The 144179-nt window shown below is 46.1% G+C and overlaps 2 protein-coding genes across 2 annotated transcripts; one reads left to right on the top strand and one right to left on the bottom strand.

The window, feature by feature from the left end:
• The first annotated feature begins 24340 nt into the window (after window positions 1-24340).
• On the top strand, window positions 24341-97420 carry mcm3 (minichromosome maintenance complex component 3). The gene is made up of 17 exons (XM_073050296.1): window positions 24341-24466; window positions 27593-27705; window positions 31142-31350; window positions 38288-38418; window positions 46230-46468; window positions 53718-53826; window positions 58982-59135; window positions 60998-61129; window positions 70997-71205; window positions 73042-73216; window positions 74656-74782; window positions 88183-88333; window positions 89612-89752; window positions 92472-92566; window positions 92991-93103; window positions 94229-94316; window positions 95785-97420. Exons 1-17 carry the CDS (start codon window positions 24395-24397, stop codon window positions 95981-95983), a joined length of 2457 nt encoding a protein of 818 aa, XP_072906397.1. The 5' UTR covers window positions 24341-24394; the 3' UTR covers window positions 95984-97420.
• Window positions 97421-125850: 28430 nt separating this feature from the next.
• LOC140729928 (interleukin-17A-like) lies at window positions 125851-136107 on the bottom strand. Its single transcript, XM_073050092.1, has 3 exons — window positions 135998-136107; window positions 131576-131802; window positions 125851-127690 (listed from the first exon to the last, which is right to left on the bottom strand). The coding sequence occupies exons 1-3, from the start codon at window positions 136019-136021 to the stop codon at window positions 127453-127455; spliced, it is 489 nt and encodes a 162-aa protein (XP_072906193.1). The 5' UTR covers window positions 136022-136107; the 3' UTR covers window positions 125851-127452.
• Between the last annotated feature and the right edge of the window lie 8072 nt (window positions 136108-144179).

Here is a 144179-nt window from a genome sequence, read left to right as displayed (position 1 = left end):
AGGTTTCATCATGGCTTTTATTAAGTCTAGAATTCGCTGACAATGGTGTATGGGATCTCCACTGCTTTTTTTAAAACCTCTCTGCTTCCACACTGCCCCAAACAAATGGCATACTCCATGGGCATATGCCGAATCAGTATAGATGTCTACTTTCTCACCTTCCATCATTTCATACGCAGTTGTCAGGGCTTTGATTTCCGCTAGTTGGGCGGAACACGGTTAGGGACAGGACTCCATCCTAATAATCTTATAGCTCGACTGATCCTGCTGCACTACTGAGAACCCTGCACGATTTCCATCATAATCCCTATAACAAGAGCCATCTACGAACAGAAACTTTTTATCTGCATCCTCTAGTGGTTCTGACCGTAAATCTGCTCTCAATTTGGCAAATGCCATTGTCTTCCCTACACAATCATGGGGTTCTCCTTCATAGCCCAAAGGGACAAAATCGGCTATATTACTGGTAGTGCATCTCTGTATAGTTATGTCTGGAAATGTCAATAGCATCTGATACGCTGCTATCCTGGCTGGCGTCAGCACAAATTTCCCTCTTTCCAGCAATTCTGCTACTTTGTGGTGTGTGTACAGAGTCACAGGATAGCCCAGGGTTACAGATGATGCCTTTCCATATGCATAGTACAGCGCCGCCAATCCCTGATAACAGGGTGGATACCCCTGAGCCACCTCATCTAGTCTCGTACTGTAGTATGCAATCGGCTGCTTTGCTTTTCCTGTGCCTGTCTCTTGTGTTAGAACCGCTGTGACATAACCCTCCTGTCGGTTGGATACATACAAATGAAAAACCTTCTCGTAGTCAGGCAAAGCTAATGCTGGTGCTGACTGCAATTCCTGCTTAATAGTATTGAAAGCTATCTCCGCCTCTCCATTCCACTGTAAGCCGTTCTTCAAATTGGTATGTCCTGCTTCTTTCATTATCTTTCTCAAAGGTGCCACAATCTCAGCATATTCTCCTATCCAATCTGAGCTGTACCCTGCCATTCCCAAAAATGTCATCATCTGCCCTACAGTCTGGGGTTTTGGGGCCTTAGTTATTGCCTCAATCTGATCTGGTGCTATCGCCTTCACCCCCTTGGATATCACCCTGCCTAAGTATTCCACTTGCTGCGTGCAAAATTGCAGTTTCTTTTTGGATACTTTATGTCCTCCGTGCGCCAGCTTCTCTAACAGAGTTATAGTGTCCTGCTCACACTGTTCCTTCCTGTGGGAGCAAATCAACAGGTCATCCACATACTGTAACAATGTACTTTCCAATGGTATGCCCTCTAGGTCTGCCTTCAACACCTGATTAAAAACGTGGTGAATGTTTAAACCCTTGCGGCATTCTGGTATCGGTATACTGAGCACCTCTGTAAGTAAAAGCAAACAGATACTGACACTGGTCGGCTAGAGGAATGCTGAAGAAAGCCGAACACAAATCAATCACTGAAAAGTAACTCGCTTCTGGTGGAACATTGGTCAAAAGCGTGTGTGGGTTGGAGACTACCGCTGGCCAGTCCTCTACCAAATCATTTACCGCTCGCAAATCGTGCACCAATCTCCACTTAGATTTATCTGTTTTTAAGACCAGCAGCAACGGGGTATTGCATGGACTGTTTGTTCTTTTAAGCACTCCTATTTCAAGCAACCCCTGCACTGTCGATGCTATTCCCTCTTCTGCTTCTGGTCTTAGAGGGTATTGTGGTCTCCTGGGTGGAATTGCTCCCCTTTTCAGCCTTATTTCCACCGGACTAGCTGTTTTTATTTTCCCTACATCCGTGTCATGCTGTGACCACAGAATAGACGGCAACTCATCTAACCTTTTATCTTTCTGCTGGCCTCTTTCCTTTCCCAGCAAGGGCATGTGTGGTTGGGGAGTTATTTCGACCTCTCTCACTGTCCCTACCATATCTACACTTACCTTTATTTTAATACAATTGTTGTCTTCTGATATCCACACCTCTGGCGTGATTTTCCTCCACACTGTTACGGTTTCAGCACTCTTAACTAAGGGTCCCAAGTCTTTAGACTGATATCCCTTGTTTACCAACAACGCTACGTGGGGCGCAGCCTCCGGTATCCTGTACCATTTTTCTAAAAAGGTGTTCCACTTAACTTGTAAAGCTGCCCCTTGCTTTCCAATTATCACAGCCTCCCCTTCCAGGTGCCGTTGGGTACATGCCTCCTGGTGCCATCTCTCCTCTAACTCCCTGTTCTGAGTCTCGTCAAAAATCACTGTACAATGTAGCTCAGATTTGGGCATTACAGCCCTGGGTAATATAGCCTGCACGCCCTTTTTCCATTTTTCCCAGGTTCCCTGAATCTGGTCTGCGATGTCTCCTATCCAAAAGACATTAGCCTTCTTGTCTTCTCGCACTATCAATTGAGCCCCTGCTCTTTCCACACTCAGCCCATTTCTGGTGCATTCTAATTTTAATTCCAGTTCAATAAGGCATCTCTGCCTAACAAATTAATCGGAGTTCCTTTAAATACTAGCACCGGCGAAACAATTCCTTTATTTCCCATTCTCAACTGCACTGGAGCCGTGCACTGTGTCAGCTGTGTTTTCCCCGAGAACCCTACCATCTTAATAAACTTTCCTGACATGGGAAGGTGAAGGGCATACTGTGGCTGTACGCAACTGTACGTGGCTCCAGTATCTATCATCATTGGTGTCAGTTGCCCTTCTAACATAACCTGAACAATGGGTTCCTCATCTGCCTCCCTTGTTATCATTGGGTAATGTCCCTTCCCACTCGAGTTCTCGGGGCACCCCTAATACCTCGCATAGGGGTTCACAGGTCCGCTTGGGCCTGTGGGGGCTGGTCCTTGGCTAAACTTTAGTTCCCTTCTTATCGGTTCCTGCTGGTGTGTGACAGGCCATGGTGTAAACGGACAATCTCTTCTCATGTGACCTGGCTGATTACATCCTCAGCACAATCTCTCTACCTCTCTCTTTCCCCCCCATTTCCTCACTGGTCCCCTCTGCCCATAGCTCCTCTGTCCCACTCCTTGGGACTTCCAGTCCTGTCTGGACTGTTTGAATTTAGTCTGTTCCTGGTAGGGCATTTGTGGGAATGCTCCTCCAAAGACGTTGATTATTGGCATGGGGTTTTCCGGCCCTTGTCTTACAGTATGATCAGTTCCTCCATATAGCAGTGCTTTGTCCAGTTCGATGGCTGTACTCGGACCGGTGGTTGCTGGCAGCATCTTTTTGCTTTTCTCTTTTTCCTTCTTTTTGAGTTCTTCGAGCTGCATTTGTATTAACTTTCTTTGCACCTCTTCCTGCTGCTCAGCCAACCTTCGTTTGTCTTTCCGGTATTTCTCAACCGCATGGACTACGTGGTCTCTAAATTCTTGTGGGGTCATTGACATCAGCCCAACCACTTCCTCCAGTTTGGATTTTACTTGCGGAGGCATTGCATCCAAAATGCTATGTCGGAACAATGTGGTGATAAATAAGCTATTCTCCACCTCTTGCTCAGTCTCCAGTCTCCACCTTCAGTGTCTCCCAGTGGATCCCCCTTTAAGGCTTTGGGGTCTACTTTGGGTGGATAAAGCTTCCTGAGGGCCTGCCATACTCTCTGCCTCACTCTGTCAAACCCGTCTCCATCAGTTCTCGGGTCATTCGAGTTTATTATGCCAGCCATTTCCATTAGATCGTTAAATTTGGAGGTCCCCATCAATCTTATCAATAGTGCCTTCAAATCTCCCATAGCCAATAATCGTCCCGCCGTTTCTTCTTCAAAGGCTCTAATCCATTTCCCTGCTCCTTCATGTAGATTGGGTAGAGTGTTTTTCAGCCCTTCTAGGTCCTGGGATCCCCAAGGGATATACTGCACTTGTCCTGATCCTTTAACTAACAACGGCATCATTCTTCCTCCTCCTTCCCACCTGCCCTGGCTCTCCTCCTCGCCTGACTCCCCATCTGTCTCAGGGTATGTCTTTACTGCCTCCCACACAAATGTCTCCAGGGTCCTGCTCTTCCCTCGGTCTCCCTGTGGAGTCCTTCGTTTCTGTCCTGATTCAATACTTGGTTGGCCCCTGTAGTATTTTTCGCATCTCCTCTGGCAATCCGCTCTCAGTAACTTATCTAGCTCTCTCTCTACTTCCGCAAGTCACTTCCCTACCGCCTCCTTCTGCTCTTCTAGGCTTCTGCCTCCTACCTCTTCCCCACAAATTTTCACATCCTCTCTCTCTCCACTTAACTCTTGCTCCTCCAATGAGTCACCTTCTCTTTCTTCCTGTCCGTGTCTGTACACCTGTGGCAGGGACTCCTCATGATCCTTACTCGTGCTTGATTCCCTTCTCTCTTGTGTTTCTCCAAGACTCTCATCTCCTATCTTTTTTCCACTTCCTCTTGAATGCCTCATCTCTTCCTGCCCTGATGAGCCACTTTCTTTTCTAGTCTGTTTATTTCTATGGTATAACCGTCACTCCTCATACTCCTTTTCCTCTCTCAAGTATTTCATCCGTCCAATCTCTTCTTTCATTTCTCTCTTTGCCTGTTCCACCTTTATCCTTTCTGCCTGTATCTCCTTCCATATCGCCGCTTTTTCCTTCTCGTATTGTCTTTTTTCCTCATTATCCCAAACTTGGACTTCTCCCTGCATGTTTACTGTTCCCGTCAGCAGGGGGCACTGCTTAGGGGTTCCTTCCTCATTATAGGGAGGGGGTTTTTCTGTTTCTTTCACATCCGGGTACGGAGCTGAAGCCAGCTTCTCACTGTACCCTTCTCTCTCTTTAACAGGCTGTTTCTCCAGCACCTTAGTGTCTTCCTCGCTTGTAATCAATATTCTACCTGTCCTCCTCAGCCTTTCTCCCTTCGTTCTGAAGAGTTTTAGCACTTCCATTTCTCGTTCTCTTTTCTTAGATTTATCTTTTGGTTTGTAATTTTTAATTAGTCCCTCCATTTCTTTGCACAAACTTACATCAAACGTTCCTTCTCTTGGCCATTTTGTGACCAGGTTTTTGGTTCTCTTCCCATTTTTCTGAAGTTTTTGTGATCTCATATTTATTTACCGGGATTTTTTTTTGTTCAGAATCTCTACTGCCGTTCCTTTACCTGTCATGTTGTTCTCTTTTTAAGGTATTTCAGAGATTCACAGTTCGTTTACTGGATAATATTATTTACTTTAATTCTATGCCTAGTCTATTGTCTATCTACCAGCGCTTTAAACTATATATTGGACTGTCCTTGTTTCCTATTCTGTTCCGCCCGTACAGACCTCTACTCAGAGCGGTATCCACAGAACTTTCTCTTTGCACCTCGTCTATTCAGACCCTTATCTCTTAAGGCGGTATCCACGAGGATTTTCTCTATTTTCCTTTCCCTGCCCGTTCAGACCTTCGTTTTATACGAAGCGGTATCCACAGGGATTTTCTCTATGTTCCCTTTCCCTGCCCGTTCAGACCTTCGTTCCATACGAAGCGGTATCCACAGGGATTTTCTCTATTTTCCCTTTCCCTGCCCGTTCAGACCTTCGTTTCATACGAAGCAGTATCCACAAGGTCTTACCAACACCACGTGGAATTTTTCTTCACTTATTAGCTTATCTGTACTTACCCTCACTGCAGTGTTCTCGATCAATCCTCTGAGCCTCCTGTTAACCCCCAATTCTGCCAGATTCTTTGGACCGGAGAGACCCTTCGGCAGTGGTTCCACACTTCTGAGACTCCAAGACCTCCCCAAAGCCAGCAGAATTCTTAGTCCAAATTGTCGCAAAAAGCGCTTACCTTTTGTTTGGGTGCACCCTTAATTCTGTTAGCCTTGTGGGGGTCCCTAGAGGTCTGGGAAGCGTCCCCAATCTGCCGTTTCCTTATTTCCACGGGTCTCTTTCCGGTCCTGCCGCAGTCGCCAATTTTGTCGTGGTTTCTCGTGCCCCACAAACGACCAGGAGACGCAGAAGATTCTTCAAGAAGTATTAAACTAATTTGCAAATCAAATCTGAGACAGTCATTGAGCTAGTCGTTGATTGCCCACCGATCCTTGTACATAGCATTTTTTATAGCAATCTCCTGGTTTAGTTGCATTAGCATATCCAATCGGTCTACAGTTGCATATCACACGTACATCCGCCACTATTGTTTCTACCCATTGACTTAATCATGTTCTAATCTACATCTCTTAGCTACCTCTCATTAACACACCATTATAATCTACATCCTTAGCTAGCCTCTCATTAACACCCCATTATCTTCTACATTCTTAAAGATTTCATTCTCCCTACTAAATTGGATATATGCATAGCAAAATAGCAAGCTCAAAGCTGACTACATAGTTTTGGTTACACAGCAAACAATGCAACTTTTATACTCCAATATGGGCAGCCTCCGGCATATCTTCAGACTGTGTTGGTTGTTGACACATTTCACCACGTTTCTATATTTCGTAGAAACGTAGAAAACCTTCAGCACAATACAGGCCCTTTAGCCCACAATGCTGTGCCGAACATGAACTTACTTTAGTAATTTCCTGGGGTTACACATAGCCCTCTATTTTTCTGAGCTCCATGTACCTATCCAGGAGTCTCTCAAAAGACCCTATCATTTCTGCCTCCATTACCATCATCGGCAGCCCATTCCACGTACTCACCACTCTCTGAGTAAAAAAACTTACCCCAACATCTCCTCAGTACCTACTTCCAAGTATCTTAAAACTGTGGCCTCTTGTGTTAGCCGTTTCAGACCTGGGAAAAAGCCTCTGACTATCCACATGATCAATGGCTCTCATCATCTTACACACCTCTATCAGGCCACCTCTCATCCTCTATCGCTCCAAAGAGAAAAGGCCGAGTTCACTCAGTCTATTCTCATAAGGCATACTCCTCAACCCAGACAACATCCTTGTAAATCTCCTCTGCATCCTTTCTATGGTTTCCATATCCTTCCTGTAGTGAGGCAACCAGAACTGAGCACAGTACTCCGTGGGGTCTGACCAGGGTCCTATATAGCTGCAACATTACCTCTTGGCTCCTAAACTCATTCCCATGATTGATGAAGGCCAACACAATGTACGCCTTCTTACCCACAGAGTCAACCTTTGCAGCTTTGAGTGTCCTATGGACTCGGACCCCAAGATCCCTCTGATCCTCCACACTGCCAAGAGTCTTACCATTAATACTGTATTCTGCCATCATATTTGACCTACCAAAATAAACCACTTCACACTTATCTGGGTTGAACTCCATCTGTCACTTCTCAGCCCAGTTTTGAATCCTATCAATGTCCTGCTGTAACCTCTGACAGCCTTCCACACTATCCACAACACCTCCAAACTTTGTGTCATCAAAAAAATTTACTAACCCATCCCTCCACTTCCTCATCCAGGTCTTTTATGAAGAGATGGGGTCATCAGTATTAAGGGTCCCAGAACAGATCCCTGAGGCACACCACTGGTCACTGACCTCCATGCAGAATATGACCTGTCTACAACCACTCTTTGCCTTCTGTGGGCAAGCCAATTCTAGTTCCACAAAGCAAGATCCCCTTGGATCCCATGCCCCTTACTTTCTCAATAAGCCTTGCATGGGGTACCTTATTAAATGCCTTGCATTTAATACACCACATCTACACCACATATTAATACATATACACTACATCTATGGCTCTACCTTCGCCTGCCTTTGACAAAGCCATGCTGACTATTCCTAATCATATTATGCTTCTCCAAATGTTCATAAATCCTCCATCTCAGGATCTTCTCTAACAACTTACCAACCACTGAAGTAAGACTCACTGGTCTATAATTGTCTGGGCTATTTCTACTCCCTTTCTTGAATAAAGGAACATCTGCAACCCTCCAATCCTCTGGAATCTCTCCCATCCCTAATGATGATGCAAAGATCATTGCCAGAGGCTCAGCAATCTCCTCCCTCGCCTCCCACAGCAGCCTGTGGTACATCTCATCCCGTCCCAGAGACCTATATAATTTGATGCTTTCCAAAAGCTCTGGCACATTGTCTTTCTTAATATCTACATGCTCAAGCTGTTCAGACCATTATAATTCATCCCTACAATCGTCAAGATCCTTTTCCGCAGTGAATACTGAAGCAAAGTATTCATTAAGTACCTCTGCTATCTCCTCCAGTTCCATACACGCTTTTCCACTGTCACACTTGATAGGTCCTATTCTCTCACGCCTTATCCTCTTGCTCTTTACATACTTGTAGAATGCCTTGGGGTTTTCCTTAATCCTGCCCGCCAAGGCCTTCTCATGGCCCATTCTGGCTCTCCTAATTTCATTCTTAAACTCCTTCCTGCTAGCCTTATAATTTTCTAGATCTCTATCATTACCTACTTTTTTGAACCTTTCGCAAGCTTTTATTTTCTTCTTGACTAGATTTTGTACTGTAGCTTTTGTACACCACGGTTCCTGTACCCTACCATCCTTTCCGTCTCATTGGAACGTACCTATGCAGAATGCCACACAAACATCCCCTGAACAATTGACAAATTTCTTCCGTGCATTTCTCCGAGAACATCTGTTTCCAATTTATGTTTCCAAGTTCCTACCTGATAGCCTCATGATTCCCCTTACTCCAATTAAACACTTTCCTAACTTGTCTGTTCCTATCCCTCTCCAATGGTATGGTAAAGGAGATAGAATAATGATCACTATCTCCAAAATGCTCTCCCACTGAGAGACCTGACACCTGACCAGGTTCATTTCCCAATACCAGATCAAGTACAGCCTCTCCTCTTGTACATGATGTACATGATACAAATACCGCTAATCATTAATCCAGAAATGCAAATTTTAAAACAGGAGAAAATCTGCAGATGCTGGAAATCGAAGTAAAACATGCAAAATGCTGGAGGAACTCAGCAGGCCAGGCAGCTTCCATGGAAAAGATCTCGGCCCAGAATATCAACTGCTTGCTCTTTTCCATGGACACTGCCTGGCCTGCTGAGTTCCTCCAGCATTTTGTGTGTGTAACTGCAAATATACATTTTTACCCAAAACATACATTGCCCGTTATGCCACCGGTGTTTAGGGCAGCAATGAAGGTCCTCCACCCCTGTCTGTCCTTGGCCATCTTCTCTATTGTGCCCCAGGTGTGGTTCAGGGTCCTCATTTCTGCCTCTGTGGTACAATGCCAAGTTGTCGTTGGTCTCCCACAGTTCCTCTGCCCTTCAGGGGTCCAACGAAGTTCTGTCTTGATGGAGTTGGCCTCTCACCTCATTACGTGCCCAATCCATCTCCAATGATTCCTTATGCTGATTCTGGCCATGTTTTCTTGGTGACACTGAAAGAATTGGGTCTGGTTGGAGATCTTTGGCCACAAAATACAGAGGACCTTCCTGAGCCTCATCTGTGGAATGACGACAGCTTGGCAAGGAGGCTCTCTGTCATGCGCCAACATTCTGACCTGTACAAGAGTGTGGACAGGACACAGCTCTGGTACAGCCTCACCTTGGTGTGGACATTGTACTTGTTTGATCCCCATATGATCTCATTGATCTAAAGATATTTCTAGCTTTGCTGTCTGCACTGAGTCCTTGGTCCCACCATCCTGCCTAATAATGTCAACCCAAAACATTGATTGTTTATTCACCTCTATAGGTGCTGCCTGACCTGCAGAGTTTCTCCAGCATTTTGTCTGTGTTAGTTTGGAATCTACATTTGCATCAATAACAATGACATGAGTCCTTCAGAGGAGAAAACTGCTCCCCTTGTCTTGCCTGTTTGACAAGTGACTATAAACTCACCATAGAACATAGAACAGTACAGCATAGTATCGGCCATTCAGCCCATGATTTTGTGCCAGCCCTTTAGCCTCCCCCAAGATCAATCTGAAACTTCACTCCCACTTAGTCCTCCATATTTCTATGTGCCCACCACTAACCCTGGCAGCATGTTCCATGCACTCACAACTCCCTGAGCGCAAAACCTACCTCTGGCATCCCACTTCAATCACCTTAAAATTATGCCGCCTTGTATTAGCCTTTTCCACCTGGGAAAAAGTCTCTGGCTGTCCAGAAAAGAGCTAGCTTGCTCAACCTTTCCTAATAAGACATGCTCTCTAGTCCAGGGACATCCTGGGAAATCTCCTCTCCACCTTCTCTAAAGTTTCCATATGCTTCCTATAATAGGGCGACCAGAACTGAACACAATGGTCCACGCGTGGTCTAACCAGGGTTTTATAGACTGCAACATTACCTCACGCTCTTGAACTTAATCCCCTTACAAGTGAATGCTCAGACACCATATGCTTTCTCCACACCCTCTGACATAGGCCATTGTGGCTGAGTGTAAAAGCACAGATCTGCATTCTCTCACACACAAACTCTGCACTCATGTCCACATACAGTATAAGTGTGATGTTGTTCCCCTGCCCACCAGCCAAGCTGCTGGGTACTGACCGGGTGACTGACACGTGGAGAGTCCAGCTCACTGATACAGTGGGAGGGGCACGCTCCCAACTACCGAAGAGCCAAGAGGTGATTGAGGTAGATTCAGGCCGCTGCTTACAGGCGTGCGTGGACATATGCACATTGATTATGAGTCATTGTGGAAAAACAGAGACAGAGCTTGCAGAGATGCCCTTTTCCCGATACCTGACATCACAGTCACAAGGTGACTTCACAAAGCAACTGCAGCTGCCGTGCCGAGGGACCTGAAGCTCGCCTTAAAAACCCATGTCTGAGGCTTCCTGGGAGATTTAGAGTAACCAGATTGAAATCATAGAGGGTTCCTCCCACCCTGCTTATTGATGTCTGTAATTCACACTCGGCCCACCAGACTCAAACATGGTTACTTTCCCCAAACAGTAAGTCTGATCAATACCTCCAGCCGGTAACCCACCCTCCACACTCCCAACCACCACTACTCCATCATTTCCTGCCAGTCACCTTTTGTGCTGACACTCCTGCGCTTAACACCACTTTATGGACATAAGTATTTTTTTATCATTGTGTTCTTTGTCTTATTCTGAGTTTTTTGATCCCCTTTACTCTTGTAGACAGGAAATTACATTAGACAATCTTGAAGCTTGAGTTATAGAGCATTCCCCACAGAACAGGCCCATCACTACTCTGTGCCAACCAGGTCCGCTTAGGCCCATCTTAGGCACTCAAAAACTTCTATAGTTGTACCATGGAGAGCATTCTGACAGGCTGCATCACTGTCTGATAGGGAGGGTGTAAGATTCAAAATTAAGATGTGCGTTTCTGACAGGTCCGGGTTAAAGTCAAAGGACAAATGTGATTTAATTATGTCTAGGGACAACTGTGATTTAATTATGTCTGGGTTAAAGTCTGTAAACAAGTGTGATCTAATTATGAATGCAGAAGCCTTGACAAAATTAACTGTTTGTGGAATCATTGAAGTCCTGAGATATGGACTATTGTTTTACAGAAACGTGTAAAAAAACAACTCCAAATATGGAATGGGAAAACACTATGTACCTCCCGAGTCAGGGAGGGGGGTGGTAAGGAAGAAGGATAAAACCTGCTGCCCTGTAAGGTTCAGGGTTCCCTTCTCTGAAGGGGCCCAGCTCTGCAGAACTGTTAATAAACTTTGTTTCCTTGAATTTGTCTTGAAGCCATTATTCGGGAGCGTGGCTCGTTTCTGACAACTTGGGGCGCTCGTCCGGGATCCACACTCCAGCCGTGAGGGGGGCAAGGAAGGACATCGGAGAAGGTGCAGCACCCTGCCGAGTTCGGCAGTCCCTGATTCCTTGCTCGTCGCCCCGCGCGGCTTGAGCGAGTGATATCCGGCGGACTCAAGGAAACAAAGAGGGGTTGTCGAGGCAGTTGAGACAGTGAGCGATCGAGTAATTTCTGTGCACAGGATCCAGGTAAGAAATTGAATTCCTGTAGAGACGTAGTACACAAGAATCGTGGAACTGCGGGGTTCCTGCAGGTGATTTCTCCTGTAGAGACGTAGTACACGAGAATTGTGGAACTGCGGGGTTCCTGCAGGTGATTCTTCCTGTAGAGACGTAGTACACGAGAATCGTGGAACTGCGGGGTGCCTGCAGGTGAATTCCTGGGCGATCGCGGTAATACAGGTTCCGGAATTGGACAGGAATGACCGAGCTAGGTGGGTCACATTCAAATTAAATTCCTGCAGAGACGTAGTGCACGAGAATTGTGGAATTACGGGGTGCCTGCGGGTGGATTGGAACCAGGCAAGTCCTCGAGATGGGGAATAAGGGGTCTAAGAGAGACAAGGGTAAAGGAAATCCAGGCGCCAATGATGAAAAATACCTCGGGGTACCCCCTGATAGTCCGTTGGGACGGATGTTAGAAAATTGGGATTATGGGAGGTGAAAAGGGAAGTCAAAGAAAAAATGATACAGTACTGTGAATTCTGGTCCCGCCAGCCGATCCAAGGGTCGGCTGTGTGATGGCCTAAGTTCGGGTCTAGCGAGGATTGGGTACAACAAGCCCTTAATCTGTACGTGAATTCAAAACCTAACGTTAAACCCGAAGAAAGTGATTATGCCCTATGCTGGTTACCAACGACAAATAGCTATAAATTGAAAACGATAAATGAAGGGGGACAGAAAAAGAATACATGGGAGGTGCTCGACCACCTGCCGCCCCATATGTGCCCCCTACCGCTCCGCAAATCGAAGACCCTGAGACGGAGGTTGGCCAACAGCTGATTCGTGTTGAATTTGTATCGAAAGCATGGCCAGAAAAAAAAACTGGAAAAACTAGAAGATTGGAATACTAAACCCTTAAGTGAACTACTTAGGGAGGCACAGAAAGTGTTTGTAAGAAGGGATGAAGAGAAGCAGAAGACGGCAAGGATAATGGTCCAGACAGTGCGACAAGTAACCGCAGATAGTAGAGAGAGAGACGGGGACCATGGTTGGATCGAGGTAGTAGCCAGGAGCAAGGAGGAGGGCTAAGGAAGGCTTTAAGATGTTTTCACTGCAACAAAGAAGGACACTTCAGGCGCGAGTGCCCCAGATACCGACGGGAAGTGCGCTCGTACGCTATGATGGAAGATGAAGACTAGGGAGGTCGGGGGTTCCACCCCTTGGGGATGAATTATCGGCAGGAACCCCTGGTAAATTTAAAAGTAGGTCCCCAAGGGTCAGATACAACCTTTATGGTAGATTCGGGTGCCGAAAGATCTAGCGTAATCCAGATACCTCCCGGCGCCCGAACCGGAACAAAGGTAATGGGAGTATCCGGTATTGGAGGCAAAATAATACAAGTACCTGTTATAGAAAACGTGAAAATTGAACATGAGGATAGGGTAACGGGACAGGATCTACTTTTGTTACCCTCTGCGAGATTCAACCTGCTCGGGCGGGATCTGCAAGTCAGGCTAGGCATCGGGACTGTGCCCAGGAACGGGAAGATAATGGTACAGTTGTTTGCCCTCAGGGAAGAAGACGATAGGAAAATAAGCCCGGAGGTATGGTACCAGGAAGGGAACTGGGGGGGTTTGAACGTCCCCCCTTGCAAATCTCACTATTACCTAACAGTTCGCCAGTACGGAGAAAACAGTACCCTATTTCAATGGAAGGAAGAAAAGGGCTGCAGCCGGTGATTGAAGGACTGATCGCTGACGGACTACTGGAGGAATGTATGTCACCGTATAATACCCCAATACTCCCGGTGCGAAAGCCAGATGGGACTTATCTGATGGTACAAGACCTGCGGGGCCTAAATGCAGTAGTCCAAACCCGATACCCGGTAGTGCCCAACCCTTACACACTGATAAGTAAGATCTCCCCTGACCATGAATGGTTCAGTGTAATAGATCTAAAAGATGCCTTCTGGAGTTGCCCGCTAGAAGAGAGCAGTCGTGACATGTTTGCGTTCGAATGGGAAAATCCTACGACGGGCCGGAAAAGACAACTCCGGTGGACGGTCCTGCCACAGGGGTTCACCGAATCACCTAACCTATTTGGGCAGGTCTTGGAGCAAGTACTAGCAGAATTCCAATGTGCTCCAGAGAGCCAACTGCTACAGTATGTGGACGATCTATTACTATCCGGGCCAACACAGGAAGGGGTGCAGGAAGACACCATCAGACTACTGAACTTCCTGGGGAAGCAGGGGCTACGGGTCTCAAAGAAAAAGTTACAATTTGTAGAAAAGGAAGTAAGGTACCTGGGACACCGGGTCAGTAAAGGACAGCGATGCATTACCCCAGAAAGGATAGCTGGAATAACGGGAATGTCACTACCACGTACCAAGAAGGAGATACGCACCAGTTAATTTGCGATGCACTTGATATCGAATGGAAGTACCATACCCCGTGGCATCCCCAGAGTTCGGGAAGAGTAGAACGAATGAACAGCACCCTAAAGGCACAACTGACCAAGTTGATGTTAGAAACCAAACTACCATGGACTAAGTGTCTCCCTATTGCCCTTTTAAGAATACGAACAGCGCCCCGCAAGGACATAGGAATATCCCCATATGAGATGTTGTTCGGACTCCCGTATTGGAATAAGGTGGAAGGGTACCCCACGCTACAAGGGGGTGATATCTTTGTAAGGGACTATTTACTGGCACTGTCCCGTTCCTTTGCAGAACTGCGGAAAAAGGGTCTCTTGGCCCAGACTCCGCTGCTCGATTTTGCTTTACATCAGATCGTGCCTGGAGATTGGGTTCTGGTAAGGACCTGGAAGCCGGAGAAGTTACAGCCACAGTGGGAAGGCCCTTTCCAGGTCCTGCTAACAACAGAGGCGGCTGCACGGACAAAAGAAAAAGGGTGGACACATGCATCCAGGGTAAAAGGACCGGTGAAGCCCGAAAGCCGCACTGAGTGGACCTGTGTTCCCGGTGAAGAACCGATGGTGGTGAGGCTAAAAAGGCAGCAGAAATGAACTCTATGTGGACTGTAACATTATTGACTGTAATATATTTGATTCTATATGTCGGGGAAATTGAAGGGAAATGTGACAAGTGCAGAACCGTGGTACGAGTGGGGCAGAGGGTGTTCCCAGGATCATTTGTGTCCCACTCGCATGTGAATGATCGATGCTATGATCTAAGCAAGAGAGAAACATGTTGGGAGAATAGTAAACCTTATTACCAAGTCTATAATAAAGGATACATGGGACAGGGGGGGACCATGAGAAGTCTCAGCTGTCCCAGGAAAGACTGGAGTTCTTCCTCCTGCATCAGGAGGGTGACCGGAAGCTGGGAATTAAGCTGTTTGATTCATTAAGGAGAGAAACACGGGAGATAAAGGTGGGCGAGTGGGGTGATGAGTGGCCACCGGCTCGCATCATTGAATACTATGGGCCAGTGACCTGGGCCCAGGATGGGTCGGGGGGGTATCGCACTCCTGTCTACATGTTAAACCGAATTATTAGACTGCAGGCGGTGGTGGAAGTGATAACCAATCAAACGGCACTGGCATTGGAGCTGTTGGCAAAACAGCAGAGTCAGATGCGAACAGCAATATACCAGAACAGGCTGGCTGTGGATTACCTATTGGCCTCTGAAGGCGGGGTATGTGGGAAGTTCAATCTTACAAACTGTTGCCTTAAGATAGACGACAGTGGAAAGGCCGTGTTAAAATATCCGACAAAATTCGGAAACTGGCCCACGTGCCAGTACAAACCTGGAGATCCCTGGGGAACATGAGTTGGCTAGACGGGCTACTGGGAGGTAGTTGGTGGCGCACCGCTCTCCTAGTAGCAGGCGGGGGTCTAATGATTCTCTTACTTTTGCCGTGTTTGATTCCTTGTATACGAACACTGATCAGGCGCAGTATATTCCAGCTCCAGGCAGTAGTGATACCCCATCATGGGACAAACGAGCTAAAACTTATGCTATTAAAGAAGAAGGTGGGCCCCCTGGGAGTGAGAGAAATGCTAGCTGAAACGCACATCTTAAAAAGAAAAAGGGTGGTATTGTAAGATTCAAAATTAAGATGTGCGTTTCTGACAGGTCCGGGTTAAAGTCAAAGGACAAATGTGATTTAATTATGTCTAGGGACAACTGTGATTTAATTATGTCTGGGTTAAAGTCTGTAAACAAGTGTGATCTATTTATGAATGCAGAAGCCTTGACAAAATTAACTGTTTGTGGAATCATTGAAGTCCTGAGATATGGACTATTGTTTTACAGAAACGTGTAAAAAAACAACTCCAAATATGGAATGGGAAAACACTATGTACCTCCCGAGTCAGGGAGGAGGGGTGGTAAGGAAGAAGGATAAAACCTGCTGCCCTGTAAGGTTCAGGGTTCCCTTCTCTGAAGGGGCCCAGCTCTGCAGAACTGTTAATAAACTTTGTTTCCTTGAATTTGTCTTGAAGCCATTATTCGGGAGCGTGGCTCGTTTCTGACAGAGGGGCTACTGCACAGGACCGAAAGAAGCTGCAGAGAGTTGTAAATCTAGTCAGCTCCATCCTGGGTACTAGCTTACAAAGTACCCAGGACACCTTTAGGGAGCGGTGTCTCAGAAAGGCAGCGTCCATTATTAAAGACCTCCAGCACCCAGGACATGCCCTTTTCTCACTGTTACCATCAGGGAGGAGGTACAGAAGCCTGAAGGCACACACTCAGTGATTCAGGAACAGCTTCTTCCCTTCTGCCATTTGATTCCTAAATGGACTTTGAACCTGTGAACACTACCTCACTTTTCTTAATATATATTATTTCCATTTTTGCATGATTTTAATCTATTCAATATACGTATACTGTAATTGATTTACTTATTAATTTATTATTATTGTTATTTTATTTTTTCCCTCTTGTTCTATTATGTATTGCATTGGACTGCAGCTGCTAAGTTAACAAATTTCACGACACATGCCAGTGATAATAGACCTGATTCTGATCTCCTTTCATTCCCCTACGCTCCAGGGAATGAAGCTCTAACCTATTCAACCTTTCTCTGTAACTCAGGTTCTCACATCCCAGCAACATCCTTGTAAACCTTCTCTCCATTCTTTGAATCTTATTGATATCTTTCCCGTAGGTAGGTGAACAGAATTATACCCAACACTCCAAATTAAGCCTCAACAACATCTTCAACGTACTTAGTAGTCTGAGTTATGAAGGCCAATCTGCTAAAATCTCTCTTTATGACCCTATCCACCTGCGATGCCACATCAAAGGAATTACGCATCCGTATTCTCAGATCCCTCTGTTTTACAATACTCTTCCCTCCCCATTCACCATGTAAGTCCCACGCTGGTTTGTCCTCCCAAAGGGAAACACCTCACTTGTCTGCATGTGGTAAACTACATATCCCTGTCTGGACACGCCCCTCTGCGACTGCTCCTGTGGCTCCTCCCACTGACCCTGTATAAAGGCGATTGGAGGCACTGCTCCCCACCCCCCCCCTCAGTCTCCAAGATGTCGTGGTCATGTTTGCAGCTAATAAAAGCCTATCTTTTACCTCCCGTCTCTGAGAGTTATTGATGGTGCATCACTGCATTACATTCCATCTGCTATTTTTCCAGCTGCTCCACATTTTGCTGCTGACCAGTAGTAAGGTTCCTCAGCCTCATTTGATCTTCAACACAGCAGCTCAGGGTGGAACTGACCAATGCACGAGTTAGTGAGGCACTGGGTCACACGTGTAGGCATGGACGTTCAGAATGGAACTGACCAATGCACGAGTCAGTGAGGCACTGGGTCACACGTGTAGGCACGGCCTTTCATGATGGAACTGACCAATGCACGAGTCAGTGAGGCACTGGGTCACATGTGTAGGCATGGACGTTCATGATGGAACTGACCAATGCACGAGTTAGTGAGGCACTGGGTCACACGTGTAGGCACGGCCTTTCATGATGGAACTGACCAATGCACGAGTCAGTGAGGCACTGGGTCACACGTGGGCATGGACGTTCAGAATGGAACTGACCAATGCACGAGTCAGTGAGGCACTGGGTCACATGTGGGCACGGCCTTTCATGATGGAACTGACCAATGCACGAGTTAGTGAGGCACTGGGTCACATGTGGGCATGGACGTTCAGAATGGAACTGACCAATGCACGAGTCAGTGAGGCACTGGGTCACATGTGGGCACGGCCTTTCATGATGGAACTGACCAATGCACGAGTTAGTGAGGCAATGGGTCACACATGTGGGCATGGACGCTCAGAATGGAACTGACCAATGCACGAGTTAGTGAGGCACTGGGTCACACGTGGGCATGGACGTTCAGAATGGAACTGACCAATGCACGAGTTAGTGAGGCACTGGGTCACGTGTAGGCATGGACGTTCAGAATGGAACTGACCAATGCACGAGTTAGTGAGGCACTGGGTCACATGTGGGCATGGACGTTCAGAATGGAACTGACCAATGCACGAGTTAGTGAGGCAATGGGTCACACGTGTAGGCATGGACGTTCATGATGGAACTGACCAATGCACGAGTTAGTGAGGCACTGGGTCACATGTGGGCATGGACGTTCAGAATGGAACTGACCAATGCACGAGTTAGTGAGGCACTGGGTCACACGTGTAGGCATGGACGTTCATGATGGAACTGACCAATGCACGAGTTAGTGAGGCACTGGGTCACGTGTAGGCATGGACGTTCAGAATGGAACTGACCAATGCACGAGTTAGTGAGGCACTGGGTCACACGTGGGCATGGACGTTCAGAATGGAACTGACCAATGCACGAGTTAGTGAGGCACTGGGTCACACGTGGGCATGGACGTTCAGAATGGAACTGACCAATGCACGAGTTAGTGAGGCACTGGGTCACACGTGTAGGCATGGACGTTCATGATGGAACTGACCAATGCACGAGTTAGTGAGGCACTGGGTCACGTGTAGGCATGGACGTTCAGAATGGAACTGACCAATGCACGAGTTAGTGAGGCACTGGGTCACACGTGGGCATGGACGTTCAGAATGGAACTGACCAATGCACGAGTTAGTGAGGCACTGGGTCACATGTGGGCATGGACGTTCAGAATGGAACTGACCAATGCACGAGTTAGTGAGGCACTGGGTCACATGTGGGCATGGACGTTCAGAATGGAACTGACCAATGCACGAGTCAGTGAGGCACTGGGTCACGTGTAGGCATGGACGTTCAGAATGGATGTCATCCTTCCAGCAAAATGACGGCACACTTGGGCACAGGGGCCTCTCTGTGTCCAACGAGAGATGTTATTATCTTTTTTAAACATCCTTTTTGTGATTGTAGGACCCTGCTGTACATTAAGAACCAAGTACTGCAGGTCCACCCCATCAGCAAGTTGCTTGTTGGCAGAGGGGCTGAACGGTGCAGACCACGTTGCTGTCTGCTACAGAAAGGCAGCGGAGATGGTGTGCAATGACCTGCCAGAGAGGTGACTTGGTCCACTCCAATTTGCCTACTGAAGCAACAGGTCCACAGCTGATACCATCTCATTGGCTCTTCACTCAACTCCAGATATCCGGGCAGTAAAGTTGCACAGATCAGGATGCTTTTTAGAATCAGAATCAGAATCAGGTTCATTATCACTAGCGTGTGTCGTGGATTTGTTAACTTAGCAGAAGCAGTTCAATCCAATACACAATACAGCAGGAGAAAAAAATAAATAAGCAAATCAAATACAGTACATGTACACTGGAGATTAAAAATTGTGCAAGAACAGAAATAATATATATTGAAAAAGTCAGGTAGTGTCCAAGATTTCAATATCCATTTAGGAATCGGATGGCAGAGGGGAAGAAACTGTTCCTGAATCGCTGAGTGTGTGTCTTCAGGCTTCTGTACCTCCTACCTGATGGTAACAGTGAGAAAAGGGCATGCCCTGGGTGTTGGAGGTCCTTACTATTGGACGCTGCCTTTCTGAGTCACCGCTCCTTGAAGATGTCCTGGGCACTTTGTAGGCTAGTACCCAGGATGGAGCTGACTAAATTTACGACCCTCTGCAGCTTCTTTCTGTCCTGTGAAGTAATCCCCCCACCCCATACCAGACAATGATGCAGCCTGTCAGAATGCAGTCGCCCCTCCATACCAGACAGTGATGCAGCCTGTCAGAATGCAGTAGCCCCTCCATACCAGACCGTGATGCAGCCTGTCAGAATGCTCTCCACGGTACATCGATAGAAGTGTCTGAGTATTTTTGTTGACATAGCATCTTGACGAACAGCATCCTGGCAAGCTCAGCATTTAAAACCATCATCCCCTCAAAACGAATCAATCTCCATGAGCTGGGCCTCATTACCTCCCTGTGCAAATGGACCTTGGATTTTCTCACTTACAGGCCTCAGTCAGCTCAGATGGGCAACAACATCTCCTCCACAATCTCCATCGGCACTGGTGCACCACAAGGCTGTGTGCTCAGCCCCTGCTCTAATCATTTTACACCTGTAACTGTTCGGCTAAGCACAGCTCCGAAATAATAGTCAAGTTTGCTGATGCCACCACTGTAGCAGGCCTAGTCAAAGGTTGCAAATGTTTCAAAGGTATATTGAAAGTCAGGGAAATGTATACAACGTACATCCTGAAATGCTCTTTCTTCACAATCATCCACAAAACAGAGAAGTGCCCCAAAGAATGAATGACAGTTAAATGTTAGAACCCCAAAGTCCCCCCAGCTGCCCCCTTCCGCACGTAAACAGCAGCAAAGCAATGATCCCCTCCCCCACCGGCAATAAAAAGCACCAACACCCGTCATCGAGCACTCACGCGTGCAGCAAAAGCAACAGCAGAGACTTGCAGTGCTCCAAGGACTACATTGTTCACCCAGCATTCGACATATCACAGGCTCTCTCTCTCTCTCCCTAATGAGGGAGAAAGAGATGACTTCGTTTCACAGCGAGAGGGGAGACATAACAAACAACTCACTGGTTCATGAAGTTAAAGGTCCGTTATGTTGCTTTTTCCGAGCTCTGTGCCTGAAGATCTCAGGTCTCTGGGCACACAGCCAAAGAGGTTCTGTCGTGGTTTCTCATGCCCCACAAACGACCAGGAGACGCAGAAGATTCTTCAAGAAGGTTTAAACTTTAATTTGCAAATCAAAGCTGAGACAGTCATTGAACTAGTCCTGATTGCCCATGATCCTTTGGACATAGCATTTTTTAATAACAATCTCCTGGTCCAGTTGCATTAGCATATCTATAGTCTATAGTTGCGTATCACACGTACATCCTGCCACTATTGTTTCTACCCATTGACTTAATCATGTTCTAATCTACATCTCTTAGCTACCTCTCATTAACACACCATTGTCTTCTACATTTTTAGGATTTCATTCTCCTACTAAATTGGGTACATGCATAGCAAATAGCAAGTTTAAAATTTATACTTTTATACTCCAATAGTTCCAGCTCCCACGACACACCTGTCCAGGACACCAGCCTTCGATCCACCCGTCTCCAGAGCCCTGAGATTCTAGGCCTCCAAAGGCGAGCTGAACTCTTAGGCCGGGGCCTCGGTGTGACGAACAACGGCCAGACTTGAAACCCCGAGAGTGGGTCCCATTCCCGCAAAGAACCGTAGTCAGCGTGTAACTCCAGGTCAGGGTCTTCAAAAGAACACTGAAAGGGAAAAATAGAGATATTTTTATAGAGAATATAGACAACTCTTCATCTCATGTTCTCAATATTTATTGCTTATTTATTTATCATTATTAGAAACATAGAAAACCTGCAGCACAATACAGGCCCTTCAGCCCATAAAGCTGTGCTGGACATGTCCTTGCTTTAGAAATTACCTAGGGTTACCCATAGCCCTCTATCTTTCTGAGCTCCTGCGGTGAACTACATATACCTGTCTGGACACGCCCCGCCCACCCCCCCCCCCGCCGCTGACTGCTCCTGTGGCTCCTCCCACAGGCCCCTGTATAAAGGTGATTGGAGGCACTGCTCCTCTCTCAGTCTCCAGGATGTTGTGTGATGGTCTCTTGCTGCTGACGGTGCTTCCTTCCGGCTGATAATAGCTTATCTCGCCTCGCGTCTCCGAGAGTTATTGATGGTGCATCAGCTCTATATATCTGTCCAGGAGTCTCTTAAAAGACCCTATCATATCCACCTCCACCACCATCGCCAGCAGCTCATTCCACGCACGCACCAGTCTCTGTGTTAAAAACTTACCCCTGACATCTCCTCAGTACCTACTTCCAAGCACCTTAAATCTATGCCCTCTCGTGTTAGTCATTTCAGCCCTGGGAAAAAGCCTCTGACTATCCACACGATCAATGCCTCTCATCATCTTGTACACCTCTATCAGGCCACCTCTCATCCTCCGTCACTCCAAGGAGAAAAGGCCGAGTTCACTCAACCTATTTTCATAAGGCATTCTCCCCAATCCAGGCAACATCCTTGTAAATCTCCTCTGCACCCTTTCCATGGTTTCCACATCCTCCCTGTAGTGAGGCGCCCAGAACTGAGCACAGTACTCCAAGTGGGGTCTGACCAGGGTCCTATATAGCTGCAACATTATTTCTTCTTCGTGCATTTGCAGTTTGTTGTCTTCTGCGGTCTGGTTGAACACCCTAGTTGGGTGGTCTTTCAGGTATGGTTATTATTCTACAGAATTATCGAGTATGCCAACAAGAAAATAGTTGACTGTATATGGGGACATACATGTACTTAGATAATAAAATTCACTTCGAACTTTGATATGTGCCCTGTGCTGCTGATGGCTGTCGGTACTGTGTTTTTTGCATCTTGCTGTGAGAGGAACTCTGCTTTGCTTGGCTGTAATTATGAATATACAGGCATGGCTGAATGACAATTCAACTTGAACTTGATTTGAATAAGCAAGTATGTTGCAGGCTGCCAGCTGTCCTGGAACTTCCGGCTCGAAGCCCTTCGGTCGGGTTTCTGCTCCGGTCACAGCGGTAAGGTGACTTCAGTGTCATCCTGTGTGTTGACCACGGTGATGGAGTGAACTATCCCTCTCCACCTTCCCATCGACCTCCTCGTCCATCTCCGTTGGTCCTACACAAACGAAGATACTGATCCTTAAGAGAACCTATTCTCATCCCACCTAACTTTTGCTCTTCCTTTACCTGTTTCATGAGGAGTTTGAGGAGGCACGGTAGTAACCAAAGACCTGCAAATTTCTGCAGATGTACCACGGAGAGCATTCTAACTGGTAGCTCCACCGTCCGGTTTGGAGGGGCCACTGCACAGGATCGGGAAAAACTGCAAAAGTTGTAAACTCAACACCTATCTTCCTCAGTCTCCAGGAACCTTCAAAAGATGATGCCTCAGAAATGCAGCATCCATCATCAAGGACCCTCCTTACCCAGGATACGCTCTCTTCTCATTGCTAGACTCACACTTATCACAAACACCTCAATATATATTTTCTCTTTTTGATCTTTCTTTGCACTACTTATTTATATATATATAGATATTTCTCATTGTAGTTTATAGATTTTTATCTATTGTGCTGCCCTACTGCTGAATAACATATTTCACGACGTATGCAACCGCTGAATCTCCTGTGTTTATGCTATTAAACCTGATTCAAGCCCTTTGTGTCGAACTAATTAACACAAAAGCTAACATGGAAAGGTTTTGTCTGCATGTGATCCAGACAGATCATACCATGCACCAGTACTGGAAATCCAAGCTACACACACAAAATGCCGGAGGAACTCAACAGGCCAGGCAGCATTGATGGAAAAAAGTACAGTCGACCTTTCAGGCCAAGGCCCTGGATTACTATACCACAAAATCTCTTTCAGGGATGCCCACCCTGAAGAAGCTTAAATCTCCCCAGTCCTACTAAAGGGTCTCGGCCCGAAAGGTCGGCTGTACTCTTCCATTGATTCTGCCCGGCCTGCTGAGTTCCTCCAGCATTTTGTGCGTTATAGAAAAGTGTTAAAATACAGCTACAGAGAAAGTGCATGCAATCAATGGCCACAGTGAGGTAAATTGGGAGATGAAGAATTCAGCTTTGTTGTGAGAGGGGTTCAGCAACACTTATTACCCCTTAACCGCCAGAGGGGATAACTTCACTCAACCCAGCACTGAACTCTTCCCATGACTCACAGGCACTCTTCATCGCATGCTCTCGATATTTAATGCTTATATATTTATTATCAGTTATTTTCCTTTGTATTTGCACAGGTTGTTGCCTTTTGCACATTGTTTATCGTTCTTGTGTGCTGTTTTTGAACTGGTTTTGTTCTGTTTCTTAGCATTTACTGTACGTAACCGCAAGAAAATTACCTCAAGATAGTATATGGTGACAGATATATATATATATATATATATATATTAATAATGAATGCTTTTCTGAAAGTAGGATTTAAGAAGGGATACGTACACCGTTACCCCCAAGTCTCCATCAACAATCTGATGCAGGCTTCAGAAGCGCCGGACCAGTGGGCGGGGCTGCGGCGTGACGTAACGAATCTCTGTCTTACGCTATGGCGTTAATACGAATTCACGCTCCGATTGGTGCAGCGTCTTACCCGCCAGATATGTTAATTTGAGGGGGCGCTCTGGCCATGTGACCCGGCGTTTGGCGCGAAAAGCTGAAGCTGGAAGATGGGAACCATGGCGGACGAGCCGGCTCTGAGGGAGGCACAACGGGAGTACCTGGACTTCCTGGACGACGAGGTGCGCGGAGGGAGGGAGGGAGAGCCTGGTACAGGGCTCGGGCTCGGGCTTGCTGCTGCCGCCGGGGCAGGGAGGCAGCTGGGGTCCGGGCCCCGGGCCCCGAGCCCCGGGCCCCGGGGTGAAGGTCGGCAGCGGGATTGGCGGCACCCTGACGCCGTTGGTGGGATGGGGCGCATTCCCGGTGGGAGAGGGGAGGGCTCTTGGGGTCGGAGGCCCCGGTGTCACTGGGGAGGGGATCCCCAGTCCTGTCCTCCGACATGGCCGAGGCCGAGGGGACTCGTTCCGATGGCCATTTGATTCGGTGTGACATTGTGGGTCGAATGCCTGCACCCGGGCTGTTGTGTTGTACGCTCGACCCCGGTCTCCGGCGGTGGTTTAGCCCATAACGCCATGAGATATTGGAGCAGAATCAGGACACTTGTCCTCGCCCACCCCTTCTCTCCCGATCGCGCTACCATCAGGGAGGGGACAGGAGCTGAAGACACACGCACTCAGTTCCAGGAACAGCTTCATCAGATTTCAGAATGGGCGGTGAACCGCCAATATTTCACTCTCTCTGCACTACATCGTTTGTTTGTATGTATTCCACATGAAAGTGTATGTATTGCACTGTACTGCTGCCACAAAGCGGCATTTCAGCCACAGTAAACTTGATTCTGAAGCACTCCAGTTGGGGCCGCTTCCTTGTGCATGTTTTCTGCATCTGTGTTAGTTGGATCCTTGGGCTCCGGGTAAACGAAGGCCAGTCAATCCCTCAATCTGTTCAGTTCATCTTGGCCGCAGCTCTGGCCATTAGTTAAATAGTTTGGCCACAACCCCTTGTGTCCGTCCTGCTTGTCAGTATCCTGATCTGTGACTTTGGTTCTTGGCATAATTACCAAATTTCCTGTCTTCATTTTCATTTTTATTGCCATCTGAATGTACATACGTAGATCCAAGCAATGTTTCTCTGGACCATGGTACACCCACAATACATATATCACACAGCACATAAACCAAATATTTCCATCAATGCGTTAATAAAATAGCATTGAGAATGCATGTGGAGCACAGCTCAGGTAGACAATAAACAGCTCACTGTCCTGGTGACAGGGTATCCGTTAGTCTCTCAGCCTGAGGGAAGAAGCTGTTACTCAGTCCTGATGCTCCTGTACCACCTCCCTGGTGAGAGTGGGTAGTTTTGGAACTACCTTTTCATCAGCATCTTTGTGTTGTGTGCTCAGGTCCTGCCACCTGCAATGCCCTTGGTCAGAGTGTGGATGCAGTTGAAAGATAGATACTTTATTCATCCCCATGGGGAAATTCAACTTTTTTTTCCCAATGTCCCATACACTTCTTGTAGCAAAACTAATTACATACAATATTTAACTCAGTAAAAAATATGATATGCATCTAAATCACTATCTCAAAAAGCATTAATAATAGCTTTTAAAAAGTTCTTAAGTCCTGGCGGTTGAATTGTAAAGCCTAATGGCATTGGGGAGTATTGACCTCTTCATCCTGTCTGAGGAGCATTGCATCGATAGTAACCTGTCGCTGAAACTGCTTCTCTGTCTCTGAATGGTGCTATGTAGAGGATGTTCAGAGTTTTCCATAATTGACCGTAGCCTACTCAGCGCCCTTCGCTCAGCTACCGATGTTAAACTCTCCAGTACTTTGGAAACATAGAAATCCTACAACACAATACAAGCCCTTCGGCCTACAATGCTGTGCCGAAGATGTCTTTACTTTAGAAATTACCTTGGGTTGCCTTCTATTTTTCTAAGGTCCAAGTACCTATCCAGGAGACTCTTAAAACTCCCTACCATATCCGCCTCCACCACCGTTGCCAGCAGCCCCATTCCACGCACTCACCACTTACCCCTGACATCTCTGTTCCTACTTCCAAGCACCTTAAAGCTGTGCCCTCTTGTGTTAGCCATTTCAGCCCTGGGGAAAAAGCCTCTGATTATCCACACAATCAATGCCTCATCATCTTCTACACCTCTATCAGGTCACCTCTCATCATCCGTTGCTCCAAGGAGAAAAGGCTGAGTTCACTCAACCTATTCTCATAAGGTACACCCTCCAATCCAGGCAACACCCTTGTAAATCTCCTCTGCACCTTTTCTATAGTTTCCACATCCTTCCTGTAGTGAGGTGACTGGAACTGAGCACAGTGCTCCAAGTGAGGTCTGACCAGGGTCCCATACAGCTGCAACACTACCCCTCGATTCCTAAACTCAGTCCCCCGATTGATTAAGGTATGACTTAGCCACAGAGTCAGCCTGCGCAGTATCTTTGAGTGCCCTATGGACTCGGATCCCAAGGTCCCTCTTCTTTCCTGGCCAATAATATGGACAGATGGCATTTGTCCTGTTCCTGTCATCTTGTATAATGATGGATGTGTGACTGACAAGGATGATTCCCCCCCCCCCGTTCATTTTCCCACTCTGGCCTCATTCTACTACTTCTCACCTCTTCCCCCACCCTCCTCTGTAACACTCCTCTTCCTCTTCCTCACATGATCCGAGATTCCTTTTCCACCTCTGTGTGCTTTTCCAGAGATGCTGCCTGGCCTGCTCAGTTCCTCCTGCATCTTGTGTATGTTGCTTTGGATTTCCAGCATTTGCAGAATCTCGTGTATAATATCATGTTATGTACATATCATGAAATGTGGTGTTTTGTGGCAGCAGTGTGTAACATATACGTGCTGTAATTTATAGTTTTATTAGAAAAAGTACAAAAAGAGGAAAAGGTATTGCTGTGGTGTACATTGGCTCATTGTCCATCAGAAATCTGACAGGGGAAGAAGCTGCTCCTGACATGTTGAGTATCTGCCCTCAGGCTCCTGTAACTCCTTATACGCCCTGAGTGATTGAGGGCCTTAATAATGTTGCTTTCTTGAGGCATCAACTTTTGATGGTGCCTGGATGCTCGGGAAGTTTGTGCCCATGATGGCTGAGTTTCCAACTTTCTGCAACGTTTACCAATTCTGTGCAGTAGTCCTCTCCCCGCCCCCCCCCCCCCCCCCCCCATACCAGACGGCGATGCAGCTAGTTGGAGCACTCTCCATAGTCGGTTGGTATCTAAGATGATGCTAAGCTTGCAGCAGCAAAAATAATTTGTTTTGAAATGTTTTTACAGCAAGATCAGGGGATTTATCAGAGCAAGGTGAGCGATATGATCAATCAAAACTTGTACCGACTGATTGTCAACATTAATGATCTTCGCAGAAAGAACGAGAAAAGAGCTCATCAGTAAGTATGTAGATGCTGGAAGTATCTTGCAGAATATCTTGTGTTTATGATGTTGGATTCTGATTTTTTTAAATCCAGGTTCTTTCACGAGTCAGGGAAGAGGCACAAATCTTGTTGCTTCATGATCGTTTTATTAAGACCATAAGACATGGGAGCAGAATTAGGTCATTTGGCTGATCAAATCTGCTTTGTCATTCAATCAAGGCTGATCCTTTTCTCTCCTCCTCAGCCCAACTCCTGGCCTTCTCCCCATAACCTTTGCTGCCTGGGCTGGTCAAGAAACTATCAATCTCCACCTTAGACAGATCTAACAACATGCCCTGTGTTTAAAAAAAATTCCACATATTCACCACCAAAGAGATTTTTCTGCATCTGTTTTAAATGGCATTCCTCTATCCGGAGGCTGTGCCCTCTTGTCCTAGACTCCCCCACCATGGAGAAACGTCCTTTCTACATCTCTCACCTTGGCCTTGCAATATTTAAAAGGTTTCAGTGAGATCCACCCTCATCCTCCTAAATTCCAGCGAGTACAGGCCCAGAGCCATCAAACGCTCCTCGTATGATAATCCTTTCATTCCCAGAATCATCCTTATAAACTGTCTCTGGACCCTCTCCAATGCCAGCACGTCTTCTTGGATAAGGAGCCCAAAACTGTTCACAGGCCTCAAGGTGAGGCCTCACCAGTGCCTTATAAAGCCTCAGCATCACATCCTTGCTCTTGTATTCTAGTCCTCTTGAAATGAATGCTAACATTGCATTTGCCTTCCTCACCACCGACTCAACCTGCAAGTTAACCTTTACGGTGTTCTGCACATGAACTCACAAGTCCCTTTGTATCTCAGATTTTGGGTTTCCCTCCTTTTAGAAAATAGTTTGCATATTTATTTCGACTACCAAAGTGCATGACCATGCATTTTCCAATATGGTATTTTATTTGCCACTCTTTTGCCCATTCTCCTAATCTCCTAAGTCCTTCAGCAGCCTTCCTGTTTCCTCAACCCTACCTGCCCCTCCACCAATCTTTGTATCTTCCGCAAACTGGGCAACAAAGCCATCTAATCTATCACCTATATCATTGATATACAGCATAAAAAGAAGTGGTCCCAACACCGACCCCTGTGGAACACCACTAGTCACTGACAGCCAACCAGAAAAGGGTCCATTTATTCTCATTCGCTGCCTTCTTCCAATCAGCCTATGTTGTAATCACGCTAGCAAGTTCCCTGTAACACCATGGGCTCATAACTTGATAAGCAGCCTCATGTGTGGCACCTTGTCAAAGCTTTCTGAATATCCAATTGTACAACATCCACTGCATCCCCTTTATCTTTCCTACATGTAATCTCAAAGAGTTCTGACACAGTATACAACCTGGGCATTCAGCTCCCAACAACAATCATTTTCAGTCACGATTCAGTGAAGGCCACATTATACCTGGCGATCTGTAAACACTAATAGAATGAAGAAATTCAGAGCAGAAGCTTGTAGCAGAAACATTAAAGACTAAACTGATGTGCTAAGAAGATGATGGTGCCTCTTTGAGATTAGCTATTTTGTACCACGGAGACGAGGAAACAGTCCATTCAAATTTGTAGGTAAAGTCTCCAAATGAACATGGAGGTGGGGGGCCAGTATTCCTGCAGGCAGGTTTGCAAGTGCTGTTAGGGGTGGTTTGACCAAATTTTACGGGTGTGGGAACTGGAATGATGGGGGCATTTTGTATACAAATAGATGCAGTGTGTAGTGAAACTGAGGAAGAACAAGGAGATGATAGGGCAAAGTTGCTGTGTAACATTGGGGAACGATCTAAGGGTGAATTCAGGACTGAAGCGGATACTAGCAGGGATGACAGCAAAACAGCAAAGACTGCAGTTTCAGGGGACAGTTCAGAAGGTGCAGGAATGTTACTACGGAAGATGAAGTATTCTGAAGAGAGGGTGAGGCAAGGGAAGGTAATGACAGCATAAAAGCAAAAGTGAGGACATACAGTACAATGCAGTAAATATCAGTGGGGACTTAGAGGATTGTGAAGCTGCTTAAAACCAGCAAAAAGTTGCATGTTGGAATTCTTTGAGGAAGTAACAAGCAGGACAGGAAAAGGAGAGTCAAGTCAGTGGATGTTGTTTACTTGGATGTTCACAAATGTAAACAGCATGAAACTTGTCAGTGTTAAAATGAGCTACCAGCACAAATGATGCCTGCAAGCTCGATTTCAACGTTTAAGAAAAGTTTGGATAGTAGGAGCACGGAGGGCTATGGTTCTGGTGCAGTTTAAATGGCTCTGATATTCATTTTCTTGTGGGCATTCAATGTAAATACAAAGAAACACAATAGAATCAATGAAAGGGGGCACACAAGACGGACAAACAACCAATGTGCAAAGACAACAAATTGTACAACTACAAAAAGGATTTAAAATGCAAGCAATAATTAGCAAGAACAAGAAATGAAAAGTCCTTGAAAGTGAATCCGTAGGTTGTGGAACGTTTCAGTGATTGTGCCAGTGAGGCTGAGTGTAGTTATTCCCTCTGGTTTTGGAATCTGATGGTTGACAGGAGAATCTGTTCCCTTACCTGATGATGTGAGTCCTGAGGTGTCCTTTTCACTGCGGCTGCCAGGGAGGTGGTAGTGGCAAAAAGACACCACGATCTGGGAGCTGGGCTCTGATGGACGCTGCTTTCCTGCCACAGCGCTCTGTGTAATGGTGGGGATTGCTCTGCCCGTGATGGACTGGGCCGTACATGAGGCTGCTTAACAAGTTAAGAGCCATTTCTATTATAGGAAATATACTAGCGTGGTTGGAAGATTGGCTTATTGGCGGGAGGGAAAAGTGTGGAAAAAAGGGGCCTTCTCTGGTTGGGTGCTAGTGACCAGAGGTTTTCCACAGTGGTCGGTGTTGGGACCACTTAGCATTATATGTGAATCATTTGCATGATGGAGTTGATGGTTTTGTGGCCAAGTTTGCGGATGATGCGAAGGTATGTGGAGGGGCAGGTAACGTGGAAGCAGCGAGGCTACAGAAGGACGGATTAGGAGAATGAGTGGACTAGTTGCAGATTGGAATATAGTGCAAGGTCATGCACTTTGGAAGGAAAGGCACAGACTCTCTCCTAAACAGGAAGAAATTTCAAAATACTGTACAAGAAAGGACTTGGGAGTCCTTGTGCAGTATTCTGTATGTAAGGAATCTGTCTGATCTCCCTGTGACTGTGGGTTTTCTCTGGGTGCTCCAGTTACCTTTCATAGTCCAAAGGTCTCCCAGTTGGTAGGTTAATCGGTCATTGTAAATTACCCTGTGATTAGCCTGGTGTAAAATGGGTGGGTTGCTGTGTTGTGTGGCTCCTTGGGCTAGAAAGGACTGTTTTATGCTGTAAAATTAAAATGTTCAGAATATCCATCCACAAAGTAACTGTTTACCTCCAATACCCTCTCCTAGGCTACTGAACAACTCTTTCGAGGAGCTTTTGGCCTTTCAGCGTGCTTTGAAGGACTTTGTTGCTTCCATCGATGCCACCTATGCCAAACAGTTTGAGGACTTCTACATTGGCCTGGAAGGCAGCTTTGGCTCCAAGCATGTCAGTCCACGTACCTTGACCTCACGTTTCCTCAGCAACATTGTCTGTGTGGAGGGGATTGTGGTCAAATGTAAGTCCTTACTTGTGTTGCCTTTGGTCTTGTTGGTTCACGGTGTGAGAATGGATATATAAAAGTGGCCTCCATTGGGGTCAAAAATGGCTGTTGCGTCCTAGCTGTCTATGATGTGCAAGCCAGGGCAGTATGATATGGAGAGCAAATTGTTGCCATTACAGCTGCTGAACCCAAAGAAACAGCAGAGACCATCACAGCTCGGCACAGGGGTTGCAGTCAGCGGTGATCGCAACATAGGATTGCGTTAAGGATGCTAGCTCCAGATTTTTCCTTGGGGTTTCCCCGTGTGTTCCACATCCGTTTTCCTTCCAGTTGAGCTGCCAACCATGGCTAACAAGACCCGTCTGCCCGAAGTGACTAGTTTTAAGGTGCCAGTAACCAGCCTTTGCCTCTTCTGTCAGGAGAAGTGTTTAGCTGGGCTTAGTAGGCTCAGTAGCTGGACTTGGTTTTCAGAGGCTATTCGAGACTCACGCCATTGGGAGCATTTAATAGTTAGTGGGAGCCTGACCCCAGTACCCCCTCCCCTTGCCCAACTGTGACGATTTTAAAGAACCATACAAAATGTATTGTACAATTTTCATGACCCCTGAAAACGTACAAGGAAGTTGGTGAGAAATATAGGGAGGAACAGAATTCGGATTAGTCTTTAAAATGGTAGTGAATGTACTTGATGGTTGACTTTAGATCAAAAGAACACAGAACATTTACAAGGATGTTGCCGGGACTTGACAGCCTGAGTTACAGGGAAAGGTGGAATCGGTTTGGACTTTATTTCCTAGAACCCAGGAGAATGAGAGGAGATTTGATAGTGGTATACAAAATTAAGAGGGGTATAGATAGGGTAAATACAAGCAGATAGTATGAGCCTACAATTAGTGGTCATGGGTTAAGGGTGAAAGGTGAAAAGTCTAAGGGAAACATCTTCACTTAGTGTGGAACAAGCTGCTGGTGGGTGTGGGTTCGATTGGAACATCTAAGTTTGGATAGGGGCATGGAAGGGAGGGCTATGGTCCAGGTTCCAGTCATTGTGACTATACAGAGTGTTGGCCCTGCACTAACTGGGTGCTGTAGTGCTCTGACTTGAGAACCTGCATGGTGAATCTTTCTGATCTGCAGTATGCCCTGTGGGACATGTATGGAGTCTGTGCGTGACCAGTTTCCACACTGGTCCTGGTGCTCGATGAAGTGCTAGGTTTGAGCTGCATTGATCTGTGAAAAGTTGCACAGCAGTTCTGTCAATTGGTTCCTGTGGCTTTTGGCAACTTGGTTCAATGTCAGAAATCTTTCTCAAAATCTAATTAATGGTAGCCTGGGCATCAAAATGCCTTGAGTCAAACATAATGACTTGCAACACTACAACTTAGTACTGGTTCTTCAGCCCACAATTCTATGCTGTTCTTTTAACCTACTCCGAGATCAATCTAACCTGCAATCCTCGACATAGGTCTCCATTTTCTATTATCCACATGCCTATCTAAGAGTGTAAATCTCCCTAATGTATCTGCCTGTATCACCACCCCAGCAGTGAAGTTCATGCCCCCACCATCTTGTGTATTACTAAAACTGGAATCCCTCCCCAAATCACCTTAAAATGTTGTCCCCTCATATTAGCTATTTCCACCCAGGGTAAAAGTCTCTGGCTGTCGACTCAGTCTCTGCTTCTGTCATATTGTACATCTCTATTGAGTCATCTCTCATCCTCCTCCACTCCAAAGAAAAAGCCCTCGCTCTCAGAACCTGTGCTCGTTAGACATGCTGTCTAATCATCCTGATACATTTCCACTCACCCTCTCCAAAGCTTCCACAACCTTCCTGTAACGAGGCGATTATATTAACTTTTTTTTAGAGTGGCAGAGTTTTTGGGACCATGAATGTCAGTGATTTTGTTTTGGCATTTCACTGTTATTGTTGGCTTGCTCCTCTGATTTGGATAAATATTTTTGCGCACACTGACAACCATGTGGAGCATTCTGGAAGTCAGAGCCGGGTCTGTTTGGAGCACCTAGACAACAGTGAAGCATAACGTCAGGCCATTGTATACCGATTACAGCTCGGTTTTCAATGCCGTCACCCTCTCAGTATTAATTACTGAGCTTACACATCCATATAACAATCACAGCACGGAAACAGGCCATTCCGGCCCTCCTAGTCCGTGCAACTTACTCACGGGGAGACCAGAATCACTACAGATGGTGATAACGTCTGAATGCTGTTTCCCTGCCATCATCTCATTTCAGCCCATGAGCACTGTTATCCTTTCTTTGCACTAATTGTTTCATGAATTATAGTCAGTACTGCAGTACGGAAACAGTCCCTTTGGCCCATCCAATCCATGCTGGCGTTACTCTGATGACTCCTCAACGCCACAACTGGACCATTACCCCCCCCCCCCCCCCCCCAATACAACCCCCATCTATGTATCTATCCAAACCTCTTAAATCTTGGATCCGCCACTTCTGCTGTCTGCTCATTCCACACACTCACCACCTCTGAGTGAAGGCGCTCCCCTTACGCGTTTCACCTTTCATCCTTAATCTGTAATCTCTCGTTCTAGTTTCACCCAACCTCAGTGGAGAAAAGCTGTTTCCATTTACCCTATTTATACCCCTCATAATTCTGTGTACCCCTATCAAATCTCCCCTCGTTCTCCTACATTCCAGTGAGTAAAGTTGTAACCTGTTCATTGTGGTTTATAATTTGTTGTGATTTGCACTGTACTGCTGGGTGGTGGGAAGGAGACTCGACTATCAAAGAAGAGTAACCACTCCTTCCCTCTGCTGGCCTGCACGTCACCTATGGTCAGGGTGTAGCACCTGCTGATTTCCACGATTCGGGTCATGTGGAGCCATGGGAGTAGATGGTGGATTGTTGTATGAGCACCTGGTGCATATCACAAGTCCTGGTTATGCGACCTCTGAGGCCAGGCTGATAATCTCTGAGAGGTATTGATAATGGCTGGGGTCACCAGTTTTGTAAAGACTCTACCCAGAAGGCAGCGTTAAACCTCTTCCATTGGGAAGTTTGCCGAGAATAGTCATGGTCATGGGACCATGTTACAACACAGCACAGAATGATGATGACTGCTGCAAATAACACAATTTCACCACATCAAGTCAGTGATAATAAATCTGATACGATCAGCGCACTACCCCTGACCACAGTCCCACTGCCTGCAAATGAACTGCAGTTAATCCCCTGTCAGCACTACCCCAAACCAGGACTTCTGCCATGGAGAAGGGGCTGTGTCTGGGAACACTGCTGCCTGTCCTCCCATCCTGATGGCAACGGAACTCTACTCTTTATTGCATCTAAATCCTGAAAGGTCGTCCCCCCCCCCCACACTCAAATGCACTGTGGATGGAGTTGTTCAGGATGTCTCAGTGCCACCCCTTCTCGAGACGACTGGGGATGCTGGCCTTGTGAGTGAAGCTCACACCCTAAAGCTGAACGAGTTGCCAAAGGGTTTTGGACACGTGCTATGATCTCATGACTCCACAAGGGGATGGTCAGCAGCTTCCCCAAGCTGGTTGGATCTTCCAAAGGTCCTTCTCTGGAAGTAATTTGAGCAATTAATCGTCTGGTGAAATGGATAACTTTGCTATAAATCTCTGTCCTGGGGTTGGAGGTGTGTTTGTGCGTGGGGCGCTGGGAAAGGGGTGTTCTTGTTTTCTTCTGAACGTTGAAGCATCAGAAGCTTGGCTTGATTTCTCACATCTCCAGTGCTCATGGGAAGTGTTCACCACTCCACCTGGAAGTTTTCATGTTTTGTTATCTTACAATGAATCACAGTGTATTAAATTGACACTGATCAACAGAAAGGACACTTACATGTCAAATTGAGAACAGATTGGTCTAAATTTATTACATTTATTAAACACAAACTGATTCCAAAATTACTCAACTCCCTCAAGTTAGTATTTAGTAGATGCACCTCTGGCAGCAATTACAGCCTTGAGTCTGTGTGGATAGATCTCTGTCAGCTTTGCACATCTGGACACTGTAATTTTTCCCCATTCTTTACAAAACTGCTCAAGCTCTGTCAGATTGCAAGGGGATTCTGAGTGAACAGGCCTTTTCCAGTCCAGTCACATTCTCAATTGGATTGAGGTCTGGACTCTGACTTGGCCGCTCCAAGTCATTAACTTTGGTTTTTAAGCCATTCCTGTGTAGCTTTGTCTTTATGCTTAGTGTCATTGTCTTGCTGGAAAACAGATCTCCCAAGTCACAGTTCTCTTGCAGACTGCATCAGATTTTCCTCCAGGATTTCCCTGGATCTTGCTGCATTCATTTTACCCTCTCCCTTCACAAGCCTTCCAGGGCCTGCCGCAGTGAAGCATCCCCACAGCGTGATGCAGCCACCACCGTGCTTCACAGTAGGGGTGGTGTGTTTTGATGTGCAGTGCTTGGCTTATGCCAAACATAGTGTTTAGTCTAAACAAAAAGCTCAACTTTGGTTTAATTTGACTATAGAAACTTACAGCTGACTTCAGAGTCTCCCACATTCCTTCTGACATTGTCTAGCTGAGATTTCATGTGAGTTTTTTTTGAACAGTGGCTTTCTCTTTGCCACTCTCCCATAAATCTGCGACTGGTGAAGCACCCGGGTAACAGTTGTTGTTTGTACAGTCTCTCCCATCTCAGCACTGAGGCTAGTAACTCCTCCAGAGTTGGCACAAGTCTCTTGGCCTCCCTCACTAGTCCCCGTCATGCGCGGTCACTCAGTTTTTAGAGGACGACCTGCTCCAGGCAGATAGAGCACATTACAGGCCCTTCGGCCCACAATGCTGTGCAGACCCATAAATCCTACCTCCCATATATCCCCCCACCTTAAATTCCTCCATATACATAGACCTATCCACACAGACCCAAGGCTGTAATTGCTGCCAGAGGTGCATCCACCATATACTAACTTGCGGGAGTTGAGTAATTTTGGAATATAGATTTACAGCTATGCCGCATTCTTTACATTTCTTGATGATTAACTGAACTATACTCCCAGGGATATTCAGTGACTTGAACGTTTTCTTGGATCCATCTCCTGACTGGAGCTTTTTAATAACCTTTTCACAGAGTTGCGTGAAGTGTTATTTTGTCTTCATGATGTAGTTTTTCCCCAGGATACTGACTCACCAGCAGTTGGACCTTCCAGGCGTATTTTTACTACAGTCAATTGAAACACTTTAACTACACAGGGTGATCTCTATTTAATTATGTGACTTCTAAAACCAGTTGGCTGCGCCAGTGATGATTTTGTATGTCATATTAAAGGGAGTGATATTACGTACCCCGTAACTGGGTATCTTACCAGCAAAGATAGAAGTATCCGTTGGAGTCTGGTACTATTTTCAAAACAGTGTTTATTAGTAAAATATACAAATCAATATCAAGAATGCAAATATACAGATAATACTCGTTAGCAATACTAAACCTAAAAGTGTGGGTATAATAGTAAACAAGCTCTATCGTTGTCCAGGGGATAATGAATTATCATGGGAAAGTATAAAGTTCAGTTCAGTTCATGTAGGCTGAGGTAGTTGTTGGTTCTTTTGTTGTAACCGTTGGAGGGAGGGAGAGAGAGAGAGAGAGAGGGCGAGCAAACTGTGACAGCTACAGTCAGTCAAACCTTTTTTTACGTTCTTGATCCGTCGATGTGTTGTTGTGGCCATTCAGGTATGACCCCTCTCGCCTTTAGCTAGACCGTTCTATGGTGGACTCGTCACCCAGGCAAGGGTGGACACACACACAAGCCCCCACCGGCCTCGCTATAAACACTGTGAGTTAAAATTGACCGATCCTTCGTTCGGTCTCCGATGCCCCACACCTTCTCGTGGGTTCCAACACTTAAGCAGTGCTCACTAGTGTGTCTCCTGGTGTGTCTGAGGGGTGTCTCCCCAGACCTCACTTTTATCCCTACTCATGGGGTCTCAGGTGTCAATCAGTTTTGAATGGCTTAGCCCATCAAACCAGCCCACTCCGGCTGTCCACTGAGGAATTTTAATGAACAGATGGTACCAAGTAATCAGCCCTCTCCGGAGCCATAAGTCTTACAGGAGTCATAATATGGTGGAACAACAAGTCTCTTTCTCCCTGTGTTATCTCTCCCTTATCTGAAGCAAATGTTCCAGTCCCAGTATGTTTTTCCCTTTGTCTCTCTTTCTCTCTCATTAGCAGCGTGGTAACAGTAACAGTTTGTGATTCTCCCGGGGGGGGGGGGGTGGAAACATGGGCAACTCTGTACCCTTCTGCCCATCAGAGTTGTTCATCCTTCGTAACAGTGAATACTTATGTAATCAATTATTTTGTCTTGTATTTCTAATTACTTTAGATAACTTTGTAGAGATCTGTTTTCACTTCGACACCAAAGTCTTTTTCTGTTGATCAGTGTCAAAAAAAAGCCAAATTAAATCCATTGTGATTTAATATTGTAAAACATGAAAATTCTGGTGGGGGGGGGGGGTAAGAAATACTTTTTATAGACACTGTACATTGAAACATACAGTGAAATACATCAACGACCAACACAGTCCGAGGATGAGCTGGAAGCAGACTGCAAGTATTGTCACACTTGCAGCACCAATATAGCATGCCCACAACTAACCCTAATCCACACAGCTTTGGAATATAGGAGGAAGCCAGAGCTTACTTGCCCATTACCCTTCCTGGGCATAGGTCACCAACAACAGCTTGCCATAGTTCTCTGCCCTGGGCACGGACCGCAGCAATATCATTACGCTTTTTCATTTGCTTTTTTAACTTGTACTGTAATTTATGCTTTTATTATGTATTACAATGTCTGCTGCAAAGCAACAGGTTTCATGATGTATGCTGATTGATTGAGTCCCTTAAGTTGTGCTGGTTGTTAATGAAAACCATGTATTTCATGCTTTGTGTCTGATAAATTGATGGAGCTAAGCCTGTTTTGTATCCTGTGTAGGTTCGTTGGTGCGTCCGAAAGTTGTTCGAAGTGTCCACTATTGTCCTGCCACAAAGAAAACCATTGAACGCAAGTACACGGACATGACTTCTCTGGAAGCTTTCCCTTCCAGTGCCGTCTACCCAACAAAGGTGAGGCTGCTGGTGTACAGTGAGCAGGGTTGTCCTGCTTTTCCATTTTCCCCCTTGGAGCTGGTAATGGTGGATCTGAAGTAACCCTTAAATGAGAGCTGGTTGGAGTATTTCTGATAGAAAGTACACTCATTTCCACCTCCCTTATCAGAAGGTTTGAGGCAAGAAGGGTGAAGCATCTCAAAATAAAGCTGCTGTTCTGAAATGATTGTAGAATAGAGATAAATTATTATAAGTACGGAACAGAGAACAGTACTTCTCGTTACAGCCCCTTCAGCCGACGATGTTGTGTCGGCCTTTTATCTACTGATACAGCGTGGAATAGGCCCATCGAACCACTCAACCCAGCAATCACCGGATTTAATCACAGCCTATTCATGGCAGGAGTGGGAATTAAACCCGGGTCGCCTGTACTGTAAACTGTTGTGCTAACCACTGCACTACCACACCACCAACCTGCTAAAAACAATCTAACCCTTCCCTCCTGTGGAGCCTCCGTTTTCTATCATGCATAAGCCTATCTAACAGTCTTAAATGCTACAAACGTTTCTGCCTCTACCACCACCCCTAGTAGGGCATTCAGACATCCACCACTCTATAAATAAAAAAAATTACAACTCACATTCCCCCAGTGTTGTATGAAAGGCAGTACTCAGCTCTCTCCCTGAACTGACTGCATTGCCGAGTACATTTCCGAGAGCTGATTCAGGGTCGTTGTTTTGAACTGTTCACTGTTATATTTTTCTGCACATGTTGCCTCACCGGCTCAGTCTTCCTTTTCCAGTTTTACCTCAGATTTCCAGTACCTGTAGCATTTCTGTTTTCACAGTGCTAGAGGAATCGGGTTTATTAACAGGCATATGTGGGTAAAATTTCTTTAATGTAGTAAAAGATTTTAATAAATGTATAAAAAGAATTATAAATATTACAAAATAGTGGAAAAGGACAGTAAAGAGTTAGTGTTCCTGGACCATTTAGAAATCTGGTGATAGAGAAGAAGCTATTCCTGAAGCATTGAGTGTGTGTCCCAGGAACACTCCTCCCTAATGGAAACAATAAAAAGAGGGCATCCTGGAAATCTCGAATAACACACAACATGCTGGAGGAACCCAGCAGTCAAGTGCCATCTTGTGAGGAATGGAGTCATCGTCTTCAGACCCCTGTGCAACCACTTTGGCAGTTATGAGAAGCGAGCACGTGGGGTCCACAATGATGGGTGCTACTTTTTTGAGGCACAGCCTTTTGACGAATGTTGTTGATGTTGAGGAGGCTAGTGCCCATGATGGACTTGGCAGGTCAGGCAGCATCTATGGAGGGGAATTAAACAGTTAATGTTTCAGGCTGAGACCCTTTATCAGGACTGGAAAGGGAAGGGGAAGAAGGTGGGGGTCAGGGAAGGAGGACACACTGGCAGGTTTTAAGTGAAGCCAGCTAAGGGTTGGTTGGGAGGTGGAATTGAAATGGTAGAGAACAGGAAATCCTGTCTGACGGAGCAGAGGTGCTTGATAAAGTGGCGTCCGAAGCGATATGGGGTCTCACCGATGTAGAGGAGGCCTCGCCAGGACCACTGGATACAATGGATACTTGACCCGGTGGCCAGATGGATAAATGGAGGGGGGGAAGCAGGGGATAGGTGGAAAAGGGCTGGAAAGAAGAAACCTGACAGGAGAGGTAGTGGGCCGTAGGAGAATGGGCAGGTGAAGGCAGCTTCCTGAAACAAAAACAAAATGGATATATAAATGGGAGTGGTTACCGCAGTCGATGTTCATACCATCAGGGTGGAGAATACCTGGGCGGAAGGTGGGGTGTTCTCTCCTCTTCCAGCTTATTTCATCACCCCCTTTCTCAACCCACTAACCCTCCTCTCTCCCCCCCCCCAAAAAAACCTGGTCTCAAGTATACCTGCCATCTTGTTCTCCTCTGTCTCCCCACCCACCACCACCACCTTAACACCTCTTAATTTCTCATTCCCATAATTTTTCCAGTTCCCCTCCCCTCCTTTATTCCCCAGTCTGGTCTCCTGACTCTTCTCACCTACTTTCCTCTAGTGGCCCTCTTGCCTTCTGTAACACACACAACAGGCTGGAGGAACTCGGGTTAGGCAGCACTAGGGAACGGAATAAGCAGTCGACCCTTCAGGACTGGAAAGGAAGGGGAAAAATAAGGAGGTGGGTTGGGGATGCAGGACAGGACATGACGCGTAGCCGTAGTAGCGAGTCTGGCTGAGTTCGTGGTCAGAGGGCAGCACAGATGACGGGGAACGGTGAGAGAGGATTGAAATTTTTCAGGGTAGACGTCCCGTGAAGAGGCTTCACAGTGGAGCAGTGAGTCTTTAACGCAAGAGAACCTGCAGATGCCGGAATGCAGCGCAAAACGCACAATGTGCTGGAGGATCTCAGCAGGTCAGGCAGCTTCCATGAAAATGAATAAACAGTCGATATTTCAGGCTGAGGCCCTTCATTAGGACTGGAAAGTAAGGGGGAAAGATGCCAAATTAAGGGGGTGGGGGGAGGGGAAGAGGACAGTGGTAGTCACAATAATATAGTGCTAGATTCAGATCATTGCCACAGACAGCTGTGGAGGCCATGTCATATCATTGGAGGTTGCTGGGTTCTTGATTAGAGGGTGTCAAAGGTTAAACGCGAACACGGTCAGAGGGATAATAAATCAGCCATGATGGAATGGCTCAGCAGACTTGATGGGCAGAATTTAGGCCATTTCATCATGGCCCACTCAACCTCACACACCTGCCTCCGATGCCCTGACCAATCAGGAAACTATCAATTTTTGCTTTAAATATGCCTGCTTTCTTGGCTTCCGCAGCTGTCTGGCAGAATCACTACCCTCTAGCTTAAAAAAATCCCTCTTTGCCCCTATTATGGATACCACCACCAAAGGTAAGTTTGGATAAGTGTGGATGGGAGGGGTATGGTCTGGGTGCAGCTTTATGGGACTAGGCAGATTAACAGTTTGGCATGGGCTGGATGGGCCGAAGGGCCCTTCTCTGTGCTCTGTGGAAATGCCATTCCTCTGTAACATTAACTGTTTCTGTTGTATACAGAAGAATATTTGATGTCATGAGGTTAGGTTTGTTGGAGAAGGGAAAGATTTGAAGTTGAGATGAAATCTTAACCCTGCCATACCCTAAGCCAAAGAGCAGTGAACTTACAGTCTGATGTCCTTCCCCACAAATAAGCGCAGGAGGAAATGTCAGAAACATGAGCTGGCAGAAGGCACAGTCTGTACCACAGGTTTGAGCTGAGACCCTTCAGGGCTGACGCTGCCTGACTTCCTCCAGCAGTTTTTGTGTTTTGCTCCAGGTTTCTGGCATCTGCAGAATCTTTTTGAGTTTACTTTGAGGTGACCCTCAATGGTGGCATGGTAGTGTGGTAAGGAGTCTGAACTGACTAAAATTGTCCCTAGTGTTCCAGATGGGGTCTGACCAAAATCCATTATAAGTTTACATCAGCACGGTTATTGTAACATTATTTCAGTGCCAGTGACCGTGGTTCAATTCTGCTATGTCTGTCGGGAGTTTCTACATCCTGCCTGTGACCGTGGTGTGTCAGGCATTCGTACACTCTGCCTGTGACCGTGGTGTGTCAGGCGTTCGTACGGTCTGCCTGTGACTGTGGTGTGTCAGAAGTTTGTATGGTCTGCCTGTGACCGTGGTGTGTCGGGAGTTTGTACGGTCTGCCTGTGACCGTGGTGTGTCGGGAGTTCGTACGGTCTGCCTGTGACCGTGCTGTGTCGGGAGTTTGTACGGTCTGCCTGTGACAGTGGTGTGTCAGGAGTTTGTGTGGTCTGCCTGTGACGGCGGTGTGTCAGGAGTTCGTACATCCTGCCTGTGACCGTGCTGTGTCAGGAGTTCGTACATCCTGCCTGTGACCGTGGTGTGTCAGGAGTTCGTACATCCTGCCTGTGACCGTGGTGTGTCGGGAGTTCGTATATCCTGCCTGTGACCGTGGTGTGTCAGGAGTTCGTACATCCTGCCTGTGACCGTGGTGTGTCAGGAGTTCGTGCGGTCTGCCTGTGACCGTGGTGTGTCGGGAGTTCGTACGTCCTGCCTGTGACCGTGGTGTGTCGGGAGTTCGTGCGGTCTGCCTGTGACGGTGGTGTGTCGGGAGTTCGTACGTCCTGCCTGTGACCGTGGTGTGTCGGGAGTTCGTACATCCTGCCTGTGACCGTGGTGTGTCAGGAGTTCGTACATCCTGCCTGTGACCGTGGTGTGTCAGGAGTTCGTGCGGTCTGCCTGTGACCGTGGTGTGTCGGGAGTTCGTACGTCCTGCCTGTGACCGTGGTGTGTCGGGAGTTCGTGCGGTCTGCCTGTGACGGTGGTGTGTCGGGAGTTCGTACGTCCTGCCTGTGACCGTGGTGTGTCGGGAGTTCGTACATCCTGCCTGTGACCGTGGTGTGTCAGGAGTTCGTACGTCCTGCCTGTGACCGTGGTGTGTTAGGAGTTTGTGCGGTCTGCCTGTGACCGTGGTGTGTTAGGTGTTTGTACGGTCTGCCTGTGACCGTGGTGTGTCAGGAGTTTGTACGGTCTGCTTGTGACCGTGGTGTGTCAGGAGTTTGTACGGTCAGCCTGTGACCGTGGTGTGTCAGGAGTTTGTGCGGTCTGCCTGTGACCGTGGTGTGTCAGGAGTTTGTACAGTCTGCCTGTGACCTTGGTGTGTCAGGCGTTTGTACGGTCTGCCTGTGACCCTCTGGTTTGCTCAGGTGCTCCACTTTCCTCCACATGCCACAGATGTGCAGGCTAGGAGGTTCATTGGTTAGATGGGTATAATTGGGCAGCTTGGGCTCATTGGGTTGGAGCGGCTTGTTAACTGTCGGTATCTCTTACAAATGAACAGTTAGATGTCTCCCCATTTGTACCCGTATCCTCCTGCAGTAATGCACAGAATGCCAGAGGACCTGAGCAAGTCATCTGAGGGGGAATAAACATCGTTTCGGACTGAGACACTTGGACAGAAGTGATGCTGCTTGATGACTTCCTCCAGCATTTTGTGTGCATCGTTCAAGATTTCCAGCATCTGCAGAATCTTGTCTTTACACGTACAAAAGGAGCCCATTCTAGGTGGCACTGTGTAGTTTTTGTGATGTGAACAGTCACCGGAGAGACACAGCTTGCAGCTATGAAGTAATCTTTTATTTGACCAAAAACGGAGAAGTCTGTTTGACCCAATATTATGTGACATTTATATACTAAAGCTCAAAGGAAAATTCTATATTTACAATGCATCTACAATATGATATAACCTTCACACCTCCTCCTTTTGCACCCACACTCCAGATACCAAATTTTTCAAATGCCTGCTGTTCTCAGCTCTGAGAACCTGTTGTCCAGAGCTGCATTTTAAATTTACAGTCCACGTTCCGATTGTTTTCTGAAGTTAATATTTTGTTCTACATCGAAGTTCGGAGTTTGCCCTAACATAATGGTAGTGCAGTGTTGTTGCAGCACTAGTGACCTGGGTTCAATTTTTTGCTGCTGCTTTAAGGAGTTTGTCCGTTCTTGCTGTTCTCCAGTTTCCTCTCTCATTGCACAGATGTACAGGTGAGTAGGCTAATTGGTCACATTTGGGCAGCGCTGGCTCATCGGGCCTGTAAAACAAAATAAAACGTGTGGGATATTTTGCATTTAAAGTAGCCTCAGACAGTGCAACACTCGACACTGTCCACTCACGTGCAATTGCCACACACTAATCCAGAGCTGTCATTGCCAGGATGTGCAAAGCTCCACCACGTTTTACTGGGTTTGATTCCGGTGTGCTCGGGGCCATGGTGAACAGTTTTACAATCACGGAATCTGCAGCGGTTAGGGCAATTCATGTGTGCTTGCTGCTTCTGGTCAGAATGTAGAAATAGACAGTATAATAGTAATTTATTTACAGAGCACCATGAAGATAAGGTAGTTCAATGTCCTTTACAATGGGGAGCAGAGTCCAGGTCCTTTGGCTGACTCTTTAACCTACTCCAAGGTCAGTCCATCTTCCCTCCTACATAGGCCTTCATTCTTCTCTCATCTATCTGAGTCTCGTAATGCATCAGCCTCTCCCATCACCCCTGACACACCCACCACTCTGTGGTCAGCCACGTTCAGCAGTCCCAGAGACACTCCGCCTTAGAACATAGAACATTACAGCACAGTAGAGACACTTCAATGTGCTGACCTTTTAGCCTGCTCCAGGATCAATCTAAGCCTTCCCTCCCGCATAGCCCTTCCATTTTCCTAATGTGTCTGAAATGCCCCTCATGTATCTACCGCTACTACCACCCCCCAGCAGTGAGTTCCAGGCACCCATCACTCACTCTATTTAAAAGAACTAACTGTACCTCTGACTTCCTCACGTTTTCCTCCAGTCACCTTGAAATTATGCCCCCTCCTATTAGCCATTCGAGGAACATAGAATAGTCCAGGACCGCGGTTCACCCACAATGTGCTGAGGCTTTAACCTACTACAAGATCAGACCAGACTTTGTCTCATACGTAGCCCTCCATTTTTCTATCATCCATGAGCCTATTTAACATCTGTAATGTCTCTACCAACCTCCCCCATGCCCCCAGCAGTGGGTTCCATGCAACCCCTCTATATTTTCCTCAGAACACATTAAAAATTGTACTCCAATGTTGCGTAGGGCATCTTGGATATGCAGGCTTCTGTTGAGGTATCTTTGCTCTCTCCTTCAGGAATAATTGAGCCTTTCTGTTACGCGAGCTGTCCGTTGACCTTGTTCCACAGTGCAGAGCTTTTTTCTGATGTTGTGATTCCTGTCTTGCTTGGTGTTTGTGGCGTAGAGTTTCATGTGGGACTGGCTGGCGTGGAAGCCTTGACCCAGTGTGTCAGCCCTCTATTTCCCTCCACCGGTGCTGCCTGACCTGCTGAGCTCATGCACCATCTGGGTTTGAAAGTCAGGTGGTTCTTGGAGTCACTGTTATGTATACGCACAGAGCAAGAATAACAATAGAATAGTATGATTAAGTGTTTTTATTGACTCATGTTGGTAATTATACGTGCTGGGCAACTTGCAGAGTTGGGGCAATGAAGCAGGCTCACCAAATTGGAAAACACGCAGTTGAAACCCTGTGCTAAAAGAAAGTGCCTTTGCGTGCGAGATTCAGTCAGCTGCATGTGCACCACATTCTCACAATCAATCCGATATGGTGCATCCGTGGCTTCGGAGAGAACATTGGAGACTAATTCGACACCCAGTTAGACTTCTGATCAGGAACTGTGCGACTTCTGATCTGTCACAGAAGGAAGACAGTACCCCAACTGCGTAGATTTGGCATGTCACCTAAAAACTTGACAAACTTTGAAACTGCGCAGTAGAGAGCAGCCTGACTGGCAGCATCATGGCCTGGTATGGAAGAGTCGACAAAAAGTGATGGATACGGCCTCATTAATCACAGAAAAAGCTCTCCCCAACATTTGAGTGCATTGACCAGAAGCACTGCAGCATTCATCAAGAACCCCACCATCCGGGCCATATTTCCCGCTGCTGCCGTCGGGCAGGAGGTACAGGAGCCTTGGGTCCCACGCCAGCAGCTTCTTGACGCATTGTTATTACCCTGAACCAACTCACAGCCTACAGACTCACTTTCAAGGACTCTGCAACTCGTGTTCTCAATATTGTTTACTTTGTTTGACTTCATTACTTGTACAATTTGTCCTCTTTTGCATTTTGTATGTCTAGGTCTGTGTTTTTCAGAAATTTATTTTCTTGTAAATGTCTGCAAGAAGTTGAATCTCTGGATAGTACGTGGTGACATGTACTTTGATAATTTACTTTGGCTTTAACCTCACTAGGATGAAGAGAATAATCCCCTGGAGACAGAGTTTGGACTGTCTTCGTACAAAGACCACCAGACCATCACCATTCAGGAGATGCCAGAGAAAGCTCCCGCTGGTCAGCTGCCTCGCTCTGTCGACATCATTCTGGACAACGATCTGGTGGATGTGGCTAAGCCGGGTGACCGGGTGCAGGTGGTGGGTACCTACCGCTGCCTGCCGGGCAAGAAGAATGGCTACACCTCCGGCACGTTCAGGTAAGGCAGCATTAATGCTTCAGTCACCACCAGGGGGCACAGTTCGCCCTCGGTAGTCAGCGCTCTTGTAACATTTATCACACAAACAGGGTGTGGTGTCAGAAGCGCAGGTTTTGTTCTGGGTGAGAGGAAAGCATTTTAAAGAAGATTACAGAAGAGCATGTTTGTTTGACACTGAGTAGTTGATACAGAACAATATAACAGAAAACACGTTCTTCAGCAGTCATGTTGTGTAGGTTACTGTCACCGGCGTGTGTTGTGAAATTTATTAGCTTTGCGGCAGCAGTACAATGCAAATTAAATATAGAAAATCAAAACTGAATTATGGTAAGGAGATACGTATATTAAGTAGTTAAGATGCCTCTGAGGCCTCCAGTCAGATTTGACCATGGATATTGTGTTCTAGCTGTGTAGATATGCAGGCCAGGGCAGTACAGTAGGAGAGCAAGCTGGTGCCCGTGTCCCCCTCTCCACACATCTGATGAACCCGAAGGAACGGGGGAGACCGATACAGTTTGGCACCAACAGCGTCGCAGGAGTGTCCAGTCAGCATTGAACTCAATGTCGGACTGCCGCAGTGGCTCTAGCTGTGGACTTTCCCCTCTGGGATTATTGCTGAAGCCTTCCCCATGAGTGGGTATAGCCGCACTGATTTGAGATCAGAGTTTTCCTTCTAAATGAGTTGCCAATCAAGGCTGACAAGCCCTGCTTGCCCAAAGCAACTGGTTTTAACGTGCCAGTAATCCGCTTTGCTTCTTCTTTTGTTAGTAGAAACAGGTGAAGGCCAGGAGCTGGATTATTTGAGGTGCGCACAATTTGGAGCATTAAATAGGTAGTGGGAGCTTGTCCCCATTGTCAACCCTAGCAATAACAACTGTAAGGAACCTTGTATTAAGATAAATAGTTCAAAAACAGAAATTAAAAACAAAGTGAGGCAGTGTTCATGGGTTCAATGTCCATTCAGGATGGCAGAGGGGGAAAAAGCTGTTCCTGAATTGCCGAGCATGTGCCTTCAGGCTCCTGTACCACCTTCCTGATGATAACAGTAAGAAGTAAACTACTTAAGAACTTTTAAAAAGCTATTATTAATGCTTTTTGAGAGAGTGATTTAGATGCATATCATATTTTTACTGAGTTAAGTATTGTATGTAATTAGTTTTGCTAAAACAAGTGTATGGGACATTGGAAAAAAAGTTGAATTTCCCCATGGGGATGAATAAAGTATCTATCTATCTATCATCTTGGGTGGTGGGGGTCCTGAATGATAGAAGCTGCTTTTCTGATGCATCGCTCCTTGAGGATGTCTTGGATCCTGCAGAGACTAGTACCCGTGATGGAGTTGACTAGTTTTATAACTTTCTGCAGATTACTTCAATCCTGTGCAGTAGCTGCCCCCATAACCAGGCCAGTCAGAGTGCTGTCTACAGTACCTCTATAGAAGTTTGGGTGTTTTGGATGACAAACCAAATCTCCTCAAACTGCTGATGTATAGCCGCTGTCCTGCCTCCTTTATGCTGCATCGATGTGTTGGGATCAGCGATAGATCCACTCTCTACACTTCTGATCCCACGGTGAGGATTGATTCATGTTTCCACATCTTGCCCTTCCTGAAGTCAACTTTGGTCTGATTGGTGTTGAGTGCAAAATTGTTGCTGAGATGCTACTCAACTGGCTGGTGTATCTCATTCCTGTAGGACCTCTTGTCTCCATCTGAAATTCTGCCAACAATGGTTGTAATATCAGCAAATATCACTGGTATTGTGAAATTTGTTTGTGGCAGCAGTACATTGCAATGCATCAGATTGTAAGTGTATTTTTAAAAATTAAATTAAATAGTGCAAAAAGAGAACAGAAAAAGGAGGTAGTGGACGTGGGTTCAAATTCAGATATCTGATGGCAGAGGGGAAGAAGCTATTCCTGAAACGTTGAGTGTGTGTCTTCAGGCTCCACCTCTCTGGTCACAATGAGAAGAGGACACATCCAGGGTGATAGGGTGCTTAATGATGAATGCTGCTATTTTGAGGCATGGCCTTTTGAAGATGTTCTTGATGCTGGGAAGGCGAATGCTCATGATGGAGCTGGCTCAGTTTACAACTTTGTTTTTTCCAATCCTGTTCCATCGCCCCTCCGTACCAGCTAGTAAGAGTGCTCAGCAACGGTACACCTGTAAAAACTGAGTCTTCTCCAGTTCCTAATAAAATATAGTCTACATGACATTGAAATGCAGTGTACCTTGGGGTTACTGTAGATTAAGAAAAGGGTCATTGTAACCTGTTTGTCTGTAGAACGTGAAGTGTAGAGTTGGAAAGCTGGCTAGAACCATGGCAGGCAGAGTCCTGGAATGAATGGTCTTGGAGCCGGAGTGGGACAACACAAACAGCTCCTTTGTGCACCACGTCCACACGGACCCTTTTCGTCATCTGTGCTAACCCCATTTCCTCATAGTAGCATGGTACCCTTCGATGCCCTGTGTATTTGAGGTCTAAATACCTCTGTCTGCACCATTCCAGCAGATTCGATTCATTTTCTGGATTAACTCCACTGTACTGAAGTAAGCCTGGGTGTCTAGGATCTCGTGTGTGGTTGAAAGCAGCACAGAGTTTCATTTTGGTTTTGTGAAGTTATTAACCAATGAACCAAAGGCTTGGTCTGCATGAGCCAAACTGGTATTTATTTAGAGATAAAATGTGGTGCAGTCAACGGGCAGTAACCCACCTATTCAATCCTAGCCTGTTCACAGTGGGAGGAAACAGGCAGCCAGAGGAAACACATGCTTACGGGAGAACATACAAGCAGGTGATGTTGGGATTGAACTCTGAAATCCGATGCCTTTAATAGCGTGTTTCCATGGTACTTGTTAAGCCTCACTATTTTGAGTTAAACATCGATAACAATGGCCTCTGCTTCAGTATCATTGAGTTCTAGGGTGCAAGTCCATTGTTCTTTGAAAGTGACGACACCGGTAGAATCAGAATAGAGTTTAATATAAAAAAAACTATGTTACAATAAGAAATCTATATAAAGAATTCAATTAAGTAGTACAAATAAAAACACTGAGCAAAAATAAAAAAATGTGGGTTCACTCCCCATTCAGAAATCTGATGGCAGAAGGGAAGAAACTGTTCCTGAAACGTTGAGTGTCTCTCTTCAGGCTGGTATACCACCTCCTTGATGGCAGCAACATGAAGAGGGCATGTCCTGAGTGATAGGGGCCTGAATGATTGATTCTGCTTTCTTGAGGAATGCCTTTGGAGGTGTCCTCTGCTGGGGAAGCTAGTGCTCATGATGGTTGATCTGCAGCTTTTACTGATCCTACGCAGTCACCCTTCCCGATAAAAGATTCTTGCCCATCTTAACAGGGACTCAATGCCACAATCTCACCACCCATTGTTACAGTGAGACGCTATAAGTTTCATGGAAAATTTTCTCGTACGTTTAATTACAAAGAAGGCACATCAGCAGCTTTATTTTATTAGGTGTGTGAAAAGATTTGGTACGTCACCAAAGATTCTGCAAGTTTTCTACAGATGCACCACATGTACAGCATTCATTCAGGTTGCATCAAGGTCTAGTATGGAGGATCGGGAAAAAGGTGCAGATGGTTGTAAACACAGCCAGCTCCCCAGCTTTTGAAGACTACACCCATCATTCAGGACGTCTCATTGCTGCCAGAGAGGTGGTACAGGAGCCTGAAGACTCAACATTTTAGGAACAGTTTCTTCCCCTCTAGATAGTAACCCAGATCTTATTAGGATGCTTAATTTAAAGGAACCCTTAGTGATCATAGTATGATTGAATTCATACTGCAATTTGAGAGGGGGAAGCATAACTCACATGTATCAGTATTGCAGTGGAATAAAGAGAATTACAGAGGCATGAGAGAGGAGCTTGCCCAGGTGGATTAGGAGGAGGATACTGGTGAGGATGACACCAGAGCAGAGATGGCTGAACTTTCTGTGAATAGTTCCCAAGGCGCAGGATATGTATGTCCCACAGAAGTAGTTGTTCTCAAATGGCAGGAGTAGGCAACTGTGGCAGATATGGAAGTTAAGGATTCATAAACACAAGGTAGCAAAAGTGAGTCGGAAGTTGGATGATTGGGAAGCTTTTAAAATCCAACAAAAGGCAAATAAAAAAAACTGGAAGAAGGGAAAAGATGAAATACGAGGGCAGGCTAGCCAATAATATTGAGCAGAATGCTAAAAGTTTTTCCAGTTAAATAAGAGGTTGGAGCTGATACTGGACCACTGGAAAATGATGCTGGTGAGGGAGTAATGGGTGACAAAGAAATGGCAGATGAACTTAATGGGTACTTTCCATCTGTCCTCACTGTGGAAGACACTAGCAGTGTGCCAGAGGTCTGTGAGGTCGTGGAGCTGGAGTGAGTGTCATTGCTATTGCAAAGAAAAGTGCTAGGCAAACTGAAAGGTCTTCAGGTGGATAAGTCACCTGGACAAGATGGACAACATCCCAGAGTCCTGAGAGAACTTGCTGAAGAGATAACAGATGCATTGGTCATGATCTTTCAAGAATCACTTGATTCTGGCATGGTCCCAGAGGACTGGAAGGTTGCAAATGCCTTTAAGAAGGGAAGAAGGCGAAAGAAAGGTAATTATAAGCCAGTTAGCTGAACCCCTGGTTGGGAAAGTGTTGGAGTCTATTACAAAAGATGAGGTTTTGGGGTACTTGGCAACTAATGATAAAACTAGTCAAAGTCAGCATGGTTTCTGTACAGGGAAACCTTGCTTGACACATTTGTTAAGAGTTGTTGGAGAAAGTAGCTAACAGGGCGGACAAAGGAGAGGCAGTGGACAACATTTACTTGGATTTTCAGAAGGCATTTGATAAAGTGCCACAAGAGGCTGCTTAACAAGATACAATCCTTTGGCATTACAGGAAAGATGTTATGCATAGTAGAATGGCTGATAGGTAGGAATCACTGAGTGGGAATAAAAGGGGCTCTTTCTGTTTGGCTGCCAGTGGTGTTCCTCGGGGGTCAGTATTGGGACCACTGCTACTTAGATTCAGTGATTTAGATAGCGGAATGTTTGCGGGTGATACAAAGATAGGTGGAGGGGTAGGTAGTGCTGAGGAAGCAATGTGATTGCAGCAGGACTTAGACACATTGGAAGAATGGGCAAAGAAGTGGCAGATGGAATACAGTGTTGGGAAATGCATGATAATGCATTTTGGTTAAAGGAGCAGTAGTGTGGGCTATTATCTAAATGGGAAGGTTCAAACATCAGAGGTGCAGAGACTTGGGAGTCCTCGGGCTAGACTCCCAGAGGTAATTTACAGGTTGAGTCTGTGGTCAGCCTGTACTGGAATTTAGAAGAAGGCTGGGGGTGGGGCGGGGGAGATCTCATTGAAACCTACTGTCTGTTGAAAGGGCTAGATAGGGTGGATGTGGAGAGGATGTTCCCTATGGTGGGGGTATCCAGAACTAGAGGGCATGGCCTCAAAATTGAGGGGTGACCCTTTAGAGCAGAGGATTTTTTTAGCCAAGGAGTAAGCGATTCTGTGGAATGCTCTGTCACAGACTGCGGTGGAGCCCAAGTCCGTGGGTATATTTAAGTTGAAGTTTCCTGATCAGCCAGGCATCAGACAATATGGCGAGAAGGCAGGATCAGCCATGATGGAATGGTTGAGCAGACTCGATGGGCTGAATGGCCTAATTCTGCTCCTATGTCTTATGGTCTTATCAGATGCTTGAATGGATAATGAACGCAACACTACCTCAATATTTTTGCTCTTCCTGTAATATTTTATTAAAAATATATTTCTTAATGTAGTTTATAGTACGTTTTGCACTGTACTACCACAAAGCAAGTTTCACGACATATGGCAGTGATTATAAACCTGAGGCTGATTTTTTTTTAAGATAATTGCTCTGAAAAGAAAGAATCTCCTATATTAAAACATTTGATTGATTTATGGAATAAGATGAGTGTTGATGATGAGACAAAAAAATCTTTATTAGCAAAGAGATCTTTAATTCAAAATAGACTTATTCCTTTTACAATGGACAATCAACTTTTATATAATTGGTTTCAACAAGGGATTAAATACATAGGAGATTGTTTTGAAGGAGGTATATTAATGTCATTCGATCAATTAAAGAATAAATATAAAGTATCAAATAACACTTTATTTTGTTACTTTCAATTAAGGGCTTATATAAGAGAAAAACTAGGTCAAACAATGTTATTGCCGAAATCTAAAGAATAGAAATTTTAATTCAAAAAGGAAATATTAAAAAATTTATATCTTGTATGTATAATTTGATTCAAAAACAGACAACTAAACAAGGAGTCCATAAGTCAAGACAAAAATGGGGAAGTGATTTGAATATTAAAATTGAAGAAACAAATTGGTCAAGACTGTGTCTTGATAGTATGACAAATACAATAAATGTTCGGTTAAGATTAGTGCAATATAACTTTTTACATCAATTATATATTACACCACAAAAAATAAATAAATTAAATCCAAGTTTATCTGATCAGTGTTTCCGATGTAAACAAGAAACTGGTACATTTTTACATTCTACATGGTCTTGTTCTAAAATTCAACCTTTTTGGACAAATTTAAGACTTTTATTGGAACAAATTACGGGAATAAAACTTCCTCATAATCCAATATTACTTTTACTAGGTGATATTGAAGGGACAAAACCGAAACTCAAACTTAATAAATATCAGAAAGAATTTATAAAAATTGCGCTGGCTGTAGCCAAAAAGGCTATTGCAATTACTTGGAAATCAGATACATATTTAAGTATAGATTGTTGGAAAAAAGAAATCTATGGCTGTATTCCATTAGAAAAAATTACTTATAACTTAAGAGATAAATATGAAACATTTTTGAAAATCTGGGGCCCTTATTTACAAAAGACAGGACTAAATATACTTGGGGAAAGAAATAAATATATATACTAAAGTTATTAAGAACTCCATGGAGCATGTGGAGACCTTCCAACAACCAGGCACTCTTTCTTTCTTTCTTTTCTTTCTTTCTTAATTTTTTTTATATAGGGAAGTTAGGGGGGAGGGATTAAGGGGAGGGGGGAAGGGTCACATACTTTTTTTTTCTACACTTGTAATCATTTAAAAATGCAATTAAATAAAATTTAAAACCTTTAAAAAAAAAGATAATTGCTCTGTTTGTCGTGCTCTGTCAAATGAAAGCTAATCTTTGCATAATAAGGAGAAGGGATCCTGTGTAAGTATGAATGCTTTGTTTTCTTCAGGACGATTCTGATTGCGTGCCATGTCAAGATGATGAGTAAGGAGGTGTCTCCCATGTTCTCCGCAGACGATGTGGCCAAAATCAAGAAATTCAGCAAATCGCGTTCAAAGGTAAGCGGGGCTGGCAATGGTGGTGGAGGGGAATTGGTGATGACTAGCACGTACTTTTAATATAATCTCATGAAACAGGTGCCCTTCAAACTGCAGGAAGACAGCTGATGTTCCTTAAATGGTAAGAACACAGTAACATGAATACATAATCCTCCGTTGTGTTGATGAGTGGAACTCAGTCTCCCTCTGGACCCGTGAGCATTACCTCACTGTTGTGCTCTTCTTACACTCAGCATAGTTTTTACTTGTGCTGTACTGATGCCACACAACAAATTTTCACTATCGCCACAAGGAGAGAAGATGAAATATGATGGTAAGCTAGTCAATAATATCAGGGTACACAAGTTTCAGATATATAAAGAGTAAAAAAGAGACAAGAGTGCTTATCAGTCTGCTGGAAAGTGATGTTGGAGGGATAGTAATGGGAGACAAATGGTGGACAAACTGAAGTATTTTGTGTTGGCCTTCACTATGGACGACACCAGCAGAATGCCAGAAATACGAGTGTGTCAGGGCAGATGTTGGAGGAGTTGCTATTTGCAAGAAGGTGCTGAGAAGTCTGAAGGTAGAAAAGTCACTTGTCCAGATGGACTATGTCTTGAGGTTCTGAAAAAGGTAGCTGAAGAGATTGTGGAGGCATTATTAATGATCTTTAAAGAATAAATTGACTTTGAAATAGTTTTGCAGCACTGGAAAATTGAAGATCTCCCACTCTAAGAAGGGAGTGAGGCAGAACCAAGTTAATTATAGGTGAGTTGCTCTGACCTCTGGCTGGAAAACCATTGGAGTACATTATTAAGAATAAGGCTTTGGGGTACTTGGAGCTACGTGATAAAATAGGCCAAAGTCAGCATTGTTTCCTTATGGGAAAATCTTTATCTGAAAAATCAGTTGGAAATCTTTGAGGAAATAATAGACAGGATTGATAAAGGAGAATTGTTGGGTCTTTATTTGGATTTTCAGAAGGCCTTTGACAAGGGTCTGCACATGGGCTCTTGTTAAGCAGACTCATGGTGTTACAGGAAAGAAGATTGGCTAACTGGCAGGAGGCAGAGTACGGTAATAATGTTGGGGGCTTTTTCAGGTTGGCTCATGGTGACTAGTGATGTTCTGCAGGGGTCAGTTCTTTTCACATTGTACGTGAAAGGTTTGGGTGATGGAATTGATAGCATTGTGGCCAAGTTTGCAGACATTGCAAAGATAGGTGGAAGGACAGGTAGTGTTGATGAAACAGGGAGACTACAGAATGGGAGAATGGGTAAAAAAGTGCCATATGGAATGAAATTTAGGGAAGTTAATGGTTGTGCACTTTGGTAGAACAAATAAAGGCATGGGCTATTTTATGAGTGGGGAGAAAATTCAAAAATCAGATGTGCAAAAGGACTTGGGAGTCCTTGTGCAGGATTCCCTAAAGGTTAACGTGCAGGTTGAGTCTGTGGGAAGGAAGGAATACAATTTTGAGAGGACGAGAATACAAAAGCAAGGATGCCATGCTGAGGCTTTACAAGGCCTTGGTCAGACTGCATTTAGTACTGAGTGGTGTTGAGCCCTGATGGAGCCGATGCAATGTACTGAATGGCCAAAGTCTGCTCCCATGTCTTGTGGACTAAATTTCATGACAGGAGAATGAGCCTGACTGTCTGCGTGGTGATTCTCCTCCGTTCAATATGGCCTGCCCCTTGATTTGAGACTTCTCATTTCACATTACTTGGCTAGAGGAAGCATTCTCCCCATTGAGTCTCTGAAATTTGAGTTCTTTTTTTAGCCCCTGATTATTCTAACTTGGACTAACCTTAGTTATGCAAGAATTTCCTGGAAATCCGGATCGTGTGGGTTCTGGTTATCAGGCCTTCGGTTAATTGGGCCCGTCACTTAGTTGAGACAAATCTTGAACCAAAATTCTTTTGTTTATATGGGAAGTTATACTGCTTAATTAGCACTGGAGACTGTTGTCAAATTGTTCCTAACCAGCATCAGACTTGTGTGCCTGTTAAAAGACACTACACCACGCTTAGAACAACTTTTCAATTAACAACAGTTGTGTGTGTGTGTTCAAAAAGCAGTGATTTTTGTCACTGATAGTTGGTGAGAAATCAGTAATGAGACAGTTCAGAACAGTTTTGTTCACTGGGATTTCAAGAATTCAGGCTTGGAAATGCCAGAAACAGCAAGAGTGAGAATGAAACTTATTTCACTACCTCAAGTAAGGAACTATGAAGAATTTGAAGGTAGCGATAATCATTTTGAATGATACAATGAAAATGAAGATTTGGAGGATGCAGTTGTCAAAAGCATTGTATGAAGACAATCCATTGTCAACAATTGTCATTTATAGTCAATCAAAAGAACATAGTAGTGAGTACTGGATGAATTCCTCTAACTGTTGAGGACTAATATACAGTTTCATAGTGTATTAGTAGTATAGTTCTGTATTTCATTTATTTATACACGTTACTCAGTTAAAATTTTCTTTTTAATACCTTTTTAAATGTTTCCATGGAACTTCAGCTAATTAGAGCAGCCAATTAATTGAGCCAAACTGTACTGGTCTTGATGTGTCCCAAATAATCAGAATCCACTTCACTGGTCCCTGATCAGGTTCATTGTCAACCAAAAATCCCATTGGTTAGTCAGCCATTATTTCTGAGCTTGTTGGAAATCTGAAGGGGGTACACAAAGCGGAGTAAAAGCGGAGCAGCGTAAAGCGGGGGACACCTGTATACAGATCTCTCTCAAATGGTGAAATCAAACCCACATCAGCCACTTACACTGGCAGTCGTTGCACACTCACTACCCTCTGAGTCAAGAAGCTTCCCCTAGAGTTTCCCTTAAACGTTTCAGCTTTCACTCTTAACCTATGACATCTAGTTCTTGTCTCAAGCAATCTCAATGGAAAGAGCCTGCTTACATTTACCCTATCTATACCCCTCATAATTTTCTGTACTTCTGTCAAATCTCCCCTCATTCTCCTATGTTCTAGGGAGTAAAGTTCTGATCAATTCGATCTTTCCCTGTAACTCGGGTCCTCAAGATCCGGCAACGCCAATAATTCTTTTGTTTCAGTATCTATTTTGTTTGTACTTTTCTATTTTCCATTTCTACTTGATTTCTCTTCCTTCTGGCTGTTCATGTTCTTCCCAAGCTGGTTTCACTTTCCTGTGAAGATACTGTCTCTGTAACTGGTCCTGCTTGAGCTCCTCCAACCTACCCCATTGATGGACCCAAAATGCAATGTGTTGGGAATCAGAATCATCCTTTTGAGCATCAGCTCAGCAGCCTCTTGTTTAAAAATTCCCGGACAGTGTAATGCGAATATTATCTTGTGTTTTGGTGACATCGTAAGACATAGCCACTTGACCCATCGAGTCTGCTTTGCCATTCAATCATGGGCTGATCCAATTCTTCCAGTCATCCCCATTCCCCTGCTTTCACCCCATACCCTTTGATGCCCTGGCTAATCAAGAACCTATCTATCTTGGCCTTAAACGCACATAATGACCTGGCCTCCACAGCTGTTAGTGGCAACAAATTTCACAGATTTACCACCCTCTGACTAAATAATTTTTCCGCATCTCAATTCTAAAAGGATGTCCTTCAATCCTGAAGTTGTGCCCTCTTGTCCTAGAATCCCCTACCATGGGAAAATAACTTTGCCATAATCTGTTCAGGCCTTTTAACATTCGGAATGTTTCTATGAGATGCTCCTCCCCCCCCCCATTCTCCTAAACTCCAAGGAATACAGCCAGACGTTCCTCATATGGTAACCCCTTTCATTCCTGGAATCATTCTTGTGAATCTCCTATGAACCCTCTCTAATGTAAGTATATGCTTTCTAAAATAAGGAGCCCAAAACTGCACAGAATACTCCAAGTGTGGTCTCACGAGTGCCTTACAGAGCCTCAACATCACATCCCTGCTCTTATACTCTATACCTCTAGAAATGAATGCCAACATTGCATTCGCCTTCTTCACATCGACTCAACCTGGAGGTTAACCTTTAGGATATCTTGCACAAGGGCTCCCAACTCCCTTTGCATCTCTGTATTTTGAATTCTCTCCTCATCTAAATAATAGTCTGCCCATTTATTTCTTCCACCAAAGTGCATGACCATACACTTTCACACATTGTATTTCGTTTGCCATTCTTTGCCCATTCCCCTAAACTATCTCAGTCTCTCTGCAGGCTCTCTGTTTCCTGAACACTACCCGCTCCTCCACCTATCTTTGTATTATCAGCAAATTTAGCCACAAATCCATTAATACCGTAGTCCAAGTCATTGACGTACATCAGGAGCATTCAGTGCTGAAGCCTCAGTCAAATTGGGTATTGATAAAGGACGACATGGAAGTATAGCGGTTAGTACAATTGCTTTATATTGAATGCGGCCCAATTCCCGCCACTGTCTGTAAGGAGTTTGCACTCTCTCCCCCATTTCCTCCGGGTGCTCGGGTTTCCTCCCCAGTTGAAAGATCAACAATGTTTTTTACATGTACATCATGCAGTGAAATGTACCATTTGTGTCAACAACCATCACAGTCCAGGGATGTGCTGGGGGTGTCACCGTCCCTGTGGCACCAGCGCAGCTTGCTTACGGTGAGAGATCGTAAGAACAGTTTGCCTTTGGGAATGTGGGAGGGAACCGGAAACCTGGAGATGGAGGGGCTTGGATTAGTGAGTTGTGGGCATGCTATATTGCTGTTGGAAGCATGGTGACATTTGCAAGCTGCCCCAGCACATCCTTGGACTTGTTCATGCAGTTGATGCATTTCATTGCTTTTGATAAATCTGAATCTGAAGAAAAAGTTTCCTATGAGCTCTTGGTCTTGCACTGATTAAAATTTTATCTATGGAGGTACACCACAGAACAGGCCCTTCTGGCCCTTCGGACTGTGCCAACCAGCAACCCTCAATTGAACCCTAGTCTAATTGTAGGGCCAGTTAACCTACCAACCGCTATTCCAGGGCAGGAACCCATGGCACCCCGAGGGAACCCACCCGTGCAGTAATGGGGAGAATTTACAAACTCCATACAGGCAGCTGTGGGAATTGAACCCGGGTCACTGGTACTGTAAAGCATTGTGCTAACCACTGTGCCATCGTGCTGCCCAGTTAGTTGCTCTGACTACATCCGTCATGTTTCCTGCTCTGCTCTAGGACATCTTTGATCAGCTGGCCAGGTCCCTGGCTCCCAGTATTCACGGACACGACTACATCAAGAAAGCCATTCTCTGTCTGCTGCTGGGGGGCTCCGAAAAACACCTGGAGAACGGCAGCCGGATTCGGGGTGACATCAACATCCTTTTAATAGGTGCAGTATGCGTGTGGTATTGTTGAATGTCTTCAAGGCTAATCTTGCCCAAGCCGAGCGTGGCTCCTAAAGTTAACTTTGATTCCTTGCCCACCCCCAGTGCAGTCATTGGTGGAGCTTCTTGGACGGTAGCATTTGGTTAGATCTTTGTAATTCTTTACTTGGGGATGCATCCCGGTCACCAGCCCTTCCACCCCAATAAGCCCACGCCGTCTAATGATAGATGACTGACTAACCCCTGCACCTTTGGAATGTGGGAGCCCCTGAGGAAACCCCTGTGGACAGGGGAGAATGTACAAACAACAGTGGGAAGTGGTGCTGTTAACGGCTTTACGCAAACTGCTACGCTGCTCCCCCACTCCTCTTGTGTGGAAGGAAGATCCGTGCTTCTACGCCAGGTCCCTTTGAAAGTTGTTCCATCCTTAACCGTACAGGTGGAGCTGCAGTTGAATGATAAAACGTAGAACCGTACAGCACAGGAACAGGCCCTTTGGCCCGCAATGTCGTGCTGACCTAGTAATCAAATGCTCCACTAAAGTAATCCCTCCTGCCTGCACAATATCTATATCCTTCCATTTCCCTCACATTCATCTGCCTATCCACGAGGCTCTTAAATGCTCCTACTGTATTTGTTAAATGAAAAACCCTTAAGTGAAATCTGCATTACAGTAGCTGTGAAATTTATATTTGGAGTTATATAGAATATTTCAGCGGTAAAGACCTGAAAATCAACATACAAAATTCAGGAGGACCTGGGGTCCAGCAGCATTGATGGACGGAAAACAAATAGTCAACGTTACCAGCCAGGACCCTTCATCAGGAGTCCTCTTAAGCCTTTGAGTCCGAGGGCAGAGGATGAACTACTGTGTCTGCTAGGACCTCCACTGAGCCTATTCCTCCTGACCCCTCTCCCTCTCTCCTCACTACTACCATCAGATACGACGTGCTGACGTCTTGACTGTCTGCACTCGCATCAGTGCTGAACTGGCTCCGTTGATGTGGTTTTGCCCTGTGGTTCATGTTTAATATTTTATTTTTTAAATTGTTTGCACAATTTGTTCTTTATTTCACTTTTGATCATCTTTGGGGTTTTTCATGGATTCTATTTCTGTTTTGTGGTTGTCTGCAAGAAGATGAATAATCTCAAGATTGTATGTGATAGTACTTTGAACTGTGATTGCAATTAAAGATTTCCTCAGGAAATCTGCTCTCCTTGTCCAGCTTGCTCCTTGTCGCACCCTTGGTTCAAACATGGAGCAAATGGATAAAGAGATCAGCTACCTTTGAAATAAAGGGAGCATTCAATTGGATGTGGTATTAAGATATCTGTAGTGTGCATGTGCACGAGCTTTGCTTATGGTGTTTGTACAGTGGTGACATGGATGGCATCCCCTCACTTTCTAGTCTCCTAACCTGATTGCACAAGCATTGATTTCTCCTTCTGGTAATTTTTTCCCCCTCCCTTCCATCTGCTTCTGGCTCCACTCGCCACCTGCCTCTGGCTTCCCTGTGGTGCCCCTTCTTCCTCTCTCCCATGGTCCACTCTTTTTTTTCTTATCGTTTTCAATCTTTCCTTCTCCCCCATCCGCCTAGTTTCACCTGTCACCTACTAGCTGGTCCTCCTTCCCCTACCCCTACCTTATTCTAGTGTCCTCCCCCTTTCCTGTCCTGGTGAAGGGTATCTGCCTGAAGTATTGACTATTTAGTCAGTATCTTAGAAGCCACCTGACCTGCTGAGCTACTCCAGCATTTTGTGTGTTCTGTAAACATGGCATTGCTTGGGAAATGTTGGAAATAGCCAACTGATTATGGAGTATCTTTCTGTTTGTACAACTTGCTCTCCTGTGTGTTTGTCCTGACAGGCGACCCGTCAGTGGCTAAATCGCAGCTCCTGCGCTATGTGCTATTCAGTGCACCGCGTGCAATTCCAACCACCGGCCGAGGTTCCACCGGGGTGGGTTTAACTGCGGCAGTGACCACTGACCAGGAAACCGGTAAGCTGTTGTTTGAGGCAATGGTGAATGTGAAGTGGGCAAATGTACAGAGATTGTAGTTGGAAACATGAAGGATCCCACCAGCCTGATCAGACTGTCCCACTCCCATCAGGGAGGTTACATAGCATCCACAGCAGGACCACCAGACTCAAAAACAGTTCCTTTCCCCAAGCACTGAGGCTGATCAACATCTCCAGCCAGTAACCCGTCCCACCACATCCCTAATCTCCACTACTTACACATTGCCTCGTGTCACTTAATGCTCGTGCAGTCAGTCTATGTATATACTTGTCAAAGGTACATGTATCAGAGAAATGTATACAATATACATCCTGAAATACTACTTCACAATCATCCATGAAAACAGAGGAGTGCCCCAAAGAATGAATGACAGTTAAATGTTAGAACCCCAAAGTCACCTCCATCTCCCCCCTCCCACGCAAAAATAGCAGCAAAGCAATGACCCCCCTCCCCCACCAGCAAAAAAGCATCGGTGACCCCCACCGGGCACTCAGGCGTGCAACAAAGCATCAGTAAAGACAGACTTGCAGTACCCCAAAGACTACTCATTCACCTGGTAGTTCGACATGCCATGGGATCTCTCCCCCTATAAGGGAAAAAGAGGTGTCCCTGTTTCACTTCAAAATCAAAGTACCGTAGATGTCGGATTATAAGCCGCTACTTTTTTCCCACATTTTGAACAGCTTTGAACACTGCGGCCTTTACTACGGTGCGGCTAATGCATGATTTTTTTTCATGCCGCCAAAAACATTTTGCCTCGTAACAGTAGACCAATAAAATTGATGAGTAGTTCACAGAGGTCCAATGAAATTGTACGATAAATCAAGCGCACTTTCACAATTAAATTATTGTAAATCAGTCATTTGTACTCACCCTCATCAACATGGAAAACACTCGAAGAAAAGCATTGTGCTGCCTTTATGGCAGTTATTTAGTTTATAATATTTTCGCTTAGTAATTCATTTGTTAGTATTTTCTAGTTAAAGTTATAAGTACTATATCCCGGGATACTATGACGTCACATCCGGTTTCGCCGCGTCTTGTGGGAAATACCGGTTTGCGATAAACGGGAAGGTGGGGGGGAGCGGCATTAGACCCGATCGAAAACGCTGCTTTTAAGTTAAAGGCGATCAATAACTTTTCCTGGTAGGCTGCAGTATATATTTTTTTTACCAGTCCTAAGGAGATATTGGAATGTTGTTCGTGCACTGTTCAGTAAAAAAGTATACGCAACGTAATTTGTGTGTTACCGATACGTATGTATATTTAAAAGTAGCCGTGTTAGAGGCACGGTTCGAAAAAAAGCATTTGCAATATGTATTTGTTTATGTTACCATATGGATTTAATTAAAAGTTAAAAAATCCTCACGTGTAGTATCTTTCTGTGTAAATATCTCATATTACAACGTGGGACACTTGCGGCCTAAAATCCGGTGCGGCTTGTACAAGTACAAAATTGATTTTCTTTCTAAAATTAGAGCCAGCAGCTTTTAATCAGGTGCGCTCTGTAGTGCGAAATCTACGGTAAATGTTATTTTCAGTGTACGTGAATGGCACCGCGTACAACCCTGAGATTCATTTTCTGTGGGTATATTCGGCAAATTTATAGAATAGTCGCTGTAACAGGATCAATGAAAGGTCAAGTAGAGTGCAGAATGCGACAAACTGTGTAAATGCAAATATAAATAAATAGCAATAAATAATGAGAACCTGAAATAAGATAAAATGCTTGAAGTGAGGAAATGTCTCAATGGATGGCAAATAAGTGTAGTTATCCCCCTTGTTCAGGAGCCTGATGTTTGGGGGGGTAGTAACTGGTGGTGTGAGTCCTGTGCCACCTTTCTGATGGCAGCATTGAGAAAAGAGTATGGCCTGAGTGTTGAAGATTTTTTGATGAGTGGCTGCTTTCCTACGACAGCATTTCATGTAGATGTGCTGGATGGTTGGGAGGGTTTTGCCTGTGATATACCGGGCCGAATCCACTACTTGGAGTAGGGTTTTCAAAGGCATCAGTGTTTCCATACCAGGCTGTGATGCAGCCAGGCAATACACTCTCTGCTACTCAACTATAGAAATTTGTCAAAGTTTTTTATGTCCTGCTGAACCTCTGCACACTACTAAGGAAATAGAAGCTTTGCCGTGCTTTCTGCACAATTGCATTTACGTGCAATTCAGAAGGCGTCTCTGTGCAGGTAGTCTGCTCGAGGAATGGGACTGCAGGTTAGCCAGAATCTGAGTCTTTGCTGCTTGCAGTGTTTATTTCTGCCACAGGTGGGTGCAGTGTTACCGGTTACCTTGCTGTGCCACCATCTCTCCTCTGTGATGCTGTCGTTGATTCGGTCCCTTCCGGTATAGAGCTTCTGTATCTTAGCACGCCGGTTAGCAGTGGTCATCATCGTTATGTGCCAGGTTGTATGACTTTGGTGATTATGGTCTTATCCATGACCATGATAGCTCTTGGCAATTCTTCCTACAGAAATGGCTTACCATCGCTACCTTTCAGTCTTGTAAAGACACTGCCGGTGACCCCAGCCATCATCACTATTCTTCAGACATGATGTCAGTGGTCGCATAACCAGCTGCTCTCGTGACTTCCCGTGACCCTGATTGGGGGCTAAGCAGGCGCTACACTCTGCCGAAGGGTGACCTGCGGGCTAGCAAAGGGAGGGAGTGTCCTTTGATAGAGAGGCATCTCCACTCATAAAAATTTAAAAAAAGCCAAGAGAAGTGAGGTTGTTAGAAATGACCAACTAGATGTCCAGGACTTAATAATTTGATTTAAAGAGAAATGGTTTAAGGGGGACTCGTTAGCATAGGGACATGAATGGGAGGGCTATGGACTGGATGTAAGTAGATGACCTAGGCAGCTATCTAGTTCAGCATGGACCAACTGGCTCTGTTTCTCTACTGGAGTGTTCAATGACTATGGAAGTTGTGTAACAGTGCTGGTACAGGCAGATACATTAGGGACATTTAACGGATGCGTGCTTGATAGGAATGTGGAGGGGAGGGTTAGATTGATCTTGGAGCAGGTTAAAAGGTTGGCACATGATGGGCCCAAGTACCTGCACTGTTCTATGTGTTGACAACACTGTGAGCTTGCCCTCATCTTGAGGACTGCAGCATGTCAAGAGTGAGCTCACCCCCACCTTCTCGAGGGCAAATGGGTAGGCAGTGAACTGCTGATTCAGCCCACAAACCCCTGATCATTCAGGAGGAAGCTGCCTGCTGTGATAAGCAGCCGCTGAGCTAGCGACCAGCCCTGTTGCTAAGGGAGGGGTGCTGGGGGAGAAGCCACAGTCTCAGCTGACCCAAATAACCTATATATAGTCACACACAAAATGCTGGTGGAATGCAGCAGGCCAGGCAGCATCTATAGGGAGAAGCACTGTTGACATTTTGAGCTGAGACCCTTTGTCAGGACAGTAGGAGGGGGAAATGTGAAATGATAGGAGAAGACCGGAGGGGGTGGGGTGAAAGTGAGAGCTGGAAAGGTGATTGGCAAAAGGGATACAGAGCTGGAGAAGGGGAAGGATCATGGGACAGGGAGGCCTAGGGAGAAAGAAAGGGGGAGGGGAGCACCAGAGGGAGATGGAGAACAGGCAGAGTGATGGGCAGAGTGAGAGGGAAAAAAGGGGAGGAGGGAAAAAACTAAATATATCAGGGATGGGGTAAGAAGGGGAGGAGGGGCATTAATGGAAGTTAGAGAAGTCAATGTTCATGCCATCAGGTTGGAGGCTACCCAGCCGGTATATACCCCTCATTCTTCTGAATTGTAGTGAATACAGGCCCAGAGTCATCAGATGTTTTTCATATGACGAGCTATTCAGTCCTGGAATCATTTTTGTGAACTGCCTTTGAACACTCACCAGTTCTAGCACCTCCTTTCTAAGGTAAGGGACCCAAAACTGCTCTCAATACTCCAAGTGTTTTAGAAGTTTCAACACTACATCCTTGCTATTGGTCTTCTAGTCCTCTTGAAATGAATGCTAACATTGCATTTGCCTTCACACACAAAATGCTGGTGGAACACAGCAGGACCTGACGAAGGGTCTCGGCCCGAAACGTCGACAGTGCTTCTCCCTATCGATGCTGCCTGGCCTGCTGCGTTCCACCAGCATTTTGTGTGTGTGTTTGAATTTCCAGCATCTGCAGATTTCCTCATGATTGCATTTGCCTTCCTCACCACAGAATCAACATGCAAATTAACATTTAGGGAATCCTGAACGAGGACTCTCAGGTCATTTTGCAGTGCAGTTTTTTGTATTTTCTCTCCATTTAGAAAATAGCCAAACCTTTCACTTTGTCTACCAAAGTGCATGACTGTACACTTCCCAACACTGTATTCCATCATCATTTATTTGCCCCTTCTCATAATCTGTCTTAAGTCCTTCTGTAGCCTCACTACTTTCTCAAAACAACCTGCCCCTCCACCTATCTTCATAATGTCTGTAAACTTAGTCTGGGTCTTTTTACCGGGGTGGAAGTGTCAAATACTAGAGGGCATGAATTTAAGTCGAGAGGGGGAAGATTTAAGTTAATTTCCTAATTCATAGTATTTTGGTGGTGGCTTTGGAGTTTCATCGTTGCTGTCGAAAAGCTGTGTGGCACTGAAATTTTCTTTCATGGTGTATTTATACAAAGTGGGTATCGAATCAGGTTTATTATCGTTGACAAGTTGTAAAATTTGTTTTCTGCAGCAGTACAGAGCAGCATATCAACATATGTAGTTAGTAGTGTGATCTACTAAGGGGTTGTCTCTGGTGGGTCTTCGGGTGTTTGTGGAGGTCAGTCATGGATTCACATAATCTGGGATGTTATGGAGCATTCCCTTAATGGGGCACACGTGAGATTTTGTTTAACATGGGGAGGCTGCTGCATGGGCAGCCACTACACCATCCTTGTCAGATTGAGGTCTGGGTTCAGTGGCATGGGGTACAAGATGACTCTGACCCTTCACTGCTTCTGCCAGCTCTGCTGATGAGGTCCTCGTTGGCTCACTTTGTCTGGAACTTCCCCGTTGACTTTACTGCCATTTATGACCCTACCAGGAGCTAAGCTACAGTGGAATTCAGAATTACTGTAAATTAGAATAAAAATATATTTAAAAAGTAAATAGTGCAAAAAAGAGCAAACAATAGTGAAGTATTGTTCTTGGACCATTCAAGGATCTGCTGCTGGAGGGGAAAAAGCTATTCCTAAAAGTGCTGTTTCTTCAAGCTCCTGTACCTCCTTCCCATTGTGAGGGGGGGTTTGTCCTGGATGGTCAGGGTCCTTCATGATGGATGAAACTCACTTCTTGACGGCTGTGTTGCACCCATGATGAAGCTGGCTGTTTATAATCCACTGCACCCTTTTCTCTCTAAGGCCCTGCTATACGAGATAGTTATGCAACCAGACAGAATGCTAATTTGCTAGTTTTTGGTGATGTTGTGGTGACCCACTTTCTGCGCAGGCGAACCGGCTCACAAATAGCCAGCGCGCGGGGAGAGACTTTAGTAATTCACCTCTGATGTCATTTCTGCCCGGAGAGTGCGGGCGCTAAGGATTAACTGCCAGCGACGCAAAGTTTGAATAAACTAGTCTCGAAACGACTTACCGACTGCGTGTCGTTGTCTCTCGCTCTGTATGTAGTACATCGCTGCAAATGGGATTTGGACCAAAGATGACGACTCTTCATCTGTTCACAGTTTTGCTAAAACTGCCGACTTTCTGGACGCTGCGACCACGCGTGTGGTTTAGCCAAGCAGAAGCCCAGTTCCAGATTCGGCAGATATCCTCTGATTCCATGCGTTACTACCACATGGTAAGCGCCCTTGACCAGGAGACGGCCGCCCAGGTTGCAGATTTCATACAGTCGCCTCCAGAAGAAGGCAAATATGAAGCATTCAAAGCCCTGCTCATTGGGACCTTTGGCCTCTCACGGCGTGAGCGGGGTGCCTGCCTGCTTCACCTGGACGGTTTGGGAGACAGGCTGCCGTCAGCATTGATGAACGAGATGCTGGCCCTGGCTGACGGACACAAGCCCTGTCTTTTGTTTGAGCAAACGTTCCTAGAGCGACTGCCCGAGGACATACATCTGCTGCTGGCCAACGCAGATTTCAGCGACCCCCGGAAGGTGGCGGCCCGGGCAAATGTACTGTGGAAAGCCAAGAGGGAGAGCATGGCGTCCATCGGTCAGATTACCAGGCCACGTGCCCAACAGCAGACCAGACCAGGCTCGGCAGGGGGGCACACACAACACAGAGGCAGGAGTGAGGAGGACAGTGAACAGTGGTGTTTCTACCGCCAGCGGTGGGGCACAGAAGCCCGCCATTGTCGCCCGCCCTGCAAGGGCCAGGGCCAGGGCCTGGCCACCAGGACAGCCTCTTGTACGTCTGGGACAAACAGTCGGGACGCCGCATCTTGGTCGACACCAGAGCAGAAATCAGCGTCTTGCCCCTGACGGGGTACGACACCCGCAACAGGAAGCCAGGGCCCACCCTGAGGGCCGCAAACGGCAGTATAATACGGACCTACGGCACCTGCACAGTTCAGCGCCAGCCGGTTCATGTGGGACTTCACACTGGCTGCGGTGGCCCAACCACTCCTGAGGGCGGACTTCTTGCGAGCTCACAGCCTGCAGGTCGACTTGCAAGGGAAAAGACTGGTACATGCCGAGACTTTCCAGACGTTCTCCCTGGGTGAAGCCAAGTTGCCGGCCCCACACCTGGACTCCATCACGCTGTCGGACAACGAATTCAGCAGAATCCTGGCGGACTTTTCATCGATTCTGGCACCGCAGTTCACGGCAGCCATGCCCAGACATGGGGTACAGCACCACATCCTGACCCAGGGACCACCCCTCCACGCCCGCGCACGAAGGCTCCCCCCGGAAAAGCTCCGCCTGGCGAAGGAGGAGTTCAAGAAGATGGAGGAATTGGGGATTGTACGGAGGTCCGACAGCCCATGGGCCTCCCCCCTGCACATGGTGCCCAAAGCAGCCGGGGGTTGGAGACCATGTGGTGACTACCGCAGACTGAATGAGGCTACAATTCCAGACTGCTACCCCATGCCACACATACAGGACTTTGCAGCAAACCTGCACGGGGTAAGAATCTTTTCCAAAGTAGACCTCGTCCGGGGGTACCATCAAATCCTGGTGCACCCTGAAGACATCCCCAAAACAGCACTCATCACCCCGTTCGGCCTGTTCGAATTCCTCCGAATGCCGTTCAGCCTGAAGAATGCCGCACAGACGTTCCAGCAGCCAATGGATGCGGTGGAACGTGACCTGGACTTTGCGTTCATCTATTTGGACGACATCCTTATAGCCAGCAGTAGTCGTCAGGAGCATCTGTCCCACCTCCGCCAGCTCTACTCCCGCCTGAGTGATTTCGGCCTCACGATCAACCTGGCCAAATGCCAGTTTGGTCCCGATACTATCGACTTCCTGGGCCACAGGGTTACCAAAGACGGGGCAACACCTCTGCCCGCCAAGGTAGACGCAATCCGCCACTTTGCCCGGCCCAACACGGTCAAAGGCCTGCAGGAGTTTGTTGGTATGGTGAACTTCTACCACCGTTTCCTCCTCTCAGCAGCCCGTATCATGCACCCTTTGTACACCCTGATGTCGGGTAAAAGCAAGGACATTACTTGGGACGAGGAGGCTGCGGCCGCTTTCGTTAAAGCCAAGGAAGCCTTGGCAGATGCCGCGATGCTGGTGCACCCCAGAATGGACGTTACGACTGCACTCATGGTGGACGCATCCGACACAGCAGTCGGTGGGGTGCTGGAGCAGCTCATCGAGGGGCGCTGGCAACCCCTGGTGTTCTTCAGCGAGCACCTACAACCACCCGAACTCAAGTACAGTGCTTTCAACCGGGAGCTGTTGGCACTGTATCTGGCAATCCGGCATTTCAGGTACTTCTTGGAAGGCAGTCCGCTCACTGCGTTCACGGACCACAAACCGTTGACCTTCGCGTTCACAAAGGTGTCCGATCCCTGGTCGGCTCGCCAGCAGCGACATCTGTCCTACAACTCCGAGTACACGACGGACATCCAGCATGTCTCGGGAAAGGACAATGTCGTGGCGGACGCACTCTCCAGACAAGCTGTCCAGGGCCTGTCCCTGGGGGTGGACTATGCAGCACTGGCAGAGGCGCAGCAGGCAGATGACGAGATGCCCAGCTACGGGATCGCAGTCTTGGGTTTGCAGCTGCAAGACTTTCTCGTAGGCCCAGGTGAGAGGACCCTCCTGTGCGACGTGGCTACCGGCCAACCTCGCCCCATCGTCCCGGCAGCCTGGAGGCGGCGAGTTTTCGACTCCATACAGGGTTTGGCGCACCCATCTATCAGGACAATCGTCCGGCTGGTCTCCAGCAAGTTTGCGTGGCACGGACTTCGCAAGCAGGTCAGTGAATGGGCCAGAACGTGCGCGCAGTGCCAAACAGCCAAGGTGCAGCGGCACACTAAAGCCCCGCTGCAGCAGTTCGAACCCACCCAGCGGAGGTTCGACCACATTCATGTAGATATCGTGGGCCTCCTACCAGTGTCCCGAGGAGCGCGGTACCTCCTAACTATGGTAGACCGGTTCATGAGGTGGCCAGAGGCGGTCCCGCTCACTGACACATCTGCCGATTCCTGTGCCCGAGCACTGATAGCAACCTGGGTAGCACGCTTCGAGGTACTGGCCCACATTACCTCCGACAGAGGCCCCCAGTTCACCTCCAGCCTATGGTCGGCTGTGACCAGCCTGTTGGGTACGCAGGTACACCACACAACTGCCTACCACCCACAGTCGAACAGACCAGTGGAACGCTTCCACCGTCACTTGAAGTCGGCTCTCATGGCCCGCCTGAGAGGACCTAACTGGGTGGACGAGCTTCCCTGGGTCCTGCTTGGAATTCGCACAACGTCCAAAGAGGATCTGCACACCTCGTCGGCCGAGTTGGTGTACGGCGCACCCCTGGTCATCCCAGGAGAGTTCATACCAGCCCCAAGGGGGCAAGAGGAAGAACCTGCAGCAGTCCTGGACAGACTACGCGAGAGGCTCGGCAACCTGGCCCCCGTACCAACTTCAGAGCGCGGACGGACCCCGACCCATGTACCCAAAGACCTGCAAAACTGTAAGTTTGTGTTTGTACGAAGGGGCGGACACCGGGCACCGCTACAGCGGCCATACGAGGGGCCGTTCAAGGTGATCAACAACAACGGGTCCATGTACGTTCTGGACATTGGGGGGAAAGAGGAGGTTTTCACAGTGGACTGACTCAAACCTGCTCATGTGGACTTGGCGCAGCCGGTCGAGGTTCGAGCACTGCAGCGCAGAGGCAGACCTCCCAAACACAGGCTGATCCAGACTCTGGACATTGGGGGGTGTATCGCCGGTTCTGGGGGGGGTTATGTGGCGACCCACTTTCTGCGCAGGTGAACCGGCTCACAAATAGCCAGCACGCGGGGAGAGACTTTGGTAATACACCTCTGACGTTATTTCTGCCCGGAGAGGGTGGGCACTAGGGATTAAATGCCAGCGCCGCGAAGTTTGAATAAACTAGTCTCGAAACGACTTACCGACTGTGTGTCGTCGTCTCTCGCTCTGTATGTAGTACATCACTACAATGTCCCAATTCTCCTCGCACTCCTAATGTAAGAGGGCTGCTGGTGTGCCTTAGTTCGTGATTGTAATGCCAGCAAGGCGGGCATTTATAACCCTAGTGAGTGTTGGAGTGAGTTATTTGTGATGTTTAACTTGTCCGTGGGTGGTTCATTCCTGCTTATTACTAGTTGATTTGCCAGCTGTTAGAGCCACATCCATCTGTTTGTTCAGCCGTGAAATTCTGATCATCTGCTCTGTCCGTCTCCCAGGAGAGCGACGCCTGGAGGCTGGTGCCATGGTTTTAGCTGACCGAGGTGTCGTCTGCATTGATGAATTTGACAAGATGTCTGACCTGGATCGTACTGCTATCCACGAGGTGATGGAGCAAGGTCGTGTGACCATCGCGAAGGCTGGCATCCACGCCAGGCTCAATGCCAGGTGCAGCGTGCTGGCTGCGGCCAATCCTGTCTACGGAAAGGTGAGGGCAGTCAGTCGCACTCTTTACTCTGCAGGTGCATACAAAGCTACACCACAAAACCAGGCTTTTCAGCCCATCTCGTGCCAAACTATTAAGCTTTTAAACAAAAATCCTTTTTACCAGTCCTGATAAAATGGTGACTGTTTATTCATTTCCATAGATGCTGACTGGCCTGCTGAGTTCCTCCAGTATTTTGTATGTGTTGCTTACAGCATCTGCAAATTTTCTCAGCTCAGTGGGAAAAACCTGCCTCCATTTAACCTATCTATACCTCGCAAATTTGTATGCCTCTATCGAATCTCCCCTCATTCTCTTACTCTTCAGGGAATAAAGTTCTAACCTATTCAATCTTTGTTTTTAAAGTCCCAGCAGCATCCTCAGAAATTTTCTTTGCACTCTTTCAATCTTGTTGATATCGTCCTGTAGCTAAGTGACCAGAACCGACCGTACACAATTCTCCAAGTTAGGCCTCACCAGTGTCTGATACAACTTCAACATAACATCCCACCTTCTGTACTCAGTACTCTGATTTGCGATGGCCAATATGCCAAAAGCACTCTGTATGAGCCTATCTACCTGTGACACCTTTGTTATATCGGAGAGGGTATCCAATCCCATCACCCGTTCTATGAGTAACGTGTTTAGGCAGGGAAGGCTGCCTTGTTACTGGATCCTGTTGCTTGGAGAGATGTTATGTTTTTTTGTGAGTGTTATTTGTGATGTTAATGATAAGTTGTGACTGTTGTAATACCCTGGTTAAGAACACGTTTTGTATTTCTATTGATATGCTCTGAGTTATAGCAGTTTTTTTTCTGAAAGCACAGTATGTCCTGTAATTAAGCTTCCTAGGCTAATATTTTGGCTTCAGCCAAAGTTTGCCCAACTTGGGGATGTAGTGTTAGACAGTTGGGTTTGTTTTGGTAATGTGTTGTAGCATTCAGCCTAGTGGGGTGTTATGGAAGATTTGAGAGAGCTAGCTGAGATCAGGTTTCTGAAGGATGGTCTGGTTTGGGGTCTTTTGTGAGAGGCTGCAGAGAAGAGAACAAGGGCCGATGCTTGGTGGATCCCACCCGAAGGGGAGACCCTATCACAGGGAGTGCAGATGAATGGTTTCAAGGAGCCAGTGCTACTGAATTAGCCGGTTTGTTCTTCTGGAGAAGTTTGACCTGTGGCTTGTGATGGGAATTCAACACTGTGGGTAAAGCAATACACCCAGCTACTATTGAAGCAAGCCTGTGTAATTTTATGCAAGTGTATGATCTGTTATTTACTGGAAAATGATTATTGCCCCACATGGTGTCTTCATAGCATTCACCACAATTGATGTTTCCTCATCAGAACATTCCAACTTTACTGCTTGGTTGAACCCAAATCATAATGACTGTGGATGTGTGTTAATGAAAGGAGGCCTTCTCACTGCTGAATCATGTGGCAGGGAGATGCTAGTCATCTCGAACTCCAGCTTGTACCCAGTAAACGTGGGTTACAGTGGATGGGTATGGCAGGGAGATGCTTGTCGTCTCGAACTCCGACTTTTGCCCAGTAAACGTGGGTTACAGTGGATGGGTATGGCAGGGAGATGCTTGTCGTCTCGAACTCCGACTTTTGCCCAGTAAACGTGGGTTACAGTGGATGGGTATGGCAGGGAGATGCTTGTCGTCTCGAACTCCGATGGAGGACATTGGCCTGCAGGATTCGCTGCTGTCCCGTTTTGACCTGTGTGTCTCTCTTTTTCTCCCCCAGTATAACCAGTATAAAACTCCGATGGAGGACATTGGCCTGCAGGATTCGCTGCTGACCCGTTTTGACCTGTGTGTCTCTCTTTTTCTCCCCCAGTATAACCAGTATAAAACTCCGATGGAGAACATTGGCCTGCAGGATTCGCTGCTGTCCCGATTTGACCTGCTTTTCATCATGCTGGACCAGATGGACCCGGAGCAGGACCGCGCGGTTTCTGAACACGTGCTGCGAATGCACAGGTACAGAGCCGCAGGCGAGCAAGATGGTGACGGTGAGTTCTGGGATCTGTAGGTTGGGCGGGGGGAGCTGAGGAGGTAGTTTCTCATCCATTACCCATACCATCCGCCAGTAAGGAGCTGCTCTCACTCCTCGAGGCTGCTCTGCCTGTTGTGCCCTGCCTGTTGTGCCCGACTTTCTCTGTATTACTGCCTACCGGAGTACCCTGTTCATCAAGTGTTCATTTACAAATGCCTTAAAATAGGCAAAGATACCATTCCCTTGAAAGGTAAAGATTAGCTTTATTTATCACACATACGTCAAACAGTTAATGTGCATTGTTTGGGGTGAACGACCGACACAGACCCAGGGACTGAGCTGGGGGCAGCCCTCAACTGTCACCATACAGTAATGAATCTTAGAGCATACTTCTGGGGCCACCATATCATGCCCACAACTTACCAGCTCTTAGCCCAATGTCTTTGGAATGTGGCAGGAAACTGGAGCATCCAGAGGAAACCCACGCAGTGACACGGGACTAACATAACAATCTCCTTACAGACAGCAATGGGAATTACACCCCAATCGGTGACTGCTGCTCAAACCCATCGACCTCCACCTGGGTGGTGCCCTCTGTACCCCTCCCTCCCAGCTGGGTGGTGCCCTCTGTACCCCTCCCTCCCAGCTGGGTGGTGCCCTCTGTACCCCTCCCTCCCACCTGGGTGGTGCCCTCTGTACCCCTTCCTCCCAGCTGGGTGGTGCCCTCTGTACCCCTCCCTCCCAGCTGGGTGGTGCCCTCTGTACCCCTCCTTCCCACCTGGGTGGTGCCCTCTGTGCCCCTGCCTCCCAGCTGGGTGGTGCCCTCTGTACCCCTGCCTCCCAGCTGGGTGGTGCCCTCTGTACCCCTGCCTCCCAGCTGGGTGGTGCCCTCTGTACCCCTCCCTCCCACCTGGGTGGTGCCCTCTGTACCCCTGCCTCCCAGCTGGGTGGTGCCCTCTGTACCCCTCCCTCCCACCTGGGTGGTGCCCTCTGTACCCCTCCCTTCCACCTACTTTCATTGCAGTTTATTTTTAATTATCTGTATTCAAATTCCCAGTCTTTCAGTGGTAGGATTCAAGCTAGCTCAGTAGATAATTTCCAGGTACTTTGTACAGCAACTTAACTGCAAACTGATGCAGTGGCTACAGGTAGTTGTTTTACAAGAGGCAAAGTTAAAATTTACTTCAAAGAATCTAGCTTTAACCACGTGCTAAAATAAATGCAAACTTGGCTTAAATGTTGAATTGAACCAGCGTTTGCCACTTCCGCTGGTAGCTCATTTCACACTTTCACCACCCTCTGAAGAAGCTCCTCCTCAGGTTTCCCTTAACTATTTTACCTTTCACCCTTAACCCATGACTTCTGGTTCCAGTCTCATCCACGCTGAGGGGGTAAAGACTGGTATGGCTGAATATCTTGGCACCACTCATTGACATGTGTGATATGTTCTTCTAGCTTTGCCATTGGGCAGTGCTGTAGATGCCCTGGCGACAGAGGACCCGGATACTTTGCAGGATGAGGAACAGGAGCTTCAGGTTTATGAAAAGCATGACAACCTTCTTCATGGAGCCAGGAGACGAAAGTAAGTCTACGAGTTGCAGGAGTGAGTGTAGAATTAATTGACTGTCAGGGGTCTCCCAGTGTTTGTGCTTTTCTGGTCAGAACTAACCATCAGGTAACCAATTTGGATGTAACACACAAATGCTGAAGGAACTCAGCAGGTCAGGCAGCATTGATGGAAATGAATAATGGTTCTATGTTTTGGGCTGAGACCCTTCACCAGGATGTCAATGCTTCTGCTAATAACCATTCGATATAACCCCTATTCTGTGGCTGTGTGTGTATTAGTACCACTATCACCATGCCAGTGGTCTGGGTTACCACCAGCAGTGCCAATTGAACCATGATCACAGGCACTATAATAACGTCATGCTATGCTCTACCCTACCGAGTGGAAGGTTACAGAGTTAACAAAGGTAGTGGGAGTGGGGTTTGATGTACTCCATTGCTCCTCCTCCTGACTCTCCTGGGGCTGATGACAATACCAGTTAGATGGAGGAGCAGAGCTTTGAGATTGTTAGCTGTTTAGTTGGGCTCTGACCTCTATTTGCTGTTGACATTTTAGAGGCATAGAGCCCTACAGCACAGAAGCAGGTCCGTCTGGCCCATCTAGTCCATGCTGACCTGCCTAGTCCCATCAACCCATATCACAGCCCTCCAAACCCCTCCCATCTATGTACCCATCCAAACTTCTCATGGATGTTGAATTGAACCGGCATCCTCCACCGCTGGCTGCTCATTCCACACTCTCTCTACTCTGTGAAGACATTCCCATCTGATTTCCTCTTAAATACTTAACCTTTCACCCTCGACCTATGACCTCTGGACATCGTCTCACTCAACCTCAGCGAAAAAGCCTGCTCGCCTATACCCTTCCTAAATATTGAATCTCCCCTCATTCTTCTACGTTCTAGGGAATAGATACCTAATTTATTCAACCTTTCAGTATAACTCAGGTGCTCAAGTCCTGACATTATTTTTGTTTATTTTCTCTGCACTCTTTCAGCCTTACTTATATTTTTTCCTGTAGGTAGGTGACCATGTTGGCAGACAATACTCCAAAACAGGCCTGACCAGTGTCTTGTACAACTTCAACATCCCAAACACAAAGTACACTGCAGATGCTGTGGTCAAATCAGCACGCTGGAGGAACTCAGCAGGTCGGGCAGCATCCGTTGAAACGAGCAGTCAGCGTTTCGGGCCAAAACGTTGACTGCTCGTGTCAGCGGATGCTGCCCGACCTGCTGAGTTCCTCCAGCGTGTTGTCCGTGTTGTTTCAACATCCCAATTCCTGTACTCAGTGCTTTGATTTATGGAGGCCAGTATGCCAAAAGCATTCTGTACGACCCTATCTACCTGTGACGTTCCTTTCAACGATCCATTCCCAGATCCCTCTGTCCTACCGCACTCCTCAGTTTTTTTGAAATGGATTGAATGTCTGAGCTGGTTTTACCGTTCATTTCAGTAATGTCTGCTGAATTTATTGAAGTTGTTTCCTTCCTCTGCGTGAAGCGATTCTCTGGAATTAGATGATCAGTTGTCAAATGGAGAGAGAGTGATGTGAAAATGTAAAGTGCTGTTTTGCCAAACCCTTCCGGAGAGATGTGAATGTCCTGTTTTTATCTATAATGAAGTGATACTTTCTAATGAAACCACAGACTTTCTAATACTAAATATACCACAGCTCTCGGTTCTTTCTGCAAAACAGCACCATTTACTAAGCCATGATTTACTAAGTTCTCTGCATGGTGTGTTCATACAGCACTGGTCCGTATTGTTCTGTGGGGTTTAATTTTGAGGTCCCCCACAACAACCAGTTGCACCCATGTGACCAATTAACTTACTAGCCCATAGGTCTTTGGGAGGTGGGAGGAAAGCCTTACAGGCAGCGGTGTGAACTGAGCCCATGCCACTGGCTTTGTAATAGTGTTATGCCAACTGCTACGCCACCTACATATTCATGTGTCTAACTGAAAGCCTCAAGTTCACCATAAAGCAGGATATCCTGGCATAACCTGTCATGTAAATGTTTTAAAAGGTGGCATCCATTATTAAGGACCCTCAGCTGCCCTCTTATTAATAACATCAGTACAGAACATGCATTCCTTTCAGGCAGCGGCAGGTGTATTTAAAGCGGAGATAGATGGGTTGTTGATAAGTCAACGTCAAAGGTTATGGGAAGAAGGCAGGAGAATGGGGGTTGAGAGCGATAATAAATCAAGCCGTGATGGAATGGTGGAGCAGACTCATTACTCCAAATGACCCAGTGTTGCTCCTTTTATATACCTGGGTTACTGGCACTGTAAAGGCGATATGCAAACTGCCTTACCAATGTTCTGATTTAAAAAAGAACGCATTTGGGTACATGGACAGGGAAGGCTTAACTCCCCCTATGGACAATCGGTCCCAAGCCTGGCTGTGAAAGGAGGAGGGTTTGGCATGGGCTAACAACCACATCCGTTTAAAAGCTCAGCATTGCAGAAACACCAGAGATGCTCCAAAGACCTCGTCCCTGAGAGAGGAAGAATCTTTGAGGATAGGCTAGAACTGGGGACAGTTTGAAAGGTGAGCCAAAGGGAGGACTGGTGAGCTGCTTTCAGTGGCTGATGCCCCAGTAGGGGTGATGGGGTGAAGACAAAGAATCGCACAGTTTGAAAGGTAGGTCCAAGAGAGGACTGGTGAGCTGCTTTCAGTGGCTGATGCCCCAGTAGGGGTGATGGGGCGAAGACAAAGAATCACACCGTTTGAAAGGTAGGTCCAAATGCAGGCAGGTCAGACGGACATCTTGGTTGGCATGGGTGAGTTGGGTTAAAGGGTTTGTTTCTATGCTGATTAAATCTATGGATTTTAACAAAGATTCAGATTGTACACTGGTCTGCAAAACAGTTCATTTGGGTTCCAGGGTGAGCCAGTCAATTGGATACAAAGCTTGTTTGGTGGAAGGAGAGTGTCCTGACCAGCTGCTTTATCGTTTGGGTTGGGCATTTCAAGGCCTCTGATCACAAGTTTCTTGGGTGGCATTGTAGCATAGTGGTTAACAAACACTTTACTGGGTTCATTCGCCCACCGTCTGTGAGGAGTTTGTACGTTTTCCCCGTGACTACATGAATTTCCTCTGGCTGCTCCCGGTTCCTCCCACGGTCCAAAGACGTATTGGCTGGTATGTTAATTGGCCACTGTAAGTTGTCCCATAATTAGGCTGTGGTGAAATTGGGGGGTTGCTGGGCTGCATGGTTTGAAGGGCCAAATTGCGAGGGCGACTGGCACTATCTCCACCCATCAGAGATTTATCAGGAATACTGTGTATGCAGGGAGTGATCCGCCAGTACCCATGGTGGAACTGGCTGAATTTGCAATCCTGTGAATTGGTGCCTCCAAACCAGACAGCGATGCAGTAACTCCCACAAGATGCTGGAGTGGAACTCAGCAGGCCAGGCAGCAGCGAAGGAAAATCGTGAATAGTTGATGTTTTGGGCCGAGACCGTTCATCAGGACTGGGGGCAAAAGAGATGGGAAGTCAGAGTAAGAATGTGGGGTGGGGAGGGGGGAAGAAGTACAAGGTGATGGGTGAAATCAGGAGGGGGGGATGGAGTAAAGAGCTGGGAAGTTGATTGGTGGAAGAGATCCGGGGCTGGAGAAGGGGGAATCTGATGAGGAGAGGACAGAAGGCCATGGAAGAAAGGGAAGGGGGAGGAGCACTAGAGGGAGGTGGTGGGTGGGTAAGGAGTTACGGCGAGAAGGGGAAATGCGAATGTGGGGTGGTGAGGGGGGGGGGGGGGGTGGAGGTCAATACCAGAAGTTTGAGAAATTGATTTTCATGTTCATGGTTACTCAGATACTCAGATGGAATATGAGATGTTGCTCCTCCAATCATCACAGCAGTAGGGGAGGCCATGGACTGACGTGATGCTGGTACAACCAGTCAGAATGCTGCTCATGGGACCTCTGTAGAAATTTGCAAGCATCTTGCGTGCAGTGTGGAGTATTGTGTGCTGCTCTGGTCTCCATAGAAAACCTACAGGCCCTTTGGCCCATAAGCCTGTGCCAAACATGTCTTTACATTCGAAATTATCTAGGGTTGTCCATAGCTCTATGTACCTATACAAAAGTCTGTTAAAAGATCCTATTGTATCCGCCTCCACCACCTTTGCCGACAGCCCATTCCATGCACTCACCACTCTGAGTAAGAAAAAAACAAACAACAACAACTTACCCCGACATCTCCTCTGTACCTACTTCCAAGCACCTGAAAACTGTGCCCTCTTAGCCATTTTAGCCCGGGGAAAAGCCTCTGACTATTCACATGAGCAATGCCCCTCATCATCTTATACACCTCTATCAGGTCATTTCTCACCCTCTGTTGCTCCAAGGAGAAAAAGCTGAGTTCACTCAACCTATTCTCATAAGGCATGCTCCCCAATCCAGGCAACATCCTTGTAAATCTCCTCTGCGCCCTTTCCATGGTTTCCACATCTTTCCCGCAGTGAGGCAACCAGAACTGAGCACAGTACTCCAAGTAGGGTCTGACCAGGGTCCTATATAGCTGCAACATTACCTCTTGGCTCCTAAACTCAATCCCACAATTGATGAAGGCCAATACACCGTATGCCTTCTTAATCACAGAGTCAACCTGCACAGCAACTTTGTGTCCTGTGGACTTGGACCGCAAGATCCCTCTGATCCTCCACACTGCTAAGAGTCTTGCCATTAATACTATATTCTGCCATCATATTTGACCTACCAAAATGAACCACCTCACACTTAACTGGGTTGAACTCCATCTGCCACTTCTCAGGCCAGTTTTGCATCATATCAATGTCCCGCTGTAACCTCTGACAGCCCTCCACACAATCAACAACACCCCCAACCTTTGTGTCATCGGCAAATTTACTAACCCATCCCTCTTAAAAGTTAGGCCCCCTGATAATAGCATGATCATTCAATGCTTGGTCCCCTAGCTATCTCTAGACATAACCGCAGTTATAGGGAAAGACTGAATAGGTTAGGACTTTATTCCCTAGAGCCCAGGAGAGGGAGGGGAAATTTGAAAGAGATGTACAAAATGGAACAGTATAACTTGGGTAAAGGCACTGAGCTTGGGTGGGACTAGATCCAGTGTTCAAAGGTGAAATGTTTCTGGGGAAGAAGAGTAGGAACTTCACTCAGAGGGTGGTGAGTGCGTGGAGCAACTGACGGTGGATGTGGGTTCGATTTCAATGTTGGAAGAGAAATCTGGATAGGGACATGGTTGGGAAGGGTTTGGAGGGCTCTGGTTTGGGTGCAGGTCAATGGGACTCGGCAGATCAATGGTGTGATGTGATCTGGATGGGTTGTAGGGCCGGTTTCTAGGCTGCAGGGTTCTGACTATGACTGTCAGAGGAAATAGAGCAGGAATGTGTTGGTGTGCCAGCCAGATTATCAGTGGCATTACTGATGCCCCTTGCTCAGCACCGTCTGTGTTTTCCCTGTAGGTTGGTGGGTTAATTGCTGTAAGTTGTCTGGCTTGAAGGTGAGACTGGGGGATGAAGTGAGTGTGAGCTTTGTGAAAATGGCTGAGTGGGTTAAATGGCCTATTTTTCTGTCTCTGCCTCTGATCCTTCTGAGTGGTGCAGACTGGAAATGCCAGCTGTGGTCTGCTGCTGTTCTCTACGTTTTCATCTCCTTTCTGCTCAGTCTCCTTCCTCTGCAACCCTTTACTTTTCCTACCCACCTGTCACCTTCCCCTCCCCGCACATTTTCATTCTGGCATCTTCCCCTTTCCTTTCCAGTCCTGAGAAAGGGTTTTGCCCCAGCATCCACAGATGCTGCCTGCCCTGCAGAGTTCCTCCAGCAATTTGTGTGTGTTGTTCTGGATTTCCAGCATCTGCAGAATCTTTAAAAAAAATAAAGGAGAGCAGAATTAGTGAGGTAGCAAGACGTTGTAATACATAATAAAAACTGTGTAAATTAAATTTAGATACATAATTCGAAAAGAGTAGAGGTGGTGTTCATGGGCTCATTGTTCATTCAGGAATCTGGTGGAGGAGAAGCTGTTCCTAAAATGTTGAGTGTAAATCCTCATAAACACAAGACTCTGCAGGTGCTGAAATCCAAAATAATACAAACGAGTTACTCCAGCAATTTTGTGTCTTTTCAGGCTCCTGTACCTCCATTCTGTTGGTAGTAATGAGAAGAGGGCAATAGTGTGGTGGTTAGTGTAACAATTAGAGCACCTGAGGCTCAGTCCCCACAGTCGTCTGTAAGGAGTTTGTATCTTCCCATGACTGTGTGGGGTTCCTCCGGGTGCTCCGCTTTCCTCCCACGTTCCACAAGGGTGCAGGCTCCTTGGGTTGGAGGGACCTTGTTCCCACGCTGCAGCTCCTCTCCATTGCCTTTGAGCGCCGCAGTGGGAATTGCTTGGGCTGTACGGAATATAGTAAAGTTTTACAATCTTGGAAAGAACCAGGAGCTTTGCCACGAGTTTCCATCAAGGACCGCTCTCTTCTCACTGCTGCCATCGGGGAGGAGGTACGGGAGCTTCAGGTACCACACCAAGTTCAGGGAGTTAGTACCAGCCTCCTGAATCATCTTACCCCGGAACTGATCAGTGAACACAACCTGTGGATTTACTTTTGAGGACTCTACATGTTGTCGGTATTACATTGTTGTTATTATTTTGTTTGTATTTGTACAGTTTGTCTTCTTTGGTTGCTTGTTGCTTTGTGTGTAGTTTTTCACTGTATTTCTGTGTTTATACCTGCAGAAATGATCTCGGGGTAGTACATGTTGACATACACATACATACCTTGATAATGAAGTTACTTTGAACTTTGACAGACATCTTGCCTTCAACACACTTTTGATAGATTCAGTGTGGTTATCTGTCTTTAACTTGGCATTTGTCAGCCCCTGAACCTGTGAGAAACTAATAATCAAGTTTGTTTGCTCCTGTGCTGAGTATTTCACTGTATTTGCTGGTAATCAAGGTTGAGTAGTTATTGTTACTTTTATTTAAGAGTACAGCACTGAATTGGTTCTTTGAGCCATGCTGTCCCAGCAAACACACAGTTTTGATTAACTAGCCCAATCATGGGACAATTTACAATGACAAATTAAACTGTCCTGTAGGTCTTTAGACTGTAGGAGGAAACTAGAGCATCCTGGGAAAGTCCACGCTTTCCTTGGGTGGACGTACAGAAGAAATCGAAGTTGAACTCCAAACTTCTCCCCAAGTGCACAATATGTCATACAGTAGTAGTCATAGGGCCTGTAGCTGTAAGATTAGGGTTCAATTCCCATTGCTGTCTCTAAGGAGTTTGTACGCTATCCTTGTGACAGCTTTGCTTTCCTCAGGGTGCTCCAGTTCCCTCCACATTCAAAAGACGTATGGGTTTGAGATGTTATGTTGGTGTCGGAAACACAGTAACACTTGTTGCTGTCCCCAGCACATCCTCTGCCTCTGTTGGTCCTTGACCTAAATGTCGCATTTCTCCATTTCCATGTACATGTAACAAATAGTTACTCTTTCTTTTGTAATCTCTATAGCTGAACAAGTCATGCTGTTAGTTGTAGTTTCTGACCCTTTTTCCATTCCAGCCCAAAACATCTACAGTTTATTCCTCTCCATAGATGCTTCCTGAATTTAGTTTCTCCAGCATGTATGCGTCTTGCTCTGGATTTCCAGCAACTACAGAATCTCTTGTGATTGTGATTTGCTATATGGGCATTGGAATTGGTTTATTATTGTCACAGGTACGGAGATACAGTGAAAAGCTGGTCTCGTACCATCCTTACAGATCAAATCATTAGTGTTTTGGGGTAGAACAGTTACAGAATACAGAGTAAAGTGTTACAACTACAGAGAAAGTGCTGTGTAATTAAGCAGTGTAATGAGGTATGCTGTAAGGTCAAGAGTCCATGTTATCATACAAGAGGATAACTCGAGTCTGATAACAGTGGGATAGAAGCTGTCCTTGAGCCTTGTGGGATGTGCTTTCAGGCTTTTGGGGAGGAGCAAATGTCCGGGGTGGGATGGGTTCAATGTGGCTGCTTTACTGAGACAGTGAGAAGTATAGACAGAGTCCATGGAGAGGAGGCCGGTTTCCATTCTGTCCACACCTCTGCGGTCACGGGCAGAGCAGTTGCCGTACCAAGCTGAGGCAGTTAACAAGTAGAGTGTACAGATTAGAGGGTGCTGATGAATGAGTAAGTATTGAATGTGTTTGGAAATCATTTTAAGAGGGCAGACCACCCCAGAAGGGCCTCCTGCCCCATTCTAACCTTGCTGACACTTCCCACTCCCACTTCAGAGCCTGCTGGAGCTGCGTTTATTTTTACATTGTACAGTCACTCACTGGTGATTGAGCTGACATATAACTGCTGTAGTTTAGTGCGCGCCAGCGTATCGCTGCCCAGGAGGTAGTGATTCAGAGGATGCATGGTTATCAGCTCAGCAATTTACAATCTGATAGTGGATGTAGACAGCGCTGACATTAACCACATCAGATCAGTGGCTTAGATCCCATCGTTGATAACATTCGCTCTGAGTTACCTGCACTAATACCAGTCAAGACTTTGTTCCTCAGTTTTGCAGTTAACTCAACACAAGATCTGAGCAGTTCAAATCTAAACCCCTTCCTTTTTAACTGGCATGAATATAGGCTGAAAGGCCTCCACTTTTCAGGTTTACACAGCCGTACGTTAGTGCCCTGCAGTTTACAAACAGTAATACGAGGCAAGGGGAAAACAGCCAGAGTGAGAGTACTAGAGAGTTCCCCGGTGGCTGTACCCCTTGACAATAAGTATTCCTGTTTGGGGGGGGGTGGGGAGGTGGACAGCCTACCTGGAGGAAGCAACAGTGGCCGTACCTCTGCAGAGTCTGGCCCTGTGGCACAGAAGGGTAGGAGGAGGAAGTTAGGGGGTCAGACAGGCGATTCTGTGGACTCAGAAAAGAAACACAGATGGTAGTTTGCCTCCCAGGTGCCAGGGTCTGGGATGTTTCTGATCGCGTCCAAGATATCCTTCAGTGGGAGGGAGAACAGCCAGAGGTCATGGTACATATTGGTACCTATGACATAGATTGGAAAAGGGAAGAGGTCCTGAAAACAGACTACAGGGAGTTAGGAAGGAAGTTGAGAAGCAGGACCTCAAAGGTAGTAATCTCGGGATTACTGCCTGTGCCACGCGACAGTGAGTATAGGAATAGAATGACGTGGATGATAAATGCGTTGGAGAGGAATTGGAGCAGGGGGCAGGGGGCAGGGATTCAGATTTCTGGATCATTGGAACCTTTTTGGAGCAGGCATGACCTGTACAAAAAGCACGGGTTGCACTTGAATCCCAGGGGACCAATATCCTGGTGGGGAGGTTTGCAAAGGCTACTGGGGAGAGTTTAAACTAGAATTGTTGTGGGGGTGGGGACTGAACTGAAGAGACTGGGGAAGAGGTGGTTGGCTTACAAATAGAGAAAGCTTGTAGATAGTGTGAGAGGGAGGATAGGCAGGGACGTGCTCAGACTGAAGGTTTGAGATGAGTCTGTTTCAACGCAAGGAGTGTTGTGAACAATGGGGATGAGCTTAGAACATGGATCTCTACTTGGAGATATGATGTGGTGGCCATACCAGAGACTTGGATGGTTCAGGGACAGGAATGGTTACTTCAAGTGCCAGGCTTTAGATGTTTCAGAAAGGACAGGGAGGGAGGCAAAACAGATGGGGCACTGTTGATCAGAGATAGTGTCACGGCTGCAGAAAAGGTGGACATCATGGAGGGATTGTCTACGGAGTCTCTGTGGGTGGAGGTTAGGAACAGGAAGGGGTCAGTAACTTTACTGGGAGCTTTTTGTAGTCCACTCAATAGTAACCGGGATATTGAGGAGCAGATAGGGAAATAGATCCTGGACAGGTGTAATAATAACAGTTGTCATGTTGGGAGATTTTAGTTTCAAAAATATCGATTGGCATCTCCCTAGAGCAAAGGGTTTAGATGGGGTGGAGTTTGTTGGGTGTTTTCAGGAAGGTTCCTTGACACAATATGTGGATAAGCCTACAAGAGGAGAGGCTGTACTTGATCTGGTGTTGGGAAACGAACCAGGCCAGGTGTCAGATCTCTCAGTGGGAGAGCATTTTGGAGATGGTGATCATAATTCTATCTCCTTTACAATAGCACTGAAGAGAGATAGGAACAGACAAGTTAGAAAAACGTTTAATTAGAGTAAGGGGAATTATGCTATCAGGCAGGAAATTGGTAGCTTACATTGGAAACAGATGCTCTCAGGGAAAAATACGGAAGAAGTGTGGCAAATCTTCAGGGGATATTTGTGTGGAGTTCTGCATAGGTACGTTCCAATGAGACAGGGAAGTTATGGTAGGGTACAGGAACCATGGTGTACAAAGGCTGTAATAAATCTAGTCAAGAAGAAAAGCTTACAAAAGGTTCGGAGAGCTAGGTAATGTTAGAGATCTAGAAAGTTATAAGGCTACTAGGAAGGAGCTTAAGAATGAAATTAGGAGAGCCAGAAGGGGCCATGAGAAGGCCTTGGCGGGCAGGATTAAAGAAAACCCCAAGGCATTCTACAAGTATGTGAAGAGCAAGAGGATAAGACGTGGAAAAATAGGACCTATCAAGTGTGACAGTGGGAAAGTGTGTATGGAACCGGAGGAAATAGCAGAGGTATTTAATGAATACTTTACTTCAGTATTCACTATGGAAAAGGATCTTGGTGATTGTAGTGACGACCTGCAGCAGGCTAAAAAGCTTGAGCATGTAGATATTAAGAAAGAGGATGTGCTGGAGATTTTGGAAAGCATCAAGTTGGATAAGTCACCAGGACCGGATGAGATGTACCCCAGGCTACTGTGGGAGCTGAGGGAGGAGATTGCTGAGCCTCTGGCAATGATCTTTGCATCATCAATGAGGACGGGCTGAAATGGTTGCCACAAGGGGACACAGGTTTAAGGTGCTGGGGAGTAGGTACAGAGGAGATGTCAGGGGTAAGCTTTTTACTCGAGTGGTGAGTGCGTGGAATGGGCTGTTGGCAACAATGGTGGAGGCGGATATGATAGGGTCTTTTAAGAGACTTTTGGATAGGTGCATGGAGCTTAGAAAAATAGAGGGCTATAGGTAAGCCTTGTCATTCCAAGGTAGGGACATGTTCGGCACAACTTTTGTGCTGTAGGTTTTCTGTGTGTCTATGTTTCTTTTCAGTCCTGATGAAGGGGTCTCAGGCTGAAACGTCAATTGTTTCTTCCACTCCATAGATGCTGCCTAACCTGCTGTGTTTGTCCAGCATTTTGTGTGTGTTGCTCATGTTGCAGTCTCTCTTTACATATTCTGTTACAATTGTTTGATATTTTTTGTTTAGGCAGAGGATAAGCAGAGGGCATAAATTAAGGCCAGAGTGTAGAAGCTTGATTGTGTTGCGTTAAGAATTTTATTGTGGGCCAGAGAACGTGGGAAACCAAACTGAACTGGGATGCAGACACTTGAAATATGATGTGATGAGGACAGCAACTTAGCTTAAATAATGGCAGAAATGAGCATTAATGTACACTGCTGTTGACCCTCTGGGACATAGGTCACCGACAACCGCTCACCAGAGTCCTCTTTCCTGGGCCGGTCTTTCAAGTTGTGCCCAGGTGTGGCCCTTCCTCAAAGATTCTTCCTCTCCCATGGATGAGGTCTGTTGAGCTTCTTTTGGCGTTCCTGTAGCACTGGGTTTTTACGAGATGGGGTTGCTAGCCCCATGTCCAACACCCTTCCTCTCTTAGCCCTGGGCTTTGGAGCAGTCACAGGTTCAGATGAAAAGGGGGAAATGGCTAAACCTTTCTCTGCAGGGTGTGGTTGGGATTTAAAGTTTATTGCTTGTAGACGTGGTGGAGGCAGGTTCAGTCGAGGCCAAGGAGCTGGGTAAATGTGTAAATGTACTGCGGTCCAGCCCTTTTGGTGCATGATATTATGCCTACTCTTAAGATCAATCCAACCCTTCCCTCCCACATAACCCTCGTTCTTCCGTCATCTCTGTGCCTCTTAAATGAACCTAATGTATCTGAGTCTGCTGCCGCCGGTGTTCAGGGCATTCCTCACACCCACCAATTTCTGTAAAGAACTTGCATCTGACATCTTTCCCCCCCATCACCTTAAAATTATGGCCCCTGGTGTATTAGCCATTTCTGCCCTGGGGGAGAAATTCTGACTGTCCACTTGATCAATGCCTCTTATCTCATACACCCGTCTCGTCTTCTGTCACTCCAAAGAGAAAGCCCCTTACTCACTCCATCTATCGTCATAAGACATACCCTCTAATTCAGGTTTAGTCCAGTATGTTAACTGTCCTCAACAAATGAGTTCACAGTGCAACACCACTTCACTGTGGCACACCGGCATGCCATTTGATCTCGTTGGTTGGTATTTGTGGTTGTCATTACTCATTGACACTTTCTGTTCTGTTCTCCCTTAATCATCACTACCACTTTGTCTCGGTGAGCTGATACAGGCACTTCCTATGCTACCGTGTAAAGTTTCTCCTGAGTTGTATGGTGTTGTCCATTGTGTTTAAACTGGCAGGAGAGTTTTTAAAGTGAAAGGACCATTGGATTAAGACATTTCCACTTTCTCAACTGGCTCCAGTGGTACAGGTGGTGATCACAACTTCCTTGGTTGCAGCGAATAACCATGACTGCTACTGTGCCTCATCGCGCCCTTTGCGCTCCACGGAGTGTTGCAGACCACCTTCCTGGCTGTTGGGTCTCTTCCCAATGTGCTGGAGCTGACTTTGCGTGCTAAGATGTCGCTATCTCACCAGAGTGTGAGGCTGCCGGCTCCCCTCACCTGAATTCTGTATGGCATGTTACTGATAGTGGCCTGCCTTGCCTCTGGAAATAACTTCTATATCCACCCTGTCAACCACACATGATTCTGGGTTTGAATGCAAGATTGGAAGATTAGCTTTTTGTCACGTGCTCTGAGGTGCAAACAAATCAGTTCATTACAACAATGCACAGAGGTGGGAAAGGAAAAGGTTAGGTGGTTTTGTGGGTGAACAATTTCTGTCTTTGGCTTGGTAAATTTGGGCAAGGGAGATGTACTGGCTTTGGAGGCAGAGCAGAGGATGTTCACAAGGTTGATTCCAGAGGTGAGGGGGTTAGCCTATTGGGAGAGTGAATCGTCTGGCAATATACTGGCTGGAACTAAAAAGAACGAGGGGATCTTGTGGAGCATATAAAATTATGAAAGGCATAATAATATAACATAATAACAAAAATTATAAATGGAACAATTGAAGCAGGAAAGTTGTTTCCACTGGTTAGTGAGACAAGAACTAGGGAATTGAGCCTCAAGATTCAGATCTGTTATACCCCCTAATTCTTCACAATTCCAGCGAGTGCATGCCCAGAGCCATCAGACGCTCCTCACAGGTTAACCCTTTAATTTCCTGTGTTTCAGAGAGAAGATCGTCAGCATGGAGTTCATGCGCAAGTATATCCACGTTGCGAAGATTGTCAAACCTGTGCTCACCGCAGAAGCAGCCAACTACATTGCGGAGGAGTACTCCAGCCTGCGCAGCCAGGACCAGATGAGTTCCGATGTGGCTCGGGTGTGTGAGCTTTGTAGAGATTCCTCCTCAGTTTCTCGTTCCCATTCTGTTTGGTTACCAGTCACTGTTTCCTCCGGGAGATCCAGTTATCTAGTGTGATTACATAATAGGAGTAGGCGACTCGACTCAGAAGCCCGTCCCCTCATAGAACAGTACAGCAGAGTGCAGACCCTTCAGCCCGTGATATTGGGCCAGCCTTTTAACCTACTTCAAGATAAATCTAGCCCTTTGCTCATACATGGAACCCCCCCCCATACTTCCTCCAGTCATCAAATTATGCTTGCTTGTATTAGTCATTTCTATCCTGGGGGGAAAAGTCTCTGGCTGTCCAATGAATCTAAGCTTCATTGTCATGTACACTCCTCTATGGAGTCATCCCTCAACCTTTTCACAGGACCCGTTCCTCGAGATTCGCAGGATTTGTGGTGCTTCTGATATGCTGCCCTTCCACTGCTGAATTAGGGCAGTTCTTGTTCCAAACCTACCCCGGCACCTTTCTTCGTTACATCAGCAACTGTACTTGACACTGTCTCCTACACAGCGTGTAACCCATGGATTCTATCACCCTCACTGATCTCACATCCACAGCTACCTAGACAACACCACCTCCCAGCCTGTCTCTTGTAACTATGTTATAGAACATAGGACAGTGTAGGCCCTTTAGCCCACAGTGTGGTGCTAACCTTTTAACCTATTCCAAGATCAATCCCTCCTTCGTAGTCTTCTCAACATTTACTGTCTACCCTTCCATTCACCATGTCAGCTGCATGTGTTTGTAAGGAATCAGATTTGTTTATTGTCACCAACCAGTGTAAATTTTGCAGCAGCAGTACAATGCAATACATTTTTTGAAATCACTATATTGTAAGTTAAATTAGAAATACATAAAAATAGAGTAAAAAGAAAGCGCAGTTGGGGTAAGGTGGGGTGGCTCCTCTGGAACTCTCTCCAGTGTCAGTACATACTTTGTCAGATAAGGGGCCCAAAACTGATCTCAATACTCCAGGTGTGTTCTGATCAATGCTTTATAAATCGTGAGCTTTAGAGAGTCCTCATCGGAGGTTCAGAGGTGTCAGCGTGACTTGCTTGCTTTTATATTTTGGTTTCCTCCTGTAGTCAGTGCACTATTGTGGACTGTGTAAAGTAATGCATTTTGTGCATGCCATGTTGTTCAGTCTGGCTGCTCCTCACCTTGGTGATCAGCAGTGAATTTCTACCAAGGACGGAGGATTTTTTAACGAGCAGTGTCTTTCCTCTCCCACCACACTTTCCACTTAGACTTCACCGGTCACTGCCCGAAGTCTGGAGACCTTGATCAGATTGTCTACTGCGCACGCGAAAGCTCGGATGAGCAAATCCATCGACCTCCAAGATGCTGAAGCCGCTGTTGAACTGGTTCAGTTTGCTTACTTCAAGAAGGTAAAGGCTTGTGAGCATTTGTGTTTGTCCAAGTGCGTTCCTAACAAATTCTTTCATAAGATCTTTATAAATGACTTGGATGAGCAAGTGAAAGGGTGTGTGTCTAAGTTTGTAGCTGACACCAAGTTTGGAGTTGTGGATAGTGTAGAAGGTTACCATAGATTACAACAGGACATTGACAGGATGCAGAGCCTGGCTGGGAAGTGGCAGATTGAGTTTGACCCGAAACTCCATTTAGTACTGTGGAGCTTAGGAGAGTCGGGGGGGATTTGACAGAGGTGTACAAAATTATTATGAGTATAATGCGAGCAGGATTTTTCCACTGAGGTTGTGTGAGACTAGAGGTTATGGCTGAAAGGTGAAATGTTTAAGAGGAACATGATGAGGGATCTTCACTCCAGAGTGAGTGTGGAATGATGAGCTGCCAGAGGAAGTGGTTGATGTGAGCTTGATCACAACATTTGAGCGAAATTTGGGTAGATACATGGTAGGGATATGGTCTGGGCAAAGGTCAATGGGAAGGCAGATTAATATTTTGGCATGGACTAGATGGGCTGAATGGCCTGTTTCTGTGTTGTAGTGTTCTATGACTATGGAAAATTGTAAGTGCTTTTCTTTAGTTGCTTGAATTTGAAGGCTGAGGAGAAAGTTAGTAGCAGGATTCTTAGTGTGGAGGGACAGAGGAATCTCGGGGTCCGTGTCTATAGATCTCTTAAAGTTGCCACACAAGTTGGTGGAATTGTTAAGAAGGTGCATGGTGTTTTGGCCTTCATTAGTTGAGGGAGTGAGTTCAGAAGGCCTGAGGTAATGTTACAGCTCTATAAAACACTGGTTTGACCACACGCCGACTACTGTGTTCGGTTCTTTGCCTCTTTCTTGGAATGATGTGGAGCTTTAGAGGTGTCATCCATTCACCTGGATTAGAGACCATATTTTATGAGGAGTGGTTAAATTAGCTGGGTTGTTTCTCTTTGGAGTGAAGGAGAGGTGACTTGATAGAGACGTTCAAGATGATAAGTGGTGCAGATTGAGTGGACAGCCAGAGTGGAAATTCTAATACAAGGATACATAATTTTAAAGAGATTAAAAGAAAGTATAGGCTGGATGTCAGAGGCAGGTTTTTTAAGAGCTTGGGAGGTGGCAGATATAGTAGAAACATGTTGGAAACTCTTTAGATATGCACACGGATGACAGAAAAGTGTAGGAGGGGAGGACAAGATTGATCTTAAGAGTAGGTTAAATGGTGGCACAGCATCATGGGCTGAGGTATGTTCTATCAGCCGATGGTAGAAACGGCTTTCAGCTGCAGAGCACGTGTGTCCTAAGCCTGGTGTGAAAACAACTGGCAGCTTTCTCTTTGTAGCAATCTGCTGGTACCACACTTATTTTGCTTTTTGTTTTACTGTTTGCCTGGCTGAAAAAATTGAGAGAATCTCAATTCCTAAGTGAACATGTGACCATGTGCAAATGTGTCAACTAATGCAACATGCACAGAGTGTTGGAGGAGCTCTGAAGGTCAGGCAGCATCTATAGAGAGGAGTAAACAGTTGGAGAAGCAACAACTCGTATTCTGTCTGGGTAGCCTCCAACCTGATGACATAAGTAATCAGCTTCTCTAACTTCCAGTAATTTCTCACCCCTCCCCTTCTCTTTCCATTCCCCATTCTGGCTCCCTTTTTATTCCATCTCTTACCTGTCCATCACTCCCTCTGGTTTCTTCCCTCCACTTAATTACATGTCCACTGTACCCTGCATCAGATTCCTCCTTCAGCCCTTGCCGATAGTATATTCCATCTGCCCCTTTGATCAGGAGGGTAGGCAAAGTCCTCTATTAGACCCTCCACTTCAAACCTACCTGGCCCTCCACCTATTTTCATATTATCCGCATAGTTTGCAACAAAGCCACCTATTCTGTTATCCAAGACATTGACGTACAACATAGAGAGGCTGGGAGCTTGCTTTATCCCCAACCCACCCACCCATTCAAAGTACATTTGGTTAACAAAGTATGTATGCAGTATACAACTGGGAGATTCGTATTCTCCACAAACAGCCACGAAACAAAGAAAACCATGGAACATGTTCAAAGAAACACCCCCACCAGCCACGCAAATGGTGACTAGAACGAATGAGCGAAAACAGAATATAAAAGCAAAAATCGAGGGAGTCCATATTCAGTACAGTTCAGTGTTCAGTACCTGTAGGCCACCCAGATTCAAAGTTGCCCAAAATAGCAACAGGGAAAGGAGCTAGAGTAACCTTACTCCTCAGCTCGCTTCAGCCATTACCCCTTCCCCTCACCCCCCCCCCCACCCCACCTTCTGGCTCTACTCCCTTTCCAGTGTTGAAGCAACTGTTCATTCAGCCTGACTGCTGAATTCCTCCAGCATTTTGTGTGTGATGCTGTGGATTTCCAGCATTTGCAAAACCTATTGTGTTTGTGTGTTGGGGCTGTTTCCCGCAAGCAGATGCCTCATTAATCATTGCAACGAAGTAGAGCTTCCAAGAACAGCTGCACACGTTGGTGAGGTGGCAGGCATCTCCAGTAAGCCAGACTTCCACCTACCTTATCATAAGCTCTCTGATACAAAGGAGCTAAACACATTACCAGTGGCACAGAACACGAGTAGCACATACGGTCATGATTGCAGAAAAGCATAGTCTATCCTGTAAAAGCCACCCGATTCCCATAAACCTAACCCTGGTCTATGGTGTGCAGGTTTTGGAGAGACAGAAGAAACCACGCAAAGATGAGAGTGACGTGGAGACAGAGGAAGAGGAGGTGACCCAGGATGACGGCGACAGCAAGAAGAGGTAAAGATCCCACTGATGCGGGCTGGCACCTGGTTCTGTGTTGTGTATCGGTTTTCCATTTGGGGGCCCGTGCAGTGACTGTGAGTGAGATTGCCGTTGGGTATTTGATGCGGAAGTGCATCACGGTAGCAGGCACGTCTGGCTCAGCGAGCCTGTGCTGCCCAACCAGAGGTTAGCTTTATTTGTCACGCTTACATTGAAATGTGTTTGTGTTAGCGACCAGCTCAGCCCGAGGAGTGTCACCGTGTTTCCCGCACCGACATGGCGTGCTCTGGGAGGAAACCTGAGCACTCTGAGGAAATTCGGACAGAGATGGGGAGGACGTGCAAACTGATTGGTGATTGCTGGTGTTGTTCTGCCCGTATCTCACGGTGTGATCAGTGGGAATAAACCTGTTTTTGATCCTGATTCTTTGCACACTCAGAAGGAAGCCGCAGTCGAAGGGTGGTGAAGGCAGGAAGAGGAGACGGGAGCTGGGCGAGGGTGAGCAGTACGACCCCTACGACTTCAGTGACGTTGAGGAGGAGATTCCAGACAGTGAGTCCTCATTTCTTATCCTGTCACTAACTTCCTAAAGACTGCATAGGAGCAAGTGCCCTGTGAAAGGCAGACTTGAGACCGAGTCGCTACCATTCGTCACAGTCACTTGACCTGGGTGTTTAAGGTGAATTCACCAAATTAAGGGCTTCCTGTTGCTGAATGAGAGTCTACACGGCCAGAGCCGCACAATACACCTCGGAAACGAAGGCAAGATTTCGATTTAATTTCCTTTTAAGATCTGCTTTATTATCAACGTGTACCTACAGTGAAATGCGTTGTTTGTGTCAGCGACCTACGCGGACCGAGGGTGAGCCCACAAGGGTGCCTGTGCTTCAGCCCCCGCGTAGCATGCCACAACCCAGTAACCCTTGCACGTACTTCTTTGGAATGTAGGACGAAACCCAAGCGGTATGACCTCTGGAGAACACAATCGATGTCCAACGCGTCACTGGTACCAGGCTACCTGCCGTCGAGGGTACCCCCCCCTCCCCCCCCCGGGAGTTTTCATATTATTGTTTTACAACATTGAATCGCAGTGGATTTTGACACTGATCAACAGACAAAAGTCTCTTTTGTGTCAGTGTGGGGAAAAAAGTGATCTGTTAATTACAAGTATAAAAATAATTGATTATATAAGTATTCACACACCCCTCTTCCCCCCCCCCCCCCCCCCATATGACACATCTAATCATCACTGGTGCAGCCAATTGTTTTTAGAAATCACATGGAGATCACTGTGCTGTTGAGGTGTTTCAATTGATTGTAGTGAAAATACACCTGTATCTGGAAGGTCCAACTGCCGGTGAGTCAGTTTAAAACTACACCATGAAGCAAAAAAAACACCCCAGGCAACTCTTAACTGTATAAGTCAGCTATGATGCAATGGTGGAGCAGACTCGATGGACTAAATGACCTAATCTTGTTCTGATATTTTGTGGTCTGATTCAGGCCGAATGGTAAAGTTCAGCCAGTCAGCTCTGGGAGTAGGATTCAGTTAAGCTTGTGCTATGATAGTGCTGTACATAGGTCTGGACTTTTAAGATCTGCTTTAGTTCGGATGTAGAACATTAATGTATGTGACTAAATTGGGGAAATAATCTGATTATTTTCTTTGCCCCTCAGCCCAGCCGCGCACTCCAAAGACCCCTGATGCAGGCGAGCGGATGGAACTCGGCGATGGAGCCACTGAAACTCTGCTAAGTGAAGAAAGGTCAGTCCATCTTGACACCACCTCTGGATCACAGATACTTTCATGTTCAAAATGGAGGATGTTTGGTTTTACCAGGGCCAACTTTCTGAACCGTGGGCAGTTGTGGGAGGGGTGAAGATGACTCTGGGTCTGGTTTGTCTATAGGCCCAGAGCCTGTGCTCTTTTAATGTAATATCACTTCTAGCCTGTAGATTGAGATTTTTGTGGAGGTGGCAAAGGACATTGATGAGGATAAGGCAGTGGATGTTATCTACATGGAATTTCATAAACATTTTATAAGCTCCCTCACAGTAGGTTTATTCAGGAGATAAAAACACAGGACATCCAGGATGAATTACAAGTTTAGATTCAGAACTGGTTTTGTCCATAGAAGGCAGTAGGCATTAAAAGCTTTTATTCTGGTTGTAGGTCCATGACCCAGTGGTATTCTACAAGGATCAGTATTAGGTTTCTGTAATATACAGTATATTAATAATTCGAATGAAAAATGTAGATAGGTGGACCACTTTCAGTGATCTGTACCCCAAGAACCCTCTGCACTTCACTGCTATCAAGGGGCCTAACTGTATATTGTATTTCATTTGACCTGCCCAAAGTGCAACACCTCGTGAGATGAGTCGGCCGAGTTTAAACTCCACATCTGACTTTAGTTTTTTCCCTCTCAAATTTCAGGGTGAGTTCAATCATATCATGATCACAGCTTTCTGAGGGTGCTTTCACCTTGAGCTCTCTAATCAAATCCAGTTCATTACACAACACCCAATCCAGAATAGCTGATCCCCTAGTGAGCTCAACCACAGCTGCCCTAAACCATCTTGTAAGCATTCTACAAATTCACTCCCTTGGGACCCAGCATGACCCTGACTTTCCCAGTCTGCTTCCATATTGGTATACTTGTACTGTGCACTTGTATTGCTACTCTGACGCTGTAATTTCCTTGGGATCAATACAAAATCCATCCATCTCTCTAGACTGAAATCCCCCATGACTATTGCAACATCATTCCAAATGCCCCATCTTCAGCCCTATCACTAGTTCTCATCCCCTTGCCAAATTGAACACTACGGCACAGAAAAAGGTCCTAGTCTGTACCAAACTGTTACCATTCCCTTTGACTGGCACGTGAACCATAGTCGTCCATACTCCTGTCTATGAATGAGGTGACCAAAACTGAACTGGATACTCCCAAGTATGGTTGAGTCAGAGTTTTATAGAGCTATGACATTACCTTGCAGGTTTTAAACTCAAAGCCCCTCCCTCCTTTTGCCGGAAGTCAGCTTGCTTGACTGTTTGAATTTATGGATTGCAGATTGTCTAGAGGAAAGTTGTGCAGCGGTCAACCACGAGTTGTATCCCTTGCCATCGGTTGTAGTCGGTGCTGAAGTACTTTCTGATTGCACTTGGGGCACATTCCTGTGAGTGGCTATAATGTTTTGTGGTCCTAATCCTATCTTTAATCCCGGCACAGGTTGAAGGCGTTCAAAGCTGCCCTGTTAGATGCATTCAAGGCTGTACATGCACAGTCCCTTGGAATGCAAACCCTGATGGCTTCAATCAACAAAGGAAACGAGGTCCCATTTTCCGAGGAGGAGGTGCAGGCTGCCCTTGACAAGATGCAGGAAGACAACCAGATTATGGTGTCAGATCAGATCATCTTCCTGATCTGAAGTAGTCAATTTCAACATGCGCCTCCTGTGCATCAGACGGATTTAAAAGCACAGTGGGGTGTGACTAAAGGACATGCTGACTGCTTAAATATTGACCTATTTTTTTATAGAAATTAGTTTTTCCTACCCTGTTGCAGCACTTCAAGATCTTGATCTCCATGTAGGTGTCCGGTAAATGTGTCCCCTGTGGTCTGCAGGGAGGGGGGGGGGGGATTTCCATTGGTTCAAGGAGGAAAACATTTTTTTTTTTATATACACAGCCTAATTTTTTCAGGGTTGCACTGCTGTATATTGCCTGAGTCATGAATCTTTGAGTTTGAGGGATTTCAGATTACACCTGCTGCCCGTCAGTACCCTGGGAAGTGTGGGTGGAGGGGACATAATTAGCTTGCCATGACACTGGAAGGGGTGGTCTACTGTTTTGAAAAGTAGGGAAATTATTCTTGGCCCATCATTCCTACTGGGACATTGTCTGCCAACAGAAGCTCACCAGAGTTCTGTGTCCTGGGTCAGTCTGTCAAGTTATCCCTGGCTGTAACCCATCCACAAAGATCCTCCCTCTCCTAGGGGTGTGGTCTTTGGAGCTCCTGTTGGCATTCTTGTAGCTCTGGGATTTTAACGTGATTGAGTTGCTTGCCCATGCCCCAACCCCCTTTTGCAGCTGGGCTTCAGGCTGCCTGTGGCAGAGGTGGGTAGGGAACTGGAAGGGTTAAACTCAGGATATACATCTCAACGAGTCCAAAGAGGTTGTCGAATTGTTGAAAGGGCTAAGTCATCAAAATGGCTCATCAATCCTGCTTAAAGGCTTCCTTCCGAAGATCCTCTAGGGGAGGTGTTGCAAGTTTCTTGCCTTGCTCCCGAGATAGTTTTAAATTCAGATAGTTCTGGCATGGTTGCTCCTTTGGTCCTCAGTGTCCCACTAATTCATGGCCCCTTTGAGTATCAAGTGCTACATCAACCAGTGACCAATGGGTGAAGGTCAAGGTTCAGTGGAGCAGTCCAGTGTGGCCCTTTGAGGTGGGTTTGGGCTCTACTGACAGCTGTTTGAAGTTTACAGCAGGCTCTTTTGAACTTCAGTGCGGTTAGTCCTGACATTGCAGGAGTGTCATTGCCAGTCAAGTTTCTGACTTCAGTGACCTTTTGAAGGCGCATGATCTTGCTCGTGTTAGGCAGTGCTTGGGTCCTCCCTTGTTGACCACCTCCTGGAATAACCGGTTTCCACAGAAAGGGGTAGCCAGCTGCAAAGTTGTATCATGCTGAAATTGTGTTACTGCTTGTGAAAAGGATTTTTGTAATAAAATTGAATTTGTTTACTCATTAAGCACACTCTTTCCACCAAAGAAACCCTTGTCTTCAGTTTCGATATGAGCCGTTCAGACTGAGATGAAGCTAGACGTGAGAATGTCGAACAAGAAGCATTTTATTTTCCAATACCAAGCATGCATCTGACCTTGTTTTTTGTTCTACTTTCTACATTCTGCTTGCGTTATGCTAATCGGTATTAGCTTGGTCTTCACTTCTTCTGTATTGTGTGGTTTCTGATGCAGAGTTTTCAAGTTGCAGGTTCTGTACTGAAGTCATAGTTTCATTGGAGACACATTTCAATGAGGAATAGAGGCTGAGATTTTCCACCAGTTTGAAGGAGAAAAAGGTCAGCCTGGTTTACTGTATCATAGTTCATACCTGCTTTCTAAGTCATGCTAATTTTCCTGATAAGGTGTGTCACAATCTCTTCAGTTTCTTACATCCCCACTACCAACTTCAGCTATCACATGCACAGCATGCCAGTATGTACATTTATTTCCAAACAAGACCATAAGATACCAGAGCAAATTAGGCCATTCAGCCCATTGTGTGTTCGCCACTATTCTATCACGGCTGATTTTAGTATCCCTCTTATCCCCATTCTCCTGCCTTCTCCCCATAACCTTTGACACCCCGATGAATCAAGAACCTATCAACCTCCAATTTAAATATACCCAATGACTTGGCCTCTACAATAGCAATGAATTCCAGATACACTACCCACTGGCTAAAGAAATTCCTCCTCATCTGTTCCAAAGGGACGTCCTTGTATTCTGAAGCACTGCCCTCTGATTCAAGACTCACTATCGGAAACATCCTTTTCACATCCACTCTGTCTAGTCTTTTCAACCTGTACTTTGAGAACATAGAACATTACGCTACAGGCCTTTTGGCCACAATGTTCAAAGTAAAATTATCATCAAAGTATATATGTCACCTTATACAACCCTAGATTAATTTACTTGCTGGCATACTTAATAAATCCATAATAGAATAATTTCCCCTTTGGCAGGGGTGCGTTTCGTCCCAAAACGTCGACTGACCTCTTTTCCTAGATGCTGCCTGGCCTGCTGAGGTCCTCCAGCATTTTGTGTGTGTTGCTCGGATCTCCAGCAGCTGCAGATTCTCTCTTATTTGTGAATGAATATTGAAACATGAGTAGAGTCCTTGAAAGTGAGTCCTTAGGTTGTGGGAACACTTCAGTGATGGGGTGAATGAAGTGAATGACCTCTTTGGTTCAAGAGGTCTGTTTGAGGGGAAATGCAATCGTGAACCCGGTGATGAGGCTTCTGTACCACCTTCCTGTTGGCAGCGAGAAGAGAGCATGTCCTGGGTGGTGGTCCCTGATGGGTGCTGCTTTCCTGTCGTTCAGTGGTGGGCAAGGCTTTACCCATGTTGGACTGGGCCTTATCCACTGCTTTTTGTAGGGTTTTCTGGTTAAGGGCATTGGTGTTTCCATACCAGTCTGTGATCATCATCATCATCAGGTGCCGTGCCCAGTTTGAGCTTTGACCACCATGGCCCACACACTCCTGTTTCAGGTCAAGTGGGTCAATTCATTGGTATTCATTTCCAGTTCTCCAGCTGCTGTCTCCAACATCATTTGTCTTTGCCTTCCTCTTGCTTTCTCCCCTTCAATCTTTCCCATAATTACCGTGCATTCTATCTCCTCTTTCCTAATCACATGTCCGATGAAGTTACGTGGCCTTTTCATGATCTCATACATTATTTCTCTTTTTGTGTTTGCTCTGTTCATGACATCCTCGTTGGATATTCATTCTGTCCATGGTATTCTTTGCATCCTCCTCAAAAACCACATCTCTGCTGCTTCAATTCGTGTCCTCATGTTACTAGATATTGTCCAACATTCTGAGCCATATAACATAACTGGATAAACGTAACATTTCAGTTCTCTGAGGCGGGTTGTCATGCCTAGTTTAGTGTTGGTTAGTACACTCTTCATTCTCGTAAAGGTGTCTTTTGCCATCCCTGTTCTTCTTCTGATGTCCATGTCACACCTGCCATCTGATGTCACCCAGCTTCCTAAGTAGCAAAAGTTCCGTACAGTCAGCCCTCCTTATCCACGGGGGATTGGTTCCGAGCCCCCCTGCTGATACCAAAAATCAAGGATGCTCAAGTCCCTTATTTAACCTGGCTCAGTGCGGTGGTCTTTGGGACCCAGCGGAGCCCCGGACTTTATTTAACATGATCAGTGCAGTGGACATTAGGACCTGGCGGTGCAGCTCTGAATCCGCAGTGTTTCTGTTCACGAAAATTATCACGATTAAAAATAAGGTGGAAGTAATAAAGCGATCGGAAAGAGGTGAAACGCCATCAGTCATTGGAAAAGTGTTAGGCTACAGTTGGTCAACGATCGGAACAATTTTAATGAAGCATGTGAAAGGCCCTGCCCCGATGAAAGCTACAATTATCACTAAGCAACACAATGGTTTAATTATTGAAATACGTATTTTTCTTGTGTTTTATATGCATAGAAAGGTAAAATATGTACTATATACTAAGAAAAACGTTTGACTAACTGACATTAAATAATACCGGATGTACCTGTTCGGACTTAGACTCAGGAACGGAACTCATTCATAACCCGGGGACTGCCTGTACTTTTAAGTCATTTCTAGATTACTTATAATACCTAATACAATGTAAATGCTATGTAAATAGTTGGTATACTGTATTGTTTAGGGAATAATGACAAGAAAAAATAGTCTGTACATGCTCATAACGAGTGCTGGAGAGAGAATTTCTGGGTTTTCCCGATCCACGGTTGGTTGAATCCATGCATGCGGAATCCGCAGATAAGGACGGCCGACTGTACTTGTTTTATGTCCTCCCCGTTTATTCTCAGCCTGCAGATAGGATTCTCCTTTTTGGATATCACCATACATTTTGTCTTTTTGCAATTGATGGATCGACCCATTTTTGCAATTTCTTCAACAACTATATCAATTAAGTTTTGTAGTTCTTCCTCCGTACTTGCAGTTAACACCGTGTCATCCGCATTTCTGAAATTATTGATGTTACACCGCCAACTTTGATTCCCAAGATGTCTCTTATTTTTTGTAATATTGCTTCACTGTATACATTAAACAAATCAGGGGGGAAAACACACCCTTGTCTAACGCCTCTCTTGATTTTCGTAAACTGACTCACTTCTCCATCTATTCTTACAGCGGCAGTTTGTTCCCAGTACAGATTTCTGATTAGGTGGAGGTCTTTCGAATCTAGATCTAGAGTTTCCTGTAATATTTCAAATAACTTATTGTGCTTCAACTTATCAAATGCTTTTGTGTAGTCGATAGAACAAACAAATCTTTTTGCACTTGAATAGCTCATTCTGATAGTATCCTTAACATCAATGTCGCATTTCTTGTACCTCTGTCTTTCACAAAACCACATTGTTCTTTACCTATTTCAGCCTGTATCTAGCTCTTGTCATCAAAATTCTTAGAAGCATCTTGGTGATATGACTCATTAAACGTATGCTCATATGTAATTCATATTCTATCGCTCCAGGTTTCTTAGGAAGAGTGATACAGCCAGTAAATGTACTCTCCACCACACATCTATAGAATTTGGTCAAAATTTTAGATGTCATGCCAGATCTTTGCAAGCTCGTTTCAGAGTTGCTAGCCCTCTCCATTTCTGATTCTCGGAGGACTGCTTGTGGACCTTTGGTTTTCTCCTCCTTCAATAATCTGTTCCTTGTCTTGCTGACATTGAGTAAGACGTGCTTGATGTGGCACCACTCAGCCAGATTTTCAAACTCTCACCTACATGCTGGTTTGTCACCACCTTTGATGACCCCAGTGCTGTCATCAGCGAACTTGAATGTGGCATTGGAGCTGTGCTTGGCCACACAGTCATAAGTGTTAATTGTGTAGAGTAGGGGACTTTGCGCACAGCCCTGTGATTCACCTGTGCTAATAGAGTTTGTGGATGAAATGTTGCTAATCTCAAGTGACTGGGGTCTACAAGTGAGGAAATCCAGGATCCAATTGCACCCACCACTCTGTGTGAAATACTTCCCCTCTGTACCTACTTCCAAGCACCTTAAAACTCTGTGCCCTTGTTAACCATTTCAGCCCTGGGGAACAGCCTCTGGCTAGCCACATGATCAATGCTTATGTCACCTGTGTTGCTTGATGAGAAGAGGTATTCAAGGCCTGCCACATCTGTTCAGCATCCTTCATTGTTTAGTCTGGAATTGCCATTTTGCCAGTGAGATGGTTTTCCAGAGGTTGTACCTGGACCTCGTGACATTCTTGGTCACCAGACTTGAATACATCTGAACAACAACACACGCAAAATGCTGGTGGAACACAGCAGGCCAGGCAGCATCTATAGAAGAAGCACTGTCGATGTTTCGGGTGGAGACCCTTCGTCAGGAAGGGTTGTTGTTTGAATTTCCAGCATCTGCAGATTTCCTCGTCTTTGATTACATCTGATCTGGCCCTCAGCAGATTGTGGATCTCATGGTTCATCCAGGGCTTCTGGTTGCTGAAGGCTGATTTTGTGGGGACACACTTATCTACAATTGTTTTAGTAAAGACTTAAAAGCTCTGGTATATTCCTTCAAGGGTTCTTCAATATGACCCAGTCCACCGACTCGAAGCAATCCTGTGATGATCTCTTTATTTTTCTAATCTCTGGAACCGTGCTCTTCAGCCTCTGCCTGTATTCAGGTAGGACAACAGCTGAGTGATCAGATTTCCCTGAATGTGGTCTGGGTATGGAACAGTAGGCATTCCTTGTCTTGTGTGTTAGGCCCTCTGGTGCTGCAGGTTATATACTGATGATAAATGGGCAGGGATTTCTTCAAACAAGCCTAATTGAAATGATTTAAAATGCATTGGGATGGAGTCTGTTTTGTTTGGTGATGGTATTATGCAGAATCTCAAACATTGATTATAATTGGCTTCTGGTGGTATATAAACTCTGGTGAGGATCACAGATGAAAACTCACTACGTAAATAAACCTGCAGGAAAGCGAGTTTGACGAAACTGCCTCATTGGAGTACTACCAAGAGTTTATCATGAAACTTACACCTCTGCCATTTGCCTTTTCAAAATCAGCAGTTCGCGCCATCCCTTTGGGCAGCTTGCTTTATCCGGCAGGCTGGGAGTAGGTAAGCCATGTATCGGTTAAACATAAAACACATGCTGATCTTTTAAACTACTCTTAAGATGACTTACCTTCTACATAACCCACCATTTATCTATCATCCATCTTTCAATTTGAGTTTTTAAAACATCCCTAATATATCTGCCTCTACCGCCACCTGTGGCAGTGTCTTTCATTCAGATTCAGATTCATTGTCATTTAGAAACCACAAATGCAATGCAGTTAAAAAATGAGACAACATTCCCCAGAATGATATCACAAAAGCATATGACAAAACAGACTACACCAGAAAATCCACGTAACATTTGGCAATCCCCAATCCAGAGTCCGGAGAGGCTGCTGCGTATTAATATCACGCTACTGTCTAGCGCGTTCCCCGGAAAGGAGCTCCAAATCCACTAGACAAAAACAAGACCGAAAACTAAAGGTACAAGACCTGCACAAAACCACATAGTTACAACAGTGCAAACAATAGCATAATTGATAAAAAAAAAGACTATGGGCACAGTAAAAATAGTCCAAGATGTTAAAGGACTGTAAGTTCAAAAGAAATCACCACAGTTTCCACAAGTCCCCAGGGTCCCGACAGACTCGCCATCCCAAGCTGGCGGCAGAAGGGAGTACCCCCCCCCCCCCCCCCCACTATGGACTTCCAAGGTGCCGCCTGACTCAGCCTCGCAGATGCAGCACACACCGAAAGCGACCTGAGTCCGTCAAACCTCCGAGCCGACGACCATCCCCTCCGGCTCAGTTTCTCTGAGCTCCATCCTCTGCCGAGCATATTAAGATGGCCCAGCCAACGGCCATAGGCAACGCGACCCCGAGGACTGGGGGCCTGTTCTTCCCAGCAGAGTCCCAGACCTCTCAGCAGCAGCAGCCATGAAGAAGGTCTTCCTTACACCCATCATTCTCTTTGTAAATAATCTACCTATACTTTTGTCCAATCAGAATCAGGGTTAATATCACGGCGTTGGGATATTTATGATCTCCTTAAATGATTAGCCTTTTCCGCCCTGTGGGGGGGGGGGGGGGGGAAGGTCTGTCCACTCGATCTATGCCTTTTATAATCATGTATACCTCTAACATCACCACTCATCCTCCATTTCAAAGTGAAAAGCGCTAGCCTGCTCAATCTATCCTCATAAGACATGCTCTCTAATCCAGACTGCATCTCTCTACCCTCTAAAGTTAGAGATAAAGATATCTCTAAAACTTTTAAAATAGTATGAGATAAATGATCGTACAAAAAGATTACTTGTACATGCAACCTCAACCAACTCTGCCTATTTCCCCCAAGCGTCCTTGCTTGCTGGCTTTCGTGTAGTTCCTATAGAATCAGACTGTTTATAAAGAGCAGCGACAGTGTTAGTAATTGTTGACCATTGCACCAGATTAACAGCAGTCAGTGAGTAGCAACTTCATGCAACATGACAACCTTATGAGAACGACTATGCATGCAACACTGACGTCGAGTCGTGCACCAGATTGAGACAGCAGCTGCTCTACGATAGGTGAAGGGTTAAGCTGCTCACATAGTTAAACTTTGAGTTTAGTTTGGCAAAGTAACGGTGAGAGCCCTTGATGTAGTGATGGAGCCTCGAGCTTTGCTTGGGAATATTAAACATCAGAACTTCGACATTGTCACTTAAGGGCATGAGATGGTCGCAAAAAAGATGTAATCAATATAACGAGATTCTGCAGATGCTGGAAATCCTGTGTCCTGATGAAATGACTGTTTATTCCATTTCATAGATGTTGTCCAACTTGTTAAGTTTCTCCGGCATTTTGTGTATGCTGCACTAAAAGGATCTAGATGGTGGTGGTTAGATCGTAGAGTCAGAGTCCTAGGAAAGTGCAGCACAGAAACAGGCCCTTGGGCCCATCTGGATGTCTCAGAAAGGCAGCGTCCATTATTAAGGACCTCCAGCACCCAGGGCATGCCCTTTTCTCACTGTTACCATCAGGTAGGAGGGACAGAATCCTGAAGGCACACACTCAACGATTCAGGAACAGCTGCTTCCCCTCTGCCATCCGATTCCTAAATGGACACTGAAGCTTTGGACACTACCTCACTTTTTAAATGTACATTATTTTTGCACATTTTTAATAATTATTCAATATACGTAATTGATTTACTTGTTTATTATTTTTTATTTATTTTTTTCTCTGCTATATTATCTATTGCTGCTGCTAAGTTAATAAATTTCACATCACATGCCGGAGATAATAAACCTGATTCTGATTCTGAAATCAAACTGACACGCACCATTTGCGCTGGCAGCTCACTCCACACTCACCACCCTCTGAAGACGTTTCCCCTCGTCTTCTGCTTAAACTTTTCACCTTTCATTCTTAACCCATAATCTGTATTTGTAGTCAGTGGAAAAGCATGCTTGTGTTTACCCTATTCATAACGCTTGTATATCTATCAAGTCTTTTCTCAATTTTCTATGTTCTAAAGAATAAAGACCTACCCCGGTCAATCTTTCCATATAACTCGAGTCCTCCAGACCCGGCAACATCCTTGTAAATTTTCTCTCTGCTCCTTCAACCTCATTTCTACCTTGACGGTCTAAGATGCCAACTTCTACAGAGAAAGGATCCGTATGCTCCACGACAGCTGGACTAAGTATATAAATGTAGGAAAAATTAATGTGCTGGGTTTTCTAAAATTGACTCCTTCAATCACCCCTCGTGTATGAACAAAACTGCATACAATACTCCCAAGTTAGGTCTCATTGTCTTACAGAAGTTCAACATAACATCCCATCTCTTGTACTCAATACATGATTTACGAAGGCCAAAATGCCAAAAGCTTTCTTTAGGATCCTATCTACCTTTGACACCACTTTAAAAGAATTGTGGATCTGTATTCCAGGTCTTTGTTCTATCACACTCCTCAGTGCCCTACCATTCACTGTGAAACCTACCCTGTTGAAGGGCAACACCTGACGCTTGTCTGCATTCGATTCGATCTGCCACCTTTCCAGCTGGTCCAGATCCCTGTGCAAGCCATGGTAGTCTAACTTGCTGTCCACTGCACCTTCAATCTTGATGACTGGGCAGATCCAATAAATGGTATAATGTAGGGAAATTGGGTTTGGATTATTGCAGTCACACACCTAGGTACAGTGTAAACTGTTTATTCCCCTCCATAGATAGTGCCTGACTTGCTGAGTTCCTCCAGTATTTTGTCTGTGTAGCTAGTCTAGTCCACTGTTTGTACAGATTTCTTGCACTGTATTGGGGTAGTGCAAGGTAAAGTGATTAAGAATGCAGAATAAAGTGTAACACAGAGAGAGTTCATTGCAGATTGACAATAATGTGCAAATCATAATGAAGTAGACTGTGAGGTCAAGAGTCCATCTTATCATACCAGGGAACAATTTAATAATCTAACATCAGGGAAGGGGGAGGGCAGCAGGGAAGTATGCTTTTTTTTAGAGAGAGTCCGGTCCTTGGAACTGTGCTGTCTGGCAACCCCCAGTTTAACCCTATCCTAATCATGGGACAATTTACAACGATAAACTGGTATGTCTTTGGGTTGTGGGAGGAAGCCAGAACACATGGAGGAAACTCACACATTCCACAGGGAGGATGTACAAACACCTTGAGGATGACGTCGGAATTGAACTCTTAACAGTGTCGTGCTAACCGCTATGCTACTGTGACGTTGAATCTGGCCTCTACACACCATGCATGTAAGATTCAGGATTGCTTAATTTCATTTCCATACTCGTATGGCAAGAATTTAAAAAAAAATTGTTAGTCTGGATCTGCTGCAGCACAAAAAAAAAATACACAGAGATAACAATAATAAAAAATACAATAAATATAAATAATCAGGTTTAATATCAGTGGCGTATGTTGTGGAATTTGTACTTTTGCGGCAGAAGCACATTGCAAGGCATAATAGTAAAAAAAAACCCTATAAATTGCAATTAGTATACATATGCAAATAATTGGTGCAAAAAGTGGAGAAAATTGTGAGGTATTCATGGTTTCATTGTCCATTAAGAAATATGGGGGAGTGGGGGGGGGGGGGAAGCAAAACTGTTCCTGAAACATTGAATATTTGTCTTCATGCTCTTGCACCTCCTCCCTGATGGGAGCAATGAGAAGAGGGCATTCCTGGATGATGGAAGCTGCCTTTTTGAGGCATCACCTTTTGAAGATGTCCTCGATGGTGTGGAGGCTAGTGCCCATGATGGAACTGGCTGAGTTTACAACTTTCTGCAGCTCTTTCTGATCCTGTGCTGATCCATACCAGATGGGGATGCATCCAGTATGCTCTGCATGGTATATGTGCAGAAATTTGTCTTGTGACATGGGAATACTCCTCAAGCTCCTGATGAAACTTAGCTACTGTTGTGCTTTCTTTTTAATTGGATTAATATGTTGGGCCCAGGGATAGATCCTCAGCGATGTTGATACCCAGGAACTTGAAACTGCTCACTTAACGAGGGTGGTTGTGTGTTTTCTCGACTTCACCTTCCTGAAGTTCAGAATTGGATCCTTTGTCTGACTGACGTTGAGTGCAAGATTGTTGCTGCAGTATCACTCAGCCGGCTGATCCACCTCACTCCTGTACGGCTCCTCAGCACCATCTGACATTCTGCCAAAAATAATTGTCCTCAACAAAATTATAGGGTAGATACATAAGTACGTAATAGCTTATATACATAGATTGAATATCTGTCCATAAGGAGTGTCTGTACATACGATGACTCTGACAGAAAATTAGATAAAGTAGTGCTGATTGGGCATGTGGAGGGGTGGGTTAGTGGGTGGAGGTGAGAGGAAGCCGCAGGGTAGATGTATACCAAAAACAAACACTCAAATGGCAAAATAGTACAACTGTGGCTGACAAGGAAAGTCAAATTAAAGCAAAAGAGAGGGCATACAACAAAGCAAAAATTAGTGGGAAGAAGATGTTGAAAAACCTACAGAAAGCAACTAAAAGAATCATTAGGAGGGAAAAGATGAAAACAAGCTAGCAAACAATATCAAGGTGATAGAAAAAGCCAAGTATATAAAAGAGAAATGAGAGTGGATATAGGGCCATTAGAAAATGAGGCTGGAGAAATAATGGGGAAAAAGAGGCAGCGGATGAACTACATGAGTATTTTGCATCAGTCTTCACTGTGGAAGACACGAGTTGTGTGCCAGATGTTGAGGGAAGAGAAGTGAGTGCAGTTACTCCTACAAGGAAGATGTGCTCAAAAAGCTGAAAGGCCTAAAGGAACTCAAGTCACCCGGAATAGATTAACTGTAACCTATGGTTCTGAAAGAGGTAGCGGTAGAGATTGTGGAGCCAGCAGTAATGATCTTTTAAGAATCATTGGACTATGGCAAATATATGCAAATGTCACTCTTTAGAAAGGAAGGAGGCAGGCTGACCTCAGTGGTTGGGAAGAGGTTATGGGGTACTTGGTAATACAGGACAGGATAGGACAAAGTCAGCATGGTCTCCTTGAAGGAAAATCTTACCTGATGGAATTGTTTAAGGAGACTAAGAGGGATGTAGTGGATGTTTGGATTTTCAGAAGGCTTGTGACAAAGGTACTACACATGAGGCTGCTTACCAAGTATTACAGGAAGTCAGGAGCATGGTTAGAGCATTGGCTGATTGTTAGGAGGCAGTGACTGGGAATAAAAGAATCCTTTTCTGGTTGGCTGCCAGTGAGTAGTGGTGTTCTGCAGGGTTGGCGTTGGGGCCACTTCTTTTATGCTGTATATCAATGATTTAGATGATGGAATAGTTGGCTTTGTTGCCAAGGTTTCAGATGATACAAAGATTGGTGGAGGGGCAGGTAGGATGCAGAAAGACTTGGACAGATTAGGAGAATGGGCATGAAAGTGGCAAATGAAACATAATGTTGGAAAATGCATGGTCATGCACTTTGGTAGAAGAAATAAATATGCAGACTATTTTCTAAATGGGGTGAAAATCCAAAACTGTGAAGCTGAGGGACTTGAGAGTCCTTGTGCAGAACAACTTAAAGGTGTAGGTTGAGTAGGCGGTGAGGAAGGCAAATGTAATGTTAGCATTCATTTCAAGAGGTCTAGATTATAAGAGCAGGGATGTGATGCCGAGCCTTTAATAAAGCATCTTCTGTATTGTGAACTGTTTTGACATCCTCATCTAAGAAAAGATGTGTTGGCATTTGAGAGGATCTGTAGGAGGGTCACAAGGATGATTCCAGGAATGAAAGGGTTATCATGTGAGAAATGCTTGATGACTCTGTGCCTATACTTGCTAGAATTTAGGGTGAGGGGGATCTCATTGAAACCTCTTGAATGTTGAAAGCCCTAGACAGAATAAATGTGGTAAGGATGTTTCCCATGGTGGGAGAGTCCAGTACAAGAGGGCACAGCCTCACGATCACGAGGTGTCCATTTAAAACAGATGTGGAGGAATTTCTTTAGCTAGAGGGTGCTGAATTTGTGGATTTTTTTATTACAAGCAGCTGTGGAGAGGTCTAGAATGTAAGAACTTTCTTTGGGTTTTTTAAGACAGAGATTGATAGGTTCTTGATTGGCCATGGCATCAAAGATTACGGGGAGAAGCAGAGGAGTGTGGTTGAGGGAAAAAAGGATCAGCCATGATTCAATGGTGGAGCAAACTCGGTAGGCTGAATGATGTAATTCTGCTCCTACATCTTATGGTGTCGATCTGCCTCACTGTTCAGGGAAAGTAACTGTTTTTGGGTCTGGTGGTCCTGACGTGGATGCTACGTGTAAAGAGAACTAAATAATTGTTACTCGAGATCCAATGTAGCACAAAAAGAAAATAAGATAAAGAACATGATAATAATAAACACAGTAAATATAAATACACAAGTTGGCTTGTAAACATTGAATGTGCATAAAGTGATACTAAACGCAGGAGTGTCTGTACATAAGGTGACTGATGAAGTATTGGTGGTTGGGAGTATGGAGGCGTGGATTAGTGGGTAGAGGTGTAGATCAGCACGTCTGGTGGTCCAGACGTGGCCTCCTCCCTGAAGGGGCTGAGCAGGGTGGGTGGGATTCTTCATGATGTTACTTCCCTTTTCCAGCATGGTAGGTAGGCTGGTGCCGGTGATGTGTTGGGTGGGCTTAACCGCCTGTTGTTGAGCCTTCCTACCTGCTACGGAGCAGTTTCCATACCATACAGAGTTCAGACCCAGAGCCATCAAACATTCTTCCTACATTAACCATTTCATTCCTGGAATAATTTTCATGAGCTTCCTCTGAACCCTCTCCAATGCCGTCACATCTTTTAGATAAGAAAATTGCTTACAATGCTCCTAGTGCTGCCTGACCAGTGCCTTATGCAGCCTCACCATTACATCCTTACTTTTATTTTCTAGGCCTCTTGAAATGAATGCTAACATTGCATTTGCCTTCCCCGCCACCGACTCAATACCTGCAAATTAACCTTTAGGAAATCCTGCACAAGGACTCTCAAATACCTAATTTTTCTTTCCATTTAAAAAATAGTCTATGCCTTTATTTTGTCTACCAAAGTGTGTGACCATGTGCTTCCCAACACTGTATTCCATCTGCCATTTCTTTGCCCATTTTCCTAATCTAAGTCCTTCTGCAGGATCTTTCCTTCCTCAACTGCTCCTCTACCGATTTTCATATCATCTGCAAACTTAGCCACAAAGCTATCAATTCTGTCATCTATATCACTGTCAGAATGATTTTTAAATGTAAAAAGAAACAGTCCCAACATCGACTCATTACCAGCAGCCAACTGGAAAAGGCTCCCTTTCCACTCTTTGCCTCCTGAAACTCATGCTAGCATCTTTCTTGTAACACCATGTGCTCTTGTTCAACAGCCTCATGTGGCACCTTGTCAAAGCCTTCTGAAAATCCAAGTACTCAACATCCACTTCGTCTATCCTGTTTCTTACTTCCTGAAAGAATTCCAACAAATTTGTCCTTAAGGAAGCCATTCTGACTTTGGCCTATTATGTGCGTCAAAGTACTCTGAAACTTCACACTTTATAAAGGACTCCACCATAAAAAGCATACAATGTAGGAGCAGATTTAGGCCTTTGACCCATCAAATTTGCTCTGCAGTTTCTTCATGGCTAATCCATTTTCCCTCTCCTACACCATTCTCCTGTCTTCAACCCTTCATCTTGCATGTCCTGACAATTCAAAAATCTATTAACCTTCACTTCAATGACTTGTCCTCCACAGGCACCATGGATTCAGCACTCCCTACCTAAAGAACTTCTACCACATCTCTGTTCTAAACGGACATCCCTCTATTCTGAGGCTGTGTCCTCTGGACTGAAACTCCCCCGCTACGGGAAATGTACTCTCCACATCCACTCTTATGTAGGCCATTTACTGTTTGATAGATTTCAATGAGATTCCCTCCTCATTCTTCTAAATTTCAGTGAGTACTGGCCCAGAGCCATCAAACACTTCTCTTACGATAACCTTTTCATTCCTGGAATCATCGTGGATTTCCTCTGAACCGCCTCCAAGATCAGCACATTCTTTCTTAGATAAGGGGCCCAATACTCCAAGTGAGGCCTCACCTGTGCTTTATAAAGCCTGTTATATCCTTGTACTTATACTCCAGTCCTAAAGACCAGCAAAATGGCATCAAAGACACTTGCAAATGTTTATATTTCTGTGAAGAGTGTTCTGACTGGTTGTATCGCAACCTGGTGTGGAGGCTCCAATGATACGGAATTGAACAGGCTGCGGTCATTGCAGATTAGGACAGCTCCATGTAAGGTACAACGCTTCGCACCATCAAGGCCATCTGAGAGAGGTAGTGTCCATAGAAGGATACATCCATCATTACGGGCTCTCACCATATCCATTGCTATTACCACTCAGTGATTCAGGGACAATTCCGGACTAATCGTGAATCAACCAAGGGTGTTTGCCAGTTGTGACAGGGTTCGAATGCTATCACCTCTTTTCATGTAAAATTAAGCAGCGCAGGTGACTGAGTTTCACTTCCAGATGGGGTCAATGCTTTTAATGCTGGCTTTGACCTTCAAAACATGGAGGGACCGTCACGAGCTGTCCTGTGATTTCAGTCTCTGAGGTTGGTGTGTCTGCAGCCTTCAGGAGCATAAACTCAGGTAGGGTGTCTGGCCATGTACTAAAGACCTGTGCTGACCAACTGGCAAAGTGTTCACTGAGGTCTCTAACTGCTCACTTCAGCTTCAAACAGCTTTCAATTATTTCAATGCCTAAGCAGAATGGGTAACCTGCCTCTATTGTCCAGTAGCACCTAGGTCCACAGTGATGAAGTGTTTTCAGAGGTTCCTGGTGAAACATCAACTCCTGCCTAGGAAGCTATCTGGATTGGCTCCAATTTGCCTACCGGCTCCGGTCTGGAGCAAATCCCATCTTACTGGCTCCCCACTTAAGCCTGGAACATCTTGACAACAAATGTACATACATCAGGATGTTCTTTTATCGAATATAGCTCGGCACTAATGCTATCGTTCCCTCAATTCTAATCAATGAGCTTCAAGTCCTTGGCCTCAATTCCTCCTCCAGCAATAGGATTCTCGAGTCCTCACATGCAGACCCAATCAGTTTGAATTAGCAACATCCCTATCAGCACAGATGCACCACACGACTGCTCAGCCCCTGCTCTACTGGCTTTACACAATGTGACTGTAGCTGAGCACAGCTCCAATGCCGTATTGAAGTTTGCTGACGACACCACTGTTGTAGGCCAAATCAAAGGTGATGACAAATCAGCATATCAGAGGGAGATTGAAAATCTGACTGAGTAGCACCACAACAACGACAGACTCTCACTCAACGTCGGCAAGATCAAAGAGCTGATTATTGACTTCGGGAAGAGGAAAGCAGAGGTCCATGAGCCAGTCCTCATCAGGGGATCAGAGGAAGACAGAGTGACAGCAACTTTGAAAAGATAACAGCAAGGATCTATCCTGTGCCCAGCTCGTAAGTGTGATTACAAAGAAAGCATAGCAGCACCTCTACTTCCTTAGAGGTTTGCAAAGATGCAGCATGACACCTAAAGTTTTGACAAGCTTCCATAGAGGTGGAGAGTATATTGATAAGCCTCTTCACAGCCTGATACGGAAACACCAATACCCTTGAATGGAAAATCATACACAAAGTAGTGGATACGGTCGAGTACATCGGGTAAATCCCTCCCCACCATTGAGCACATCTACACAGAGCATTGTTGCAGAAAAGCAGAATCCACCATCAAAGATCCCCACTACCCAGGCCATGCTCTCTTCTTGTTGCTGCCGTCAGGAGCCTCAGGACTCACACCACCAGGGTCTGGAATAGTTACTGCCCCTCAGCCCTCAGGGTCCTGAACCAGCAGGGATAACTTCACTCACCCCAGCACTGAACTGATTTCACAACCTTTGGACAACCTACAGACTCACTTTTAAGGACTCTACAATGCATGTTCTCAATATTTATTGCTGATTTATTTGTTATTACCATTACTTTTTTCTCTTTTATGTGTCTTCAGTTTGTTGAATCTTTACATTGGCTGTTTGTCCGTATATGTAATAGGCGTTTTTCATTGACTCTGTTGTGTTTGTGTTTACTGTGAATGCCCACAAGAAGCTGAATCTCAGGGTGGTATATGCTGACATTCACTTTGAACTTTGACGGATGCTGCATTTTTGTGGCAGCGCTCAGTGTAAATCTACTCAATGGTGGGGAGGGCTTTTCCTGTGACGGACTGGGCTGATTTCACACTTGGTGTAGGCTTTTCCACTCCCCCCTCCCCTGTGACTACCCAGAAGTGGGTTGTGAATGTCTTGGCTTCCAACTCGGCTCAAAGTTGCTGAGTGGCTGAGGTGTAAAGGGTAGGTAGACAGGCGGCCCACATCTGCTACCCATCCTCCGTACCAGATACGATCTCTCAGCAGCAGTCCCGAGATGAAGACATCAGCTTATCTTCACCCAAACTGCAGGTTACAAGATGACTCATTTGGTTGTGGGGTGAATGTCTCTCATTGGTGAAGATGTCTGCTGCAGCCTTGGACAAGTCAATAGCAACAGGCTTGACCTGGTTGGCGGTGAGATGTTATTAGCAGAAGAAAATGAACAGTTTGCTCTCTCTGTGACCCAGAGATCTTCCCACAAGCCTGCTGCAACATCCTAACTCCCCCTTCACATCCCGTAAGACCATCAGGCACAGGAGCAGGATTAGGCCATTTTCCCATTGAGTCTGCTCCCCCATTCCATCATTTATTATCCCTCTCAATCCCGTTCTCCTGCCTTCCTTTGATAACCTTACTAATCAAGATACCTTCAGCCTCCACTTCAAATCTACTCAGGTATCGCCATGCATCCAGCACCAACATAGCATGCCCACAACTCACTAACTCTCGTCCGTACATCTTTGGAGGAGACTGAGCAGTCTGAGGAAAGGCGTGCAGTCCAGTGCCGTGCGTACAAACACACAGATAGAAACATAGAAAACCTACAGCACAGTACAGGCCCTTCGGCCCACAAAGCTGTGCCAAAAAAGGACCCTATCATATCCACCATCGCCAGCAGCCCATTTCACGCACTCACCACACTCTGCGTAAAAAAACATACCACTGACTTCTCCTCTGTACCTACTCCCAAGCACCTTAAAACTATGCCCTCTCATGCCAGCCATTTCAACCCTGGGAAAAAGCCTCTCATCACCATATACACCTCTATCAGGTCACCTCTCATCCTCTGTTGCTCCAAGGGGAAAAGGCCAAGTTTACTCAATCTATTCTCATAAAGCATGCTCCCCAATCCAGGCAACATTCTTGTAAATCTCTGCACCCTTTCTATAGTTTCCACATCCTTCCTGTAGTGAAGTGACCAGAACTGAGCACAGTATTTCAAGTGAGGACTGACCAGGGTCCTATATAGCTGTAACATTATCTCTCGGCTCCTAAATTCAATCCCACGATTGATGAAGGCCAATACACTGTATGCCGTCTTAACCATAGAGTCAACCTGCGTAACAGCTTTGAGTGTCCTATGGACTCGGACCCCAAGATCCCTCCGATCCTCCGCACTGCCAAGAGTCTTACCATTAATGCTATGTTCTGCCATCATATTTGAGCTACCAAAATGACCCACCTCACACTTATCTGGGTTGAACTCCATCTGCCACTTCTCAGCACAGTTTTCCATCCAATCAATGTCCCACTGTAACCTCTGACAACCCTCCACACCATCCACAACACCCCCAACCTTTGTGTCATCAGCAAATTTGCTAACCCATCCCTCCACTTCTTCATCCAGGTCATTTATAAAAATCGCGAAGAGGAGGGGTCCAGGAGCGGATCCCTGAGATGCACCACTAGTAACTGACCTCCATGCAGAATATGACACATCTGCAACCACTCTTTGCCTTCTGTGGGCAAGCCAGTTCTGGATCCACAAAGCAATGTCCCCTTGGATCCCATGCCTCCTTACTTTCTGGCGGGCAGGTTTGATAGAGCTGTTGGGGAGGGTTTAAACTAGTTTGGCAGGGGGGTGGGAATCAGAATGTGAGTGCAGGGATTAAGGTAGAAGGACAAGGGCATGATGCTAAGAGTTCTGAGTTGATGAGGAAGGACAGGCAGGGGACAGAACATAATTGTAGCCAGTTAAAGGGGTTGAAATGTGTCTATTTCAATGCTAAGAGTATTAGGAACAAGGAGGATGAACTTAGAGCATGGATCAGTACGTGGAATTACGTTGTTGTGGTTGTTACTGAAACTTGGTTGGATGATGCAGGCCCCGAGGTTCAGGTGTTTTAAAAGGAATAGGATGGGGGGTAGAAAAGGGTGGGGGAGTGGCATTGCTGCTCAGGGATAGTATCATGGTTATAGAAAGGGAGGACGCTGGAGAAGGAGTGTCCATGGAGTCAGTCTGGGTGGAAGTCAGAAATAGGAAGGGATCAATCACTGTGCTGGGAGTAGTTTATAGGCCCCTAAATAGCCCTCGGGACACCGAGGAGCAGATAAGCAGGCAGATTTTAGAATGGTGCAGGAAATACAGGGTAGTAGTTATGGGTAATTTCAACTTCCCTTATATTGACTGGCACCTCCTGAGTGCAAGGGGGATAGATGGGGTTGAATTTGTCAGATGTGTTCAAGAAGGATTCCTGACACAGTATGTGGACCGGCCGACGAGAGAGGCTATATTGGATCTACAAACCCCATTTCCCGAAAAGTTGGGATATTTTCCAAAATGCAAAAAAAAACAAAAATCTGTGTTATGTTAATTCACGTGAACCTTTATTTAACTGACAAAAGTACAAAGAAAAGATTTTCAATAGTTTTACTGACCAACTTAATTGTATTTTGTAAATATACACAAATTTAGAATTTGATGGCTGCAACACACTCAACAAAAGTTGGGACAGAGGCATGTTTACCATTGTGTTACATCACCTTTCCTTTTAATAACACTTTTTAATCGTTTTGGAACTGAGGATACTAATTGTAGTAGATTTGCAATTGGGAATTTTGTCCATTCTTGCTTGATGTAAGACTTCAGCTGCTCAACAGTCCGTGGTCTCCGTTGTCTGATTCTCCTCTTTATGATGCGCCATACATTTTCAATAGGAGATAGATCTGAACTGGCAGCAGGCCAGTCAGGCACACACACTCTGTGTCTACAAAGCCACGCTGTTGTAGCCCGTACAGAATGTGGTCTGGCATTGTCCTGCTGAAATAAGCATGGACGTCCCGGGAAGAGACGTCGCCTTGATGGCAACATATGTCTCTCTAAAATCCTAATATACGCCTCAGAGTCAATGGTACCTTCACATACATGCAACTCACCCATGCCATGGGCACTAATGCACCCCCATACCATCACAGATGCTGGCTTTTGCACCTTTCACTAATAACAATCAGGATGGTCATTTTCATCTTTGGCACGGAGAACTTGACGCCCATTTTTTCTGAAAACTAGCTGAAATGTGGACTCATCTGACCACAGCACATGGTTCCACAGTCTTTCGGTCCATCTGAGATGAGCTCAGGCCCAGAGAACTCGCCGGCGTTTCTGCATAGAGTTGATGTATGGCTTCCTCCTTGCGTAATACAGTTTCAAGTTGCATTTCTGGATGCAGCGACGGACTGTGTTAAGTGACAATGGTTTTCCGAAGTACTCCCGAGCCCAGGTAGCTATAATTGTCACAGTAGCATGATGGTTTCTTAGGCAGTGCCGCCTGAGGGCTCGAAGATCACGCGCATTCAACAGTGGTTTCCAACCTTGCCCTTTACACACTGAGATGTCTCTGAATTCTCTGAATCTTTTCACAATATTATGTACTGTAGATGTTGAAAGACCTAAATTCTCTGCAATCTTGTGTTGGGAAATGTTCCTTTTGAACTGACTAACAATTCTCATGAATTTTGGCACAAGAGGGTGAGCCACGACCCATCCTTGCTTGCAAAGACTGAGCCTTTGATGGACACTACTTTTATACCCAGTCAAGATACCTCACCTGTTACCAATTAGCCTGCTTAATGTGGAGTCTTCCAAACCGGTGTTACTTGAATATTCTGTGCACTTTTCAATCTTATTTTAAGTCTGTCCCAACTTTTGTTGAGTGTGTTGCAGCCATTAAATTCTAAATTTGTGTATATTTACAAAATACAATTAAGTTGGTCAGTAGAACTATTGAAAATCTTTTCTTTGTACTTTTGACAGTTAAATAAAGGTTCACATTAATTAACATATCACAGATTTTTGTTTTTATTGCATTTTGGAAAATATCCCAACTTTTCTGGAAATGGGGTTTGTAGTTTTGGGTAATGAACCTGGTCAGGTGACAGACCTCTTGGTGGGGGAGCATTTTGGTGAGAGTGACCACAACTCCCTTAGATTCAGCATAGCTATGGAAAGGGATAAAATCAGACAACATGGTAAAGTGCTTAACTGGGGAAGGGCTAACTTTGAAGGGATGAGGCAGGAACTAGCGAGAGTAAATTGGAAACAGATGTTCAGAGGGGAAAGCACAGGAGTAATGTGGGAGAAGTTTAAGGACCACTTGAGCTGGGTTCAGGATAGCTTTGTCCCACTGAGGCAAGGAAAAAATGGTAGGAAAAATGAACCGTGGCTGACGAAACACGTGAGGCAACTCATCAAGAGGAAAAAGGAAGCATATGTTAGATATAAGAAGCAGGAAGTAGGAGGTGCTTATGAGAAATATAGGCTAGCCAGGAAGGAGCTAAAGAAAGGACTTGGGAGAGCTCAAAGAGGACATGAGAAGGCCTTGGCAGGTAGGATTAAGGAGAACCCCAAGGCGTTCTATGCGTATGTGAAGAATAGGAGGATGACGAGAACGAAGGTGAGACCACTAAAGGATAAAGAGGGCAACATGTGCCTGGAGGTGGAGGAGGTTGGGGAGGTCCTAAATGAATACTTTTCTTCAATATTCACAAGTGAAAAGGATCTTGATCAGGATGAGGTCGAAGTAGAGCGGGCCTGTGTGCTGGACAATGTGGAGATTAAGGAAGAAGAAGTGCTGGATCTTCTTAAAAATATTAAGATTGATAAATCCCCAGGGCCGGATATGATACACCCCAGGTTGTTGTGGGAATTGAGAAGAGATCGCAGGAGCATTAGCTATGATCTTTGAAACATCTTTGGCTGCAGGGGAAGTGCCGGAGGACTGGAGAATGGCAAATGTAGTTCTCTTGTTTGAAAAAGGTAATAGGGAGAAACCTGGGAACTCTAGACCGGTGAGTCTTACATCAGTGGTATGCAAACTACTGGAAAGGATTCTTAAGGATAGGATCTACGAGCATTTGGAGAAGTACAGTCTACTGATGGATAGTCAACATGGCTTTGTGAAGAGAAGATCGTGCCTCACGAGCCTGACTGAGTTTTTTGAAGAGGTAACAAAAGAAATTGATGAGGCTAGGGCAGTGGATGTGGTCTACATGGACTTTAGCAAAGCATTTGACAAGGTCCCTCATGAGAGACTCATCCAGAAAGTCATGAGGCATAGGATAAGTGAAACCTTGGCTGTTGGGATAAAAAATTGGCTTAAAGGAAGAAAGCATAGGGTAGTTGTGGAAGGGAAGTATTCTGCCTGGAGGTCGGTGACTAGTGGAGTGCCGCAGGGATCTATCCTGGGACCCCTGCTATTTGTGATTTTTATAAATGACCTCGAAGTAGAGGCGGAAGAATGGGTGAGTAAGTTTGCAGATGACACGAAGATTGGGGAAGTTGTGGATGGAGCTGTAGGTGGTCAAAGGTTACAAGAGGATATAGACAGGCTGCGGAGTTGGGCAGAAAAATGGAGATGGAGTTCAATCCGGGCAAGTGTGAGGTGATGCATTTTGGAAGGACAAACCAGAAGACAGGATTAATGGTCAGTTACTTAAGAGTGTGGATGAATAAAGGGACCTCAGGGTTCAAATCCATGCATCCCTCAAGGTCGCTGCACAGGTTGATAGGGTAGTTAAGAAGGCCTATGGGATGCTAGGCTTCATTAACAGGGGGATTGAGATCAAGAGTAGAGAGGTCATGTTGCAAATCTACAAATCTCTGGTGAGACCACACTTAGAGTATTGTGTTCAATTCTGGTCACCTCATTATAGGAAGGATGTGGAAGTTATGGAGAGGGTGCAGAGGAGATTTACCAGGATGTTGCCTGGTTTGGAGAACAAGTCATATGAAGCAAGGTTAGCAGAGCTGGGACTTTTCTCTTTGGAGTGTAGAAGAATGAGAGGGGACTTGATAGAGGTCCACAGGATAATGAGAGGCATAGATAGGGTGGATAGTCAGTACCTGTTTCCCAGGGCACCAATAGCGAACACCAGAGGGCATAGGTACAAAATTAAGGGAGGGAAGTTTAGGGGGGACATCAGGGGTAAGTTTTTTTTTTACACAGAGGGTTGTGAGTGTCTGGAATGACTTGCCAGGGATGGTGGTGGAGGCTAAAACATTAGGGGTATTTAAGAGCCTCTTGGACAGGCACATGGATGAAAGAAAAATGGAGGGTTATGGGGTAGTGTGGGTTTAGTACTTTTGTTTAAGGATTATATGGGTCGGCACAACATGGAGGGTTGAAGGGCCTGTACTGTGCTGTAGTGTTCTTTGGTTCTATGGTTCTATGATACTTGGGAAATTAAAATCTCCCACCATGGTGACCCTGTTATTACACCTTTCCAGAATCTGTCTCCCTATCTGCTCCTCGATGTCCCTGTTACTATTGGGTGGTCTATGAAAAACACCCAGTAGAGTTATTGAGTCTTCCTGTTCCCAATCTCCACCCACAGAGACTCAGTAGACAACCCCTCAATGACATATCTTTTGTGTAGCCATGACACTATCTCGGATCAACAGTGCCATGCCCCCACCTCTTTTGCCTCCCTCCCTATCCTTTCTGAAACATATAAAGCCTAGCACTTGAAGTAGCCATTCCTGCCCCTGCACCATCCAAGTCTCTGTAATGGCCACAACATCATAGCTTCAAGTACTGATCCACACTTTAAGCTCATTAGCTTTGTTCATAATACTCCTTGCATTAAAATAGGCACATCTTAAACCACCCCTTCTCGATCACCTGCCTATCCTCCCTCTTGCACTGTCTCCAAGCTTTCTCTATTTGTGAGCCAACCGCCTCTTCCTAAAGAGCAAGATAATAAGAATAAAACACAATAAATATAAATACACAGGAGAGTTTATGTACATAGATTGAGTGTATGTCCGTAAAGTGACTGACAGGAAATGGTAAAGTCGTGATGGAGGTAGTGGGTGGAGCTGTTGATCAGCCTTACTGCTTGGAGAAAGTAACTGACTCTGTGACTCCAAAACTTCTTCCACTTTTCCAGCCAGAGTTTTTCGACATTGTCATCTACCCGTCATCTTTGCCCACGTGCTCAATCTCTGAGCCTCTTCGAAGTCTCTTTGCACCCCCCTCATTACTCACCATCACGCTCTGTGTAGTCACCCGGCTGCTTCATCCAGGGTGTTGTGGAGACGGTGCACCACTCATCCCTCACTACCCCGTGGCCTCAAGGAAAACAGTATTCAAACCTTCTCCAGTCAACCCAGCTTCACCTCAGGCCACTGATTACCCACAAAGTGTGTGTATGAATGTCACACTCAACAGAATATGAAACATACAACAGTAACAGGCTCTTAACCCATTATATAGTGCTGGCATTTAACCTACTCTATAACCCTCTATTTTTCTATCATCCATGTGCCCGTCGAAGAGACTCTTAAGATCCCTAATGTATCTGCCTCTACCAACACCTGCCAGGGTATTTCACACACCCGCCAACACTCTCTGTAAAGAAAACTAATTGTGACATCTCCTCCTATACTTTCCTCCAATCACTTTAAAATTCTGCCCCTGGTATTATCCATTTCCACATGGGGAAGTCTCTGCGTTTTATCATCTTGTACACCTCTATCAGGTCATCGCTCATCCTCCTTCACTCCAGAGAGAAAAGTCCTAGCTCACTAATCCTCTCCTCATGAGACATGCTCTAATCCCTGCAGCATCCTGGTAAAGCTCCTCTGCACCGAACAGAACAGAACACAATATTCCAGGTGTGACCTAACCAGGGATTTATAGAGCTGTAACATGACCTCAGCTGTTGAACTCAGTTTACCAACATTTAGGTGAAACTGGGCCTCAGTACCTCAACCTCAGGCAGAGGGAGTTTGCACTGTACTGCTGCCACAAAACAGCAAATTTCACAGCATATAAAACTGAGATAATAAATGTGATTCTGACTGGTAATAACACCTCATTGCTGACAATCAACACAGACGTCCATCAAAGATGTGGGCTTTGCCCTCTGCTTGACTATCTCTACACCCACAAGTGCGTGGCTAGGCACAGCTCAAATGTCATCTGTAAATTCTTGGACAACACCACTCTTGTTGCCAGAATCTCAGATGGTGACTAGGAGGCTTAGAGGAGCTGGTTGAGTGGTGTTGCAACCCAATCCTTGCATTCAAGGTCATTAAGACCAAGGAAGTAATTGTGGACTTCAGGAAGGGGAAGTCGAGGGATCAGCAGTGGAAAGTTGGAGCTTTCCACAATTACAAAGCAGATTCGCCAGCAGCTATATTTCATGTGGAGTTTGAGAAGATTTGGTTTGTACTGACACCTGTTCTACAGATTTGGTTTGTACTGACGCCTGTTCTACAGATTTGCTTTGTACTGACGACTGTTCTATGGATTTGGTTTGTCACTGACGACTGTTCTACGGATTTGGTTTGTCACTGACGACTGCTCTACGGATTTGGTTTATACTGACTGCTCTACAGATTTGCTTTGTACTGACGACTGTTCTACAGATTTGGTTTATACTGAAGACTGTTCTACAGATTTGGTTTATACTGACTGCTCTACGGATTTGGTTTGACACTGATGACTGTTCTACAGATTTGGTTTGACACTGACGATTGTTCTACAGATTTGGTTTGTACTGAAGACTGTTCTACAGATTTGGTTTGACACTGACGACTGTTCTACAGATTTGGTTTGTACTGAGGACTGTTCTACAGATTTGGTTTGTACTGATGACTGTTCTACAGATTTGGTTTGTCACTGACGACTGTTCTACAGATTTGGTTTGTCAATGAAGACCATTCTATAATTTTGGTTTGTACTGACGACTGTTCTACAGATTTGGTTTGTACTGATGACTGTTCTACAGATTTGGTTTGACACTGACGACTGTTCTACAGATTTGGTTTGTACTGATGACTGTTCTACAGATTTGGTTTGTACTGACGACTGTTCTACAGATTTGGTTTGTATTGACGACTGTTCTACAGATTTGGTTTGACACTGACGACTGTTCTACAGATTTGGTTTGTACTGAGGACTGTTCTACAGATTTGGTTTGTACTGATGACTGTTCTACAGATTTGGTTTGTCACTGACGACTGTTCTACAGATTTGGTTTGTACTGAAGACTGTTCTACAGATTTGGTTTGTACTGAAGACTGTTCTACAGATTTGGTTTGTCACTGACGACTGTTCTACAGATTTGGTTTGTACTGAAGACTGTTCTACAGATTTGGTTTGTACTGAAGACTGTTCTACAGATTTGGTTTGTATTGACGACTGTTCTACAGATTTGGTTTGTACCGAAGACTGTTCTACAGATTTGGTTTGTATTGACGACTGTTCTACAGATTTGGTTTGTACTGAGTACTGTTCTACAGATTTGGTTTGTCAATGAAGACCGTTCTATAATTTTGGTTTGTACTGACGACTGTTCTACAGATTTGGTTTGTACTGACGACTGTTCTACAGATTTGGTTTGTCACTGACGACTGTTCTACAGATTTGGTTTGTATTGACGACTGTTCTACAGATTTGGTTTGTACTGAGTACTGTTCTACAGATTTGGTTTGTCAATGAAGACCGTTCTATAATTTTGGTTTGTACTGACGACTGTTCTACAGATTTGGTTTGACACTGAAGTCTGTAGCAGATGGAAAGCATTCTAACTGGCTGCATCACAGTCTTGTATGGAGGCTCCAATTCACAGGATCGATACACTGTACCTCTGAGACATTATCAATAATCAGTCGATATTGGTATGTACATAAACCTTTACATTTTGCCAGGAAAGTTTGGAATTACTCGCATTTTGAAGTTCCCTAGGAATCTGCAAGTGAGATCACGAATGCCCTGCAAAATGAACCCAGTGAAACATGTGGGAGGACTCAGAGCAACATAGAGTGACATTGAAACCCATTACAACTGCACAGGAAATGGCAACAGAAACCGCCAGAAATACTCTGCAGGTCAGGCTGTGACTGAGAACAGAGAATCTGGATGAAAGTTAGCAGCGCTGTCGCTTTATGGCAGCAGTGGTTGGCGTTCAATTCCTGCCGTGGTACTGTTGCAGCTATATAGGACCCTGGTCAGACCCCACTTGGAGTACTGTGTTCAGTTCTGGTCACCTCACTACAGGAAGAATGTGGGAACCATAGAAAGGGTGCAGAGGAGATTTACAAGGATATTGCCCCGATGGGGGAGCATGCCTTATGAGAATAGGTTGAGTGAATTTGGCCTTTTTAACTTGGAGCAATGGAGGATGAGAAGTGACCTGATAGAGGTGTATAAGGTGATGAGAGGCTTTTTCCTAGGGTTAAAATGGCTGGCATGAGAGGGCATAGTTTTAAGGTGCTTGGAAGTAGGTACAGAGGAGATGTCGGGTAAATTTTTAACGCAGAGAGGGGTGAATGCATAGAATGGGCTGCCAGCAACAGTGGTGGAGGTGAATACGATAGGGTCTTTAAGAGACTCCTAGATAGGTACATGGAGTTTAAAAAAATAGAGGGCTATGGGTAACCTTAGGCAATTTCTAAGGTAAGGACATGTTTGGCACAGCTTTGTGGACATAGGTTATCTATGTTTCTATCTGTGTGTTTGTACGCACGGCACTGGACTGCGCTCCTTTCCTCAGACTGCTCAGTCTCCTCCAAAGATGTACGGGTGAGAGTTAGTGAGTTGTGGGCATGCTATGGTGATGTTTGCAGGCTGCCCCCAGCACATCCGGGGACTGTGATGATTGTGGATGCTGTATCAACACTCAGAAAATGCTGCAGGAACTCAGTAGGCCAGGCAGTATCTGTGGACGTTTTTGACCGAAACCCTTTGGCAGGACTGGAGAAAAAAAGCTGAGTGTATTTGAAAGGTAGAGAGAAACGCCAGGCATTATATGGTTTAACTCAGAGGGGGAGGGATGAAGCAAAGAGCTGGGAAGTTGACTGGTGAAAGAGACAGAAGACCATGGAAGAAAGAAGAGAGGTGGGGAGGGAGGAGCACCCGAGGGAGGCAATGGGTGGGCAAGGGGATAACATGAGAGAGGGACAAGGGGATGGGAAGTGGTGATGGGGCAGGGTGTGGTAGCATTACTGGAAGTTTGAGAAATTAATGTTCATGTCATCAGGTTGGAGGCTACCCAGACGGAATATTTTTCCTCCAAACTAGACAAGGTCTTATCCTGACAGTGGAAGAGGCCATGGATGGACATATCGGAACGAGAATGGGAAGTGGAATTAAAATGGGCGACCACTGGGAGATCCTGCTTCCTCTGGTGGACACAGCGTAGATTCTCGGCGAAGCAATCTCCCAGTCTACATTGGGTCTCACCGTTATACAAGAGGGCACACTGGGAGCAGTGAGCCCAGTATATGACCCCAACAGACTGACAGGTTAAGTGTCGCCTCACTTGGACAGACTGTTTGGGGTCCTGAATGGTAGTGAGGGAGGAGGTGTAGGGGCAGGTGTAGTACTTGTTCCGCTTGCAAGGATAAGTGCCAGGAGGGAGATCGGTTGGGAGGGGCAAATTGAGGAGGGAGTCAGGCAATGTTTGTGGAAAGTAGAAAGTTGGGGGGGGGGGTGGAATTGTGTTTGGTGGTGGAGGTTTCAGAGAATTATGTGCTGGATGCAGAGGCCGGTGGGGTGCTAGGTGAGGACAAGAGGAACCTTATCCTCAGTAGTGTGGCGGGAGGACGTGGTAAGAGCAGACGTACATGAAAGAAGAGATGTGGTTGAGGGCAGCTTTGATGGTGGAGGAAGGGAATTCCTTTTCTTTGAAAAAGGAGGACACCTCCGTTCTAGAATGAAAAGCCTCATCCTTAGAGCAGATGCGGTGGAGACAGAGGAATTAAGAGAAGGGGATGCTGTCTTCTCACTGCTGTCATTAGGAGGAATGTACATCTGCCTCATGACCCACACCACCAGGTTCAGGAACAATTATTACCCCTCAGCCATCTTGAGGGGATAATTCACCAAACTTCACTCCACTCACCCCGTCATTGAACTGTTCCCACAGCCTATGAGCTCACCTACAAGGGCTTTTCAACTGATTTTCTCATTGTTTATTGCTATTAATTTATTTTTTTCTCTTTTTGTCTTCGCGCAGGTCGTTGTCTTTTGCCCGTTGGTTGATCGTCCATCTTGTGTGTGGTTTTCTTGTTGTTTATTTGTATTTACTGTGAATGCCCGCAAGAAAATGAATCTCAGGGTTGTGCAGTATTATGGTGCCATATATGTACTTTGATGATAAACTTACTTTGAACTTCGCACCTCAGCCTCCGCCGCGCCAGAGAAAACAACCCAAGTTTGTCCAACCTCTCACAGTAGCACATGCCCTCTCATCCAGGCAACAGCCCAGCAAACCTCTTCTGTACCCTCTCCAAAGCCCCTTAGAAAAACTCACCTGCACAGGTCTGGCTGGATACGATGGACAGCCAGCACGTTGGTGGCTGAGCACGGAGACGCTTGCCACTGCCCCCTGCACGGTCGCTCTGTGCTTGGATGCACGTGTGACACATAAAGCAAATGTTAAACCAGACTTTTGCCTGTCTTCAGCCAAGCACTGTTGATTGCAAACACTCAGACTGGAAACCACAGATGCTTGATACATAAATCTTTATTTTAAAATTAAAACGTACAGTGAGGCTCTTTAGTCAGAAATATTTCATATAAATATTTTAAAAATAACTTAATAAATTAATAATTAATACATTGTGACACTTCCCTTCGCTTCGCTTCCCCAGATCCCAGGTGGACTTCTCCAGGATTTGCCTTCCCTGCCTGGCTTCCTACTCTGACCCTGCAGTGAGCAGAGGCCGTACCGGCCAGTAGATGCGAGCTAGTTCAGACTTGGGGCCGATGTGGTAAGAAGTCAGCTGCTGACCACAGATACTACATGGCCATTTCGCTGGTGTGAAGCTTAGGCCTTCCCATTGTATTGTCCCGTGATCTGGGCACGTCACCGTTTGGTTTAAAGAGCTGGTAAAACTGGCAAACCCTGCTAAACAAATGTTCAGCTGAGTGCACTAGCCAGCAACCGGCTGATGGGTTGTGACTTCAAATGTCACTCCCAGGGGGTGCTGTTGTCTGTTGGCAGCTGAGCTACCGAGCCTGGCTGATGGAGAGAAAGACAGGGAGAACAAAAGATCGATATTCTGTATGAATTCACTAACCGCATCTAATTACGAGGATGTCTTCAGGACAGGAGGGCCTGAGTTATAGGCAGAGGGTGGGCAAGCTGAGGGAATTCATTGTCACAGACAGCTGTGGAGGCCAAGTCATTTAAAGCAGAGGTTGGTAGGTTCTTGATTAGTCAGATTGTCAAATGTTACAGGGGGAATGGGGCCGAGATGGATAATAACTCAGGCAGACTCGATGGGCTGAATGGACTAATTCTACTCCTATGTCCTACGGTCTTTCACCGAGTTCGCTGGCTGCACGGTGAAGGCAAAAGCAATGTCAGCAGTCGTTTTGAGAGGACTAGTAGATAAAAGCAAGGATGTGATGCTGAGGCTTTATAAAGCACTGGTCTGACCACACGGACTACTGCGAGCAGTTTTGGGCCCCTTATCTAAGAAAGGGTGTACTGGCATTGGAAAGGGGCCAGTGGAGGTTCGCAAGAATGATCTTGGGAACGAAAGGGTTAATGAACGAGGAGCGTTTGATGGCTCTGGGCCTGTACTTGCTGGAGGTTTAAAAAAATGAGGGTGTTTCTAAATGAAACTTACTGAAAATTGAAAAGCCTAGATAAAGTGGATGTGGAGACAATGTTTCGTATAGTGGGGCAGTCTAGGACCAGAGGGCACAGCCTCAGAATAAAGGAACGACACTTTAGAACAGGGTGAGGAGAAATTTCTTTACCCAGAAAGTGGCGAATTTGTGGAACTCATTGCCACAGGCGGCTGTGGAGGCCGAGTCATTGAGTATATTTAAAGGTGAAATTGAGAGGTTCCTGATTAGTAAGGGCGTCTAATGTTACGGCCTGATGGTCCTATGGTCTCCTTGTGAAGCCAGCAATTTAACCGCTCAGGCTGCAGGGCCTACCGAAGGCGTTTATTCTCAAGCAAAGCATGGGTGATACTGTGGTGGTGGGGCCTCTCGTTATGCTGGTGACTGGCTGGAGTGGGTGCTTTAAAGCAATACTCTAGTCTGGCTTATGTCTCCCTCACTGTGACTCGAGTTTGGAATGCTAAAGAATCGTGCTACTAATTGGCTTAATAATACTTTCTGCTTTGCCGCCTACTGCTGCGTCTCTCAGGCAGTCTGCACATCTGGGCGGACACAGATGCAGGCAACAGGCACCAGGATTTTCTCCACATGGAAAGTAATACTGTCACCAGATGTCTTCTTCTTCTTGAGGACAAGCATCTCCTGCTTGACCAGGCGAGTGTTCAAGTTTGAGTCATGGATGCCTCGGCTGTTCAGGCAATGTCTGCTGATGCACTCGGCCCTGAAGATGGTGGAAGGGTAGCGGTTGGCATCGGAGTCCACCCTGTCGCAGGAGAGAGGGGTTGAATGTCAGTCACAAAGTCACTGGGACAAACGTACTCTTCCTTCACCACCCTCTCCTCGAACGGAAAATCCTACATATGGCCCAGGGGATCACGGTAAAGCCCTGCCTACCATTGGGCACATCGTCAGGGACCCCCACCACCCAGGCCAGGCTCTCTTCTCCCTGCTGCCATCAGGGACCCCCACCACCCAGGCCAGGCTCTCTTCTCCCTGCTGCCATCCATCGTCAGGGACCCCACCACCCAGGCCAGGCTCTCTTCTCCCTGCTGCCATCAGGGACCCCCACCACCCAGGCCAGGCTCTCTTCTCCCTGCTGCCATCCATCGTCAGGGACCCCCACCACCCAGGCCAGGCTCTCTTCTCACTGCTGCCATCCATCAACAGGGACCCCCACCACCCAGGCCAGGCTCTCTTCTCCCTGCTGCCATCAGGGACCCCCACCACCCAGGCCAGGCTCTCTTCTCCCTGCTGCCATCCATCGTCAGGGACCACCACCACCCAGGCCAGGCTCTCTTCTCCCTGCTGCCATCAGGGACCCCCACCACCCAGGCCAGGCTCTCTTCTCCCTGCTGCCATCAGGGACCCCCACCACCCAGGCCAGGCTCTCTTCTCCCTGCTGCCATCAGGGACCCCCACCACCCAGGCCAGGCTCTCTTCTCCCTGCTGCCATCAGGGACCCCCACCACCCAGGCCAGGCTCTCTTCTCCCTGCTGCCATCAGGGACCCCCACCACCCAGGCCAGGCTCTCTTCTCCCTGCTGCCATCAGGGACCCCCACCACCCAGGCCAGGCTCTCTTCTCCCTGCTGCCATCAGGGACCCCCACCACCCAGGCCAGGCTCTCTTCTCACTGCTGCCATCAGGGACCCCCACCACCCAGGCCAGGCTCTCTTCTCCCTGCTGCCATCAGGGACCCCACCACCCAGGCCAGGCTCTCTTCTCCCTGCTGCCATCCATCGTCAGGGACCCCACCACCCAGGCCAGGCTCTCTTCTCCCTGCTGCCATCCATCATCAGGGACCCCCACCACCCAGGCCAGGCTCTCTTCTCCCTGCTGCCATCCATCGTCAGGGACCCCACCACCCAGGCCAGGCTCTCTTCTCCCTGCTGCCATCCATCGTCAGGGACCCCACCACCCAGGCCAGGCTCTCTTCTCCCTGCTGCCATCCATCGTCAGGGACCCCACCACCCAGGCCAGGCTCTCTTCTCCCTGCTGCCATCCATCGTCAGGGACCCCACCACCCAGGCCAGGCTCTCTTCTCCCTGCTGCCATCCATCGTCAGGGACCCCCACCACCCAGGCCAGGCTCTCTTCTCCCTGCTGCCATCCATCGTCAGGGACCCCACCACCCAGGCCAGGCTCTCTTCTCCCTGCTGCCATCAGGGACCCCCACCACCCAGGCCAGGCTCTCTTCTCCCTGCTGCCATCCATCGTCAGGGACCCCACCACCCAGGCCAGGCTCTCTTCTCCCTGCTGCCATCCATCGTCAGGGACCCCACCACCCAGGCCAGGCTCTCTTCTCCCTGCTGCCATCAGGGACCCCCACCACCCAGGCCAGGCTCTCTTCTCCCTGCTGCCATCCATCGTCAGGGACCCCACCACCCAGGCCAGGCTCTCTTCTCCCTGCTGCCATCCATCATCAGGGACCCCACCACCCAGGCCAGGCTCTCTTCTCCCTGCTGCCATCCATCGTCAGGGACCCCACCACCCAGGCCAGGCTTTCTTCTCCCTGCTGCCATCCATCGTCAGGGACCCCCACCACCCAGGCCAGGCTCTCTTCTCCCTGCTGCCATCAGGGACCCCCACCACCCAGGCCAGGCTCTCTTCTCCCTGCTGCCATCCATCGTCAGGGACCCCCACCACCCAGGCCAGGCTCTCTTCTCCCTGCTGCCATCAGGCTCAGGACCAGTTATTGCCTCTCAACCATCAGGCTCCTGAACCTTCACTCAGCCCATCACTGAAGTAGTCTCACTATGGACTCTTCATCTCACGTTCTCGATATTTGTCGCTTATTTATTTATTCTTATTACTTTGCAGGTTTCTTTGTTTCTTCTTTGTATTTACTGTGAATGCCCGTGAGAAAGTGAATCTCATAGGGTGACATGTAGGTACTTTGATACTAAATTTACATTGAACCTTAGGGGCATAGGACAGTTACCCAGTCTCAGTGTGGGTTGTTCAAAACCTCCAGCATCTGCACAATCTTTCCCATTTTAATTCTACCATACAATCCCATTCCGACATACCCTCTTCTGCTCCTCTTCTGCCAGGGTGAGGTCACCCTCACATTGGAAGAGCAACTTGTCATATTCTCTATTATGTGTGTTGCCTCAAGGTTTCCAGCGTCTGCAGAACCTTGTGTGCTTATTGAGATACAGTACCACCAGCAAATCTGGTCGATAGGTTAATTGACGACTGTAGGTCAGTGGTGGAATCTGAAAGGAGTTGAGGGATAAACTGGCTAAGTGTTGGATTACCTTTACTTGTCACGTGTGCACGTTGAAGTGAGGGGGTTAAGTGGAGATGGGTTTTGTGCACCAGCTGTTTACAGCCACTATCGATGATGCTGGCATTTGCCTCCAGGTAACTGCAGTGCTGGAATGGGAGCGACTCAGCAAGCCAGGCAGCATCAGTGGAGGGCAGAGTGCCAGCTCGAAACTTCTTCCCTTCCACAGATGCTGCCTGACCTGCTGAGTTCTTCCTGCATTTTGTATGTGTTACTCTGGATCTCCTGCATCTGCAGAAGCTGTTGTGACCATAATAGGAAGAAGCCATTTGGCTCATTAGGTCTATGTTGTAAGGAAATACGAGAACGCAAAAGAAAACTGCAGAAACTTCACAATTCCAGCAACATGGTGAGGACACTTCATCATGTATGTTCGAAAACTAGCAACAACATCCAGAGTTTCAGTCACATATACAAGACACTGGAGGAGGGTCGAGACCTTTCATCAGGACTGGAAAGGAAGGGAGCAGAAGGTGGGGGAAGGGGAGGAGCACATGCCAGCAGGTGATTGGTGAGACCAGGTGGGTGGGGGAGAGAGATGAAGTAAGAAGCTGGGAGGTGATAGGTGGACCAGGGGAGAAAGGGAAGGAGGAGGGAACCAGAGAGAGGTGATAGGCAGGTGAGGAGAAGAGAAGGGGCGAGAGGGGAGTGGGGAATGGAAAAAAGGGGGCGGGGAGGTTGGAAACTACTGGAAATTGGAGAAATAAATGTTCATGCCATCAGGTTAGCAACCACCCAGGCAGAATACGCAGTGTTCATCCTCCAGCGCGATGTGGCCTCATCGTAGCAGGAGAGGAGGCCATGGACTGGCATGTCAGAATGGAAATGGGAAGTTAAATTCCTAGCCTGTACTCCTTCCCCTCCCTGCACCTTTTATTCTCATTTCTGCCCCCTTCACTTGCAGCCCTGACGAAGAGACTCGGCCCACACAGTGAGATCCCAGTGTGCTGAAGAGATGGGCAGTGATGGAGGGAGCCATTTCTTGCAGGTGCGTTTACTCAGCTGGCTGTGCGGGAGATAATGGGGTTTGCAACGGCAACGCAGTGGCTTAACGTTATGACAATGCCCGCGATCAGTACAATTCCTAGCACCCAGAGGATGTACGTTTTCCCCGTGACCGTGTGTGTTTCCTCCGGATGCTCCGTTTCCTCCCACAGTCCATCGGTTGTGTCAGTGTTAGTGAGATGGGGGTTTGCTACGTTGGCACTGGGAACATGACGACACGTGTGGGCTGTCCCCAGCACCTCCTCACACTGTGTTGGTTGTTGATGCAAACAAGGTATTTCACTGTATGTCTCGATTTAGGTGTGATGAATGAAGCTAATCTTTATAAAGAAGAGAGAGGGCTGTACGGCCACTTACTTATAAGTCCAAGGGGACAGTGAGCGGTTCCTGAAGGAGGCGTCGTAGAAATGCTGGCTGTATTTCGGGAGGTCAGCAAGCAGCTTCAGGTTTCCCAGTTCCAGCATGTACTTTGTGGTTCTCCTCAGGCGTGGGTGGCCGCCCTTTCTCCCATTCTTCTTCCCTTTCGCCGCAGCACTGGGGTCCGTCATGGCAGCGAGCAGCAATGTGACCAGCACCGCAGTTACCTGGAGGAAAGTGCCAGCGTCATTCGTATTGGTATGGAACCTATCTCCACAAACCCCCCACATGTGACAAGTAAAGCTGATCCTAAACTTCAAAGTAAACTTATTATCAAAGTACATATACGTCTCCATATTACAACCCAGAGATTCGTTTTCTTGTCGGGAAATTCAATATATCCAACACAGAATAATAATCATAATAGAAGCAATGATAGACTGCCCAGCTTGGGCATTCGACCATGTGCAAAAGAGAAAAAACTGTGCAAATACAAGAAGACAGAAGACAGAAGTAGTAATAATAAATAGATAAATAGATAGATAGATAAATAAGCAATAAGCGTTAAGAATTTGAGATTAAGAGTCTTGAAAGTAAGCCTCTAGGTTGTGAGAACAGTTCACTGATGGGGCAAGTGAAGCTATCCCCTTTGGTTCAAGAGCCTGATGGTTGAGGGGTGACGACTATTTCTGAATCTGGTGGTGTGGATCTTGAGGCTCCTAGATCTTCCTGATGACGGAGGTGAGAAGGGAGCATGTCCTGGATGATGGGGGTTCCTGACAATGGATGCAGCTTTCCTGTGATAACGTTGCGTGTAGATGTTCTCAATAGTTGAGAGGGCCGCATCCGCTATATTTTGTAGAATTTTCCAATTAAGGGCATTGGTGTTTCCATACCAGACTGTGATGCAAACACTCTCCACTACACACCTATAAAGTTTGTCAAGCTTTTAGATATCATGCGGAATCTTTGCAAACTCCTAGGAAGTCGAGGCACTGCTGTGCTTTCTTCATAATTGCACTTATGTGCTGGGCCTCTGAAATAATAACGGTGAGGAATTTAAAGTTGCTAACCCTCCACCTCTGATGAGGAGTCTCTAAAGCTCAAGATTCAGACAGCAATGAGAGTGTTCTGAGCAGTTTTGGGTGCCGGATTGGAGAGGGTTCATTGGAGGTTCACTAGGATGATCCCAGTAATGAAATGATGGCTCTGGGCCTGTACTTGCTGCAGTTTAGAACAGAAAGGGATCTCATTGAAACACTTTTGTGGAAGAAAATTTAAAGCATTATTGCCGATTAGGGAGCTGTTTCTGCCACAACAGCAGTACTGTCTGCTCGTGGTAAATTGCCAACTAACTAACCGTGCCTAGCTATGAGTAACTGACTCCCATGCTTGTTTGTACTTTAAGAAGGATGTGGGAACTCGTTTCTCTCTGAACTCCTTGTTCCGTAATCTGCCCTAACATGGCAGGCAGAGTAACTTTTAAGCTGACTGGTGCTTCAGGTTATCATCTAGAACATGTTGTGAAACTTCTCTATTTGTGTGAGTAAGTGCTTTTTGTCATGTATACTTTGACGATAAATAAGAGTGTGATCCATTGTTGAGCAGAGCTGTGGAGCTCCGCTTTCGGAGTCTGGGCTCTTCATGATATCATTAAATAAACCCCTTTAGTCTGAAACGATTCTGTGAGTCGGCCTGGTCTGCTGCTGCTGGGATTTCCTTTCCACAACAGCTTTGAATATTGAAAGAGTGGATGTTGAGAGGATGTTTCCAATAATGAGAGTCTAGGACCAGAGGGCACAGCCTCGGAGCAGAGGGACATCCAGTTATAACTGAGATGATGAGGAATTTCTTTCAGACAGAGAGTGGTGAATAACCTGTGGAATTCAATGCCACAGATGGCTGTGGGGGCAAAGCCATTGGGTGTTTTTGAAGTGGAGGTTGATAAGTTCTTGGAGCAATAAGGGTGTCAAACGTTATGGGGAGAAGGAGACTGTAGAGCAGATTCGATAGGAGCAGAATTACACCATTCGCTCTGCCATATGGATTTCCTTCCCAGAAACCATGGGAATCACTGATACACAATGATCTCAAGCTTAAGGTCGACTCTCATCCATACAGCAAAATGAAACAAAGGACCAAGGTGCAAAACACAGTACATACCGTGCATCACATACAGTATATCACAAACCGTATATCACATACCGTGTAACATATATAGTATACCACAAACCATATATCACACACAGTATATCACAAACCGTATATCACATACCATGTATCACATACAATAATATTAGCATAGCAACACACACAAAACACTGGAGGAACAGCAGTTCAGGCAGCATCTTTGGAAAGGAATAAATAGCCGACATTTCAGGCCGAGACCCTGCATCAGGACTGAGAAGGAAGGGGGAAGACACCAGAATAGAAAGGTGAGGGGAGCGGAAAGAGGCCAGCTGGAAGGGGATAGGCGAATCCAGGTGGGTGAGAGAGGTCAAGGGCTGGAGGAGAAAGAATCTGATAGGAGAGGAGAGTGGACCATAGGAGAAAGGGGAAGGAACAGGGGAAATATCAACACAGAAATTCTAACAGATAAAACCTAGCACGTGGCATGTCAACGTGAATGGACTGGTAGGTAAGAATCTGCACAGGCTGGTGGCATCACACCGTGGGCACTCTGTCGGTGGTATCTGCAGGAGGCACTGCCTCGAGGTGGCAACATGCCCTCCTCGCAGCCTATATCATCTTCCTTCAGCTACCATTTGCCAGAGTCCCACACCACCAGCTTCCACAACAGCTCCTCTCCTTCAGCCATTCGGCCCACACTACCCGCGTCACTGTGACTACTGATCTAAAATAGACAGTTGATTTAGTTCTTGTTGTCTTTCGTGTAAAAATTGTGTACGGTATTTCATTTAGCTCTCTTTATGTAGTGCTCGCTCTTTCCTTGCCAAAACATCCCCCCCTCCCCCCCACCCACTCCCAGCACCTTTCCGGAGCTCTGATGCACAATCGATGCCAGAAACATAGAGCACTACAGCAGAGAGACAGGCACTTCGGCCCATCTAGTCTGTGCTGAACTGTCGTTGTGCCCAGTGCCACCCAGACCATATCATTCCATGCCCCTCCCATCCGTGTATCTATCCAAACTTCTCTTAAATATTGAACTCAAACCCACATGCACCACTTGTACTGGCAGCTCATTCCACATTCTCACCTCCCTCTAAGTGAAGAAATTCCCCCTCATGTTCCCTCTAAGCAACTCACCTTTCACCCTTAACCCATGACCTGTAGCTGGACTCTCATTGACCTCAGGGGAAAAAGCCTACATGCATTACCCTACCTATACCCCCCATAATTCTATCCAATCTCCTGCACTCCAGATAATATACTCTCAGAACATTTGAACTGCCGATGCAAAACAACGAATATCATGACATATGTCAGTGAAAATGAACCTGATTCTGGTTCTGATTCTGCCAAGCACTCAAATCAACAAAGAATGGAACCGAGTGGACCTAATGTGGGTAAATGGGTTTAGTATGGATAGGTATACTGGGGTGCATGGACCATATGGGCTGAAGGGCCTGGTTCCGTGATGTGTGACTCTGTGGCTCTATCCATCTCATTGGTCAGAATCACAATAGCAGTAGCATGCTGAATTTTGCTGGTTAATGGATAGAGAGGACCCTGGAGTGCAGGGGATTGTGGGTAAAATAGTACCCATTAGTAATCATCCTCAGTCTTAATCCCATAATATGAGGGTCACGGGATTATACAATATGGAAACAGGTCCTTTGGACATTACACCCATGCTGACCAAGTGAGCTAGTCCCATTAACCGAGGGGGGGTCTGTGGTTTCCTGTCCATGTACCTTTGCAAATGTCTTTCAAGATGTTGTAATTGTTCTAATATTACTTCCATACTGCATGATTCTCAAGTTGGGAATCTCAGTTGAGCGAAATCCTAGCAGAAGGTACTTGGGCAACTAATGAATGATTGAGCAGCAAATACACACACACACACACACACACACACAAACACACACACACACACACACACACACACACACACACACACACACACACACACACACACACACACACACACACACACACACAATGCTGGCGGTACTCAGCAGATCAGGCAGCATCAATGAAAATGAATAAACGAGGCCCTTCATCAGGACTTTGTACAGTATATCTCTACCAAATCTCCCCTTCCGTGTCCTACACTCCAGGGAATAAAGTCCTAACTTATTGAACCTTTCCCTATAACTCAGGTCCTCAAGTCCTGGCAACATCCTTGTAAATTTTCTCTGCACTCTTTCAATCATATTGATATACAGCTGCTCAAGATAACAGCATCTACAATCTCTTGTGGCTGCGTGCATTATTTTAAAATATCGCTTTCCTTACCATCAGTCTGTCCTTGCAAAGCATCTTGAAGCCTCTTGCTTACTGCGGCTGGATTTTCACCTGACGTTGGTCGTTCTTGAGCCGGGCTGTGATTGCTCGGAGGTCTATCTCGAATCTGTCTGCTCGAATGGTTGCTACATCCCTTTTTATAGAGGGCAGACTTCACGTGGTTCACCGCAGATTACTGGCAGATGTGCAGGGGTTTCTACCTTCTAGCATGGAAAATGATATCAGCAGATAACTGAGTCAGGGGTTGAGACTCAGAGAGTATCCAGGTTCATGGACTTTCCTCCTCTTTCTAATAATTTAGAGCAGAATTAATCTGAAAACCACATCTAACCTATTTAACGTCAGGATCAAAGCAGCGACCTGCATTGGGTTTTAGAGCAAGCTTATTCTTTAAATCTCTGTGGTCTTCGTGATGACTCCTTTTTTTTCTGGAGGGTAGCTATTTGGATGCAGCTTTTGCCTTTTAGGGGTGTACAGTGCCGAGTGTTCCCAACAGGTTGGCCAAAGGTCCCAATCCCTGTCCAGAGCTCTGGGTGCAGGTAAACACAGGGGAAAATGGTATGAAATAGACAGAGCCAGAATCAGAATCAGAACATAAGACCGTAAGACACTGAAGCAGAATTAGGCCATTCAGCCCATCAAGTCTGCTCCACCATACCATCACAACTGATTTATTATTCCCCCTCAACCCCATTCTCCTCTAAATCTTTCATTCCCTGACTAATTCAGAACCTATCAACTTCCACCTTAAATATAGCCAATGACTTGGCCTCCACAGCCACCTGTGGCAGTGAATTCCACCAATTCACCACCCTCTGGCTAAAGAAATTCCTTCCTAAAGAAATACCCCTGCCCCCACCTTACCCCATCCCTATCTATAATTTTGGTCTGGTTCTCTTTCTCTCTCTTTTTCCCCCTCACTATAATCTCCCCCAGCCCTACCTTTCTTTCTCTTTTATTTCCCATAATTCTCCACCTTCCCCCTAGCCCATTTCCCTTCAACCTATCACTTCCCAACCCTCTACTTCATCCCTCCCCCCACTTCTTATCTCCCCTCAACCATCCCATGTTACTTCACTCCTGATGAAGGGTTTCAGCCTGAAACATCGTCAGTACCTCCTCCCATAGATGCTGTCCAGCCTGCTGAGTTCCAACAGCATTTTGTGTTTTTATTTATTTCCAGCATCTGCAGATTCACTCGTGTTGCCTTTGAAATTCCTTCTCATCTCTGTTCTAAAGGGACATTCCTCTAGTCTGAGGCTGTGCTGTCTGGTCCTAGACTCCCCCAATAGGAAACATCCTCTCCACATCCACTCTATCCAGGCCTTTCCATATTCAATAGGTTTGAATGAGATCCCCCTCCCTCTCATTCTAGCAAGTACAGGTTTAATATGTATATATGGATTTATTGTCCATTCAGAAATCTGATGACAGAGAGGAAGATGTTCCTAGAACATTGAGTGCATGTCTTCAGGCACCTCCTTCCTAATGGCAGCAACAAGAAGATGCATGTCGTGGGTGAGGGGGTCTTTAATGATGGATGCTGCCTTTTTGAGGCATCACATTTGAAGGTGTCCTGGTTGCTGTGGAGACTGGTGTCCATGACAGAGCTGACTAAGTTTACAAATGGCTGCTTCATTCAGTTTCAGCTAGAGTCATAGTGTCTTAGCACAGAAAGAGTCCCTTCAGCACACCGAGTCTATGTTGAATTATTACCCTGCCCTTCTCATCCATGTATCTATCCAACTTTCTCTTAAATGCTGGAATCAAACATTCATCCATCACGACTGGCTGGCAACTCGTTCCACACACTCACCACCCACTGAGTGAAGAAGTTCTCCTCATGTTCCCCTTAAACATTTCACCTTTCACCCTTCACCCATGACCTCTATTTGTAGTCTCACCCAAGCTCAGTGGAAAAAGCCTGCTTGCATTTACCCTATGTATACCCCTCATAATTTTGTATGCCTCTATCAAATCTAACCTATTCAAACTTTCCTTATAACTCACATCCTCAAACCGAGGCAACGTCCTTGTAAATTTCCTTTGCACTTTTTCAATCTTATTGACATCTTTCCTGTAGGTAGATGACTGGAACTACACACAATACTCGAAATTGGACCTCATCAATGATGTATACAATTTCAATATAACAACCAAATTCCTGTACTCAATACATTGGTTTGTGAAGGCCAATGGGACAAAAGCTTTCTTTACAACCCTATTTACCTGTGACATCACTTTCAATGAATTATAGATCTGTATTCACAGATCCCTTTGTTCTATCCCACTCTTCCATACCCTACCTTTCACTGTGTAAGACCCACCCTGGTTGGTCCTCCCAAAATCCTCACACTTGTCTGCACTAAACTCCATCAGCCATTTTTCAGCCCATTTTTCCAGCTGTTCCAGATCCTGCCACAAGTCATGATAGCCTTCCTCGCTCTCCACTACACCTTGAATCTTGGTATCATCTGCAAAGCTGATGATCCATTTAACCACATTATCATGCAGACCATTGACATAGATGACAAATAACACAGGATTCTTGTGGCACCTCTATTAGTCACCTCTTCAGTCAGAGAGACAAGCATCTACAACCGACCTCTAGCTTTTTCCATGAGACCAAGGTCTAATCCAATTTACTGCTTCATCCTAAGGGCCAAGTAACTGATGCACGACAACTCTGGCAGGGTTTGCTAGACATGACTTCCTACAAAGCAAAACCCGATAGCATGAAATAGTGATGCTTCACTACAAGATGAACTCAATGCCTTCTATGCCCGCTTTGTAAGAGAGCTACAGCTGTAAAGATCCCTGCTGCATCTGGTGACCCTGTGATCTCTGTCTCAGAGGCTGATGTTAGGCTGTCTTTAAAGAGAGTGAACCCTCACAAGGCGAAAGGCCCCGACGGAGTACCTGGTAAGGCTCTGAAAACCTGTGCCAACCAATTAATGGGAGAGTTCAAGGACATTTTCAACCTCTCGCTGCTAATGGCGATAGTTCCCACTTGCTTCAAAAAGGCAACAATTATACCAGTGCCTAAGAAGAATAATGTGAGCTTCCTCAATGACTATCGCCCGGTAGCACTCACATCGACAGTGATGAAATGCATTGAGAGATTGGTCATGACTAGACTGAACTCCTGCCTCAGCAAGGACCTGGACCCACTGCAATTTGCCTATCTCCACAATAGGTCAACAGCAGATACAATTTCAATGACTCTTCATATGGCCTTAGACCACCTGGACAATACAAACACTTGTGTCAGGATGCTGTTCATCAACTATAGCTCAGCATTTAACACCATCATTCCCACAATCCTGATTGAGAAGTTGCAGAATCTGGGCCTCTGTACCTCCCTCTACAATTGGATCCTTGACTTCCCAACCAGAAGACCACAATCTGAGCAGATTGGTGATAACATATCCTCCCCGTTGACGATCAACACTGGTGCACCTCAGGGGTGTGTGCTTAGCCCACTGCTCTACACTCTATATACACATGACTGTGTGGCTAGGCATGGCTCAAATACCATCTATAAATTTGCTGGCAATACAACCACCGTAGGTAGAATCTCAGATGGTGACGAGAGGGCATACAGGAGTGAGATATGCCAACTAGTTGAGTGGTGTCACAGCAACAACCTGGCACTCAATGTCAGTAAGATCGAAGAGCTGATTGTGGACTTCAGGAAGGGTAAGACAAAGGAACCAATTCTCATAGAAGGATCAGAAGTGGAGAGAGTGAGCAGTTCCAGAGGTTCGGAGGACCTAACCTGGTCCCAATATATCAATGCAGATATAAAGAAGGCAAGACAGTGACTATATTTCATTAGGAGTTTGAAGAGATTTGGTTCGTCAACAAAAACACTCAAAAACTTCTATAGATGTACCGTGGAGAGCATTCTGACAGGCTGCATCACTGTCTGGTACGGGGAGGTGGGGCTATTGCATAGGACCGAAAGAAGCTGCAGAGGTTCATAAATTTAGTCAGCTCCATCTTGGATACTAACCTACAAAGTACCCAGGAAATCTTCAAGGAGCGGTGTCTCAGAAAGGCAGCGTCCATTATTAAGGACCTTCAGCACCCAGGACATGCCCTTTTCTCACTGTTACCATCAGGTAGGAGGTACAGAAGCCTGAAGGCACACACTCAGCGATTCAGGAACAGCTTCTTCCCCTCTGCCATCCAATTCCTAAATGGACATCGAACCTATGAACTCCACCTTATTTTTAATATATATTATTTCTGTTTTTGCATGATTTTTAATCAATTCTATATATGTAATTTATTTATTTTTACTTTTTTTTCTTCTATATTATGTTTTGCATTGAACTGCTGCTGCTAAGTTAATAAATTTCATGACTCATGCTGTTGATAATAAACCTGATTGTGATTCTGATCTTCTTGACCAACCTCCCATGTGGGACTTTGTCAAAGGCCTTAATGAAGCTCTCCTTTATGAGCCTATCTACCTGTGATGCCACGGTCAAGGAACTCTGGATGTGTTTTCTCAGATCTCTCTGTTTCTTTTGCACTCTTTATGCACGGCCATTCACTGTGTAAGTTAACTGGTGTGATAAGTGTTGCGGTCAGGAAGGAAGTCAGAGAGAGGAAATTGTTAACTGGGCTTATTATTGTCCCATATACTGAGGCACTGTGCAAAGCTTGTCATGCACACAGTTTATACAGGTTCTTACAAAAGAACTTCTGGAAGAACTTTCACAAACATTGAGTCTTTTCTCAACCCCTTCTGCACTTTTGAAAATCGTCATTCCATTCCCACTGAAAACCAACTACAGCTCTCTTTTCATCCGTATATCATCATTCCCTGCCTTTCAAGTCATATTCAGATTCATAAGACCATAAGGCAGAGGAACAAATTAAGGCAATCAGCCCATCGAGTCTGCTCCACCATTCCATCATGGCTGATTTATTATCCCTCTTAACCCCGCTCTCCTGCCTTCTCCCCCTAACCTTTGACACCCTGATTAATCAAGAACCTCTCAACCTCACCTTTAAATATGACCTGTGACCTGTCCCCCACAGCAGCACGTGGCAATGAATTCCGCAGATTCATCACCTGCTCGAAATTCCTCCTCAGCTCTGTTCTAAATGGACTTTCTTCTATGTATGGTATTGGGTATGTTTTCTATGTTTGGGGGTATGGTATTGATGTGAATAGAGAATTGGTTAGCAGACAGGAAGCAAAGAGTGGGAATAATCGGGACCTTTTCAGAATGGCAGGCAGTGACTAGTGGAGTACCGCAAGGCTCGGTGCTGGGACCGCAGTTGTTTACAATATATATTAATGATTTGGATGAGAGAATTAAATGCAGCATCTCCAAGTTTGCGGATGACACGAAGCTGGGCGGCGGTGTTAGCTGTGAGGAGGATGCTAAGAGGATGCAGGGTGTCTTGGATAGGTTAGGTGAGTGGGAAAATTCATGGCAGATGCAATTTAATGTGGATAAATGTGAGGTTATCCCCTTTGGTGGCAAGAACAGGAAAACAGATTATTATCTGAATGGTGGCCGTTTAGGAAAAGGGGAGATGCAACGAGACCTGGGTGTCATTGCACACCAGTCATTGAAGGTGGGCATGCAGGTACAGCAGGCGGTGAAAAAGGCAAATGGTATGTTGGCATTCATAGCAAAAGGATTCGAGTAGAGGAGCAGGGAGGTTCTACTGCAGTTGTACAAGGCCTTGGTGAGACCACAGCTGGAGTATTGTGTGCAGTTTTTGTCCCCTAATCTGAGGAAAGACATTCTTGCCATAGAGGGGGTACAAAGAAGGTTCACCAGATTGATTCCTGGGATGGCAGGACTTTCATATGAAGAAAGACTGGATCGACTAGGCTGATACTCGCTGGAATTAAGAAGATTGAGGGGGGATCTTATTGAAACGTATAAAATTCTAAAGGGATTGGACAGGCTAGATGCAGGAAGATTGTTCCCGATGTTGGGGAAGTCCAGAATGAGGGGTCACAATTTAAGGATAAAGGAGAAGCCTTTTAGGACCGAGATTAAGAGAAACTTCTTCACACAGAGAGTGGTGAATCTGTGGAATTCTCTGCCACATGAAACAGTTGAGGCCGGTTCATTGGCTATATTTAAGAGGGAGTTAGATATGGCTCTTGTGGCTAAAGGGATCAGGGGGTATGGAGAGAAAGCAGGTACAGGGTGCTGAGTTGGATGATCAGCCATGATCATACTGAATGGCGGTGTAGGCTCGAAGGGCCGAATGGCTTACTCCTGCACCTATTTTCTATGTTTCTATTCTAAGGCTGTCACCTCTGGTTCAGATTAATTTTTTATCATACATACATCGAAACGTACAGTGAAATCCATCACTTGCGTTAACATCCAGCACAACCTCAGGGGTCAGTATTGGGACTGCTGCTTTACACATTGTTTGTCAATGATTTAGATAATGGAATTGATGGCTTTGTGGCGAAGGTAAGGAGGAATTATTTATAGCCAGAGTAGTGAATTTGTAGAATGCTCTGCCACAGACCGCGGTGGCCGAGTCCGTGGGTATATTTAGGGTGGAAGTTAGACCATAGGGCATAAGAGCAAAATTAGGCCATTCGGCCCATTGGGTCTGATCCTCTATTTCATCATGGCTGATCCCAGATCCCACTCAACCCCATACACCTGCCTTCTCACCATATCGTTTGAAACCCTGACACATCAGGAGATGATCAACTTCCCCCTTAAATACACACACGGACTTAGCCTCCACCGCAGTCTGTGGTGCCGCAGCAGTCCATCGATTCAATACTTTCTGGCTAAAAAAATTACTCTTACCTCTGTTCCAAAGGGTTGCCCCTCAGTTGTGAGGCTGTTCCCTCTAGTTGTGGAGACCACCACCATAGGGAACATCCTCTCCACATCCACCCGATCTAGTCCTTTCAACATTCGGTAGGTTTCAATGAGATCCCCCACATTCTTCTAAATTCCAGTGAGTCCAGGCCCAGAGCTGCCAAACACTCCTCATATATTAACCCCTTCATTCCCGGAATCATCCTCATGAACTCCCTCAGGACTCTCTCCAATGACGATCCTTTCTGAGTTATGGGGCCCAAAACGATTGAGAATATTCCAACTGTGGCCTGACGAGTGTCTTATAAAGGCTCAGCATTATCTCTTTGCTTTCATATTCTATCCCCTTGAAATAAATGCCAACATTGCATTTCCCTTCTTTTCCACAGACTCAACCCGTAAATTAACCTTCTGGGAATCTTGCACAAGGCCTCTGAAGTCCCTCTGCACCTCTGATGTTTGAACCTTCTCCCCATTTGGACAATAGTCTGCACTATTGTTCGTTTCACCAAAATGCATTATCAACAATCGTTGATGGTTTCCTGATCGGTCAGAGCAACAAAGGATGTGGTGAGAGGGCAGGTGTACGGGGTTGAGTGGGATCCTGGATCCACCATGATTGAATGGTGGAGAGGATTCGATGGGCTGAATGGCCTAATTCTGCTCCGATGTCTTATGGGCACAAGCCACAAGTATTGCCGCACATACCAGCATCAACGTAACGTTTTTTTTTTGATGAACAAGTCATTACACGACTAGACTGAGTGAGTGTCCCACATTCATACAGTTAACTACTTCACTTCCCCAATCCTTCAGCTGTGTAGCCCTTTTCATACCTGTACCTTCCCCGAAATACCCGCCATGAAGCACCCCCAATAGGAATAGCTTCTTCCTCACTGTCAAGTACATCTTCAATAAACGTTGCCTCCAGAAGGTGGCATACATCATTAGGGACACTCAGTGGGACATTCCCTCTCTTCACTGTTCCCATCGGGGAGAAGGTACAGGACACTCCCTCTCCTCACTGTTCCCATCGGGGAGGTGGTACAGGACATTCCCGCTCCTCACTGTTCCCCACGGGGAGGAGGTACAGGATACGTCCTCTCCTCACTGTTCCCATCGGGGAGGAGGTACAGGACATTCCCTCTCCTCACTGTTCCCATCGGGGAGGAGGTACAGGACACACCCTCTCCTCACTGTTCCCATCGGGGAGGAGGTACAGGACACACCCTCTCCTCACTGTTCCCATCGGGGAGGAAGTACAGGACACACCCTCTCCTGACTGTTCCCATCGGGGAGGAAGTACAGGACACACCCTCTCCTCACTGTTCCCATCGGGGAGGAAG

Source organism: Hemitrygon akajei, chromosome 7, assembly GCF_048418815.1.
Source record: "Hemitrygon akajei chromosome 7, sHemAka1.3, whole genome shotgun sequence".
Classification (NCBI taxonomy): Eukaryota; Metazoa; Chordata; class Chondrichthyes; order Myliobatiformes; family Dasyatidae; genus Hemitrygon; species Hemitrygon akajei.
Note: the sequence above shows the minus strand (reverse complement) of the source record. Positions and strands in the feature narration are given on the sequence as shown.

Excerpts from the sequence above, each read along its gene's own strand:
- mcm3 (XM_073050296.1), top strand. The coding sequence starts at position 24,395 with ATGGGAACCATGGCGGACGAGCCGGCTCTGAGGGAGGCACAACGGGAG. Across the intron at positions 31,351-38,287 it reads GGAGGGGATTGTGGTCAAAT|GTTCGTTGGTGCGTCCGAAA; the intron begins GTAAGTCCTTAC and ends TATCCTGTGTAG. Across the intron at positions 38,419-46,229 it reads GTGCCGTCTACCCAACAAAG|GATGAAGAGAATAATCCCCT; the intron begins GTGAGGCTGCTG and ends TAACCTCACTAG.
- LOC140729928 (XM_073050092.1), bottom strand. The coding sequence starts at position 136,021 with ATGCTTTGCAAGGACAGACTGATG. Across the intron at positions 131,803-135,997 it reads TTTGCAAGGACAGACTGATG|GTAACTGCGGTGCTGGTCAC; the intron begins GTAAGGAAAGCG and ends ACTTTCCTCCAG. Across the intron at positions 127,691-131,575 it reads CTGTCCCCTTGGACTTATAA|GGTGGACTCCGATGCCAACC; the intron begins GTAAGTGGCCGT and ends CTCCTGCGACAG.